The sequence below is a fragment of the Dermacentor albipictus genome, chromosome 1 (genome assembly GCF_038994185.2).
Source record: "Dermacentor albipictus isolate Rhodes 1998 colony chromosome 1, USDA_Dalb.pri_finalv2, whole genome shotgun sequence".
NCBI classification, from domain to species: Eukaryota; Metazoa; Arthropoda; class Arachnida; order Ixodida; family Ixodidae; genus Dermacentor; species Dermacentor albipictus.
In genome coordinates this window covers 499,570,901-499,715,079 of record NC_091821.1, presented here as the reverse complement: position 1 = coordinate 499,715,079, position 144,179 = coordinate 499,570,901, and the positions used below count along the sequence as shown (strand labels likewise).

The following is a 144,179-nucleotide window of genomic DNA, read 5'->3' as shown; positions in this document are numbered from 1 at the left end:
GTAACTGACGCAGAAAAAAATGGCTGTGGCTTAGCTAAGGTTACGCCCAGGATGCGAAGCATACTAGCCTTTATTTTAACGCGACAGCGTTAAGGAGCTCGTGTCGCAGAAAAGCCGGTGTCGTCGGTGTTGGTGTCTGCGGCGTTGCACTTTATGAATAAATCGTTGTCGCGCCGAACGCTGCGTTGCTCGACGCTCACCGAGTCCGATGCGGGGGGCGACGCCGCGAGCGACGGCGCGAGTTGGAGTCTCGTTTCTCCTCTGTCGTGACGTCACGGTGTCACGTGGTATTGAAGGCGACACCGCCGCGCCTGAGGAGCTGGGTTGAGCTCTCGTAATATGCTTCGCATAAAAGAACACACGTAAAGCCACAGAAAAGCACTTCAAGATGGGACTCAAAGGAGAAACCACAAATTGCGCTAACAACTTGAAGCGCTGTTCTTTCTGTGATAATGAAGCAATTAGCCCGTCAGTCATTCCTCGCAAACCTGTAAAGTAAATCTGAACGCACCTAGCCTTTTGTGATGCTGTCTTCAATAGTATGGCCCCGTGAGCATGTTCTTTGTTTCCGGCCAGTCCGATTTCGATTTTTATTCACGCTGTTGTTTCGAAGGCTAGCAGTTTAAATTCTTATTGTCAATATTGCCGCGAACGCGTGCCGCCGAACGCTTGCTTGGTCGCAGAAGCGATGCATGATGCAATGATCGTGCAGCTATAGCGCGTCGCTGGCATCAAGACAATGCGCTGCCGCCGAGGAAATGAAGATAACGAAAGTGAACAGCTTGGTATAGCTGCTCACGGAGCCGTGGCGATGGTGACGGTCTAATCGTGGTGAAATGTGGGGTGGCGGTATTGACGGCTGAGGCAATTATGTTCTTTTTTTAATATAGCGAAGTCGTTAAGAGGCCGAACTCCGGTGCGGCCTATTCAAATAGATGTAAAACGCTTTTCTCAGATAAGCCCTGGACCGATTTTACTGAAATTTGCTGGATTCTAGAGAGAAAAGTAAATTCTGGTGACTTTTGGAAGCGCACTTTCCATTTAGGGCCTGAATGTTGTTAGAAGAATCCTAGAGATTCGAAAGTGCGAAATAGATAGAAGCGCGAAGCTTACCTATGAATAGCTCCGCATCAAGACTAGATATCATGGTTCTGTAAATGGCATCGATTAGATCGTTCAGAGCGGACAAATTCGACATGTTGATTTATATCTTACGTGAATTCGTTACGCTGTGTACAAGGGTTCTGCAAAAGCTGTATTTCCATATTACTATTTTTTTTAGATTCATGTGTAATATATTAATGTTGTCCGCTTTAGATGTGCTGTAATATGCAATGCACAGAATAGTGATATCATCTTTCATTGCCAAAAGACAGAGTTGTAAACTTGATAGTTTCGTTTTCCGAAAATTTGCGAATTTTGCCAATTTACAATAAACAAATCATGACCTAAACGAAAAATTCGAAACCAACAGTCACTAGATTTTACGTTTTTCTTTAAAGTGCAACAAACCTTGTCAAATTTGGTGCAGTGGTTGCCGAGAAAAACGAATTCTCCTTTTACCTACATTCAGATAAAATCACTCGAGCTAAAGCTTCCTCTTAAGGGCTACTTTCTCCACTATCGTGTCCGCGTGTAGAACAAAATTCCGAAGATAGTACAACGCCGGACTGACCCGCGGTGGTGGGGAAGCAGGCGTTTAGCATTCCCCATACGTGGGCCGATACCGAAGATAGTGCAATGGCGGGCCGACCCGCGGCGGAGGTGCAGTTCGCCATAAAGGGGCCCACATGCATAGCTTTGCTGGTCATCCTTCTTCACAGAGTGGAAGGGCACTGAGATTTTTTTCTTATCCGTGTTTGTCCTGCATGCGCCTGCGATGAAAAAAAGAAGCAGGTGTGCATGGAAAATCTAAGGTTGCGGCGGCAGGTGGTAGCGCAGAAGTTAGCATGCCCCGCCCCTGCACATACTTATATCTGCATTGACATTGGTTCGTGGTAGTGATAGCGACCAAAGCTCTCCTTTTTCTGCGCGCTCTGGTGATTGTGAAACTAAGGATGTGGTTAGCATGCCCAGCCACTGAATGCAAATTGCAGCAGTTACGAGTGGTGGAATCCCGCTGGGGCTGATTGTGAAGAAAGCTTCGTTTCTCTGTCCGCTCTCGCGATGGTGAAGCTAAATATGAGGAAGGCTGACGGCCAGAACGTTGATCGTCACCATAACATAATGGATGGACGACCTGTGGAAAGGGCAAAGCACACCAAGTTTTTAGCCCTTCACTTGTCATACAGTAAAGCGCTACAATGGCTAGTATGCCCTCATGGGTATGGTGGACCGAACTGCTTCTCACTGCTATCTAACACTGGACTGATACTAAGAAAATGCTCCGTTCGCAGACACCTCGCTACACTGAAATTAGCAAAACAATACCAGTTTATAAAAGTGCGTGTGCAAATTATATGGTGTCCTTCTTGTGTGTGTGGAGGGCATGAAGGTCCTGGCAATGAAACGGTATCGACGTTTTTGCTGCAGTTGCACGCAAACAAAATTCGTTGAAGTGATCGGACAGCGATCTACCAGCCGAGAAGACCAACCCTCAAATAAAAAAAAAAATGGCTGGTTTCTTCCAATGTACTTCGCGCTTAGCTACCAACTGTAATATTTTTCTTTCTGTGCTCTTATGAAGAGGAAAACTCCACATTACTACAATATCAACAACAGTACACAAGATATACTGGCTTTGGAGCTGTGACCACGCACCGCACTTTTGCACATTTAGCCCATGTATCAGCGCAACGCGTTTGAGCAGAATGATTAGGTTTTCAGTCAAAGCACTGTGACAGGCGGGAAGAAATCGTTGTCATGCCCGGTCGAAACAATACCATCTGAAATCTTATTTACTTACATTATTGTCGCGGTATACCGCGGACAGAACACAGGGAGAGGTTCTTCACGAACAACAAGACAATCTGGTCAAAAACAAACAGAGCAGAGACACGTCTTCTTCGTCATCACCCAATCTCGCTCTGACCCATTAGGCGGAGTACGTTAGTGCTCCCATCGTCATCGTCATCTGCATAGAATACACGCGTCATTTGTCCCTCCCTATGAGAGAATCGTCCCGATGCTAGACAAGAAACGTCAGTTGCGGAAATAAAGGCCGCTAGCATAGTTATTCGCTCACATACGGCTTCATGCGGACAACGTGCACAAGTTCAGGACGGTGTGTGCGGCGCCGCGTACACTTGGGATTACCGGGAACGACCTCGTAGGTGAAATCACTGAGTCGCCGCAATACCCGATAGTATCGCCTTAACAGCTTCTCGGAGAGGCCTCGTTTCCGTATCGGTGTCCAAACCCACACTCCGTCGCCGACTTCATAGGTAACTATTCTACGGTGAAGATCGCAGCGGCCTGCGTCGTAGTCTTGCTGCCAGCAGATCCGCAAGCGCGCGAGCTGCCGAGCTTCTTCTGCGCGTTGCGTAAACACATCGGCGTCCGTATCAGTGTCGTCAAAGTCGTGTGGAAGCATCGCATCCAGCATCGTTCGTACTTCTCGTCCGTGAACAAGGGTGAACGGAGCCATGCGCGTTGTCTCTTGTTTCGCCGTGTTATATGCAAAGGTGATATACGGTAGGATGTCGTCCCAGTTTTTATGTTCGACATCCACGTACATTGATAGCATGTCTTCAATCGTTTTGTTTAGGCGCTCTGTTAACCCATTGGTTTGTGGATGGTAGGTGGTTGACTTTCGATGGGCCGTTCCACTTAGTAGCAAGACGTAATCTAAAGGTACAGCCGTAAATGCAGTTCCTCGGTCTGTTATTACGACGGTTGGCGCGCCGTGTAGCAACACCACATGCTCAATAAAAAAGCGCGCTACCTCGGCGGCTGTGCTGCTCTGGATTGCCTTTGTTTCAGCTTAACGTGTGAGATAGTCGGTTGCGACGATAGCGAAGTGATTGCCTACAGTAGAAGTAGGAAGTGGACCCAAAATATCCATTCCGATTTGATCAAATGGTCTTCGAGGGACCTGGACGGGTTGTAGGAGGCCGGCTGGTTTTTTCGGAGGCGACTTGCGCCTCTGGCAGTCGAGACAAGTGCGAACGTGATGTTTCACGGCGGTGGTAAGTCTCGGCCAGTAGTACCTTTGCTGCACTCTGGCTAATGTTCGCGTGTAGCCGAAGTGACCAGAAGTCACCTCGTTGTGGCAAGCTTGAAGTACTTCCGTACGAAGAGCTGAAGGAATGACAAGCAGATAGGGGCACCCGGTCGAAGAAAAGTTTTTTTCTGTAAAGGACCTTGGCCCGTAAACAAAACGACAACAGTCCTCTTGCGAAAACTCTAGGTGGTTTCACAGATCTTCCCTCCAATTATTTGATTAGTTCAAGCAACTCAGGGTCGTTCCGTTGTTGTTGCGCGATGGCGGATGTGTCCATAACACAAAGAAATGCTGAGTCTTCTTCTTTGGGCGGAGCAGGTGACTCTATCGGCGATCGAGACAAGCAGTCAGCATCCGTATGTCGTTTCCCCGACTTGTACGTGACAGTCATGTCGAACTCTTGCAGCCTTAGGCTCCAACGCACCAGTCGTCCAAAAAGATCTTTAAGGTTTGTCAACCAACATAGTGAATGGTAGTCGCTGATAACTGAACTGGCGGCCATACAAATATGGGCGAAAATTCATAACCACCCATACCACGGCGAGGGATTCTTTCTCAATTCTGGAGTAATTAGCCTCTGTACGTGAGAGTGTTCTACTTGCATAGGCAAGCACTCCTTCTGTGTCGTCTTGCCGCTGCACTAGAACAGCTCCCAAGCCAACATCGCTGGCATCAGTGTGTAGCAATGTAGGAGCGGTCTCATCAAAGTGAGCAAGCACTGGAGGTGTCTGGAGTCGTTGCAGCAAGTTGTTGAATGCACCTTGCTCTTCGTCGCCCCATACAAAAGCAACGTCGTCTGTCGTCAGGCGAGTTAACGGCGACGCGATGCGCGCAAAGTCTGCCATAAACCGCCGGTAATAGGCACAGAGGCCGAGGAAGCGCCTGGCAGCCTTCTTATCGGATGGTACGGGAAACTGTGCGACGGCTGCAATTTTTTCAGGATCCTGCCGGACACCTGCGTGGCTGACGACGTGACCGAGAAACTGCAGTTCCGCGAAGCCAAAGTGGCACTTCTGCGCCTTCAGGGTGAGGGCGGCGGACCGTATGGACTGCAGAAGCGCTTCAAGCCGTTCGAGGTGTTGTTCAAACTTTGCGGAGAACACGATGACGTCGTCGAGATACACTAAGCAGGTTTTCCAAGCAGGGGCAGAACGCAAGCCGAAAGGCAAAACTTTAAATTCGTATAGGCCGTCTGGCTTCACGAAAGCAGTTTTTTCACGATCCCTCGGGTCTACTTCAATTTGCCAATATCCGCTTTTTTAAGTCCATTGAAAAGAAGTAACGTGCCTGTCGAAGCCTGCCGAGTGAATCATCTATACGGGGAAGCGGGTATACGTCTTTCTTTGTCACCTTATTTAGCTTTCGGTAGTCCACACAGAAACGCAAGCTGCCGTCTTTTTTCTTGACCAGAACTACAGGAGATGCCCAGGGACTCGATGATGGTTGGATCACGTCATCTTCAAGCATTTTTGTCACTTGTTGTATGGCTTCACGTTCTCTAGGAGCCACACGATATGGATTTTGGTGAATTTGTCTTGCCGTATCCTCTGTAATTATTCGGTGCTTTTTACAGGCGTCTGGCCGACGCTGGACGTCGACGCAAAGCAGTCGTTGAACTTGGCCAATAGCGTAAGGAGGCGCTCTCGTTCGGGCTGCGACAAAGCAATGCTAACGTCGAGTACAGGAGCTGGGTCTTGTGTAGGTGCTTCTTCGAGTAGTGAACAGCAGCCACGAACATCCACAACGGCGTCAAAATAAGCCACAGTCGTGCCCTTGGGAAGGTGCCGTCGCTCTGTGCTAAAATTTGTTAGCAACAGGTTTGTGCGCCCGTCGGTGACATTCACGATTCCCCGTGCGACCGAGATACTGGGAGCAAACAACAACGTGGTTATTTGGTCGGCAACTCCTTCACAACGAAACGGTATGTCACACGCTACCGAAACAAGGGCGAGGATGAGGATCGAGGGGGGATGACGATGTCGTCTTCTGTTAGACGAAATGAGTTGTGTTGCGGCGATAAGCAATGGACTACACCGGAGCTCTTATAAAACGTCACCATGCGGTCCGGGATGTTAATTACGGCGCCATATTCTTTTAGGAAGTCCATTTCAATAATCAAATCTTTGCAGCATACAGGAAGGACGATGAAAGCGGCCATAAAAGAAGAATCCCCGATGTTAACTCTAGCAGCACATCTTCCAGTAGGCATCAGTAATTGGCCGCCTGCCGTCCTTATGTGAGGTCCCGTCCATGGCGTCTTTACTTTCTTCAGGCGGAGGACGAGTTCCTGACTCATTATAGAGAAGTCGGCACCAGTGTCGACTAACGCTGTCACCGTCTGCCCATCCACGAAAACATCAATGTCGGCGCTCACAATTTCTTCAGTGTTTATCGGCTTCACGTCTTTCTGCAGCGAGACTGTTGCGGGCTTTTTAGTGTCTTGCGGTGAGCCTGCAGCCTTATCCCCAGAGGTCGCCGCCTTCATTTTCCCCGACGGGGGCTGGGCGACCTTCGTCCTCGGAGCTCCGCAAAAGTACGTCCAGTAGATGAAGCCATCTGACGTGGAGGGGTTGGAGAGCGCGACCGACGGCCGAAATCGGACCGATCATTGGGCACGGATTCGTCACTCGGGTGCGCTATTGGGGGTCGCTGAAAAGCAGCGTCGTCGCGGCGTAGCAAGGCGTCGTCATTTGCACGTCGACCATAGGACCACGGACGAAGAGGTCGAAATGATGTGCCACGATGCCAGCAATGGCGCGAAATATTGCCGGCGCCTCCGCAGTGAAAACACAGTGGGCGCCTATCGACAGAGCGCCATACGTCGGTTCTCCGAAGTTGCGGCCGTCCCGTAGCGTCGTTTTGCGGCGCTGACCAATACGCGGCGAACGACGGCTGGCGATATGACTGAAGTGGCATAACGGCTGCGTGCTTCGAAGCCTCCTCTTGTGGCGGCGACCAAGGAGCGGCTGTCGGAGGCTGGTGGGTCGGCGATGTGGTTGCAACCGGTGGTGGACATCGGACAGCGGCGGCGTAACTCAGGGGTCACTGGTGGTCTTGAAGATCGGTTACCGGGAACGCCTGCCGGATTTCGTCACGCACCACTTCGGCGATTGATGCGACGGGTCTATCTAGCGTCGTTGTCATGATCTTTTGAATTTCCTCTCTGATGAGCTCTCTGGCCAACTCACGCAAGCAGTTCTGATACTCGGCAGTCACTGCGGCGGCATTTATTGTAGTGCTGGTGTACAGACGATCGTATTGCCTGCATCTTTGATGAAAGGCCCGCTCAATAGCCGTGGCCTCTTTGATAAACTCAGCGACAGTGACTGGCGGATGGCGCACAAGCCCCGCGAACAACTGCTCTTTTACACCTCGTATGAGGTAGCGCAACTTCCTATCTTCGGTCATGTTCGGGTCGGCTCTACGAAAGAGGCGGGTCATGACCTCGGCGAACATTATAACCGACTGATTAGGTTGTTGCACGCGTAGCTCCATCATTTGCTGGGCGCAGTCGCGTCGGTCGGCACTCGTAAAGGTTTCCGTGATCCTCTGCCGAAAGACATGCCAGCTCGTGAGGCTACCCTCGCGGTTCTCGAACCAAGTACGGCCACTGTCGTCAAGGGCGAAATAGACGTGGGAGAGCTTTTGCTGCTCAGTCCACTGATTAATCTGTGCGACGCGTTCATACTTGTCCAGCCAGTCTTCATTGTCTTCGAAGACTGCACCGCGATAGCAATCGGGAACCAGCGGATGCAGAATGGTTAGCTGTTGTGGATTGGGAAACCGACTGGTTTGGGGTGCTTGTGGTGGACTGGTTTTGGCCATTGCGAGATGTGTGCAGCTCCTGGAGAGAGGTGGTTGAAGAGCGGAGAAAAACTCCAGGGCAAGGCCTAGCAGTCGACGACTAAAGTTGTTACGTCCTTTATTGCCGGAGGCCGGGTACAGACTGACGGGAAGCCACCGTCACGTGACACAGGATAACACAGGGTTGCTTAGCCCCAAGATTGTCCCGCTATAACACTCCTCCCCCCTACGTCACGTAGTACTTCAGATACGCAGGACGGTTGCGTTGGCGCTGTGGTCGCTGGACTTGAAGGGGTGCGCTCACTTCACTGTCCTCACCACAGGAAACAGGTTCGGCACTGGGTGTTGCAGCCTCTTCTCGTATTTCTCTCTGGTCCCGGGATGCGCTGACTTCACTGTCCTCACCACAGGAAACAGGTTTGGTACTGGGTACTTCTCTTGGGTTCCGTCTTCCAGGGTCCTCTGGGCTTGAAGGAATGCCGCTTTCGGAACACCCTGCCGGGAAAGCAACCAACGATTCCTCCTCCTCGCACATTCCAGTGTCCAATGCGTAGCTGGCAGAACGACTTCTGAGTTGGTCAACATGCCGTCTCCACCGACGTCCATCCTTGGTGACGACCAAGTACGACACTGGTCCAGTGACAGAATCCACAATGCCCGGCAACCACTTGGGCCCATAGAGATAGTTGCGCACAAACACTCGATCCCCCACTTCAAACAGTCGCACTGCCTGGTTACGGCGCTGCATCACCTGCTCCTGTTTCTGCTGCACAATGGACTGCAGGTCAGGATGCAGACGCTCTAACACAGTTGAAAGTTTTCTGCCCATTAGCAAATCGGCTGGGCTTTTGCCTGTTGTAGCATGAGGCAGGATATGCTGGGTCATTAAAAACCTAGCCAGACGTGTGTCGAAATTGCCTCCAACCATGCGCTTGAGTACTTCTTTGGTTTCGCGCACCATCCGCTCTGCTTGACCATTTGAAGAAGAGTGATATGGGGCAACGGTCACATGTCGGATTTGATTTCGGCACATGAAGTCTCTGAATTCCTCCGAACAAAATGCAGTTCCATTATCCGAAACAACAGTCTCTGGAATGCCATGGGTAGCAAAAAGAAAACGAAGCTTCGCACAAACTGCCGCTGCCGACATGGAAGTCATTCGGCACACTTCCAACCACTTCGAGTGAGAGTCCACCACAATGAGGAAGACGTTGCCTTGGAATGGCCCAGCAAAATCGACATGTAGTCTTGTCCAAGGACGCTTGGTGAATTCCCAAGGGTGAATTTTTGCAGCTGCTGGCGCAGACCTGGATTCTTGACAACGTGCACAGTCCCTCACTTTCTGCTCAACGTCTCTGTCAATTCCTGGCCACCACACGGCTCCTCTGGCGAGCCCCTTCATCTTGATAATTCCTGGATGAGCTGTGTGAAGAATGTCCATGACATATGGTCGAGCTGGCTCTGGAATGACGACACGACTGCCCTACAGCAAACAACCTTGGTACACTGACAGTTCATGCTTGCTGATCACAAATGCGGCAAACTCTTCCGGTAGCTTGCCCTCTGGCCACCCATGCTGCACCCAATTGCAGACTCTAGCCAACAGCTTGTCCCTTGACGTAAAACTTGCCACCTTCCGAGAGTTCCACGTTACTTCTGGTGCCATTTCTAGCATTCCTACTTCCCAAAGACGCTGCTCCTCTTCCTCCGCCTTACTGGCCCTCAGTGGTAAACGACTGAATGCATCAGCATTGGAAAGCTTCTCTGCTGGTCGATACTCAATTTCATAGTCATATGCTGATAACATGAGGGTCCACCGCAGCATCCGTGGTGATAGCACCTGGGGAATGGGCTTGGCATGGTGCAACAGTCCTAAGAGGGGTTTGTGGTCCGTCACAATTTTGAAATGCCTCCCATACAGAAACTGATGGTATTTCTTAACGCCAAAGCCAATGGCGAGCGCTTCTCGGTCTGTTTGGGCGTACTTTCGTTCTGCCGCGCTCATAGTCCTTGATGCATATGCAACCGGTCTCTCGCTACCATCTTCCCCCACATGACTTAACACAGCACCCAGTCCATACGGGGAAGCGTCACAGGCAAGCACTAGGGGCCTGTTGACATCATAGTGCACAAGAACATGCGATGATTGCAGCAGATCCTTCGCCTGGCGAAATGCGTCTACCTCTGCTCCCGTCCAACGCCACTCGCGACCCTTGTCCAACAGCCGGTACAGTGGCTCCAAGGTATGTGCTGCTCCCTTAAGAAACTTGTTGTAAAAGTTCAGAGCTCCCAAAAAGGCTTGAAGCTCCTTTTTGCATGTTGGCTCCGGGGCCTCGTGAATAGCACGCACCTTGTCTTCTGTCGGCTGCACACCTGCAGAGTTCACGATGAATCCCAAGTAACGCACTTCCTCAACACAAAATTGACATTTGCCAAATTTCAGTCGCAGACCGTCTTCCTGGATTCTTTTGAGCACCTCTTGCAAACGAGCATAATGCTGTGCCTCATCCCTTCCACCGATCAAGATGTCATCCAAGAACACCAGCACACCATCAATTCCATGCAACAGTTCTTCCATGTACCTCTGAAAAATAGCCACTGCCACTGCCACGCCAAATTGAAGACGGGTTACGCGGAAAAGTCCCCGATGTGTTGTCACCGTCAACAAGTCAGCTGTTTCTTCATCAACAGTCTTCTGTTGATACGCTTGTCCGAGGTCTAGCTTTGAAAACTTCGAGCAACCTGCCAGCCTGGCAAAGAGCTGCTCTGGTGTTGGCAGAGGATACGTTTCCCACTGCACCACACGATTGACGGTGCTCTTGTAGTCCCCGCAGATCCTTATCGATCCATCTTTTTTGACAACTGGAACGACCGGTGTTGCCCACTTCGAGTGCCGTACAGGCTGGAAAATGCCTTGGCTCACCAACCTGTCCAGTGCTTCGTCGACCTTCGGTCTCAATGCAAACGGTACTTGCCGTGGCTTCAAAAATCGCGGCGGAGCTGCCGGGTTCACCTCTATGCGTACAGGAGGCCCTCTACTTGTCCCAAGTCCAGGCTCAAAGACTGAAGAATACTTCTTGAGCAAGGCCGTTGTTCCTTTACTGCCAGTTCTACTCGGCTCGCACACACTGTGAACGCCACTCAGACTTATTCCCAAGGACTTGAACCAGTCTCGACCGATAAGTCCGATACTAGCACCCTTAACCACCACCAATCGCAGGCGATGTTCCTGCCCCCTAAATTCCACCGTCACGGTCAATTCACCCAACACTCGTAGTTCCTTGTTATTGTAAGCTCGGAGGTGAAGGCTACTTGGGCGCAACGCCCTTTTCGATATTCGCAGCTTCCGCATAGTCCGGTCGTTGATGACTGAACACACTGCACCCGAGTCCACCTCCATCTCTAGGGGACTTCCGTTGACGCGCACTTCCACTCTCACGGCTGGCTCCTCACCAGACAGTACGAACACGTCGTATACGTCCGACGCAGCATTCTTGTGACGGCCTCCATTGGCCCGTTTTCCGTTCGGAGAGTTCGGTTCAGCCGAAGCGCGAGCTGTAGCCTTCCTCCTGCATGCTCTTACTATGTGCCCTCGTTGCTTGCAGAAGTGGCACTGCACATTAATGAATGGGCAACTGCTTGGCGAATGCGCACCCTTGCAGCGGAAACATCCACTTGTGCTCCCAGGCGAACCCGCCTGCTTCTGGGTACCCTCCTTGGCTGTCCCCGGCGCCGAGACCTTCGTAACACATGGGTCGAAACGCTTCCCGCTCACGCTGCATACTTCAGACGATGTGGCACTACCACGAATTTGCTCAGTCTGTCGCTGCGCAGATTCCATGGCAATGGCTTTCTCCCGAGCTGTCGCAAACGTAAGCTCCGGCTCCGCCAGCAACCGACGCTGAAGAGTCTCGCTTCGCACCCCACACACAAGTCGGTCGCGCAACATGTCGTCGAGCGACGCACCGAAATCACAATGTTCCGAGAGACGTCGCAGTTCTGCGATGTAGTCGGCAATCGACTCACCGGGCTGCTGCTGACGCGTGCCAAACTTGAAACGCTGAACTGTCACCGACGGTCGCGGCGAGAAGTGGTTTGAGAGACGCCTGACGATCTCATCGTAGGCCACCGCCGACGGCGCGTCCGGAGAACAAAGGGAACGCACGATGGCATACGTTGCTGAGCCACAAACGCTGCAGAGCGTTGCTCGCTTCTTCTCGTTACCGTCGATGTCGTTTGCCTGAAAGAAAAATTCGAGGCGCTCCAAATACAAGGGCCAAGACGGCGCCTCCGTCGGAACGAATTCCCCAATCGTGCCCAGTGCAGCTGCCATTTCGGCTAGCCCTACGCCTAATCAGGCCTAACTTTCGATCCTCGTCGCCAGTTATGTTACGTCCTTTATTGCCGGAGGCCGGGTACAGACTGACGGGAAGCCACCGTCACGTGACACAGGATAACACAGGGTTGCTTAGCCCCAAGATTGTCCCGCTATAACAAAAGTGATACACGGGTTTCGTAACTGGTGATAGCGGGTCCGGGCTAGATGAACGACTCCGAGAAGGACTCCGACGCATCAGACGCGGTCAGTACCCCGCACCTCCACTAGTGTCGCGGCACAACGCGGACGGAACACAGGGAGACGTTCTTCACGAAGAACAGGACAATCTGGTCAAAAACAAACAGAGCAGAGACACGTCGTCTTCGTCATCACCCAATCTCACTCGGACCCACTAGGCGGAGTCCATTAGTGCTCCCATCGTCGTCGTCATCTGCATAGAATACACGCGTCAATATATATTTTTTGAAAAATCACTATAACCGTTTATACATTTGCTTCGTATGAGATATATACTAGCTTGCCTCTTCAATCTCAAAAATGTATTCTCTTTGCGCGAGGAGGTCTTCGTGAAAAACGACGCAACATAAGAGTAAAACATCCAGCAAGGTTCCTATCCAGATGATTGGCGAAATTGTGCACTGAGAGCGTGTCGATTAGCGTGCGATTAAAAGTTGAATTATGATCATTGTAAGCTTGTGTTGCGTCTAGCACGAGCGAGTAGTGTTAGCGATGAGACTGCTGTGAATATGGCCAGCTCGGTCTGCGATAAGTTCTTGTGGAGATGAACGTCGCAGTCGTCACGATGAGAGCACTCCTATGACATTATTAGCCCAGTGGGCTGGGAAGGCTCGAGGGGTAGCTCACCTTGAGGGGTATTGGCTAACAATTATTAGTATACGTACTTTACGATGATGAAAAGGATACAGAAACACCACTGGTGTTGTCTAACTATTCGTAAACAGGCCCCCAAAATTCAATTAGCCCACCCCAAACATTAATTAGGCCCACTACCAAATTTCGAGTTGGCACACCCTCACATTTAAATTAGCCCACCCCCAAATTTAAAGTCGGCCACGCCCGATTTTTATTTCACCCCACCTTAAACTTCAAGTTGGCCCAATCCCAAATTTCAATTGGGCCACCCCTAATTTTGAAGTTGGTCCACCCACGAATTTCTTTCTTTCTTTCATTCTTTCTTTCTTTCTTTCTTTCTTTCTTTCTTTCTTTCTTTCTTTCTTTCTTTCTTTCTTTCTTTCTTTCTTTCTTTCTTTCTTTCTTTCTTTCTTTCTTTATTGTTTGTTTCACGGATTCTCTCCGTGTATTCAATAAATTCAATTTCAATAAATCGCCCCCAAATTTCGAGTCAACATACCCGACAATTTAGGCTGGCCCTCCTCCATATCGCCCCCAAATTCAGATTGGGTGACCCTGAGATTGCCCCCACATTTAGGTAGGACCAACCCCATAACACCCCCAAATACAGATTGGCCCGCCTATACAAACCACCAAATTTAGATTGGCCCATTCCAATACCACCTGTATATCTAGGTTGGCCCACCCCCACATCAGCCCCAAACTAACGCTGGCCCACCCGTCGATCACCTCAAATTTAGGATGGCCCACCACAAATCACCTCCCAATTAAGGTTAGTCCACCCATATATATATCACCCCCCAATTCAGCTTGGCCCAGCCGCACATAAACCCCATGGTTAGGTTAGCCCGTCCCTTTGTCACCCCCAAATTTAGGTTGGCCATATCATCATCAAATCCATATCATCCCCAAATCCAGGTTGGCCCACCTCAATATCAACCCCAAACTTAGCCTAACCCATCCCTCTATCGCCTCAAATTTAGGATGGCCAACCGCAAATCACTCTCAAATTTAGGTTAGCCGACCCCCAAATTTAGGTTCTCCCACCCACATATCATCCCCATGGTTAGGATGGTCCACCTCCCATATCATCCCCAAATTTAGGTTCTCCCACCGAGATATCATCCCCGAATACAGGCTGGCCCACCTCCCATGTTTCCCCAAACTTAGGCTTACCCACCCCTATATCACTTCAATATTAGGTTGGGTCACCCCATATCAGCCTCAAATTCAGCTTGGCCCGTTCCTGTGTCACGCCCAAATTTATGCTGATGCCACTTCCAATTTCAAGTTGGCCACCTCGACCCTTTTTATGAAGACCTATGTATTTATATGGGAAATGCGTCGTTTTTGGCGTTACAGACACAATTTAGTAATTAGTACTTAGTAATTTAGTACCCCAGCAATTTTGCTACCAAATTGCTTGGGTGCTCGCCAAAGAATGCTGCGCATTAAAAGCAAATGCGCCGAACGAGGGACGCCATATATTGATCCTAAATGCTGACGGCTAGCCAAGCTAGCTTCTCTGTAGAGCGGGGTAGACACAGCACGGGACATTTATTCAAATGGTTCTTTTACGGCCACACCTACGGATTCATACCATTTGGCTGTAGGGAACACATTAACCGTAGCTATTAATCCAGACGCTGCACAACTTCTCCTAGTTGGTGCATTTCTTATTTGGATGAATCTTTAGAAATAATCAACGTTCGGGCAGCGACTCAGCCTAGCAGACCCTTTGTGCCACACGAATGTTGCATAGGAATGGCATTGGCCACCGAGTGGCATTGTGGCCTAGGTGGACCTGATTCGCTCGGAGTGTATGCCATTAAGGACAGGCGAAAGTCGAAGAAAACGAACCTTCCAGAAGAACGAAATGAGAATAGCCATTTTGTTCTCTCAGGTTCCACGCTACAAAGCATTTTTTTTTGTTTTTTGCATAACACAGTCATGCGCAAGCTTCTAGTTATGATGTCCAATGAATAAAATCTTCATAAAAGCGATGACTTAACAAATGAATACGACACTGCTAGGTTTTCGGAAGGAAAAATAGAAAACATAATATTTCAAGAGCACCCTTGCAAAACCAAAATCGAAAGCAAATCTTGAGTTTTGTGCTTCTGCCATCTGGTAGGAGACTATAAAACTAAGTGCTATGCGGCTTTTAAAAACCGGCGCTGCTGAAAAACTAGTACCGAAGGTAAATCTTGTGTTCTGTGCTTCTGCGATCTAGTGAGAGACTACAAAACTGGTGCTATGCGGCTAAAGAAGAGAAGCGCGAAGCGGGAATCGAACTGCGGCCACCGTGACGCGGGACTGTAGGTGCGCGCGATTCTACCACTCGGCCACGGCTTCTTTTTTTTTTCTTTCATGGTATTTATTACAGTAGCAACAACCCGATATTCACCAGTTGTGCATAGTCAGAGAATGGAGAGCACACTGACAGTCACTCAGAGAAAAGGCATCGTTCATACTGTGGGCAGAAATGTGGTTTCACTTTAGAAGGGTGGTAAGGATAGGCACCTCACCAAAATGGGATACCAGTCCGGCTGGGTATCAAGTCCATCATAAACCTGCTTTAGGTGTAGGGTCATTTGGATGAAATTCACCCTTGTAGGTACAACCGTTTCGGCGTTTCTGTCCATCATTCGCGTTTTCCACAAACTGTGCATTCCGATGAGAAAAAAACATATCAAAAGGTGCACTATTATCAGCGGTCGGCAGCAGGTATCGCACAGTATGAGCGTTGATGTCAAAGTCTTTTTTTAAAGTCCGTTGGAGGACATCCCAAAATAGTATGGCGTCGGTGCAGCTAATAAAACAATGTTCAATCGTCTCTGGCACGTCACAAAGGCGACAGTTAACAGAAGAGACAAAGATACCCTTTTTATGTAGCCATGTTTTAACCGGTATGGTTTCACTATGAAGTTTATAAAAGAACGTTTTGCAGCAAGGGGATACATACATTTTACGAACTCGCTTTAGAACATCGTGACCTGGCCATTGAATGTGTAGTGATCGGTAAAATGGAGGCGGAAAAAGCATGCACAATAGATCTTTGTATAACGTTTTACGTGACGCAGAGTACAAGTATTCAGTGGAAAACCGAACTGTCAGGAAACGAATCGCCAGGTAAACTTCTTGCATGAATCCCCACAAACATAAACGCGAAGAAAAATTCGAAGAAACAATTAAGTCGGGTAACGCTTTAACAAGTGTGACTTGCATGAATGACCGAAGTATAGGATTCGATGTATCGCGAAAAAAGAAGAAACGAGACACTATTTGCCGCACATAAAGATGCACTAAACCCAGCCCACCTTCACTAATGGGCCTGAAAATATTGTCTCGCCTCATGGGCTCAAAAGTTGAAGACAATACGAAGGTTGCAAAGATTCGGTGAAAGCGTTGGATGTAGAGCCTGGCACAATGTATAACTTGCAATACATAGTAAATTTTTGTTGCCAAGACCTTATTGCAGGCCTCGGCTTTCCCAAAAATAGAAAGTCGGTGTGGAACGAATGTCTGGGCGTAACTTTGCAGGGCCGAAACTTGTTCTTTCGAATAGTGTGCGCTTAATTTATATGCGTCTAGCGGCACGCCGAGATACTTTGGCGGGACACCGATCCAATTAACGCCTGCAAACTGTTCTGGTGTATAGCAACATGAGCCAAACCATAAGCCTAAGCTTTTTGCGGAGTTCATTCGTGCTCCTGATACGCTGCCAAATTCCTCTATCGTTGATACTACCTTTTCAACACTCGGCTTATCCGTGCAGAAGAACGCTAAATCATCTGCATAAGCTAAGACTTTTACTTCATGACCCAGTATATTGAAGCCATGGATGTAACTCGACTGAATAACGCTTAAGCATAGCGGTTCCAGATAAAGGGCGAATAGTAATGGGGACATAGGGCATCCTTGTTTTACCGAAGAGCAAATGGAAACGGGTTTAGAGAGCTGGCCATTAATAACTAAACGAGTAGTACAACGCGTATAACAAAGCTTAACGCCTTTAAGCACAACGGAGCCAACATTGGCATGCTCCAGAAGTGTAAATACATAGGAGTGACTGACACGATCAAAAGCTTTAGCAAGGTCTACCTGGAGCATTGCAAGCTGCTCAGTGGAACCGTAACAGTATTGAAGGAGTGTACGGGCGATATGTATGTTGGTTTGAATGGATCGGCCCCTAATTCCACACCTCTGATGGGAACCAATGAGAATTGACATCGCAAATTGCAATCTATTCGATAAAACTTTTGTAAAAGTTTTATAATCCACGTTTGACAATGTTATTGGTCGGTAGCTTTCAACAGAACGCAGTTTCTCCTTATCTGCACTTTTTGGAATTATAACTGTGTGGGTTTTGCAAAAAGATTGCGGAAGGGCGTCTACCTCTAAACTTGTAATAAAAAATTCCAATAATATGGGGCTGATAATTGGTTTGAAAGCTTTGCAAAATTCACAGGAAAGTCCATCAGGGCCGGGTGTTTTCGACAGAGGCAGCTGATCAATAGCTAGTTCAATTTCTTGGATCGTAAGGCTACCACTCATAACTGCACATTCATCATCCTGTAATGGTTTTACAAGAGATACAAAACTCTCGAAAACTTTTGCATCGTGATCATCCGGAGGGGCACTAAACAACATAGTGTAGAAAGTTTCGAACTGAGAAATTATGTCATTAGTATTTGTTAGAAGACTACCGTCGGAGTATATTTCCGGAATTACTTTGGAAACAGCGTGACGTCGCTCGTCAAGTAAAGCTTGACGTGTTGGTTGCTCAGACTGCAGAGCCCGCCTATTTCGAGATCGAACTCGCGCACCTCTGTAACGCAGTGCATCATACTTTTGCAACTCACATTTAAGATTTTCTGTGTCAACAATGTAAGTGCCTGGCATTTCGCATTCCATCTGATAAAGGTTGTGTAGGCTTTTAAGAAGTATTGTTTCTTCATTCTTTCTATAGAATGCTTTCAGCGATCCAATTTCTATAGCCACTGTACGAACCTCTTGTTTAAAGAGTTCCCAAGCTGCAAATAACGGCAAGTCAGTAGAAAGAGAATTTTTTAGGGTCATGCGCACGCGATTAATAAATTCCTGATCATTTAGGAGCTCAGAGTTAAGCTTGCAGAGTGCCCACTGTGGTCGGAAATTAGTTACAGATTTCTCACCAATTTTTGCGATAACCATGCAATGATCAGAGAACGAAACTGGGATAGTAGTGCAGGACAGTTCCTGGGAGAGGAGGGATGAAGAAACATAAATCCGATCAAGGCGGGCATAAGAGCGACCTTGAATTCGTGTATAAGAGCGAGCTCCCTGTCCCGACACTCCTATATCAATGAGCCCTGCACTTTCTATTAGGTTAGATAAAACTTCACCACTCCTGTCCCGCTGAGTGTTAATGCCGCTTCGATCGCACGGCCACGGCTTCCGAGGTTGCAGGAAGTGGTGCGCTCATGTTTTTATACATAGATACCGTGTGAATTTTCACGACAGTGTTACAAAAATCGCTTTTGGGAACAGTGTTACGCCATGCGTGGAGAGTCGAGATAGGCATCAGTCGAAAGCTGAGCCTCCGGACTACATACGCTGCACTGGGTATTACAATAGACGCCATCGTTTTATCACAGGCATCGTTCTTACCTCCAAAATTGAGTACAAATTTTCATCGTTTCCATAGGCTTCCATTGCTAAATCTTTAACCGCTGCGGGAACAAAATTCTTACGTGCCATAGCAGGCACGTACCCAGAATATTTTTTCGGGGGGGGGGGGCCCACCACCTCCACCACCACCACCACCACCACCACCACCACCACCACCACCACCACCACCACCACCACCACCACCACCACCACCACCACCACCACCACCACCATCATCATCATCATCATCATCATCATCATCATCATCATCATCATCATCATCACTATCATCATCACCATCAGCCTCTTTCATGTCCACTGCAGGACGAAGGTCTGAGTGAGTGAAGTAACTATTTTGGTCCAGAGAAGACGCAGGGGAGACCCCGCGCCACCCGGCTAGTCCCACGTAGGGACCGCCAAGCCGAGCTTGACGGCCCGGTCGCGGGCACTCTGGACGGCCAGGGTTTGGTCGCTGAGTTCGGGGCTGCCCAAGAGCGCAGCCCACCTATCCTCGCTGAAGGAGGAGCCGATGGCTTCACACCCCCACAACACATGGTCCAATAAGGTCTCCCTGCGATCTCCGATTACCCCTGTCCTGCGCCGACCGATTCCAACTAGCGCCCGCGAATTTCCTAATTTCATCGCTCCACGTAGTGTTTTGTCGTCCTTGATTGCGTTTGCGTTCTCTTGGTGCCCATTCTGTAACCCTAATGGTCCAACGGTTATGCATCCGGTGCGCTACATGACCTGCCCAGCTACATTTTTTCCTCTTGATGTCAATTGGAATATCGTCTATACCCGTTCGCTCTCTGATCCAAACCGCTCTCTTTCTCTCTCTTAACGTTATGCCTAGCAATCTTCGTTCGATCGCTCTTTGCGCGGTGCTTAACTTGCTTTCAAGTCTCTGCCCCATGAGTCAGCACTGGCAAAATGCACTGATTGCACACCTTACTTTTCAATAATATTGGTAAGCTTCCAGTCAGGAGCTGGCAATGTCTGCCGTATGCGATCCAACCTATTTTTATTCTTCTGTGAATTTCCTTCTCATGATAGGGTTCCCTGTGATTAATTGACCTAGGTAAACGTACTCCTTCACAGTCTCCAGTGGCCGACTGGCCATCCTGATCTCTTGTTCCTTTCCCCGGCTATTTATCATTGTCGTCATCTTCCTTTGCCCGGCTATTTATCATTATCTTCATCTTCTGCATAATAATATTCAACCCCACTCTTACACTCTCTCTGTTAAGGTCTCCAATCATTTGTTGTAACTCGTCTGCATTGTTGTTGAATACAACAATGTCATCGGCAAACCGAAGGTTGCCGAGATATTTGCCGTCGATCTTTACTCCTAAGCCTTCCCAGTTTAATAGCTTGAATTCTTCTAAGCACGCAGAAAATAGCTTTGGAGAAATTGTGTCTCCCTGTCTGACCCCTTTCTCTATAGGTATCTCCCTGCTTTTCTTGTGTAGAATTAAGGTAGCTGTAGAACCTCGTAGATATTCTAACGCGAAAGACGAGTCAGTAAGACGAGAAACTATTTACAGATTATATTTACAACAACGGTTGCAGCGCTGACCGGTTAGATTCACAGCGCGAGCCCAGTTCGTTCTTCCTCCTCTTTTCTGGAGTGATGGCGCCCACGCGCCTCGTTCAAACAAACAAAAACCACACGCATATATCAATATTTTCCAAGCTTTTTACGTAAGCGTTCTTTACTCCTTGATTTCGTAGTGCCTCTACGATTGCTGGTATCTCTACTGAATCAAATGCCTTTTCGTAATCTATATAAGCCACGTAGAGAGGGCTATTGTACTCTGCGGATTTCGCAATAACCTGATTGCATGATGACATGGATGTGATCCATTGTAATGTATCTCTTCCTGAAGCCAGCCTGTTCCCTTGATTGACGAAATCCAGTGTTAACCTTATTCTATTGGAGATTATTTTGGTAAATATTTTATATAATACTGGAAGCAAGCTAATTGTCCTATAATTTTTCAATTCTTTCACGTCTCCTTTTTTGTGAATTAGTATAATGTCTGCATTCTTCCAGTTTTCTGGGACCCTTGCAGTCGATAGACGCTTCGTATAAAGAGCCGCCAGTTTTCCAAGCATTATGTGTCCTCCATCTTTGATTAAATCGACTGTTATTCCACCTTCTCCTCCCGCTCTTCATTGTTTCATGTCTTGCAGGGCCCTTCTGACCTCATCGCTAGCGATAGGAGAGTTTCTGTATCATGTTCATTACTGTTTCTAAGTGAGGTATCGTGACTCCTCTGGGTACTGTATACAGCAGAAGGGCACCGGATTGGGCGAGTTGGTGTTGCATGGTAACAATAAAAATTCAAACAGCGCATAAACGACGGGACCAGAATGAGAAGGCGACAAACACTGCGCTGAACTTACAACTGATTTATTTGAAGCAGGAAATCGAACATTTATACGTACAAAACTGGGCACGCATGCGCCCGGTCAATACATCAATGATCACATACAAACTCCGCACAGCAAACATTCGCAGCGTTGTACCTGCCCAGTAATCTACCCTTTTTTCAGCAATGCCATTTCCTTCACCGACAAGATTAAAGATGTTTTGCTAACGCAACTATTAGATTTTCTGGTGATATGAAATGCTTCAGCGACTTCTCTGGTAGTCTTGTCAGTATGAAAAAATAACAATTTTGTATCGTCAAAAAAAGGTACGCATTTACAAGTGCTGCAATGTTTAGCTAGGTTAGTGTCTTTTTTGTTTAATGAATTGGCATGCTCCATTAGTCTAATATTGATGCAACGGCCTGTCTGGCCTATGTAAGTTTGGCCACAAGATAAAGGAATTTGGTATACAGCACCCTTCTTACAACTAATGTACTTGTTAACATGATTTACCTTGCAAGCAGTATTCCGTTTCACGCCTTCCTGCTTCCTCTGAACTGCTGCCCCTAACTTACCCAGCTTCATCGGAGCAAAAAAAACCACCCTCACACCATATTATAAAAACGCTGAAGGGTTCGGAACAGCCCAAAGAAAATGTCGCGGGTAAAAAGGTTGTTGTCATGCCTTATGAGCACGCTTTGTCACATCGTTTTAAGAGAGTAGGGGCCAAATATGGTGTGAGGGTGGTTTTTTCTGCTCCGATGAAGCTGGGTAAGTTAGGGGCAGCAGTTCAGAGGAAGCAGGAAGGCGTGAAACGGAATACTGCTTGCAAGGTAAATCATGTTAACAAGTACATTAGTTGTAAGAAGGGTGCTGTATACCAAATTCCTTTATCTTGTGGCCAAACTTACATAGGCCAGACAGGCCGTTGCATCAATATTAGACTAATGGAGCATGCCAATTCATTAAATAAAAAAGACACTAACCTAGCTAAACATTGCAGCATTTGTAAATGCGTACCTTTTTTGACGATACAAAATTGTTATTTTTTCATACTGACAAGACTACCAGAGAAGTCGCTGAAGCATTTCATATCACCAGAAAATCTAATAGTTGCGTTAGCAAAACATCTTTAATCTTGTCGGTGAAGGAAATGGCATTGCTGAAAAAAGGGTAGATTACTGGGCAGGTACAACGCTGCGAATGTTTGCTGTGCGGAGTTTGTATGTGATCATTGATGTATTGACCGGGCGCATGCGTGCCCAGTTTTGTACGTATAAATGTTCGATTTCCTGCTTCAAATAAATCAGTTGTAAGTTCAGCGCAGTGTTTGTCTCCTTCTCATTCTGGTCCCGTCGTTTATGCGCTGTTTGAATTTTTACTGTATACAGGTCAGATTAGAATTTTTCCTCTGATTTTACTATATCTTCGAGATTGCTGATGATATTATCCTTCTTATCTTTTAGTGCATACATCATGGTTTGTCCTATGCCAGGTTTCTCTTTTACTGATTTCAGGCTGCGTTCATTTTTTACGGCTTCTTCAGTCTTTCTCATGTTATAGTTTCGAATATCAGTTATTTCGCCTTGTTGATCAGTTTTGACAGTTCCGCGAATTGCGTAACGCTGTGCGGCCGCCAGTCCCATACAACCGCATAGAGCGCAGTACTCTGCGATTCTAGAGGTACTGCGCTCACCGCGAAAGGTGAGAAAAACACCCACATAAGCACAGCAGACAAGTGGCTACGTGAGGCGGTTCGACCGATAACTGTAGAAGCGTCATTTAAAACAAGTGATTGTTCTCCACTTCCGGCGTCGTTTTCTCTACTTCCTTTTTTAAATAAAAAGATGTTGATCCATAAATATTCTCATAAACAACGGTTGACCTTCTTATTATTCGCTTTTCCTTGCAGTTTGGTTGTTCCCTTGGCTCTCTCCCTTAGTAGATCGCTTAATTTCTCAACTCCTTGCGATTTTTGTTTCCAGTTGCCAATATTGCACGACAAGTGCTATACAATTAGGGAAAAACAGACGAGGTAACGGGTGACAGTCATCTTGCTTATGGGTTTAAGGGTTATTGCAGGGTTTCATGATGGACGCTCTTTCACATTATTTTATTTCCCACCTTATCTAAACTATATCACGTGTATATGGTTCCGGGCATCTGCTAGCGTCGCGGCGAGCCGTAACTCAAGGAAATAATGAAGCAAAGGGAAAAATTAAATGCAATTGGCATTTTCTCCGGCCGCAACTCGTTCCACGAGAGTACAGACCAGCTGAGTAACAGCCGCATCCCTTTCCTGACCAACCTAAACAAAGAAGGTTGAACTAACAAAAGCAACAGCTATGCGCATGGCGGTTGAATAGATGGCGACAACTGAACGCATCTCGACTTAATCGCGCGGGTGCGGAATCTATGGGAAAACTGTCCTTCGCATTACAAGAGATGCCGCTAACTACCGCCATGTAAAAGGAGTGAAAAAGGCAGCATAATGCTGACTGATGAATAGCTGCCAAGTCTCAACATTGATCTGGCGGCGCTTTAGGATTGTGTGAGGAGTGGTGGCTAGGGTGGGGAGGGGGGCCCCGGCCCCCCCGGGCCCCCCCCCCCCCTGGGTACGTGCCTGTGCCATAGCATGATCACTGCATTTGGCTCGTGTGGATTGTCTTCCAGAACACGTCTGTCGTGTTCTTTGTGCCAAGCCCGCTTCGGGCGCTAGTTGGTACGTGTCCAGAAAAGCTGGATATGAGGCCATTTGTCCAGTCACCCAAATGTGAGTGCTTGGCTTACTTATCCAAGAAAACGGCAATGTCAATGCCACAGTTCGGAGGTTATAAAAGCAGCTGTTAATAGTGTGGCACGTATGCCATGGCGAGTTGGGCGCAGCTACAACGTGCTCGCTGAAGAAGAAACTATTAGGCTGGTGCAAGCATTTGCGATTCATCGTCATCATCACCATTATCCTGTTTTATGTCCACTGCAGGACAAAGGCCTCTCCCTGCGATCTCCAATTACCCCTGTCCTGCGCCAACCGATTCCAACTAGCACCCGCGAATTTCCTAATTTCATCGCTACACCTAGTCTTCTGTCGTCCTCGATTGCGTTTCCCTTCTCTTGGTACCCATTCTGTAAGCCTAATGGTTCTACGGTTATCTAACCTGCGCATTACATGACCTGCCCAGCTCCATTATTTTCTCTTGATGTGAATTAGAATATCCTCTATCCCCGTTTGCTCTCTGATCCAAACCTCTCTCTTCCTATCTCTTAACGTTACGCCTGACATTCTTCGTTCCATCGCTTTTTGGGTGGTCCTTAATTAACTTGTTAGCAAGCTTCTTTGTCCGTCTTCAAGTCTATTTCGTTGAAGGTGGTCATCTTGTCCTTGGCACTGCACCGCGACCAACACTCCGAGTCGGCCGTGCTTGCAGCTGCGCGGTTGGTTAGTCCTCGCGCGGCCGAGTTGGCCGTCTCGTAGTGGTTCACGTTCCCGCGTTCCGACAACTCACTGTCCATGTGGGCTGGAAACCACTTGATCACCACAGCACTTTTGCGTCCGATGTCTTCGGCCTGAAAAAAAAAATGAAATGAAAAAAATTCGCAGGTGCTAGCTGGAAACGATTGGCGCAGGACAGGGGTAGTTTGACATCGCAGGGAAAGGCCTTCTTCCTGCAGCGGACATAAAATAGGCGATGATGATGAGTTTAATGATGTATTGCAAGCGTAGTTAATTGTGCAACAGTGTGGAAAACCCAATCGACATGGTGCTGAAAGCTGAAAAAAAATATTATAACGAAACGCAAGTCTTATCAGGAATTACGTTCTTTCATTATCAAAGGTGTCATCACGATCTTAAACAAATATGAGAAAAGCTGGCCTCATAAGCTGCAAAGGTGTCGGCGCTCGATGCTGCGTTCTTGTATCAAATCTTGGATACAAGTTGTAGGGGTTCCACTCTGCGTGCGGTTAGGGCTGAAGGCGAGCTCCGGATCTAGCCCCACGCAGTCGCTTTGTGTTACTCCCCAACCCGTAGCGCGGGAATCGCGGCTACGTCGGGTTCGAACGAATAAGGCAACCAGCGGAGTCAACTGTAAGAACGTTTATTGCTACCGGCAATAAAGAACACTGGCAGAGGGACGTCCTCTCAGTAATAGTAATAAATAGGCTGGCCCAAATAGGTGGTCACTCACGGGTTGCGGCAGGTACTCCAGTCCGGCAGGTTAGGGGTCCGGCCTCAGAGAGAGAGGGTCTCCCTCGGTCGCGCTGTTATGTACCTTTTTACCTGGGCGAGGGGAATGTCCTCCTCGCCCGTCAGCTACCTGGCCGCGAGTCGGGGAGGAAGGGCGCGTCGCGAGAGCGAGGGAGAATCGGGAGAGGGCATAGTGCGCCTCTCAAACACCTCCTAGAAGGTGTTGGCCTCTCCCGTGTCTATGCCGGCTCTCGACGAGACGGCGCGGGGGAAGATGGGCGCGTGTGCTCCCCACAAAGTTAAGACGTCACTGTATAATCTCAGACCGAGCATGAATGTATCGGTTATGCAACGCCGCCACGTGCAGTTACTCAAGAACAAGAACTGCAGAAACAGGTTCGGATGGACCGTTCCGGCTGTGGACGATGCTAATGAGCGCACGTAGACGTTCCGCTTCTGAAGCACGATTGCAGGAGCATGGAAACACGGTCTCGGAGATGGTGAGGCAAGCTGCCAAAATTCGAAGGCCATATTGAGAAACGTGCATCCGTCGACACATATGAAAAATTTGTATGTACGTGTACGGTTGGTCGCACACAATAATTCCCGGAAGGTCAAAAAAAAAAAAGAAACGCCTCTTGCTTCTGGATTGTTCTGTTATACAGGTGCTGCTGTGGAGAGATTGCGTATAGTAAAGCAATGAACGGGGCTAGTTGGTGGACGTTCATGATTCTATTGCGCTTAGCGTTATACTGATGGACGAACTAATGGACGAACATAAAGGAACAAAACGTGGACGCGCGTGGCGCAAACTACCGACTCGTTTAATACTGTTAGAAAACGTTCGCGTGTTCTTTAATACGTAGTAATAAAGGAGTCGGTAGTTTGCGCCACGTACGTCCGCGTTTTGTTCCTTTATGTTCGCCCATTAGTTCCGCCAATGTAACGCTAAGTGCAATAGAATCTTGAGAGGACACGGTAAAGAGTACCTCAGCTACTCTATTTCTCAATGTTATGCAGGAAAAAATAAAGGAATAAATGATAGTGCTAAAATAAACTGGTGAACAAAAATGAAGTGAAACTAATAAAGATAACATCATCGCAACGGAGAGTTCACTGACGTCTGTCCGTGCCGCTGCTCGAATAATATGTACACTTTGTGGTCCTTGTACGTTGGGGCTAGTCTTACGCGTACTGAATGGTTGGTAGGTCCCAGCAAGTTCTGTCACGTCACCATAGATATAAGTGAACAGCACTACTTATCATAAACGTTTTTCTAGCAATGTATCCACTAAAAAGTGTTAAAAAAGAATGAGCCATTCCACTCTTTGAAGGTGGGTGACTAGCGAAGCTGTTTAGCACACGACACAGAGGTGACGAGAGAATTTTGAACAAAGGCACGAACATACTTATTGTCCTTATCGCTGATCATCGTGACGATAGATACGCACACGCAGTGTCGTATCAGCTCTGTTACTAAATGCGCAAGCATTTATATGCCTACCCAACGAGAAATTTGTCCATCACGTAAGAAAACGAATGGCTCACACACCATTAAGAAATGGCTCATACCCCTGTAAGCAAGTAAAATAAGCTGCCTGATCAATATATGCAGAACGAGAACTCGGCTTTATTAGCAATAAAAACGATGGAGCAGTGACAGACCGCGCTGCTCAGCTCTGACCCGGGCATTCAAGCCCGGCTCGTATAGGTGGCCCAGGGCAACGCCAGGGCCAACTGACTGCCGCCTGACGAGGCTCCGGACTCAATAAATATTGAACGTCTCTCTCTTATCTACCTGAGAGTGTATTGCCCTGGAAAATGCCGTCTGTTGATAACTAATCTGATGAATATGCATATCCAAGTAATGGGACGTATACGCTTTTGCACTGAATGAAGCGATTTTGCATCAAATTCGTGAGCTTTTTTTCACACACAGATATGTTGACTGCCTCGAAAAATACACGGTACCCTATAGCTCATCACGGTAGCTCCAGTATGGCTTTAAGGCATCCGGGAGTTGCTGCTTGCTTTTGGGCCACTCTACTCGCGTAACGGCAGAGTTTGGTCATGAGGGTGTCCTTATCAGTCTCCGTTCTGATACTGAGCAGCTGTGGATCTGAAACAGGTAACGAAGAAATAACATTGACTTGAAAGTGCTCTGTTTCATCCACCAGCTCTGTTTTGCAAGGAAAGCGTGAAAGTGCGTCGGCCAAAGACAGTTCCTTTCCTGGTTTGTATATCACTCTGATAGGGAATCTGAAGCGTGAGGCGCATGCGTTGAAGGCGAAGAGGGCAATCGCAAAGTGGTTTCTTGAAAATCGATTCCAGTGGTTGGTGGTCCGATTCTACCGTGACTAGTGGTTGACCGAGTACGTAGTCCTTGAATTTCATGCAGCCATGAACTATGGCTAGGGTTACCTTTTCAATTTGTGCATACCGCTGTTGTGTGGCAGTTAAAGAGCGGGACGAATATGGGGTGGTCATCTTGCAAGATGACTGCTCCGACACCGTACTGGCTCACGTCCACGGACAGTCTCACTGGTGTTACGACACCCAACCGGTGCCACCAGTGTTACGACTTTGTGGTCCCGTAGCGCTCGTCACCCGTTTCGTGACAGAGCGTTGGTAGCGAAGACTCCGAGCCTGGCGTCGATGAGAATAACAAAAGGGACTTTATACATTATATACAGGTTGTACAGGACAAGATCGGATCGGCACTGGGGCCGAGAGCTCACACAAACGCGACTGTTCCCGCACGACGGCGTCCGGCGAAAACGCGTGACACATCTCACCCCAGTCGGGAGCGACACTGTCTCCCGGTGGGTCGGCGGATCCTGTTTTCGAGGCGGCCTCCTCGCCGCTTTATAATCCCCGAGAACCATTGTCACTCAAACGGCCCAATACAAAGTCAGCACACGACGGTCGTCCGAGGAGTCCAACCAGCGACCGCGCTGGCCACCCGGTTCAAAGTTCGCGCGCGCGGTGACCTCCAGGCAAAGGGAGGTGCGGCGCCGGGCTGTCTGGCACACGCCGACACGTCCAAACATGCGGCTCGCCGAGGCTTCTCCCGCAGGACCCCGCTGCCTGACGGCTCAGCATCTTGACTTGTGAAGGGAGAATTAGGGCGCTCGCAGGATAGATTCTGCATCTTGCAGATTCGGAATCCGGGCTTGTGGTGATGGCACAACAGCATCCCCGCCCTCAGATAAGGCGCCGGGAAGACGAGCTGCCTCCACGTGGCTCGGATGCCAGGCGCGCACGTTCGTCAGGCTCGTCCAAGTTCACGTCCAGTGTCGGGACGCCAGGTAACTTCACGTGCCCAGGTCCGACTCGCCAGGACAGGAGCTCTGCTCACCGCGTTGTCGCCAAGGCACCTCGACCAGCTCCGCTCGGGTCGTTCCTAAGACCTTGCTTCTCGCCACTGGTCCCGGTTGGTCGTTCTGCAGCTTGCAAAACCGACCGGCAAAAGGCAACACCCAACACGAACAAGTGCCCTCTGTCTCCCGTCAAACACCAGACAAGGCCATAATTCAAATCAACCTAACTAAATTGCTATCCCTCTTTTTGCTCCCGCTGCAACAAGAGGCAGGTGTACGATCTAGCACACAAGGCTCAAACAATCAGTTTTCAAATCAACAACACAACAAAATAGAAACAATTATTAATCATCAATAATAATTACAAATAGAATGGTCCCCTTGAAATCACTTGGACCGAAAACATACTTCTGAGGAAGCAAATGAGGTCATTCATTTTTCCCGGTGATATTTTCGCGGAATCCGAAGCTGCTTATATTTGCGACCCTGCTTATCCGTGTAGCGGCGGTACAATAAGCCAGATTCCTTGCCAAATGAAACCCTCTTTTTTTTCACTCCCCGTTTGACGCTCTTCCTCAGATCGGCTAATGAACAGCCTTCCTGTTGCTCGCGAATCAGACTTTCTCTTTCAACTGCAGCCTGCTCCTGCCGGCTGGCGGAAACCGGAGCGAGTGTGGAGCCCGCGTCGCCTAATTGCGGCGTCGAGTCTATATCGCGGCTAGCACTGCACGCGTCACTCCCACTCACTTCCAGGACCCACTCGTCTAGGCCAGCCTCCGAGCTCTGCCTCTCCCGTGACTGCTCGCCACTCAAGTTACCGTGATCGGTCCGTGTGCCGCACCGCCTTTCGCTCACCGACGCTAAGTCAAGTTCCCTCGACAGCGGGCGCGCTTTGGATCGCGTGGGGGCCATGTACGCCACGTCGGCAAAGAATGATTTGCCCTGATCCCTCAGCAGCTGCTCCGAGCTATTTGAGAAGAGGTAGGAAAATTGCTCCGGGAGGGTGGCTGACACAGCGGCTTCGGTGTTGAGTTTCCCAAACTCTCCTTCAATGATAACCGTTGCGATCGGTAAACAGACACTCTCCTTCTCGGCCACTTGCCGTATCCTAACGCACTCTCCAGTAAAATCACTCGAGGAGACGAAAGACGGGTGAACAACGTCCATAGTTGCTGCAGAGTCCCGCAGTGCTCGGCACTTCTTGCCGTTTACCTTAATTTCCTGCACATAGGGCTCCAATAGACGTATGTTTTTGTGAGTTTCCTGTATCGTTGCAAAAGCAATTCTCTCTGGGCAGCTTGCAGCGATGTGCCCTTGCCTTTTGCAATTGTAGCAGGTTAACGGTTTCCGTTTTTCGAAAGAACGCGTCGTATCGTTTCGCTGTTTCGGACCATCGTCATCATTTTGAGATGCATTCTGTCCTTCCCTTACAGTTTCTTTGGTAAGGGATTCGTCGTCCCGAAACTCGCGACGCGTGATTTGCTTCCGTTCGTCGGACTTCCCGGAAAACCAAGCTCTCCTATCAGCTTTTTCTACGCGCACTGCCTTGCTGTGCAAGCTGCGGCGTGTGTAATACCCTTCCGCTAACTCTGCTGCCTTGTTTAGCTTAACATCCTTTAGCCTATCTTGCAGCCAGAGCCGGACATCCTCATCAATGCAACGGTAGAACTGCTCCAACGCGATGCATTCGACAATTTTGTCGCGGTCGTCGTAAACCTCTTCGCCCTTCAGCCATTCCACCAGGTCGGCTTTTAGACGAAACGCGAAGTCAACATTCGACTCCTTACCCTTTTTTGCATACCGGAACCTCTGCCGGAAAGCTTCGGGCGACAATTTGTACTTCCGCAGTAGCGCTTCCTTCACATCACTGTAGCTCTCAAACGCCTCTTTCGATAAGCAAGTGATTACGTCTGATGCCTCCCCAGGAAGCAACGCTAACAGATTCTGTGCCCAAAGGGATCGCTCAATGCTATTCCGTTCACACACGTGCTCAAATTTCACGAGGTATTTGGCCATATCCTCTCCGACGACAAAGGGTGGAAGTTGATCGCGTATTCTTGGAACATTAGCAGTGAGACTAGGCGCCGGCGAGTTATTTCGGATCTCCAACTCTTTCATTTTAAGCTCGTGCTCACGTCGCTCCCTCTCTCTCCTTTCCTCCTTTTCCTCCTCGCGAAGTTCCTTTTCTCTCCTTTCCTGCTTTTCCTCCTCGCGGCGTTCCTTGTCTCTCCTTTCCTGCTTTTCCTCCTCGCGGCGTTCCTTTTCTCTCCTTTCCTGCTCGCAACGTTCATTCTCCTCCCTTTCCCGACGTTCATTGATATCCGCCCAGGCCTCTGCGGCTTCCTCAGCCGTTACGTCCCCAGTCCTCATGACCTCAAGGATCGCATTCTTTCTTTTGGTTGAGCCCAACTCAATGCCCAACTCCTCACAAATTTCGAGAAGTTCCTTCACCTTGTACTTCTCCATCGTTCACACTGTCCTCCTGCTGTTTACCCTTTTTGAATATACCTGCCGTACGCTACTATAACACTACTAGTAAGACATATGCAAGTATTTCACACACTGCCCTGTTTACCCCCTCAGCATCCCCTGGTTTTCAAAACACTCTTACTAGGCTTGAAACACACAAGGTTATCACAATGCAACACCAAATCCTTCCCTAAGCTACTATAACCTGTGTCAGAGAAAGTCTGGTGCTTGAGGTAAACTTCAGGCACTCACCGCGCCGAGGTAGCTGATGCCGGTCAATCCCGTAGCTGCCATCCAGTGTTACGACACCCAACCGGTGCCACCAGTGTTACGACTTTGTGGTCCCGTAGCGCTCGTCACCCGTTTCGTGACAGAGCGTTGGTAGCGAAGACTCCGAGCCTGGCGTCGATGAGAATAACAAAAGGGACTTTATACATTATATACAGGTTGTACAGGACAAGATCGGATCGGCACTGGGGCCGAGAGCTCACACAAACGCGACTGTTCCCGCACGACGGCGTCCGGCGAAAACGCGTGACACATCTCACCCCAGTCGGGAGCGACACTGTCTCCCGGTGGGTCGGCGGATCCTGTTTTCGAGGCGGCCTCCTCGCCGCTTTATAATCCCCGAGAACCATTGTCACTCAAACGGCCCAATACAAAGTCAGCACACGACGGTCGTCCGAGGAGTCCAACCAGCGACCGCGCTGGCCACCCGGTTCAAAGTTCGCGCGCGCGGTGACCTCCAGGCAAAGGGAGGTGCGGCGCCGGGCTGTCTGGCACACGCCGACACGTCCAAACATGCGGCTCGCCGAGGCTTCTTCCGCAGGACCCCGCTGCCTGACGGCTCAGCATCTTGACTTGTGAAGGGAGAATTAGGGCGCTCGCAGGATAGATTCTGCATCTTGCAGATTCGGAATCCGGGCTTGTGGTGATGGCACAACATTGGCTTAGACTGGTCAAAGTATGCTAGGACTGGTGCTGTGGCAAGACTAGCTCGTAACTTGTGGAAACTGTTTTCCTGCACTTCTGTCCACGTCCAAGCGACGTCCTTCTTAAGTAGCTCCCGAATAGGTGCAGATGCGACTGACAGGTTTGGGATGAACCGAGACACAAAGTTTATCATTCCAAGGAATACTTGAAGCTCCTTACGATTCTTCGGCGGTGGAACTTTCATGATGTCGTGAACTCTGTCTGGGTCCAGCGACAGTCCTTCAGCGGTGAGGAGGTGGCCCATGTAACGTACACTGGCCTGCAAGAATTGGCACTTCTTTTTATTGAGCTTTAGATTACGTTCCCTACAGCGTTCAAGCAAGGCGGTGAGGTTCGTGTCGTGCTCCTGCCTTGTCTTTCCCCAGACCAATATATCGTCCATTACGACAGCTACGCCAGCCAAGCTTCCGACGACCTCGTGCATGGCGCGTTGAAAAACCTCTGGTGCTGATGTGATGCGAAATGGCATGCGCAGAAATCTGTACCTTCCGAACGGCGTGCTCATGGTGCAAACGCGCAAACTTTCTTCGTCGAGGGTTATTTGCCAGAACCCTGACGCGGCATCGAGGGTAGAAAAATATTTGGCTCCTTGCAGCCGCGGCAGTACGTCTTCCAATGTAGGCAATGGTAATGCTCCCGCAAAATCGCCTTGTTTAAGTCGGAAGGATCCAAACATATGCGTATCTTATCCTTTTTCAGTACTACGACCATATACACTCTCAGAAAAATTTACACCCTTTGGGGCTTATCTTGTCCCACAACAATAATCGTCATCCGTCTTGCCCGCGTTCCCTTTCATTAACGCTGCGAGCCCGGTACTTCCCAGTCACGAACGGCATGCGCGTTATCAGTGTGACGCAGCATTCTCGACAGGAAAGTAGCGAGCGCCGAGTTTTCAGGAAAGGAAACGCAAGCAAGGCGGATTACGATTATTGTTGTGGGACAAATTTACACCCCAAAGGGTGCAACAGTTTTAAGAGTGTAGCTAGACCAAGAGCAAGGCTCTGTCATCTTTTCAATGACGCCATCGCGTTCCATCTCGTCGAGCTTCGCTTTCACGGGCTCTTGGAGGGCGACGAGAATTCTCCTCGCTGGTTTTATGGTTGGTCGTACATCGGGCTTCAGCTGCAGGCGATGCCCTCAAGTTGTCCTAGACCCTGGAAGACGTCTTCAAAGCCAGATATGAGGATCTCGGATACTTCGTTGACGGCATCTATGCGTTTTATCAGGCCCAGCTTCTCAGCGACGTGTCCGCTTAATGTAACTGGTACATCTTGGACAACAGCATAAACGTAACCTCGGTGCTTCGAGTCTTATTAGACGCGAGCAGGTTTATCTTTCCGATTGCTTGTTCTGTGTGGCCGAAAAACGTACGCGAGGTTGCGTAACAGTTCTGCGCAGGTGCCGCGGACAACTTTCGAAAGACCGTTTCTGGCATAACATAACAGTTCGCCCCTGTGTCTATCTTACATTTGGTCATGATACCAGCCACATTTAACACTGACACCCAGTGCTCGTCACTCGTGACCGCTTGAACTTCCAACGCTTGAAGGAAGCATGTCTCGTCGCCAACCCCATCTTCGTCACTAGTCATTTCCACCTGTCGCACGTGCCTTCTTTCTGGCCGTGTTTTCGAGCTTTGTGTGCGGCATACACTAGCAAAATGGTTTCGGCCATTACAATTTTTGCAATACCTGCCTATTGCTGGGCATCTTGCCGCTTTTTGATGTTGTAAGCTACATTTTGGGCAGGTGGCAGTGTTTGCTTTTACAGCGTCAATGTTGATTTCCGATTCCAAAGAAGTGCTGCCGCCCTGGCTGCCTTGGATTTCCGCGACCTGTTCTTTGCTCTGTTCTTTAGCACGGCAAATCTCAACCATTCTTGCGTAGTTCGGATTTTCAGAAATAAGTCTCTGCTGCAGTTCTTTGTCTCTTATTCCAAGGATTATTCTACTGCGTAAAAGTTTATCTTCAATCTCGCCAAATTCACAGTGCGCAGCTAGAGTCTTCAGTTCTGTGAGCCATTCGTTAAATGACTCGCCCTCGCGCTGGTTCCTGGAACCAAACCGAAACTTGTAGTAGGTGAGATTTGTCACTGGTCTGTAATGTTCTTCGAACTTCTGCATTAATACTTTCCGATCATTCTTCTGCTCCTCGTTTTCAAACTTGAATGTGCGGAAAACACGCCTTGCATCTTCACCGATAGTCATTAAAAATGTAGCGGTCTGAACATCCTGGGGCTGTAGACTCAGCCTTGTCGCTGTTGCAAAAAGTTCGAACTCACTTTTCCAGATGTTCCAGTTGTGGAAAATGTCGCCAGTAACGTCGAGCGGCTTGGGCGGTGGTAGCGGAGTCGAAGTCATCGTTGTGGATTGGGATTCTCGTTCCGGATGAGCCCTTGTCTCGTTCATGGGAATTAATACTGCTGCTACGCTGGGATCCTATGGCAAAACTTGACGCACGGGCAGGAACTAACTGCCGTGCCCACTTCTGACACCATGTAAGCCAGATGAGTAGCAGGTAACAAAAAGCACTTTATTCCGAAACGCAGCCGGGTATATAAGGAGCGCTGCGATAAGTAGTGGGCGTGTTGCACATGCGCAGTGGTTAACTTCCAGGCACGATATTGCGCTCCAGTACAGTAACCACAATGCAAGTGTAGTCGGCATACATAAGGACTTCAACGCAGCGTGCTCTTCGGCAGAGCGCACCAAACGCGGCCTCCACATGTGACTGCCGGGCCTGAACTGAAAGGAAACGGCGGGTGCCCCGATGCGAGCGAACACGTGATCGCACCCTTTCCTTTCTCCGGAGGGAGGGGACGCCTGTGATTTATTCGCGCCTTGCGCTCCATCTACTTCATGCATATAAAACCCCGCTTTAAAGGGCGCATGTGATAAGCGGGCACTGGCTGAATCGGTTAAGGCTCATTCCCACTAGGCCAATACGACACCGATTTGGGTCTGCCGACTGTCGGCGACAGCATTTTCCCTTCGTGTCAGCGTTTTTTCCCTCGAACATCTGCCGCGGTCGGCGGTGAGTTCGGCGTCGGTACAGTTGACAGAGGCGCCAACACGAAGGAAAAAAATGCTGTCGCCGACAGTCGGCAGACCGAAATCGGCGTCTTGTTGGCCTAGTGGGAATGGGCCTCTAGCGTGGTATTCTCGTGGTGTTCGAATCCGCAGCTCGACAAGAAAATTTAATCTTTCGCGCGGCTTGAGTTTTTCTTCGTACGGGAATGCCAACACTGATGCCGACACGAGTGAGGCAATACAAGCTTCGCTCGAAAAAAGAAATACAGTGCGCTTCCTCTCTTTATCCTCTGTTTCCCTATTAGCCCCGAGAACGAACGCGAGCGGCGCTGCGAGCGCCGCTCGCGTGACGTCAGGGCACGGACTCGCGCCTGTCGTCTGCTACAGTTCGTGCGTTGTACGGGCGCTTTCTGCGGTGTTTTCGTTTGTTCGCCCTCGTTCTCTCTGCTTGTATACTTATGGTGGTCGTCTCAAGTATATTTTTATGACGTCTTCCTTTGCGAACATTTATTCAAAGAGCTAATTTCTTAGACAACAATGCAGCTCTCGAAGGCAACGCTACAGTGCCAGCCGAAGCGACGCAGACCAGCCCATTGCGGGTTTTTCATACGCGGATAGACAATCGCAGAAGCATAGCCTATAGGAATCCAGTTATGATACCATACCTGCTGCGGTGCAACAAGTATGTCACAAAGCTGGCTATATATGACTTCTACAGCAGTCACGTTGATTTTATTCCGCTAAAACAGGTTTGCTCACGACGAGTAGTTCATGGTATAATATCGAATTTTTGCATTTCCTCACAGAAACGCTCGGCAGTAGCACGGTGACTTAACTAATATTGGAGCTTAGACTCTACACGCCTCACTTGCTTCTTTAACTGCTTGTCAACATTAGGAGGTTCTTCACGTGTTTATTTTTTTTAAGCGGCGGTAATTTGAAATAAAGTTAATGAAGGCTTACAGCTATTTACAGAGTACAAATAGGAATGTACCAATATATATTCCCCTTTCCGTGCTACACGTTCAACTCACCCCTTTAGAGCGCGTTTGTTAATGATTAATAATGCATGTTATGTTCCTCTTTTTTTGTCTATGTTACCAAGTGTATATCATTTATTTATTTAAATGCCGCAGTGTGTTTTGCATTATTATCGTGGAAATATTTCACTGTGCTTTCATATATTGTATAACTGCAATGTTTTAAGGCCACTATATAAATGTAATTTATATGGCGCTTGATGTGTTACCCCATGCAGCCATATTGTACCTAAGAGGGTGAGATTACCTCAAGCCGCGTCTGTGCAGCTTTTTTTCCCTCATCCACCTCCATTTACCACTCCTCTGTACATGTGTGTGTGTAAATGGAAAGTAATAAATCAAATCAAATCAAACTCACTTGAGAAATTTACTGGTGCTTGTTGCTTGAGGAATATACATGACGAATCTGTTTGGCAAACTGACACAGGCTGCTCGGCCCAATTTTTTTAGTGAAGTATGCCTGCTGGACCGCATAGCTGCAGCCAGAAAGCAGTCGAAGCGTCAATGACTAGTAGTATGGGACATATTGAAGATATCGAAATTCCCCCTGTGGAGGGTCAGAAATCAAGTGAAAGTATATGCAAGGCTTGTGGTGCATTCTTTATGAATGTTTGCGATTGGATTGGAGCAAACTTAAATTATAGCCTGCAAGGTTCTCTTTTATGTACCGACGAAGCGAATAGTTATCCGTTTGTATAATTAAATAACGCTGGATCGAGACATGGTGAGTCAAAAGGTGCTTGAATTTTCCTTTTGTAGGCAATCTAAGCTGCGTAGTAGTAGCTCGAGAATACTTTAGCCATTCCAGCTGGCGCTGTAAAAAAATGCTTTATGGTTTTAATTCGAAGTTTAAGTGAACTGATGGGTTTCGCGAACATAGCGTACCTCGCCATACGGACAGTCGATTGCTACCGTTACGTGATCAGGGGCGTGCCATATTGTCGATAAAGGCTACTGAGGGCCACTATGATACATTTCATCACTTTCAATTGAGTGGCTGTCGATCTAAACAACGAAACTTTTCTCTCAGGTGATTGCTACTATGGTGTTTGTGAATTAACTATGCAAATACTCTACATGACACGCCGTCGTGTTAGCAGCCATGAGCAATTCGTTTTTTGGAGGCCTGTTTCAGAGGGGGATGAAAGTAGCAGCAAACATTTTCATAAGAAATGCGCGCCTAACTATTTTTTTACGCATTAATGAATGGCCATATTTGAATAGAACAACACACCAGAGTAATAGGAATCATGATGACAGCTTCGCTGGGCAGTGTCTTTCTAACATCGGATAACATGTTGACGCCAATTACCAAATTTTTCTTCCACGTAAAATGCAATACCTCTCATAGCTAAATACTAAAGGAATGTTAAGTGTTTAGCGAAGCATCATACACAACTTCGCGCGTTGAATTTGCAGATATTCTTTTTTTAGTCAAAATTTACCGATAGACACGGCGCATATATGCATTGCAAAAACTTGTAGACCCCTTTAACGCTACTTAGCTTGCGATATCCAAGTCGCAAAGTTTCTCGACTCACACGCTTTTGAAGAAGAAACTGTGGTTAAGGTATTGCAGCTGAAAGAAGCCGACTTATTCTTCAATACGTACGGCTCGAGCCACCTATACCCCTAGCATACACGAAGGGAACCAGCGCGCGCGGCAGCCGAGCGAGCCGGAGCGAGCGGCGTCCTGGCCGTGACGTCACTCGCGAGAGGGCGCCATTCCTGTTTCTCGGGGCTAATTCACTCAATTCGTCTTCCTGGATGTTGTTATCGCCTGTCGCGCCGAATGAACCACGATGGCGTGAAGGGCGGCGCCACAGGCGATAAGAAGATAGCAGAACCCGCGGAGACGAACTGTTGCGAAACGAAAGTCCCACGGCAAGGTCGGCGAAGCAGAAAGGAATGAATGGCGCACGATTGAGCAACACCACCGGAGAGATACGCGGCGCGTTTTGCTGCGCGCCAACCCGAGCGCCCTTGCCAGTAGGGAAAGGGTGCGCGGCTGCAAAGAGAGCTGCGGGTGCAGGTCATTATTTATCGAGCTGGCAAACGCTCACGCAAAGAAGGTACAGATCACTTCAACCGGGGAGGCGGCAGGGTCATTGCGTGGTAGATCCGACCGCAGAACATAAGCCGACGTTCGCAGCAAACCCGTCGATATGCACTTCCAGAGCTTTCTCCTCTTCTACGACTGGCTGTTTCTAATAATCGCTCTTGGAGTTGCGCTGTACCTGTAAGTAGGCAACTTTCTTAACTCGGAGGTGCTTTTGGCTTTAGCTGCTTTGTATCAAAATATGCAACTGTACTTATGCGATGGCTGCCGGATATCTTAATCAGTCAGAAACATTTAAAGTGTCCTGGCGTACTTTTTAAGCCACACTGTAAAATCTATATGCGAAAGAACAAAGGGAAAACGAAAAAATTATATTTTCACGACAGACAATCTTGTTCAATAGTAGAAACATGAATTATTTCATTAAAAATGACTTGTTTTTGTTTATTGGTAAAGGCAAAATTTTTCGTGATCTTCACAGAAATTTGTCCCCACAGAGTCAAGTGAAAAATTCGTCATCACTACTGTAAGCGAAATGAGATTGGTCCGACTGTTTATTGTCCTTATTTAACATTTTCCTGCAGTTTCACGGGCCACGCATGCGCAGGCAGATAGATCTCGTATGCGCAAGCCGGTGGGTATTACTTTCCGCGTACGATACAGCTAAAATCGGAGCGAGTTAATTCCGCTCAGAGCATGGTTATGGAAATGGTTGTAGTGGATACTTGGATGTGTAGCGCAGTGCCGGGTGTGTTGGCGCCAGATATCTTGTCAGGTGGTCGCTACTCATATGTTCCTAGTAGCGGGCTTATCTGCATAACTTGTTACAACCACATCCCAACATTTGACTCTCGTATTCCATGAAAGCGGCATTCACGTAAGGAGTAAAAGTTACTCCCTTAATGGGATAGGCTATCTAGCATTTTTTTTTATATAGAATTACAGAAGTGCAATGAACTGGCTAGTTTGGTGAAATCACAGAAAAACACTCTAACGGAAGGGAACAGAAACGCTATGTTAGAAAATTGCCATGCTTTCTTTCTTTCTCTCAAAAAAAAAAAAAATCGCTGAGCATACCCACTTCTTTGGCGCTAAAGAAATGTAGATATGCATGCGATTATGAGTTATTCGCGGTTACATTTCTTCCAGTTGCGTCTGTCAACAAGTTCGATTACACGCCCATTGACTCTCCATTTCTCGCAATTCACTTATTTTCTTTATGCCACTGCCTTTAGAACTTAGTAGGAACAGTGCGTATAATATAGTTGTTGGTACTTTAAAAAACTTGGAGGACGCTTAAGCTTGGCCTTTAAGGGTGGAACGCGATAGCATTCAAGGATACCGGAGGGCTTCTCACGCTTCCCGGCCACTGCAGCTTGCGTAGCCGCAACGTTTACCGGGAAACGCTGGCGGCGAACGCTGTGCAGGGAGGCGAGCTTTCTGGTAGAATATCGCGTGGACCGATCCCGGAGGTTGTGCACAGCCGCGACAAAAAAATGCATTTTCGGCTTTCTGTTATTTGTTTCGCACTTTTATTATTGAGGTCTTGTTTAACATAAAAGGCATGCGCTGTTGGTGTTCTCACTTTCACTTTATTACCTTAAAAGCCTCGAGGATTAAGGGTATTATACATAAGCGGTGGGTAAAAAATATAAAGAAATGCAATGCACGAGGAAACGACGTGTAAGTACACGTTTGCTCGCTGTTAAATACGGCAGTTATACACTACAGAAATATGGATGGACCGGTGATTGTGGCGATGTCCTGTGGAAGGCCCTTCGAGTCCGAGGCTGAGCGTGTAAAGAATGACGAGCCAGAAGTGGTAGTGTGCGCACGTAGTCGGGCGTCTGGGAGGGGACGACCGATGCGAAGCGAGATGCGTGCCGGAAGAATGATGCACGGTGGATGATGACGTGAGCTGTAAAAAAAAGCCTATGAAATAAGTACATGCTAGCGATACGACGCGGTTACAAGGCAGGATTGTTAGGCCGGATTCTGCTTTTAACGTTGGTACACTGGCATTATATGAATAAGACGAACGAATGAATTTGGTGGCATGTTATTGTACTGATTCTAGGCAGTTAAATATTTTTGGTTAGGGCTCGAGATGGCAGATGGATATTCCAGTTTAGAGCGTACGAGTGATTTATAGGCAAGCAATTTTAGGTTTGGTGGCGTGTCACGTAGATGGCGTTTTAAGAATCCAAGGCTTCTGTTAGCAGATGGTATGACATTAGTGACTTGCGCTTTCTTGGCTAGACCATTGGACAACGTTACGCCGAAATATTTATAAGATTGTATTAATTCTATCCCGAGGGAACGGGAGACGATTATGTTTTCCATTAAATGACACGAGTTTGCCTTTATCGGGGTTTAGTTCCACGAGCCGTTGGTTACATCAGTCTCGGACGAAATTTTAGTCACTTTGGAGAGTTAGTTTATCAGAGGCGTTAGTGACTGTGCGATAGATGTCGCAGTCATTGGCAAAGATACGGATGTCATAGGAGACATGCCTTGGTAGGTCGTAAATATATATTAAGAACAGAAGGGGGCCAAGGACTAACCCTTGAGGGACGCCTGATGTTACTGGAAGAGAACTAGAGGCTTGATTATTAACGTGAACAAATTTGGTACGGTTAGCCAGGAATTCCTTTAGCTACTGCAACATGTTAGGATGTAAGTTTAACCAAGAAAGCTTTAGTAGCAAGCGCTTGTGAGGAACCTTGTCGAAGGCTTTCGCGAAATCCTGAAAGATTACTTCAGTTAGAAGGTTAAAATCAAGGCTCACATGGAAGTCATGGACGAAAATCGCTAATTGTGTTTCACAGGATAGGTTCTTACGAAATCCAAGTTGAGAAGGATAAAAGAAATTAGTCAAGAAAATTCATTACGTGAGAATATATAACATTTTTCATGATCTTGCATGGCACACTTGTTAAATACATGGGGCAGTAATTAAGGAGTGATTTTTTCTTACCTGATTTGAAGACCGGAACGACCTTCCAAACCTTCAAATCGCTGGGTATGTTACCCGTGGAAAGAGATTGTGTGAACAGCAATAATAGATACACTGATGAATCATGGCGAGCATTTTTAACAGTTTGCTGGAGTCTTTACCTACAGAAGACGACACCTTGACATTTCTATGATAAAGGTAATGCCATGCGCAGAAAATGTGACTGTTTGCAAAAACGATCTCGGTTGGCCAGTTGGCACAAATGCTGGTATATCAGTTTTGTTTGCGACGACGAATGAGAATGCAGTGTTAAATATATTTGCACATTCAATGTCGCTTGCTTCTTCTCCAATCGAGCAGGTAAATGTGATGATCAGGGCGGAATCAGGGTTTAGCACTTGCCAGAACTCTCTGGGGTTATTGGTTAACATCTTCGGCAGGTCAGGTAAAAAAAAAAAATGCGTGCTTGGGATTACAAATCGACAGCTAATATCTAGACTCAGCCTCGTAGTAGTGCCATGTGCATGCGCTTGCGTTTCGTTTCGCTGCACTGAAAAGCCGTTTCTTTTTGTTCTCGAGTGTGTTGAAGGACTTTGTGAACCATGGTTTATTATTATTGGCACGAAATGTAATGGTGGGAGTAAATTTGGTTGTTAGATCTATAATTTTGGTTTTAAAAGTACGCGAGTTATCCTCAATTGATCGCTCGTGGAAGCCTCTTTCGAAGTCTGGAAGAAGTCATGTCTTTTGTTTGTGGGCTGTCATTGTTAAAACTCCAAGGTATAACTTTGTCAAGAATGTAAGACAAGGTATGAGAAATTGCAGTGATAGAAAGTTGTGGCAATATAACCCGCACATACCGCATGTCATATAGCAAGGCGTGCCATATACATATACATAAATATATGTGGAAATTTTTGCTCACGGACAACTCCGCAGACGCCGGTACCGACACCGGCACCGGATTTTCGGCGACATGGGGCCCTTAAAGGGAAGCTGAAGAGTCTGTCGAATTCAATAAGACGCTCATATACGGATGCGGGAACCTTATAAACCATGTAGGTAAAATTTGGGGGGTTTTTTTCAATTAGGAGCGGCGTAATCGTCGGTTGAAATTGCGCTGTAGCTCCGCCCCCCGTTGAGTGAGCGAGCGGAGCGGAGACCGGAAACCGCGGTGTTGTGACCTCAACTCTAGTGTTTCGTTCCTTCGCAGCGTCCCCGACCGTGCTTGACCGCGCTTGTTTCTGCGTGCGTGCCATCGTAATCTGCTTCGATCGACCCTGCATTCCTTTGTTGGTGCGTCTGCGTGTACGTAGAGTGGTAGTCAACGTGCGTGGTAGTCAACGTGAGTGGTAATCAACGTGAGTGGTAGTCAACGTGAGTGGTAGTCAACCGATGAAGGTCACTACACGTACTGCATGAACCGGGAAGCTTTTCACGCGTTTAAACCGTCTTTGTAGATTGCCGACAGCTTTGGACAGCGCATAAATGCCGACGATCGCATCCCCGCTTACGTTCCACGAGGAGGCATGCAGGAACACAACACTACGGTTGTTTGACCAGAAACGAGCTCACTAGATCGGCGAAAGATCGGCAAGATCACTAGATCGCTTTGCAAAAAACATACTCACCAAAGAGCATTTCCAACACGAGGAGATCCCAAGACTTTGCTTTCGTTCGCGTCGAAAGCACTGCTCGCACCAGCATCGTTTGCTTCTTCGAGAGGCCGTCTCTTCGCAATCGGCTCGTACATGTAGGTAGTAACGCCGAACTCCTCAGAAAAACGCAGTCTCTCTAAATTTTCCATTACCGTCTCAGAAAAACAGCACCAAACTACCTGGCACCGCGCTTCATGTGTAGCGGCAGCGGTCGGTTACTAGAGTTGACGTCACTAGGCGCACCGACCAATCACAGGCGGAAATGAGACGCGCGAGCTGGGCGTGTCCGCTGCTGCACTTTTCGTCGAAATAATATATATTTGCGCTTTCTTTCGCTCAATTTCGATACGATATTCGAATTCGGAGGGTTGAAAACCATTATGTACAGATGTTCACTCATTTTTTCTGGAAAACCTTTCAGCTTCCCTTTAACAGCGTTAATAAAGACTGATGACTACGACATAGAAGTTCACGACTGCCCTTTCACTTGTTGCTGCGGTAACGTTTTTTTTGTTTTGTGGCGTCCGATCGATCTGTTTCGTGGAAGCCGAAAGGGTCCTTACTGCCAATCCCCTGATATAGATAGGCCTCAAGGATTTCAGCGACGAAATCGCGGAAATAGTTGCGCTGTGCGTGCAAACGCTCGGGCTGCCCAGCGAGCTGCTTGAGATTTTCTTAAAGACAAAGAGCCTTTCAAGCGGGCCGGAGGTTAAAAAAAGGAAGTGTTCGTGCGCAGTGGGCCGCCCCGAAAGGTGCACTCACTTGTTCACGGCGTTCCTCCACTGCTACAGATAGGACACTTGACTCTTTTCTACCTTCATAGGCAACCCCGCAGTGCGACTCGTGCTGCAGTGTATCACGCATATACCATCTCAATATATAACGTCTGTCGTGCTTTCAGAAGCCAAGTACGCATATTACGCACTGATAAACGTGGCTAAAAACTGTAAGGTTACTTGGTCAGTGTGTGTTGGGAGAAAAGCAAATGAGAGTTCTGTTCGGGAGTCAGGATGCACCTTCTTTTATTGCGATAGCAATAACATGGACACTGCGGACGCATTTCAGCCGTCACCGTCGCCGTAATGTTCCGTATGAAGTCCAAGGGCGGTAACATCGCCGCCGCGTGCCCTACGTTGTATGTGCGAGTGAGAACGTGCGAGGGAAGCCGACGATTGCGGTTGAATCTCGCCCACGCGAAAGGTGGGAGAGCGGGGAGGAAGCGCGCCGTCTTCCGTCGCGCGCGAGGCACCGGAAGGATGGGAGGGAGGGTGGCGTTCTACTCCGGCTGCAACTGCGTATGTAGCGGCTGCGCGTGGTCGCGCGGCCGTATCTTGAGAACGATTTGCGTTAGGGGCCGAATCTAGGTACGTCGACAGCTCGTACTTTTGTGTGGGCTGTCACAGCTGTGTGTTCTCGGCGCTCAGCTCGATTTGGAGCGACAGACAGCACGAAGGTCACTTCGCTCGCTGCTGCAGCCGCGCTTGCTCACGCTGCTTCGACAGCGAGTGTCCGCGGTCATCGACTGTGTTGTGTTCACGTTTGATGTGCCCACTGACGTCATGCTTGTTAATTTAGTTAGCAAGCGAATGTTTACAAGTTCATACGGCCGACAAAAAGTGCTATCCTTACTTCGTATGGCTGTTTGCTAATTTGCTATCGCAATCGATGCTTCGTATGCTTCGTCTTTCTGGCGAAACTGCGACATTTTTTATAGTTCGCCAATACGTGTGATAAGGTCGTCGGCTTCTTACGACTTGCGATGGGCTCGCAATATGCAGTGTTCGAGGTAGGACCCTAGATTGGGAACACAGCAGGCACCGGTCACCCGCATAAATTATCAGACCCAGTGAAACGTGAGAAGTGAATAAGAAACAATCGCACCAAGTTGTGTTTGTTCCAACATGTTTCCAAGATTTAGCGATGTTTTTTTGGCATAGTCAGTTGTGTTACGGAAGGATAAAAGAAGAGGAAGGAAGAAGATCGCGAGACGCTGGCTGATGCGTGTTGTTGCTAGTCAGCCATTTTTACCTACACTGACTCTACTTGTGTATGTATTGTAAATACAGTCTTTCTATACTCCCAACGTACCCGTAACATATTGGTGGAAGGTGCTTTACCATGGCTGGAAACGGAGCTTCGTGGTAGACGTCGCATCACCGTCCCCACCATGAATGACGGTGACCACGCGTGATCCAGGTCGTTGCCGCTACCGAGGTCACCATCGCCAGCTACGTAGCTCTCCCCTTTGGTTGTAGTTGTGCAACCCAAGGATCCCGGAACTTTCTGCGGGACCGATGGCACCGATGTTGAGGTGGCTATGTACGAACGCGTGCGTGAAATGGGACCCTACGCAGATGGGACCCTACGCTTATGCTGGCTAACCTGTTGTTCTACCTAAGAGGCACGGCAAAGGTGTGGTACGAAAACTACGAAGAGGAGCTAACCAGCGGGGACCAATGCAAAGTTGGGGCCACTGCAATCCAGTGCAACGCACTCAAGAACTGGCCTCCCATGCTCAATCCCCAACGGAGTCCTGTATCTCGCACATCCAGGACGTGCTGGCGCTTTGTCGTAAAGCCTATCGTGGTATGACAGAAGCTGAGAAGGTTGGGCACGGGCTGAAGGGCATTGCTGACGACGCCTTTAATCTGCTCACGTGCAAAAGCTGCTCGCCCGTTGATGCTATTATCAAAAAGTGCCGATAATTCGAGCAGGCCAAAAGCCGAGGCGTCTTGCAAGCATTCGCCAGTCTGCCCAATACAGCCGCAACGTCGACGCGTGAAGATGAACCCGCACATCAGCATGTCTCGCCATCAGAGGACGTAATGCGAATCGTTCGACATGAACTGGATGCGATGGCGCCCGCAGTTTTCTATTCGCGTAGCCCTGATGCTACCCCTCTTTCAGTTCCCCTCGTACAAGTCATCGTTCGCCAGAAACTTGAAAACATTGGTCTGCATTCTGTCTGTGCTGTCGCCAACCTCAGAGCCAATGAACGCCCTTCTACTATTTTCGCTCCATCCCGACTCTTCTCTCCGCGTTATTGTAACCCGACTGAGGGGAGAACTGCGGACCACCAGCCAACATGTTTCACCTGTCGCCGCATAGGTCATGTTGCCGGAGAGCGTCGCAACTCGTGGCCCTCAACACCTCGCACGCCGACCAACCTGAGCCGTTTTGATGGATATGCCGACAATGTTTCACCCACCACCGAGTCTAACAGCGCCGGCAACTCTGCTAGGAACATGTGGTGCAGTATCTCACCATCGCCACGTGGACGCCAGTCTCGTTCCCCGCAAACACGTCACCCATCTTCCTGTTCGCCGAAGCCATGTCGCCTTTCGTCCCCTGTGGCTTTTGGCCGCACCCTTTCGGAAAACTAAGAAATGCAGCCCTCGGAGGTGGTGCTGCATTGCCTACTACTGCAGCAAATCCTCTGTCTGTGCTCACACAGAGAAGCGTAATTGACGTTGAAATAGACCGCGTATCTTCAAGCGCTCGTTGACACTGGAGTCTTCTGCTAGCCTACGTAGACGTTTAAAAAAGTTTTCACCCCAGCGGTTGCCCGAGTGCTTCGTGTGGCCGACGGTGGCGTGCTGGTTGTTCTTGGAATGTGCACTGCGCGTTTAATTATAGCCGGCCACCCTACTTCTGTTTTCTTTGCTGTGATCGACAACTGCGCTCACGGCGTTTTGCTTGGATTTGACTTTTTATCCACTCATTCTGCTCTCACCGACTGCGCCAACCGGCGTTCTTCAGTTAGAACTCCCTCATCCCGCCGATGCTTCGAGCACCGCCCCGCCGCACTTGTGCTCGCTCCATGATGTGCGTCTGTCACCCGAGGCAGTTATTACGTCACTTTGACAGCCCAGCCACGGGTTCCTGACGTTGAATATGTGCTTCGCCCCATCGCCGACGTGCTTTTGAACCAGAACGTTGCTGTTCCGCATACGCTCGTCACGGTTACTAATAACGACGTCATTCTACCGCTTATGAATTTCAGCCTGTGCCCTCAAGTGCTTCCAGCCGGCATGTTCTTGGCCAGCGTTTCTAGTAGTTCCGAGTTTGAGTTTGAGAGTATGAATGCCGAGTGTGGTTTATTAGCGACAATTGCACCTCACAGCTCTGGTTCCTTAACAGAAGACTTCGCGAAAATTATTGCACCTGACCTCGCCTCTGCACAGGCCACGGACATACGTCTCCTGCTCGAATCGTATAGTGCCATCTTTGGTTTCGAGGACAGGCCTTTAGGGCAAACATCGGTTGTTCACCACCGTATAAACACTGGAGACACGAATCCTATTCGTCGGCGTCCTAATCGTGTATCGCATGCTGAACGCCGAGTCATCCTACCAGAAGTTGACAAAATGCTCCGCAAAGGGATCATTGAACCATCAGCTAGCCCTTGGGCTTCGCCTGTCGTCCTTGTGACAAAAAAGATGCTACCTTGTGTTTTTGCGTCGATTATCCCCGCTTAAAAAGACCACGCTAAAAGACGTCAAACCACTATCACGCATTGATAAGGTCCTGAACTGCTTGCATGGAGTTAAATAATTTTCGTCCATCGATCGTCGGTCCGGATACTGGTAGATTTTAGTTGATGAAATGAACCGCGAGAAGACGGCCTTCATCTCGCCGCATGGCTTAAATCAGTTTAAAGTCATGCCCTTTGACCTATGCAATGCTCCTGAGACATTTGAACGTTTGATGGACTCTCTTCTGAGAGGCTACAAATAAACCACCTGTCTTTGTTACCTTGACGACGTTATTGTTTTTTCTCCCACGTTCAGCAGCCACCTTACCCGACTCGCTGCAATTCTTGCGGTCTTCCGAAAAACAGGCCTTAATTCAACTGAACTCCAGGAAGTTTCAATTCCGGCGGCGTCAGATTACAGTGTTGGGACCCCTCGTTGACGCATCCGGTGTCCAACCAGATCCGAAAAAAGTACGCAGTTTTTTTCCATACGGAAAAAAAAAAGAAACTGCGTACGGATCTGGAAAAACCAGATCCGTACGCAGTTTTCCTGTGCCACGTTCTGCTTTTGATGTGCGCTGCTTGGCCGGCCTGTGTTCTTACTTTCGCCATTTCGTCAAAAATTTTGCCGAAGTTGCTCGGCCTTTGACAGATCTTCTAAAGAAGAACACGCCATTCTCATGAGGCTCATCGGGTTTCTGACCATCCCTCCATACTTGCGAACTTTGATCCATCTGTACCGACCGAAATCCACACTGACGCAAGCTGCCATGGCATCGGCGATGTTCTCGCCCAACATCAGAATGGTACCGAGTGCGTGATAGCTTACGTCAGCCGCCAGCTGTCAGCTGCCGAGAAAAATTACTCCATCACCGAGCGGGAGCGCTTGGCTTTAGTTTGGGCTGTCGCCAAGTTCCGCCCAAATTTGTACGGCCGCATGTTTTCGGTCGTTACAGACCACCACGCACTCTGCTGGCTGTCTTCCCTCCGGAACCCGACAGGACTGCTTGATCGCTGGGCTTTGCGGCTCCAGGAATTTTCATTTCTTGTCAATTACAAGTCTGGACGCGTCCACAGGACGCTGACTGCCTCTATCGTCCCCCCGTGGACCTTCCCGATCCTGAGGCGCATGATCTGGTCACCTGCGTTAATGCTTTTACTGACATGACCGACATGCGCGCTGGACAACAGCGCGACGAATCCTTGCGCTCCATCATCACTGGATTGCAATCTGGCCGCACTGACGGCACGTGCCGCATGTTCGTACTGTACGATGGCATCCTCTACCACTCCAATATTAACCCTGACGGCCCTGAGTTGCTCCTTGTCCTTCCTCGTCATCTGCGATCCGTCGCTCTCGAATAACATCACGGTGCCCCGACGGCAGGACACCTTGGAATTTTGCGTAGATACGACCGCGTACGACGCCGGTTGTTCTGGCCGGGCCTCTACCGCTCTGTGCGTCGTTATATCGCAACTTGCGAATTGTGTCAGCGCCGGAAGAAACCTCCCCTGCCACCTGTCGGATGACTCCATCCAATTGTCACGTGGTAGTTACGGTTAAGAAGACAACAAAACAGTGATTAACTAAACGAGCGTTTTATTGGGCGAACTTGGGCCCACAAAAAAAAAGGCTACACTCTCAGAACAACGGCAGCGGCGAACACGATCGACGGTCGTCGAAATCTGATCAGCGGGTCAAGCGCGTCGGCTTTTATAGATCAGTCGTCGAATGTTCCACAGTAATCGCTGGGACCCGCATGCCTTCCACAAAGTTCTACGCTATTCGCGTCGCGCATGCAGTCAGATTACACAAGGTTCGGCGACAACAGACAGCTGATGGAACCATCGATAACGTTCCAGATACTTCGGACACATGCAAGCGCGTCCTGCGCTGTGCGATAACATTTGTTAGGCGGTGAAACGTGTCGCCCGATAAAGACAAGTACACGTGTCACAATTGAGGTTTCATTCAAACCTTTCTTTCGCGTAAGCCTTGACCTGCTTGGCCCTTTTCCGACGACGACTAGAGGCAATAAGTGGATCGCCGTCGCTATACTGATAACGCGACACGTTACGCCATCACAAAGGCGTTGCCGACTAGTTGCGTAACGGACGTCGCCGATTTTTTTCTCTACGACGTCATTCTCCACTACGGTGCACCTCGACAGGTACTCACACACCGTGGTTGCTCGTTTTTGTCTCGAGTTGTCGACCACCTCCTCCGCTCTTGTGCCACTGAGCACAAGCTGTTCATACCGCCTATACCACCCACAAACGAACGGTAATTACGGAACGTGTCAACCGAACACTCACAGAGATGCTGTCGATGTATGTACGTCTTCAACGATCACTGGGACTGGGACGCCACGCTGGGCTACGTGACATTCACGCAAAAACTCGTCCCGACATGACACCGCAGGATAATCACCCTTTTATCTTTTGTATGACAGCGACGCCACATTGCCGTTTGACACCATTCCTACCTTCTGTGCCATGTGTTGCAGCCGAGTACGCCCACACGTAGGATCGGTCGAGGGTGCTCCCCCGAACATCAATGAGTCTGCCCACGAGGCTGCGCGTGACTTCACCGACCGCGCTTCCTCTATAAGGAGCACTGACTCCCCTCCTATCTACGGTCACAGGGACGCTCCTGCTACTCACAACGAGATTATTAAATATTTCTACATGTCCAGAAGGGTCTTTCCACCCCCTCACCCCAAGTTGAATAGGGCGCAAGCCGTTTCGCTTAGGCTCCTACAGACCAGCACATATCCGTGTCTGTCCGCTCTCCACGAGGCTTACCCCGACGTGTATCGCGACGACGCCTGCCCGTCCTGCGGCCAGACCTCCACTCTACCCCACATGCTCTGGGAGTGCGGGTCGACATACCCCAAGTTCATCAAGGAGGAGTGGGACTCGCTTCTGCGTAGCCCCGCTCTAGAAAAGCAAATCCTGGCTGTCCGGCGTGCCCGCGACCGGGCCGGTGGGCTAGACCTGCCGGTCCCAACGTGGGACTAGCCGGGTGCGCGACGAGTTCGCGTCCTCGCCGGACCTACAATAAAGTTTATTCACTCACTCACTCACTCACTCACTCACTCACTCACTCACTCACTCACTCACTCACTCACTCACTCACTCACTCACTCACTCACTCACTCACTCACTCACTCACTCACTCACTCACTCACTCACTCACTCACTCACGCCCGTGAAGTCATCGATCGCGCTCACATGGAGCGTCAAGTCGCCCTATAGGTTGTTTCACATGGCGCGATTTTTAGACAGTGACACAGCGAATTCCGTCGCTCAGCGACCGCCACGACGTCGTGGGCTCTCCGCGACTCGGTTCCAACAAGTTCGTCGCGCCGTCGCTGAGTCACAGCGATCGGTGCGATGTCGGAGGGGCGATGTGTGACGAAACAAAGCGCTGTCAAAATAGGTGCTTTCCTGTTTTACCACGCGTTGGTAGCTCTGTGGAGCAATGTCGCGCGCCAGTTTTATCTATATTTTAAGGCTAAACATCATCAGCCCGATTTTGTGCGCGACAGCGACGAGCGACGGCTTCGAGCGACGGATCGGGCCGTCGCGTGAACAGATGGCTTGGTCTTGTCGCGCGATCGCTTAGTTCTGCAAATCTAGAATTGGTCGCTCGTCGTACAGAAGTGCTATGAGCGACTAGCCTATAGCGCGAAGCCGGAACTGGATGTACAGAACTCAAGTACTTCCGATTGTCGCACGGAACGAGCAAACGATTGAAGTTTTATACGTGCAAGGATAAGAACCTACTGCAAGACTTTCAGAAATATTTTATGCTGTTTTTTACAGTAAAACACATCAACTTAAGTTAATAAAGCACGCGTCATGCTAGTTTCGGCGCCTATATTGCTGCCCTCATATCGGCAACACTGGGAAGACGTCGCTCGAAGTCATCGCTCGCATGAAGTGCGACTTGTAGGCGACAAGCGACGCGATGGAGATGGCTGTCGCGTTCGCTTGTCGCTGTCGCGCGCAAGATTGCTTGCATGGGGTTTATACTTTAATAGGGCGTACCCACCTGCGTTTGAGGCTTATGAGCTTCATAAACATTTTTTTCTTCCGCTTACGCAATTCGTTTAAAAGGAGAAGCTGCACGCTATCCAGGTCGGGAGAAGGACGCCGCTTCCACATAAGCCACGGTACCCACTTGCTCGCCATCGTCGTCAACCTCTTCATCGCTACAAATTGCGCCAGCTGCTTATACATGCACACTCAATATTAGTTTGTTCTTCTGCAAAAGCAAATACTCATCCAGGAAAATAAGTTGTGGCCCCCATAGTAACAATGAAACTAGAGTGCACTAAAGGGAACCACCCCACCGACGCCACACAAGCCGCACGCTCATACTTGCAGTGTTGTGCAGGGCCTCACTCACCGTATCTGTAAGTTGTCGTAAAGTATCAATGCTTTTAAACGGTAAAAAATGGTGTACCTAATCTATTACCGAATAATAGGAAAATTCGAATATTTGATGCGGCTGAAACCATACTTCGCTCGCAATTCTTTGACTGCCATGCGCCGAGGCGGCGCTTCAGCACCCGGGGGGCCTGTTACGGAAGGATAAAAGAAGAGGAAGGAAGAAGCAGATCGCGAGTCGCTGGCTGGTGCGTGTTGCAAGGTCGATCCAAATAGGTCGCGAAGCTTCGGGCGAAGAGCGGTTCAGTACAGATTGTCACCGACATCAGCAAGGGGGGTTATGGGAGCAGCGATTGAAGCGCGACTATGTTTGGAGGGAACAAACATTGGGAAAGAAAAAGCATTTTCTTTAATTCAAGCGAGACACAGTTAGATTCATTCAACGAAAATAAAATTCCTGGTCAATTTTATATATTCTTAACGAGTTCAGAAAATACAGGTTTATTCCATTTATTATTCTTAATAAATGCATTTGTTTTCATCGCCCATCGTTAGAGGGGGCGTTGACGCCACTATCACTCGCAATGCAATGCACGTCTTGAAATGGGCAGAAAGGCGCACTCGTAAAGTTCACCGGTTGAAATACGCCCCCCTCACAGTTTCTGCTTTCTTGCTTGTCGAAGTTTGTCTGAACTTGGTGACGTGGGTTGCTTCACTTCTTAATCTGTTCAGTGAAAAGTAGCGTGTTACGACCGCCAGATAATTGTGTAGTTGTTTTCGTGCGACTGCACCGGCCGACGGGCTTGGCGTCCGACGATAGGATCAGCACTCTACACCTAAAGCTTTCATCGGCCTCCAAAGAAAGTATGTTCTGTGCAGGGGTGCGATTTCGACAACCGTACGGCTGGCTTTTACTTCATCGCTTTCCGCGCTAAAAGCTCGAAGCACCCATCAAGTCGAATGGGGGGGGGGGGGGGGATTTGAATATATAGCTCCAAAAGCAGGCCAACAAAACAAATTTCGCGCCTTCGAAAACAAAATGACGTCACTTCTGTATTTAACGGACATGGCGTCACATTATTTTTTCTTAAAAAAAAAATTAAATTATGGGGTTTTACGTGCCAAAACCACTTCCTGATTATGAGGCACGCCGTAGTGGAGGACTCCGGAAATTTCGACCACCTGGGGTTCTTTAACGTGCACCTAAATCTAAGTACACGGGTGTTTTCGCATTTCACCCCCATCGAAATGCGGCCGCCGTGGCCGGGCTCGATCCCGCGACCTCGTGCTCAGCAGCCCAACACCATAGCCACTGAGCAACCACGGCGGGTGATTTTTTCTTCCGCCGGAAGTATTCCCACCACATACAGATGGCACTAAGCCCCATGAACCGCCGATGGACCACCATGTTTTGAGCGTATGGGCTCCTATGGAAGCTTCGCTACCAGGTATACTTATCTTGCGTGTTGTTGCTGGTCAGCAATTCTTAACTACACTGACTTTGCTTGTGTATATATTGTAAATACATTCTTTCTGTACTCCCAACATCCCCGTGACAGTTGTATCAGTGTAAGCGCATGACTTAGAAACGAATTGAACCAGCTGCAATTGACTTTAGCTGAGTGCACAGTGTCGGAAAGCAAAGTATCGGCGCTATGCGTAGATCGAACGCTCGAAAGCTGGAACCAGCGCTGTTAGCATTTCTAAATTTCATGCGAGAAAATGTACTGACAAATCACTGAGTTGAGTGACGAAACTACGTCTTCTGCTTGCACCGCTAAATGTGTCGTGATAAACTTCATACCTTACGAGGTAGTTATCATTAATGGCACCGTGCCAGCAAAGAAGGGTACAGTAGACAGAATATTGCTGCTCCTTAAAGCATTAGAAACACTAATGCTGAGGCAGAAAACTATAAATAACAAAACCAATTGAAGCTTTAGCGTACGTCATCATAATTTATCAAAGGGTCTACCTGAACAAACTACGCTGCGCGATTTGAAATGGTCGCAAGGTATTAAAAACGCGGCTGTTTGGGCGTGTTGGTAAGACATGACTAAAATTACCGCCCAAGCAATCCGTGCAGACGGTTAAGAAGCGAAGCGCAACCGTGCAGCCCCGGTGTTTATCACTGTGTTAATCCCGACGGTTCATTAAAGGACGGCTTGGTAGGCTGCAAGATCCTCGGTACGCAGCTGCTGCTTGCGCTCGGCTGGACGAGCCTGTTCTTGTGACCGGGCTGCAGCATTGGTACTGCGTAGACGAGCTAGTTCCCGGTTCTGTTCGTGGCGTTGCTGATCGAAAGCTGCTGTCGAAAGATGCCTGCTCCTAAGGATAACGTATGACGCGTGGCCTACCAATTTCGGAGCCGGAGAGAACTGCTGTCTGCGCTCGGCTGTGACGGAGAGCGACCACGTACACTACTGGCGCAGCTAATCCAACACTGCCAAGATAGCATAAGGCCTTTTCGCTTGGATCCATGACTTCATGTTACCTGGCCCGACTGCCATAGAATTTAATGGGGAGGTGCTCCCGAGTAGGCAACAGCGATCTTGTCGTTACCGTTTTCAGCACGCAAGCCTTAATTGACTTTGGAATTTTCGGGCCAGGTAGTGTGACGTCATGGATCAGAGTAAACATGCCTTGGGCTATCTAGGCGGTGTTGGCTAATCGCGCGCCTCTCTTTCTCTCTTTCTTTTTCGCGCATGCTCATGGGATTGCGCCAGGAAGTTTTCGGCCTACAGGCGACGGACAGACGGATGAACGAATCGGCTAGCCATATATAGCTTGGCTGTAAAAAAAAAAAAGAGAAAGCAGTTGTCTACTCGTCGGGAAGAAAAGTCATTCTGAATGAGGTGTTTCGAATGAACCAGTATAGTATCAGCTACTTCTCTTTCGATGCGGAAGTTTCTCCTATAAAGCGCTCTCCGATCCGCGTCGTCTTCTCCTTTCTGGAAATCATGAAATGATGCATTGCTGTCTTTCCACCTCGATGACACGCATAATAGTAGACAACAAAAATCTTTCGACATCAGTCTTTTTTTTTTCTCTGTTGCGCTTGTACGCAGTAGCATCATAATGATTTGAGAACTACGAGGCATTCAGCGCATGCTGTGATACGACGCCGTCTTTCGGTTCAAGTCGAACCTGGATATGCTGTTTCTCGGCGTGGCCGCCAGGTAGCGAGCATTTACTTGGAGCCGCGAATAGCTGGTGGTTAACCCTTTTACTGAGTAACTTATACCCCTGTCAAGCGGGCAAGTTTATTGCACTTACGGAGAGTGCACTCGGTTTTAAATGCATTTTCCCAAATCTAAACGTCGCAAGCTGAGTGTACTCGCCGAAGAGTGCACTCCGGTCGGAGTGCGTTCACGGAACACACTTCGCTGGCCGAGTACGTAGCCTCGCCGCCAGTGGTTTCAACGGTACAAAGTGTAACGCATAGAAAAAAGACACAGAAGTTAATTCTAGCTGTTGAACAGCTTTTAACAAAATAATCAGAGCATAACTCACTGATATTCTGTTCTAGCAGGATCAAATGCCACCTCGTCGCACGCCACCATGTTGTTCTGGATTGGCTAGGCATTCGTTTCGGCCGGTCTTGACTTGCAACACTCTCATGATAAAAATACTTTCGTTTTTGTTGAGTAAATATAGATTACGATTGTTTTTATTTATAATACAACTAAAGCAATCGCTCTTTAGAAGTTCCTTTTTATTTTAATCTACATATTAAAAAACATGGTTTTAATTTGTCGGCATTTTTTTTTAGTGCGAGTGCACTCTGTTTTTCCGTTTAGCACCGCGTAGCCTGAAGTGTCATTCAAGATGTTCAAGTGTCATTCAACTCCCCGTAAGTGCACTTAACCTGCCCGCTTGACAGGGGTATCACTAACGACAGTGGCAGTGACTGAATTTGTCGAGGGTAAGGCATGTGTCTTGTAACTGGTCGAGTTAAAAAGTGCACAATAGTTTAGGTGGATATTACGTAATCAGTGTGAACCCTAAATCGTGCCTGCAAATGAGAGAAAGAGAATTTTTAAATAAAGTTGGATATATTAAATAACACTCGTGCATTATAATGCACCAACACCGTGGACAAGATGTGTGTGTATCTCTCTCTCTCTCTCTCTCTCTACACACACACACACACAGACATATATATATATATATATATATATATATATATATATATATATATATATATATATATATATATATATATATGTGTGTGTGTGTGTGTGTGTGTGTGTGTGTTCCGATCATCATAAGAAACCAACAATCAATGACACGAAGGGCGGCATAGCGGAAATTATTTGTATTTCTTAATTGAATAAATGAAAGTATATATGGAAATGAAAGTGGATGAAAAAGAGCATAGCACGCGTAATGCGAAGACGTGGATTTGTATCCCGCCTACAACCAATTGTTTTTGATCCACTTACATTTCCATGTATTTGTCATCTATTTATTTCAATTAGGAACTACAGTTAATTACCTCTATGCTGTCCTTACTGTCATTGTTTCTTGGCTTATGATTTGAGTAATAAAAACCGGGCTCCTCGTTGCATCTCGTGTACATATATATATATATATATATATATATATATATATATATATATATATATATATATATATATATATATATATATATATAGAGAGAGAGAGAGAGAGAGAGAGAGAGAGAGAGAGAGAGAGAGATTAGAATTTAAAAATCCATTATGGGAGTACCCTTTCATTTATTTATTTATTTATTTATGTATATACCCTCAAGGCCCGAGGCCATGACAGGGGGGAGTGGGTACATTCGATAAAGTGGAAGACAAAGAAAACAGCAGCACATTTGTATAAAACTAAAAAGAAAAAGAAATGCGTTATCAATGCAATAAAGGAAACTAACAAAAATAGCGCACAGTACAAGGAAAACAAAAGAAATGACGATGTAAACAGTAATATATGCCTACAAAACAAAGTTTAATAGGCTGAAAAAGAAAAAAAGTTACCTTGGCAAAAATAAAAAGGATCACTATGCTACAATTTATGTTTAAGCCAACAGCAGGTTAGTTAAAGCAGTTTTGAACTTAAGAGTTATCAGATATTTCGATGACAGATCGGGGAAGGTGATTCCAACTTGCTGAAGTACTGGTGATGGATGAGGTGAAAAAATGGTTGGTATAGCATGAAGGAACACCAACCTTATGACGATGGTCGATGCGAGCTGAAACGTAACAAAGGAGGGTTATCGATTTATCCTTAAGAATGGGGTTGTCATAATATATGCTATGGAACAGGCAAAGACGGAATATTTTCTTACGTTGTGACAGCAATGATAATAATGAGCTTTCTTTCATAGCAGTGACGCTGGAGTTACGGTGATAATTAGAAAGGATGAAGCGAGCCGCCCGATTCTGGGCAGAATCAAGTTGATAGATGATCGTCTCTTCACTAGGGTCCCAGACAGATGCAGCCTATTGATGATTAGTGCAAACTAACGATTAACACAGAGTTAGTTCTCCAGAACTAGAAGAAAGAGAAAAACTGCGGCGTATGTAGCCCAGCATGCCAATAGCGTTGTTGGTTGCATGGTCTTCATGCATCTTCCAAGGAAGAGTACAAGAAATAAATACGCCTAGATATTTGTAACAGGACACAGATTCGAGGTTACTAGTATTAAAATGATATGAGGGTAGTGTAGTATTAGGACGAGAAGCACGCATGTATTTACACTCGTTAATGTTTAGTTACATGTTCCACGTGTTAGCCCAGTCAAGAGCATGGTTTATGTCGGACTGAAGAAGACCTATATCGGGGTCCCTGTTAATTTCGGGGTATATGACCCAGTCGTCGGCAAAAAGATTTATTGATGAGCATAACCTATCAGGTAAATCGTTAATATAAATGAGAAAAAGCAAAGGGCCCAGCACAGAGCGTTGTGGCACACCTAAGTCAACTGTAGAAGTGACAGAGGAAGTGCTATTAGATGTGAAAATTGTGAACGATCGGAGGGAAAAGAGTGCAACCATTCAAGAACGTTAGGATCAAGGTTAAGTTTACTTAGTCTAAAAAACTAGTTGATGAAGAACTTTGTCAAACGTTTTCGAAAAATCTAGGAATATACAGTCAACAATGGAACATCTGTCAAGTATGGAATTCAGCTCATGTGTAAACAATATAAGTTGAGTTTTACAGCAAAATAACTTGCGAAATCAATGTTGATGATCTGTAAAAAAAGGCATTTGACTGAAGGAATGATGCAAGGTGAGAGTAAATGGCGTATTTCATAACTTTACAAGGAATGCACGTAAGTGAAATAGGCTGATAATTATATGGCGAATGGCTATCCCCAGACTTGAGCAAGGGAATCACTCTCCAGACCTTCCAGTCTTCCGTCTTAAGATATTGCTGGAATAGATTAGAAAGCATTATAGGACTGCATACTTTAGTCGTGGTTAAAAACTTGGAATTTATACTATCAATGCCACATGATGAAGAAACTTTTAACTTATATATTATTCTTTCTATGCCAGCAACATCAAAGACGATAGCGTCCATCGTTAAAAAGTCAGTATCGGGATAGGTAGGGGTTACAGAACACACAGCTTTGAAAAAAGCAGGAACAAATACAGAGCTCAAAACATTTGCGCATTGATCAAGTTGGATTAGTTGATAGCTTGAGTCTTTGAGGGAGATGGCTCAATTGTCTCTTTCGTTGACTACGCTGCAAAATTGCCTAGGGTTAGGCGTTAGAAGAGATGGTAATGTAGTATTGAAAAATTAATCCTTGGCGTGGTTGTCAAGAGTTTAGAATGCATTGCTGAAAATCATATTTGATCACGGAAGGAAAATACCACTTCTCATCTGGCTCGTCTCTTTGGTAGCTGGAGTCGACATGATTTGAATGTGGAATCTTCGTATGCGTCCAAGATATATATTTTCGCATAGTCGCACTTTGCAATTAAGAAGGCGCCAGTCGTTGCACTATTAGGAAAGTAAAAAGATGCTAAGCAGAGAGCCAGAGAGTCAGCAGAGAGCCAGCACTCGTCTACACTGAAGAGTGCTCGCGATAGTGTTTTGCAATAAACGATAAGGCAAAGACGCTGTATGTTGCCACGATAATCATGCTTATCTTGAAACCTAATCGAATGCCGTAGCCCTGTCTTTCGTCCTCCTCCTCGCAAGTTATTGCGCATGTTCTAGCAATAATGCTTTATCTTTTGAACGCAAATGCTCAAGTATTGGGTGAAAGTCATTATCTTTAATACTAGAAGTGCGAAGAGCGCGATAGACAAGCTATAATACGCAATGCTGCTGCACGCACACGCAGAACGTACATGTACATATGTTTACACCGATACTTATACGTATCATAAGCCAAGAAAGATCAGACTGAAATTTAGCCAATGCGCAGGCGAGCCACCCGCTACCGCAACTATTGGAGAGACCAGAATGTTGTGCACGAAAAGTTTTCTCTCTTTTTTGGACAGCAGATGAAGCAGCTGTTCAAGGTGAGAACACCTTCATGTCTGACATGGACAGCGGATTTAAAATGATTTTTTTTTTGCAGCCTTTCTACCTCGTTGACCGAGAACTATACAAGAAGCATGGGCGTCTCTTCGGGTAACTTTGCTTAGATACCTTTCCCTCGTGCTCTTGCACGAGAGGCAGGGTGGTTGTAACGGAACAAAGCCTCAGCGTTATTCGTGACGCACTTGCTCGTCTTGTGCACAGATCCTTCGAAGATGGGAAGCCGGTGCTCTTCGTCGCTGAACCTGATCTTCTCAAGTTGATTCTAGTTAGGGACGCTGCACTGACCCACAAGAAGGTGAGCATGTGAGCGTTTGTATTTCAACAGGGCGTGTGTTGCTCGGTTTCACTGCATCTGAGTTGACTGGGCCATTTGAAGTACGTACTTGTTCAAGAGCTGCATTTACAGTTTATGCAAAACATGTAGCACATTCAATGTGACTATCGATATGTAGATATCAAACGTTTAATTTCAGATTGGTAAAGCGTAAATTGAACGTAAGTTATTCGGAATTAAATGATACAGCATGGAAGACGGCATTACAGTGTGCTTGTTGGCTGGCCGGCTTCGCTATAAGTTCACCCCTGGCTTACTGAGAGCATACAATGCAAATACAACATTTTGAATAAAAAAAGTTTCCATATTTTATCTAAATATATATCAGTCTGAAATTCAGCGTTGTGTCATTGTGATCCCGTTCTTCCCGTCGGGCGCACTGTTCACCTTCCTTTCAAACTCAGCCCTGGATACGCGAGCCGTACCGTTATGCTCAGCGTTTCCAGTACGGAAGGAATTACATTCACGTTGGAAGCAGAGTGTCTTAGTGGGCGCTAGAAGGCATCGTACATACTAAAACAGCCATCACACGGATGTGATGTACAGTACGACCGCATACTTGCAGCGATAGTCTAAAATTAAACACGAACGGCAACAAGCAAAAAGGAATAGTGTGTGCGAGATCGATAAGTCATTGCTATGAATACGGCTGCTAAACATGCTAAGCACCAAATTGTGCGTTCACTCCCCCAATCGCATCACCGTCACAGGCACTCGGGAATGTGGTAGCGAGAAAGAATAGAATGGAGAAACTTTATTAAAAAAATAATAAGAATAATCACTAATGGTAGGGCGCCTAGTCCAGGGCTCCGCTGGCTCTTGCCATCTTCTCATCTTTCTGGATCAGCTTGAGCTGGTCGTCGACGGCCGAGCTGGAAAGCATTGCCTCCCATTGCTCCCTCGTAGGGGTCGTGTCGTGCTGTTCTGTGTTGTGTAGCGTGCACGCCCACGTAGTGTAGTATAGGGTTGGTGTGGCCCCGCACCACTGCCCAGGCGGCACGTGAGGGCGGGCCAACGTTGGAAACGTATTGGCAGTCCTGGCCTAATGACGGTCGCCTAAGATTAACCGCGTGCTTCGAATATTCGCAGTATCATTCTGATTCCTGGCCCAATGATGGCCTAAGGTTAACAGCGTGGCGCGAATATTGGCTGTGCCATTCTGATAGAGATTCAACGTTGGCCCACATTGCAAAGTCAGTAAACAATATTGCACTGCCGTTCAACAAGGCGGGAACTATTGGACCGAATTTCGTACGGATTTGCCAATATGGGTTACTAGTTGGCTTTCTTCGGAGGACATTGGCCCGTAATAAGCCAATTTCTGCCTTGTCGGTTTTTAGTGCTCTACGACTTGCTGAGATTGAACGACGTGTTTTGGAAACTAACGCACTGATCACATGCACACTGCGCAGGAACCAGAAATATGTTTTTAAGCTGCGACCACCTGTAGAACCACCTGTGGTTCTCCCATGTCAACTCCATGCATGGCACACTGCCATTTTTGCACTTCGCCTTCACCGAAATGCGCCCCCTAAAGAGAAAAGCCAGTGCACAACGTAGCAAGCAGGGGAAGTCGCATAACGGGCAAATTAGCCGCTGATTTATTGATCGGGCATGGGAACATGAGTTTTCCATAAGAAGGAATGGTATTTGCCTGCGCATTGTATATTTTGCATGTACGCTCCGCGGCTTTGGAGGATCAGGATTCTGAGGAGAATCGAGACTTACAGTGCCACAGAGCTGATGAAACCATTTTATATTGCATCGAGATGGAGCGCATATGTATTAGTGAAACTTTTGTTTGTATGTTTAGCATGCATGGCATGTTGCGGTGACATAATCATCATGCTCCTATTCCAATATATTTGTTTGTTCGTGCATGTTTAGTAAGCTCCTTGTATGAGTGCCCCTGACAGAAAAAAAAAATAAGTGCACGTTTTGGCTTTACCGTGTCAACAACCTCTCGTCTTTGCCTGTATTTGGCACGGCGCATTCCGGATTTTTCTGGCCTAACTTTCCCTCCTCCAGCTCCCACTTGCCTCTCCCCAACGCACCCACGGGAGCTTGGTCAATGCTGTGCTGTGGTCAAAATTGTGGGGTGTATGCATATGCGTAGGTTCGTGTAAGTGCCTGTGGGGAGCCTACGCCAGGCAGCGGCATCCTTTGTCTTTAGATTTCAATGGGGTGGTGGATATCGCAAGCGACTCCCTCTGTGGTAGTTCTGTGGTAGTTCATGGTGGCTGAATACTTGAGGTTGGCCGAGTCCTCTGAAGCAGGCATGATGAGTGCTCGGTTGTGAACGAATCCACGAGCTGCTTTGTCGGGCTGCAGGTTACCCTTGATGAGAGTGTGGACCAGTACCGAGATGATGGTTTGGGTGATGTCCTCAGTGTCCTCCTTGAGTATTTGGGCTCGGACTTGTGCAGCAGGTCTTCCGATTCTTTCTTGTAGGAAGTTGTGGCAGGCCTGCTGGGAATCGTCGTGGTTTGTTAACGTGTTGGCATTCGCGAATGGCTGACGTGATGGCCAAATTTTCGGCTTCCGTGATCGTGCAGGGGAGCGTCGATCCAGCGGAGGTAAAGTGGCCTCGGTGGTTGCATGCCACTGCCACTGCGCCCTTGTTCTTCGTCCCACACATGGCAGCGTCCGTAAAACGGGCCGTGGTATGGAACCTGAATGCTTTCTCCATGTGCTGGGCCCTTGCTCTCCTTTAGGTTAGCGTTTATGTTGTGTGGTATCAGGGCAACGGGATACCTGTTCTAGACGTGACGAGCTGTCGAGAAGGTTTGTTTGGTTCGTGTTGTTATATAGCTTGGAAACCCAAGGTTTGTAGGACCTGCCGGCCCGTGCGAGTCCATGCAAGTCTTTGTTGTTGCGAGACGTAAAGGGCTTTTGTCAATTCGCTGAGGGTGTTGTGTAACCCTGAAGTCAATAATTTTTCAGTCCATGTATTCATCGGCAGCCACCCTCAAGAGCGTTTTGGCCTGTTTCGTCTCGGTCTGTGTGAGGTGGTAGTAGGGCAGGCAGTATGTTATTCCGCTCACCACCAAGCTTCTGACCTGTCGAAGGGTGTCACCTTCCCTCATGCCTCTGTTCTTGGATGATACGCGGGAGATCATGCGTGATATCGCCTTGACACTGGTTTTGAGGAGCGCAACGGTGTGTGTAGCCCGCAGGTTGGACTGCATCCACATGCCCAGCAACCTGAGCAATGGCTTCTCTGGTATGAGGTGTACCTCGAGTTTTCTTGTTGGGTCTGCGGGGACCGTGTGGTAACCCCGGCATCGCCAGACTCGTAGGAATTCAGATTTCTCGGGGGAGCCTTGTAGTCTCCGTTGAATGACGTATTCTTGGATGAGGTGAGCTGCAGTGTGCAACCCTTCTTCTTTTTCAATGAGGGCCCTGTTGTGGCCCAGAGTGTTATGTCGTCTCGTAGATGGCGTGCCGAAGACCTACGTCCTGCAGCTTTTTAGAGGCAGTTCGTAGCGACGTTGAGGAGCGTGGGTGAGTGACAGCTCCTTGTGGTGTGCCCTTGTTGGGAGGGTGGTTCACTAGAGTCTGGATCTTCCCCATCTTCAGCTCCGCCGTGCGGTGGCTCAGGAAGCTCTGAACGTACTTGTGCGTTCGCTCGCTGGAGTTGGCGTTGGCGAGCCCTTCTAGGGTTCCTTGGTGGCTGGTGTTGTCGACAGCCCCTTCGATGTCGATTGCTAGGAGGGCCGTGTTCTAGGTGTTCGCCGCTGCGGGGAACGTGGCTGAGCACCTCTTCCTTGATTTGGAGTCGTACGTCTTATACAGACAGGCGTGCGCGGAAACCGAACACGTGTCCGACAGTCGTTTGTTGTCTTCTATGTATCTCTGTAGTCTCGTGTTTACATTTTTCTCGTGCACCTTGCCGAGGCAGGACGTGAGCAAAATGGGTCTGAGGTTTTCAGTTGCCAATTTCTTGCCTGTTTTGGAGACGTTATTATTCGTGCTTGCTTCCACATCGCCGACACCGTACTTTGTTCCCATTCTTGGTTGAGAAAGGCCGTGGGCGCGGACATGGGCATGCCGCAAAGGTGGCTGATCATGGAGTTGGTGATGCGGTCCTTGCCCGCCACCTTGTGTTACGGGCTGTGGCTGCGATGGCCGCTGTCATTTCATTATCTTTGATAGGTTCGTCGATTAGTGGGTTGGGTTGTCCTCTGCAGGATGTTCTACATGGTTGTGTGGGAGCGGGATCTCCATAGCACTTGGTCTTAATGGCGTCGATGAGGTTTTGTTGGCTACCTTGTAGGTGTGTAGTAATCGCTCCAGGGCTTTGTGTCCTTGTTCTTTGGTTTTGGCGGGGTCCAGGATGGCTTTGATTATGTGCCACATCTTGGCTGCCACATCTTGGCCAGGGTGCCACCGAAGGAGTCGCAGAATCTATACCAGTTCCCCGAGGCGAGTTCCATGGCATATTGTTTTGCTTACGCTGTTATTTATGCTATGCATGTCTCCATTGTCCTGTTGTTCTTTTGCGTTTTCCAGCAGTGGATGAGGTCCCGTTTGGCATCCCACAGGTGTGATAAGTGGGGATCCGCCTCTGGGGTCTCTTCCGTTCTGGCGATTCCCTTTGTGTGGTGCTTATGTCGATAGAGGTTGTCGCACCGGTCTTTCAGGTTCGTGATTGTGTCTACGTCATGTTCTTGGGCTTCCCTGATTTTTGGCCAGTCAGTCAGTTTGGCTGCGACGATCCGCTTGCGCAGGCATCCAGACTGCAGTGTTATGTTCAATATGTAGTGATCGCAGCCTAAGTGTTTGAGTGCGTTGAACCATTCGGTTCGCGTGGTACGTTTGTGTGATGAAGGCGAGGTAGGGAGTGTCGCGTGTTACGTCATTCCCTTCCTTCGTCGATATAGGTTTGGGTCTGTGACGGGTGCGAGGTGACATGGTTCAACTAGTGTTTCTAGCTGGAGACCCTTTCAGTCCTGCCTCTGGTACCCCCACAGCGTCTTCTGAGTGTTGAACTCGCCTATGATTACCATGGGGCTCTCTGGCGAGGCGGAGGGGTGTCCCTAAAGAGTTTGCCTATGTTTGCCCGCCTTTGGCTAGTGGGGGCAATAGATGCTTAGGACGAAGGCGTTCTGTTTCTGGTTGCCTTTGTAGACAAGTTCCAGGAGTAAGTGTAGTACGTATACGTCATATATGGGTTTTTGTTGTATTGTTGTGATGTTTCCGTCTACAAGTGTGGCTACCTTCTGCTTGTCGTCTTGACTTGTAGGGTATTCCTCGTAGCCATGGTAGTTGGTTGCGTGCCGGGCTCTTAATTGTATGGCTATGATTCCCGGTGGCTTTGAGGAATGAGCAATCAATTGTGTCAGCAGCCCTTCTTTCCTTCGTTACCCACGGAAGTTCCATCGCGAAATTTCTAAGTTTTCTTTGACTTGCCTGTTTGGTCTGGGCATTGTAGGATGTTGCGGTTGGTGATTTTATGACCTGGTGTATTTGGTTCGGTACTGTCACAGATACGGTTTTGTAGAGGTTCTGTCGTATCTTTTATGGAGTGAAGCTCGTCCTTAAGCTTGCTCTCTATTGTGGCTTCCATGTATTTTATTGCTGCCTCTGTGCGTTGTATGGCAGCCTGTGTTCTTTGTTCCATCTGGGTGTGTGTAGCATCCATGAAGGCTTGCATCTAGGTGCTCATGGCATCGACACGTGTTTCTAGATCAATAATGGCCAGGTGTGGTGCTATCTCTAGTGGTGTTTGCGTGAGCTGTATCACTTGCTTGAGTTGTCTGTTTTCTTGTGTGAGTCTTTGTATCTGTGCGCGCGTTGTCCCGAGTTCCTCTTTGAATGTCATAGATGGTGGCGTCTGTGACTTTTTTTACGAGGGGAGGCTACTGCTCACCAGCTTACCTTACCCTTTTGTCTTTGGGTGCCGCGGTTGTTGGTTCTGTCTGATGCTGTTGATTGGGCGTCGACCGATATCGCTGTCTGGGCGACCGGAAGTGAGGCCGGAGGCTCGAGCAGCAGCGGGTTCTGGACGTCGGGTTGAAACCAGGCTGGCATCTGTAGTTGGTCGACGACTCCGAGTAGTCAAAGTCGGAGTTTTCCCGCTCGGAGCTGAACCACCACGGAGCGAAGATCAGCCGCCTTGGTCGACTGGGTGACCGGGTGGGGCTGTCGTTGAGGCACCCGCGCGATGCGGACTTCGCGGGTGCCGACCCGAAGATTCGCCATAAGCTCTTCTTCTGCGGTGCCTGCGTCGATGTCGTGTACGATACCTTTATGTAGGCCCTCGGGTGTTGATAGGTACACCTTCACAGGGTGCGATAGCCCCTGGGAGGTGAGGCTCATAATTTAGAGGGTGGCCGCTGTGGCCTCGTGAGGGGTGCTACGATGATGATGTTCGAGCCGTGTCACAGGCGGATGATGAAGTCGTCCCCCCTGCAGATCGGAGCCCCTCCGGTGGCTTAGACGATCGCCTTGGCCACTTAGTGGGTCTGCAGTTTTCGAACTATCAGACCCGGCGTCGGGCGGATGATGATTTGCATGTCAGTGTGCGGGAGCGCAGCCGCACGTCGGCGAGGCCTGCTCCTTGCAGCCGCGTCTTCAGAAATAGGTGCTCGGGGTCCACGCTCCTCACAGGTAGCTCACGACGAAGCTTTCGTAGCGCCGTGCTGGCGCCTGGCTTAGAGCTAGCCCTAACGGCGTGGTTTTCGATGCCGTGGTTTGCCCGACTGGGTCTTGCTCACCACTCGGTTGTTTTTGCAGGCAGCGTTTCCCATAAAGGGAAACGACCGTTTGCCACTGGGATTCTTGATTATGGAGCTACTACGAGAGGATGGAAGACGGACCGGGCAAGGCCTCGTCAGGCAGGGGTCTCGGGTGACTGTAGGATGCAATTTCCATGATTTCGGTAGCAGTGGGTCGATGGGCAATGGTGCCTGGGTTTCACGCGATCCGGGCTGGGTCGCCCCCACAGCTCATCGCGGACGCGGTGGCTACTTGCGGGTCTTCGAGCTACCGCGCGCAAGCGTTCGGCGTTAGGGTTAACCCTAATGCTGGCGTGGCCGAATGAATAGGGCTCTCGTTGGTCGTAAAAACCTCGGCTCACCGAAGTTTGGCTGCGTTGAACCCCCTTGATGTTTACGAATATATTCCGCTGATCCCAGTGGTGCCAGGAAATTTTGGGTGCTTCGAAAATTGAAAATCACGGAGCCGATGCGAAGCACCCCTGCACGCCTCGGGCGCTCGAACCGCACCCCGTGGTAACGGGAACGAACAGCTATCGTCTACTTTTCCAGCTGTTCATGATAAGCTACATGGCGTTTTCACGCAAGTTTCACGGCTATATAGCGCGAAGAAAGATTGCACGTAATTAGGAGCTCGGCTGACTGCGAGGACAGGGTCTAAAACATCGTTATAATTGGTGCATTACACTCTCTACACACGCGGGCAGAGGCGTGCAATACATGGCTAAAACCTTTATATCTCGCTTTGTCCTCCAGAAGCTCTTGTGGTCTTCTCCTTCTATATTATGCAGCGGGCTTCCGCGTCGGTCACGTCTCTGCCGACATAAAGCACATGACGTTGCGAGGTAGTCCTGAATAGCCGTGTAAGCCTGCTGTGGTAGCGTAGCAGCTGAGATCCGCACATCAAGAGGCAATTTCGTCAGCGTTTACACGCATAACTACTCACAATGCTGCAAGAATTTAATTATGTTCAAGCAGACCGCTACACTAAATTGAGTAGTGGCGGAGAGATTGTGCGCTCTCACTGAAGACGTTTGCAACGAATCAAGACACTGGTAGTACCAAGAATTGATATTATGATGAATTCTGGGGCTTTACGTGACAAAACCACGATCTGATTACGAGGCACGCCGTAGTGGGGGACTCCGGAAATTTGGACCAGATGGGGTTCCTTAACGTGCACGTGAATCTAAGTACACGGGTGTTTTCGCATTTCGCCCCCATTAAAATGCGGCCGCCGTGATCCTGAGATCACGTGATTAGCAGCCAAATACCATAGCCACTAAGCAACTATGGCGGGTATGATAATCCACGGGCTTAAATAAGTCTATAGAAAGCAGCCCTGGGTATTGGAGCAGGAAAGGTACTTTGTCCTTGGTCTCGGCCGAGCAATTCATCCTTGCGCATTTCATTTTCTCATTCAACTAGGAAGTAGATAACACGATGAGAACGCAATAGGATTTTAACTGTGATGTGTCCTTTCCAAGCTTCAGTTGACTTCCAATTGCAGGCCCATTGAATTACCGTGTCATATCAAAGCGGCGGCGCGCATTAAACACAGCTAGCCTAAAGTGTTTCATTTGCAATTCTGATAAGAAGCCTGGCTATGATTCATGCGGGAAAGTACTATTTGGAAGGGCTAGTTCAGAGTGGAATATTGCCTCGGAATATGCACCGAGTGATGACTCGCGCAGACGATGGCGTTGACACGTGCGCTTATTTATCCCTTTTCCCAGGACTGCATGTTAACCACTAGCAACTTAAACTTATCACTCAGCGCAAGACACGCCTGCATGATTTGGAACTTACTCGATCGTTATCTTTGATTCTAGCTGTTGTGCATGTGCTCGCCGAATTTTGCGTAATAAGACTGCATGCGCGACACGAATTGTGATGTACTTTCTGAAAGGCACGTGGGCACCAGCGATTAGGCTGGAACGTTCGATGACTCATGTATAAAAGCCAACATGCTTGACCCACAGATCAGATTTCGACGATCACTGACTGTGTTCGCCGCTATCATTGCAATTAGAATGTCCCGTGCTTTTGTGGGCACAGGTTCACCTAATATTAAGTTTTGTGATTCAGTTTTGTTACTGCGTTTATCGTCGTCACTACGACGACACAGTGTGCACGAGATGGTGGTATTTTGGGACTCAAGCGATACATTTCCTTTGAGATGGGCGGTATCCCGCCACCAAGAAACTGTAATCTAGAAAAAAGCATCGATGGCTTTGGCATACCAAGGAGCATGTTATAGGACTCTATTAGCAGAGAAATCCCAGACACTTAAAAACAGCATGTCTTAGAGGAGCTGGCTCGGTGAATTTACCACAAGTGCGGAACACGTAGTACTGAGGACGAAAGTTTACAACGCGAAAAAGATAACTATTACTGTTCTGCATATGTGAATGGTTCACAATAGAGAGAGGCAAGCTGTAAGCCATAAAGAAGGTATATGCCTCACGTCTAAATTTCAAACTGCGTCACTAGGTGGTGACAAGATTTGCTTTGCTTTTTCGTGGTATCAATGACCCCCAAACTGTTTCTTATAGTACAACATGCTCATTCTCAGCGGTGGACCTTTCTTGGATCGGCATGGCCTTATCTGCCGGTAGCTCCGCGGTATACGGCGCTGCTGTCAGTTGTTCAAGATGGTGGTTGTGCTTCATACGTCCATGGCGTACAAGCAATGAACTGCGATTCATTTTCTATGGAACAAGGGACGAACGCCCATCGAAATCCAAGGAAAGTGCAGCCCACGTATGGGGAACGGTGCCTCGCTTTGAGAAGTGTGAGGTGGTGGTGTTGTGAGTTCGCAAATGGGCCGTGAAGACTTGCGTGACGATGATCGTTTGCGGAGGCCGCGTGCGTCGCTGACTGACATTTCCCGCATGGATACAATGCTGAAAGCGGATCGGCATGTGCACCTCAAGGACATTTCCCGGAAGCTTGGCATTTCGTTTAGGAGTGTTTACGCCATCGTTCACGGGTGCGTAGGGTACCGGAAGGTTTAATTTCGGTGGGTGCCTAAGCAGTTGGATGACATGATGAAAAGCAAGAGAATGATTGCTTCACTGAATTATCTGCAATGGCATGCCGAGAAGGATGAAAATTTTCTGGACCGCATTGTTACTGGCGATGAAACGTGGATACTACATTTCACGCTGGTATTGAAGTAGCAGAGCATGGTGTGGAAACATCTAGGTTCGCCTGTGACAGACACACACACATACACAGAATACGTTCAGTGTCATCTGTTGGGAAAGTGATGTTTACGGTCTTCTCGAATCGCCGAGGACCACTCCTGCTGGTTTCATGCCACAAGGTGCAACCATCAATGCCAACATTTATTGTTCCACACTGTCACGTCTGCCAGCTGCCGTCAGGCGAAAACGCCTAGGAATTCTCGATGAGGACAACGCGGTTATCCTCCATGACAATGCGAGGCCACGTCTTACAATCAGAAACGCTGACAAGCTCTGGTAATTTCACTAGGAGAGTCAGGACCACCCACCATACAGTCCGGACCTGGCACCTAGTGCTTTCCATGTCTTCAGTCCGCTGAAGAAGTTCCTGGCAGGAGACCGATTCACGTGCAACGATGAACTTGGTTAAAACACGTTGGCGGGCCAGTTGTTTAGAATCCATGATAGAGTGTATAAGCGCGACTGAACGAGAACGTAGAAAGAAACAGGTACACAGAGAAGCGCTCTCTCTGTGTATTTGTTACTTTCTAGGTCCTCGTTCAGTCACGCTTATATACTCTATCATGGCAACGATGAAGCCAAGACGCACGTTAAAGAACCCCAGGTGTTCCAAATTTCCGGATTCCCCCACTACGGCGTGCCTCATAATGAGAAAGTGGTTTTGCCACGTAAGACCCCATAATTAATTAATTAATGAAGCCAAGACAGCAGTCTTATGGCGGCTCCACACTCAGCTGGACAAATTCTACCATAGGGGCATCTCAAATTTAGTGTTGCGATGCGAAAAATGTCTCAAACGGTGTGGGGATTATGTGGAAAAATAACGTAAGGTGCGTAGAACAGTGCGTATATTTCTAATTACCTGTATGTACCTTATTTAGGTCAGTGTAATATAGGAGCAAAAACTTTCTGATGCATTCTCGTACGTATGTGTCGTTCTTTTACGATATGCCAGCTATTCAGAAAATGTCTACTTTCAGCCACTTTGTGAGCTCGTCATTGACACTAGGGTGAAATGCAACAGAAGTGTCGCAGAACGGAGGTATTAATATTGCGATGTTGTAGTCACACTGAAGAACCAAACATGTAACTCTTTTGTTGACTTGAGACCAGAACAACAACTTGAGACCAGAACAACAAGCAACACTCCAATCAAAACGATAGGATCCAGCGCAGTCATCAGTCGTCGAATCTGACCTCACGGCTCAATTGGATGAAATGCGTCCAGTATTTATACATATTGTGTCCCACCATGATTTACTGAGTGACCATTGGTACTACGTAGATTAGAGAATGTACGACACTGCTAACGACGCGTATACGATCTAATCAGACGCGTTCCTTTCTAATCAGAATCGCTACTTTGCTGTATAATTGACGATAACAGTAAAAATATTTCAGATACTGTAGACGCGTCTGCGTGCGAAAATTTGATAGCAGTTATGCCTAATCCGGTAGAGGCGAGCAGTGGAAAAAAACTAAAAACACGAGGCACTGATATACAGAACACAAGGCCTTTGTCAAATCGCTAAGAGGCACCACATTAGAATCGTATGACTTCCATTCGATGGCTTGCACCGACGAGGCGCAGCTTGAAATTCTGCAACTGGGTACACATACATCAGCGCGATCGGCTATGAGCGGTACTTAAAAGACACGGGACTTTCTGACAAATGGTGACTCTACACTGTGTGACGTCGGATTGTACGGTGGCACTGCGTAACACTAGGAACACCTTTGCGGGTTGCGTGACAGTGCCCACAGAAACAGTTCGTGTGTATCGTGTGTACGTGTGTGCGTATGTGTGTGTATGTTTTTTCATCATTTTTTATCCTTTTCTTTCTCTCATCTATCACATACCCTTGCCCCTCCTCCAATACAGGGTAGCCAACCACAGATAATCTCTGGTTAACCTCTTTGTCTTTTCTTTGCCTTTCTCTCTCTCTGCAACTGGGACATATGTGCTCGCGCGGAAGGAAGCCAAGTTACGTATATTTATTTGCTGTATTATGCACAAAAAATGAGAAATATAGGCAAGGAAAGCGATTGAGAAAGATGGCTTGTGCGTTGGGCTGATTAGAGGAAGGGGCACCTGTGCTGGTGCCCCTTCTTTTAATTAGCCGGATGGAAAATTATTCGCTTCTGCACTGGAATCAGGAAAATGCGGTCACTTTATGTTTGGATAGAAGTTTGTAGCCTTTGAGAGACAGTCGTGGATATGATACAGATTTCCCCTTCATCGCGTCCTTGCGTTAAGTAGCCTAAGGGTATATGTAAGCCTTATGTAGTCCAGTGTATCATAGGAACCTCGCATAGCTGTGAGGGCAAAAAAACAACAACATTGGAATTGCTTTAATGTTTCTCAAACTTCTACTAGAAAACATTGGTAACGGCACTTCGAGTGGCTTGCACCGTGTCAAAAGACCTCTGCAGCTTCCTCTACCGAATCCTCTGGTCAACCTCTTCGCCCTTTCTCTAAAGAAACCTTCATCTTTCTCTGTCTCTCTCTCTCTCCCCCTTTCCGGAAATGTACTATAACCCAAGACAAATACACGGGGGCCAGCGACCTTCATCAACATGTAATCACATACGACTCTTCCTTCTGTAGGCACATCCGTCAGCCCTACAACTGTGCTGATGACATCATCATTCTTAAACTAGGAGAGACGCCAACCGGTACGACGACTATGCGATTGAATAAATATGTATATTACTATAGTTACTGTACTACACAGTTTTTCTTGAGTGGCGCAGAACATGTCGGGTTCTTTTAATTTTACTACAGCAGCTCATCACTGTCCGTAAGCGCATACTTTGCCCGATTGCTCGAAGTCATGCCTTAGCCCCTTCCATTGACGGTAAGGGCAGTGAAGAATAAGTTTTCCTTGTGTCTTTTTGTTCCAGGTTGCGCAGTTTGATGACCCTATCTTGGGAAATCTGATGGTCAATGTTGATCCTAAGCAATGGAGAAAACTTCGCTCAGCGACGTCACCAGCATTTACGACAGGAAAACTACGAAAAGTGAGCTCTTTCTTCACGGCTGAATTGATTTGGCTTGAACACGCGTGCTGCATTAGCGAGGTAATGTAAATAAATGTAAATACCCACCTGTGCAGGCATGAAGGGCTAAGATGATAGTAATGAAAAAATATATATGTAGAAAGAGATAGATAAAAGTGTGTAGGTAAGCGCAACGCAGTGCGTGACAACTCATTGTACCTCACAGTATGCAACTCAGTATATCTCACAGCCTGCATATCCTTATGGGGCGCAGCAGCTCATTTAAGACCTTCTGTGTTGGTGATGGGCTGGACCAGCGTCGGAGGATTTTCTCCCCTTAAAAGGGCGAGCGCCAGGTCTATACAGCACAGTCGATAATTTTTTTTTCTGTTACTGCTATGACGGGATTAGCCACAGAGAAGATGCCTGGTAGCCTCCTTGCAGCCAGCGTTCTCGCGTGCAGGACTTTCGGTGATTCCAGTGCCGAATGTACATGTATGTGTCAATGCCACACCGACTTATAGGTGGAACAGAAGTGTGGCTTCACCTCGTGGTATCATTCTGGAAAGACGGAGCTGTGGACGCGGATCCCCGTACGCTATGGAGATTACTGTTGAACTCTGCCGACCTTCACCGTACCAGGGAAAGCTCATGCGGCAGTGAGCTAATCCTTGTTGCTACATTTGTTCGCGGCAGTGGGATTGGTACAGAGTGAGCCCAACAGTGGCGGTTTGATCTGGTGGCCTTCTGCAGCGGTATCCACTGCAGAAGATCTAGTGGCCCTTGTCGATTGCGTGGTGATGAAGCAGTCTCATTTGACGAACTAGTTCCTTAGTAGGTTCATGATTAGACGGCGACTAAGCGACTAAGGACATTGGATAGCACTCAGTGTCAAAGACATGCCTGGTGCCGATTCGAGCGACAAAGTTCTGCAGACATAAATTACCACTGAGCTGCCTTGATTTTTACCACTGAGCTGCCTTGGTGTCTTTGTTCGTTGGCTTTTTATGATATGAGTAATAAAATCGGGCCCCTCGGTTAACCCTCATTATTCTCGTTCACCCTGTATGTAGCGGTTTTACACCACGCAAACTCCTAGCACTCCCCGGGCAAGAATGCTTCAACTAGGGTGCACGTTTTTGAGTGCCGAAAGAACCACCTGCTTAATTTCTGACACAGGTTTTTCATTGCTAAGGCATGCAGCAAGTTCGCATAAAGTTATGCTACCATTATTATGTTATTTGTGAAAATTAAGATATTAAAAAACCTAAAAATTCATTAACGAATTGATGAATCTATATAATGTATGTCGATGACCTAGCTGGTACATGGACTGGTCCAAGTCAGACTTGGACCAGTCCGAAAAACGAACGGCGCTAAAAACGGGTTCCGGCAAAAACAAGACAGCGCACTATTGTACACCTTCCTTTGCAGGCCGCAGTTGTACCAGCCCAGGCAACAGTGCAGAGATAACCGCTGTTATCCAGCCAGATCCTCTAGCGAGTGGTACGGCCACGGCTACGTGCGGGAGAGGGCGGGTACTGTTTTGCAAGTCGGCTATCGCTCAACCATGCTTTCGGCGTTGTGGGCATGCTATATTATTGTAGATTAAAAAAAATACATGAACAAGGCTTTGCGCTAGAACTTTGACGGTATCGTATGATGCAACTTTCACTCACTTTCGGTGACCTGCTCTCCGACTTGTTTGCAGAGACGTTTGGAAGTAACTTGCCATCCTGGTATCGTAATCATCACGTGACGCACATTCTTATTTGATCGCGCTCGGGAATTGATGGGACAGACAGTCCGAAGCAGGGCTGCTTCGTGCTTAGAAGCCCATGTGAAGATTACGGCATCCGCAGTTCGCACTAAAGTAAGCGCCAGTAGTTCCTAGAAATTTGAAAGTGTCGTGTCTCCTGACACCAGCGTATTCTGAAGATTGCCGAGACGGTTTAATTAGGAAGGGCTCTTTCCGACCAGAAGCACGTGTGACGATGGGGTAGTTGGGTCTCCGCTAGGCGACTGTCCAGTGCCATCTTGTGTGGCACGATCGGGCAGAGACGAAATGCTCTCGCTATGTGCAGAATTATCCGCCAGCTTCATTCTGGACGTCTCACCCCCTCCCCTCCTCCTCGTATCCATCAGCTCATTCCCCTTTTAAAAGTTCTTTTCCGTTAGTCGCGTTCTTCAACATTCACCGGACTGTTGAGCTGCGCGGCGGCCCCTATCATTCCTATATTTATGTTTCCGCGTGGACTTCGAAACCATTCACCTAGCTTCCCTCCCACTTGTTTGCTGTGGCGGTTTCTTAGCTTCCCTGGCCCAGCGCCCGCGTCTTTGGTATATTTTACCGTGCGCAAATCAGCGTTCCCCAGGTCTATCATTCTTGTCCTATTTTCTGCGCTGTTTTCATTCCCAACTTCTTAAGATTGTTAAGATAAAGAAAGTCACAGAGAAGAAAAAGATAAAGAAGAAACAAAAGGAGGGAGGTTCTTATTATTCGTTACCTAGACAGGCAAATTCCCATATTTTCCTAGTGCTTCTAGTGCTTTTCGTCCGCGCAGCGTTGTCGATGATTTGGTCAAGCACCAGAAATGAGAAGCCGTTCGGCGAACCGAAGGCCTGGCAAGCAGCAACAATGCCCCCAAGCTTTATACACACGATAGTCCCAGCTTAATTTCTGTATCGAATATTTAGCGCTGATCCCCCCTCAGCAGTTATGGTTACCACGACCCAGAACGAGGTAGCGGCGCGCCATGAGCGGGGCTCCAATGTTCTGTGCATGCGAGACGGGATCGACCCCACGACGACACCTTTCCCCTCCTTTGGACCGCCACTAACCCTCGCCTTGCTTTTACATTCAAGTTTGCCCTTTCATCTATGTCGCTCTTTCGGAGCCCACCTTCTGAAACTTTCTGTTCCGTCAGTGGTAGGGGATGGAAGATTCGTCAGAAAATTTCAGGGAGGGGGTATTAGAACTTCCAATTCCCCTGTCTCCTAGCTACACCAGTGGATGGTGGCTTGTTCTACAGTTTCCACCAGGACAGATAATGTAGAGCAGGGTGTTTAACCGAAACGTCAGCCTGAACCGAAAAGAGTAAGGAAACGAAAATTCTGGCCGGTACTGAACCTGAATCAGAGCCGATGTTTTTTAAACGTGAACCCAAGTTGGACTTAAACAAAAAATAAACAAATAATGGTTACCGGTTCGAAACGAAGCGGTCTAAGCAACTGAATGGCGCGAAGGGAAGAAATTCATTAGGTTAAGCAAATCTTATTTCCTTTTAGTCAAATCGGCCGACTTTCCGCCTGATCTGCGTAGCCGGGCGTCTGCTCAGGTGCTGTGGCATATATGCCAGAAACTCATGGCCCCTGAGCCGAAACGTTTGCGGTTTTTGACTCAACAGTGCTAGCTGCGCTCTATGACAGAGGAATTCTTTTCGATGATCTCCGTAGGACCGCCTGCTGTGCTGCAATTGACTTTGTGGCTTGTCCGTTAAATCGGGCAGCTCAAACCCGTCATAGAAGGAAGGAAACTCGACTGCTCTAAGATCAATTTAAAGGACGTGCACGAAATCATATGCGGAGCAGAATAAAGATGAGCTCGCTGAATGAATGCTGCCAGCTAACAAGAAGAGCGGTAATCACCGAACTGCATGCGGCCGCGAGTGCATATCGCAGTCTCGAAAAGGCAAACATGTCCTGTCATGCTTGGACGGAATCCAAGATTGAAAATACCGTTTATTCAGGAAACACCCAGTGTATACATAGTCGTCGGCAGTGTTAGATATGTAGCTGTTTCCTGCGATTACTTCGAGTTCCCCAAACCACTTCGAAACGCAGCACAGCTAATTGAGGAATGCAGAAGCAGGAAAGCACATTCCAGAGGAGCGCCCAGGCAAACAAGTTGAAGGCCACAAGACAGGTGCAAACCAAGACGGCGGTAATGCGCCGTGACTGCCAGACGTGCCGGGAAGGCCCAAGCGTACCTCTCTTCGCCTTTGAAGAAGACATTTGCTACCGCTGTGGGGCCGTAGCACCGGGAGCAGGTGGGCCTCGGACAATGGAGCATGAGCAGCCCTCCCCTTCTCCTCGTTAGAAGAAGTGCATTGCCAGTCTGCGAGGCAAGACCGCAGAGAGCCGCCAGGTGTGACACCGCGACACGGGCGCCTACCATTGGCCGGAAATGGCGTCATCTGAGCGGACTCTCCTATTGGTCAAACATGACGTGACTTACAGTGCTCGAAGGGTTTATAAGAAGCCTTCCAGAGAGACCAGAGCATGCCCTGGTTCCGTGATTCGCCTATCTCGAACTTCTTGCCGCGGGCCGCAGCGTCCGAGTTGCTGCCGGCCCGTAATGACTGTACGAATGTTACTTGTCGCTCACCCCCCTGTACATAATGTAGAATAAATCCTCCCAAGTTTTGGGTTTTCATCCCGAAGTCCGTCCTCCAACCCCTACATCTGGTGGCAGCGGTGGGATCGCCTCCGAATACATCAGCTGGTGGCAGCGCTACGGATAAACCTTCGTCGAGAGAGATCCTAAGGAACCGGGAAGAGCGAAGAAGAGAGAGCCTTCGTCGAAAGAGGTCCGAAGAAACTGGGAGTAGCGAAGAAGGAGCGAGCCTTCGACCCAGGCAGTCCGGAGGAACCGGGAACAGCGGACGAACGAACCGGATGGCAGGGTGCTGCAACCGTAAGTGAGCGCGTGGTTTTTTTTCCTTATGATTCGCCAGACTCAAATGTTGTGTGTTCATTTTGATAGTTCTGGGAATCGGGAGTTTGATGCATTGTGTGTTTGCAAAAATTAATTAAGGAAAACAGTTTTAACCACCTGTCGGGGCAGCTGCCATGGATCTTAGAAGGTTGACGAGGTTAGACTTGTTGTTGGTGTGCGACGATTTGGGAGTTTAGGCGGACGAACGGATGAAAACGCCAGCTATCATAAAGGCGATTCAAGATAGTGGCAATGATGACAAAAGCATTGAGCTTGCTTGGGAGGTGATACAGGAGCCACGGGAGCGAGAGCGTCGTGAACTTAGGAGTAAGCGTATGCGTGAAGAACGCGAGAATGAACGGAAGCATGAGCTTCAAGAACTTACTCTTAGGTATGAGCGTCACGAACGTGAGAATCAACGCGAACGTGAGCGTGAGCTAAAGTATGAGAGAGAGAAGGCAGCACTGATCAAAGAGATACAGGATTGTGATCAGTTATTGGCACAGAGACAACGGCTGTCTGAGAATTCTGTAGGTAGTACAGAGCGAAAGAATGAGGAAGCATCTAGCAGATTTTCGCCAGAAGCCGACGAAAAGAGTAGTGCCTGTGAGATTGGCTGCAGATTCATAGGAAAAGGGAAAAGGCTAGCTGCTAACGATGCCTTAGTGGCAACAGAGGCCGTTAAAGGCCGTAGTGAGAGCGACGAGGTGCTGTGCCAACAGATGACTGTGGAGACAGCTAGGCCAGCTGCGAACAAATTGGCACAGTTACCGCGCGTGTGCGTCGCTGGTAATGTTAGCGAGGTTGCTAGCGAAGGAAAGGGTACTGCTGACCCGAGGGACGCGAGCACCCATGTAGAGCCAGATGTGCGTGCAGAAGTGAAGTGCGAGCTGAGCGGTGCAGTTGAGGGTAATTCTCAGGATTGCGAGCTGTGTAGCTCAAGAGAATACGACTGCATTGTTCAGGGATCGGTGCGGCTCTCCGCCAGTCTAGGTAGCCTAGAGAGGGATGATTCCGTTGTTAATCATTCGGACTGTGCGCGTGAGACAGCGATCGATACCGACGGGCTGTGTGCCGATGCACAGCGTGAGCTGGGCAATGTAGTTGAGGGCAGTTCGCAAGAGTGCGAGTTGTCTAACTCGAGTAAAGCCTGCTGCATTGTGCCAGAGTCGGTTGGGCTGTCCGCCAGTCGAGGCAGAGAGAGTGTTGATTTAAATGTAAATCACTCAGACTGTGCGGGTAAGAGACCGATCCGGGCCGACGAAATGTGTACCGGCCAGCACGACGCACGAGGCGACATGAAAGCGAGTGCAAAGAGAAAGCGCCGTAAAAAGAAGCGCGGTAAAGACCGAAAGACGGTAATTAATGTAGCGCCGCCAAAAATGGCGAGAAACACAAAAGGGCAGGGCGCGAGGAAGAAGGTGCGGTCGTCACGGACGATGTTGACGCATCGAAAACGTTCGAGCCACCGGTCAAAGGGGGACCGCGAAGAATGTTCTGCACGGACGCGGACAAAGGGCACGGGGCAGTTAATCTCCTCGTCGTTCCGTAGTTCTTTTCACAGCTCAGCGTGCAGTTCGAAGAAACGCAAGGTGGCAGGACGAGACCAGGTGGGGAGTAGCGACGCGGTCAGTCGAGGTCCTGTTGAAAGCGGGGCGGGAGGACGCAAATTGGCAGGAGACCGTAACGTCTTGGGGGAGCTGATAGTGAATCAGCCCTTTTGTTGTCTCTCGGCAGCCAGAGTAGCTTTCAGACCACGCCCAACTCGAGTTAGACTCAAAGTATGAGTCAGTTGAAAATGCTTGGAACGGGATGCCAGGAGAGCTCCCGTAGAAGTAAAGCATGTTGTTTTGTTTTTTATTTTGAGCATCGGAAAGTTTTCGCGAATTGAGACTGGGATTTCTTTCAATGTGTAAGGTTTGAGCTTTGTTTATGTTTTCGTTCGAGAAGCTCGAGATTTGAAAGATGCGTTTTAGGTAAACCTGTAGTCTCGCGAGATGTTCATTAATAAGTACATAGGCTTTCTTTTTTGTGGGTGTGAGTAACCTGAACGTCAAGGTTATCGTTGAGCGGCCTATCGTAACGCGCGTGTGTGTTATTTAACCTTCTTTCTTTTTAAGTGTTTTTGAATTTTCTAAGGTTAAGCGCGTAGATTTTCAGTGAGTGCATGATTTGCACGGAGAAGCGTTCTTAGTTCCATTAGCGCGTGTCCTGTGTGGACGGAAGGAAGCAGACTTTATGACTGGGTTACTAGTGTGTGTGGAGGGCAGCCGTATTCTGACTTCTATTATAAGTACGCGTGGAACGAGTTATTAAAAGACGCATTAGTTTAAGGGTTCTGCGGAGTGTGTAAGTCCCGCAATTTTAATTGTTCGTTTACGTCACGTGTCCTGTAGGACTTTCAGGGAAGAAACGTGAGTAAGCGTGAATGAAAAGTTTGCCTACAACGCAAGTACGCGTTTTGTTTAGTGACCACAAGGCTAGTGCGCTTGTGATTACGTACATGTGAGGTTGACCAGATTGTTCAGTGGCACCAATACGTGCGATAAGTACGCCACTGCGATAGATTGGAAACATGCTGTTCGTGTAGTTAGGCCACTTAAGTTATGTTCGGCTGTTTTCATTTGTTGTTTGCTTCGTCAACGACCCTTTTGTTTTGCAACAACAATAGTACTCTGGTCTTGTCGGCATTCGGGGAGAAATGGATAGCGGTTTGGAAGGGTGGTTGGAACTGTTTTGTCGAAATTGGGGAAATAAAAGATCAGGGTTGATTTTGACTCAGTAATAGTCTGGCGAGTCAGGGGTGAAGAGCCTGCGCTTACGCGTGGTGCAGCGCTGTGTTGTTTTGTTTGTTTGACGTTTGTTCTCCAGGGCCCAGGATCCCGAGGGTTGTCAAACGAGGCTCGACCCCAGTACCCTGCAACTTCTTTCAGCGTTCCTCATGGCCAGCGAATTGAGTTCACCGGCCATTCAGAACAACCGGGGCGAGGACGAGCTGTTAGATATGGAGCTGTTTCCTGCGATTACTTCGAGTTCCCCAAACCACTTCGAAACGCAGCACAGCTAATTGAGGAATGCAGAAGCAGGAAAGCACATTCCAGAGGAGCGCCCAGGCAAACAAGTTGAAGGCCACAAGACAGGTGTAAACCAAAACGGCGGTAATGCGCCGTGACTGCCAGACGTGCCGGGAAGGCCCAAGCGTACCTCTCTTCGCCTTTGAAGAAGACATTTGCTATCGCTGTGGGGCCGTAGCACCGGGAGCAGGTGGGCCTCGGACAATGGAGCATGAGCAGCCCTCCCCTTCTCCTCGTTAGAAGAAGTGCATTGCCAGTCTGCGAGGCAAGACCGCAGAGAGCCGCCAGGTGTGACACCGCGACACGGGCGCCTACCATTGGCTGAAAATGGCGTCATCTGAGCGGACTCTCCTATTGGTCAAACATGACATAACTTACAGTGCTCGAAGGGTTTATAAGAAGCCTTCCAGAAAGACCAGAGCATGCCCTGGTTCCGTGATTCGCCTATCTCGAACTTCTTGCCGCGGGCCGCGGCGTCCGAGTTGCTGCCGGCCCGTAATGACTGTACGAATGTTACCTGTCGCTCACCCCCCTGTACATAATGTAGAATAAATCCTCCCAAGTTTTGGGTTTTCATCCCGAAGTCCGTCCTCCAACCCCTACAGCAGTCACAGGCACGTGTTGCCGTAATTTTCGTGCTGCCAGTGAGTTCAAGCTGATACGTAAGACGCATGCGTAATTTGCACGATACAGTCGTGAGTGGTGGAACTCGGAAAACTGTGGGGGCCGCATTCAATAGCTCCTATGAAGCAGTTGAAAATTACTTTGAATGTAGAGCAAAAGACTACGTGGGATGCGCAGTACTCCTTGTCTCTAGTACTATACTACAGGCATTGCTGTAGATTTAGGCAACCTGAGTGGAATTGCGTCAAAATTCGTGACCGACAACGCAGGCCACTAAGAAAGCAAGACAATGAGATAAATTTGTGTTCTGCTATCTCATGTCTTGGGAAAGCCTTCTGAACTATGCAAAGGGGGAAGGCAGCTGGGAAGGATCAGGTAACAGCAGATTTGTTGAATGATGGTGGGCAGAAAAATGATGGTGGGCAGTTATAGAAAAACTGGCCACCCTGTATACGCAATGCATCATGACCTCGAGCGTATCGGAATCTTGAGATAATGCCAACATAACCTTAATTCATAAGAAAGGGGACGCCAAAGACTCGAAAAATTATAGACCGATCAGCTTACTGTCCGTTGCCTACAAAGTATTTACTAAGGTAATCGCAAGTAGAATCAGGAACGCCTTAGACTTCTGTCAACCAAAGGACCAAGCGGGATTTCGTAAAGGTTACTCAACAATAGACCATATTCACGCTATCACTCAGGTGACAGAGAAATGTGCGGACGATAACCAACCCTTATACATAGCTTTCATCGATTACGAGAAAGCGTTTGATTCTGTCGAAACTTAGCAGTCATGGAGGCATTACGGAATCAGGGTGTAGACGAGCCGTGTGTAAAAACACTGAAAGATATCTATAGCGGCTCCACAGCCACCGCAGTCCTCCATAAAGAAAGCAACAAAATCCCAATAAAGAAAGGCGTCAGGCATGGAGATACGATCTCTCCAATGCTATTCACAGCGTGTTTACAGGAGGCATTCAGACACCTGGGTTGGGAAGAATTGGGGATAAGAGTTAATGGAGAATACCTTAGCAACTTGCGATTCGCTGATGATATTGCCTTGCTTAGTAACTCAGGGGACCAATTGCAATGCATGCTCACTTATCTGGAGAGGTAAACCATAAGGGTGGGTCTAAAAATGAATGTGAAGAAAACTAAAGTAATGTTTAACAGTCTCGGAAGAGAACAGCAGTTTACGATAGGTTGCGAGGCACTGGAAGTGTTAAGGGAATACATCTACTTAGGGCAGATAGGGACAGTGGATCCGGATCATGAGACTGAAATAATCAGAAGAATAAGGATTGCTGGGGTGCATTTGGCAGGCATTCTCAGATCATGAACAGCAAACCGCCATTATCCTCTCAAGAGAAAAGTGTATAACAGCTGTGTCTTACCAGTACTCACGTATGGGGCAGAAGCCTGGAGGCTTACGAAAAGGGTTCTACTTAAATTGAGGACGACGCAACGAGCTATGGAAAGAAGAATGATAGGTGTAACGTTAATGGATAAGAAAATAGCAGATTGGGTGAAGGAACAAACGCGAGTTAATGACATCTTAGTTGAAATCAAGAAAAAAAATGGGCATGGGCAGGGCATGTATTCAGGAGGGAAGATAACCAATGAACATTAAGGGTTACGGACTGGATTCCAAGAGACGGGAAGCGTAGCAGGGGGCGGCAGAAAGTTAGGTGGGTGGATGAGATTAAGAAGTTTGGAGATACAATATGGCCACAATTAGTACAGGACCGGGGTAGTTGAGAAGTATGGGAGAGGCCTTTGCCCTGCAGTGGGCATAGCCAGGCTGATGATGATGATGATCTCAAGTCGTACATATAAAACGAGATTCAGTTATTCGAGTCTTTTTGCATGCAGAATTGATGCAGCGTCCATTCTTACTTATGGGGCAGTACTCACGGGTACTCGCTTTATGTCTGCAAATGCATACTTTCCTGAGCGCGAGAGGTGTAATATACGGTTCGTGGAGCTCTTTGAGCTGTTTCTGGCGATGTTCCTTAGCGAGAAAACTTTAGCGTTGCCTGTAGTGATCACGCTATATATATATATATATATATATATATATATATATATATATATATATATATATATATATATTGACACGTGTACTTGTCTTTATTGGGCGAGAAGTATTGTCGCCTAACAAATGTTATCGCACAGCGCGGGACGCGCCTGCATGTGTCCGAAGTTTCTGGAAAGTTATCGATGCTTCTATCCGCTGTCTGTTGTCGCCGAACGTTGTGTTATCTGATTTCATCGCTTGACACGAATGGTGTAGAACATTTTAGAAGGCATGCGGGTCCCAACGTTTAATCTGGAACATTCGATGATTGCTGTATAAAAGCCGACGCGCTTGACCCGCTGATCAGATTTTCGACGATCGCCGAGCGTGTTCGCCGCTATCGTTGCGCTATAAGTGTAGCCTGTTTTGTGGGCACAGGTTCGCCCAATAAAAGTTAGTTTTGCCTATCACAGTATTGCTACTGTGTTCTTAACGTCACCACCACGTGACATCTGGTGGAGGTGCATTTGTTCCATGTACCGGACGCCCCAGACAAGCCGTGATCCAAGCCCGGAACGCAAAGACAACACCAACGCAGTCCCGGACCATCGAGCAAGCCGCCGTCTTCAACAACTGCCCCTGGAGCACGGACTTTTGCCTGAGACGACCAGGAAGATCGCCACCAAGTCCATCCCAATGGCAGCCCCGGCATCGCCCATCGTGCTGCAGCAGCCCAGGGAGCCACCGACGTTCCGTGGTTCAACTTTCGAGGACCCGGAAAGCTGGCTTGAGACGTACGAGAGAGTCGCTACGTTCAACAACTGGAACAGCGACGACAAACTGCGATATGTCTTCTTCGCATTGGAAGACGCGGCCAGGACGTGGTTCGAGAACCGAGAAGCCACCTTAACGACCTGGGAACTTTTCCGAAGCGGCTTCCTGCAGACATTCGCAAGCGTCGTACGCCGAGAACGAGCCCAAGCGCTATTAGAAACCCGGGTGCAGCTACCTAATGAGACGACCACGATCTACATGGAAGAAATGAGCCGTCTCTTCCGCCACGCCGACCCTGAAATGCCCGAGGACAAGAAAGTCCGCCTGCTGATGCGTGGTGTGAAAGAGGAACTTTTTGCCGGAATGGTACGAAGCCCCCCGAAGACCGTCGACGAGTTTCTTCGTGAGGCCACCAGCATCGAGAAGACACTCGAGATGCGAAACCGGCAATTCGACCGCCGCACGACCTCGACAAACTACGCCAGAGTTCAGTCACTGGCCGCCGACGACCTACGCGAGACTATCCGAGCTGTCGTGCGGGAGGAGCTACAAAAGCTCTTCCCATCATCACAGCCTCAAGTGACTTCGATTGCCGACGCCGTGCGTGAGGAGCTCCAACAACAACTTGGAGTAGCCCCTGAATCGCCGCAGCCTGAGCCGCAAGCGATGACCTACGCCGCCGTCGCACGCCGTCAAGGACCCTCTCCGCGACCACGCCAGGGCCCTGTCACGCCGCAGTTTCGTCGTCCGCCGCCGCCGCCGCTAGCACGACCACCCGTCGCCCAGCGCACCTACGCGAGGAAGACGGACATTTGGCGTGCTCCTGACCACCGCCCGCTCTGCTACCACTGCGGAGAAGCGGGTCACGTCTACCGACGATGTTCGTACCGGGAGATGGGACTGTGAGGTTTCGCCGTCAACGCGCCGCGTCCACAGCTTGGAGAGCGCCCACGTGACATCGCTGATTACCTCGCCGCTACTCAGTGGAGCCTTCGACGGCCATCCCGTTCACCGTCACCAGGACGCTACCTGTCGCCGCAGCGCCGATCATACACCGGCCCAGCCCGGGGCCGCTCTACGAGCCCATATCCGGAAAACTAACAGCAGCAACCGATGGAGGTGCGGTTGCTGTTCGTCGAACTGACGAAGATCCTCCGCCGCCGACGAAGACGACAAAGAAACGATCTCGACGACCTAATGATGACACGCCGCCGACCCGACGAAGTCAGGAAGCCAAGACTACACCGACGAAAGACGGCTTGACGACGCGACGTTCCAGCTTCAGTTCAACACGACGCAGCCGTGATCCGACGCCAAGACCCAACTGCAACGCCAGACAAAGAACCACCGACCTCGATGTACTTCTAGACGGCCACGCAGTCACTGCCTTAGTCGACACAGGGGCCGATTACTCCGTAATGAGTGGACACATCGCCGCCCAGTTGAAGAAGGTTAAGACTGCATGGGAGGGCCCCCAAATTCGGACCGCTGGAGGACACCTCATTACGCCGACTGGAATCTGCACGGCAAGGATAACCATTCATGACCGGACATACCCTGCCACCTTCGTTATCCTCCAGCAGTGTTCACGAGACGTCATTCTCGGTATGGACTTCCTGAACCAACACGGCGCAGTCATCGACCTGAAGTCGAAGTCAATAACGCTGTCGGAAGATAAAGCGATACCGCCGGAGAGCCCTCGTAGTCACCACGCCTTGAGTGTGCTCGAAGACCAAGTGAGCATCCCGCCCCGCTCCAGCATTGTTATTTCGGTCGGCACCGAAATACCCGCTGACGTAGAAGGTGTCATCGAAGGCGACCAACGTCTCCTGCTAGACCGTGAAATTTGCGTCGCAAGAGGGATCGCTCGACTGCATGGAGGGAAAACTGAAGTGTTGCTGACAAACTTCAGCCAGCAGTTCAAGCATATCAACAAGGGCACGACGATCGCGTACATCGAGGAAATTGAGGAAACCGGTAATGCGTTTGTCCTCTCGGATTCCACCGCATCTACCCCGACGACCATGGCTCCCGAACCAGACTACGACATTAATCCAAGTCTCCCAGCGATTAAGCAACAGCAGCTCAGAAGTCTGTTCCGACGATACAAAGGCTGCTTTTCGACGACATCGAGGATTCGACAAACACCAGTCGCCAAGCATCGCATAATCACCGAGGAGTACGCTCGACCACTCCGCCAAAGCCCTTACCGAGTTTCGCTGCGAGAACGCGAAGCTATAAGAGAACAAGTCGACGAAATGCTGCGCGACGACATCATCCAGCCGTCGAAAAGCCCGTGGGCATCCCCTGTTGTCCTGGTGAAGAAAAAGGACGGAACCCTACGTTTCTGCGTCGATTATCGTCGTCTGAACAAGATCACGAAGAAGGACGTATACCCCCTTCCACGGATAGACGACGCATTGGATCGGCTCTGCAACGCTAAGTACTTCTCGTCGATGGATCTCAAGTCTGGCTACTGGCAAATAGAAGTCGACGAGAGAGATCGCGAAAAGACCGCCTTCATCACGCCAGACGGCCTCTACGAGTTCAAGGTCATGCCATTCGGACTCTGCTCGGCGCCTGCAACTTTCCAGCGCGTCATGGACACGGTGTTAGCAGGATTGAAGTGGCAGACCTGCCTTGTTTACTTGGATGACGTCGTCGTCTTCGCCGAAAATTTCGACGATCACCTTAGGCGGCTTACGACAGTACTAGAGGCCATCACGTCATCAGGGCTCACTCTGAAGCCAGAAAAATGCCGCTTCGCTTACGACGAGCTTCTGTTCCTAGGCCACGTCATCAGTAAATCCGGAGTACGCCCCGACCCCCAGAAAACAGCTGCCATCGTAAAGTTCCCGCAGCCCACCGACAAGAAGGCAGTGCGTAGATTCCTTCGCATGTGTGCCTACTACAGGCGCTTTGTCAAGGACTTTTCACGCATCGCCGAGCCGTTGACACGTCTAACTAAGTGTGATGTTGAGTTCAAGTGGGAAACGCCGCAGGCCGACGCATTTGAAGAACTCAAACGACGCATGCAGTCGCCGCCTGTACTTGCGCACTTCGACGAGTACGCCGATACAGAAATCCATACTGACGCCAGTAGCCTGGGCCTCGGTGCCGTTCTAGTCCAGAGGAAAAACGAAGTTGAACAGGTGATATCTTACGCAAGCCGGTCGCTGTCAAAAGCGGAAGGCAACTATTCTACGACCGAAAAGGAATGCCTCGCCATCGTTTGGGCTACAGCTAAATTTCGCCCTTATCTTTATGGCAGGCCATTCAAAGTCGTCAGTGACCATCACGCGTTGTGTTGGCTAGCGAGTATAAAGGATCCTTCAGGACGACTGGCGCGGTGGAGCCTCAGACTACAAGAATACGACATCACTGTAAGCTACAAGTCCGGACGAAAACACTCCGATGCCGATTGCCTATCACGCGCCCCCATTGACCCGCCGCCGCAAGATGACGAAGTTGACGACGCCTTCCTTGGCATGATAAGCGCGGAAGACTTCGCTGAACAGCAACGGGCAGACCCGGAGCTAAAAGGCCTGGTGGAATATTTGGAAGGGCACACCGACGTTGTCCCCAGGGCATTTAAGCGCGGATTATCTTCCTTCACGCTTCAAAACAATCTCCTCGTGAAGAAGAACTTTTCACCAGTCCGCGCCAACTACCTTCTTGTTGTCCCGTCAGGACTTCGTCCAGAAGTATTGCACGCCCTACATGACGATCCGACCGCTGGACACCTCGGTTTTTCCCGGACACTATCGAGGATACAAGAAAAGTATTATTGGCCGCGCCTGACCGCCGACGTCGCCCGTTATGTCAGAACATGCCGAGACTGTCAGCTACGCAAGACACCGCCGACAAGGCCAGCCGGATTACTACAGCCAATCGAGCCTCCTTGCCGACCATTCCAGCAGATCGGGATGGACTTGCTGGGACCCTTTCCGACGTCAACAACCGGAAATAAGTGGATCGTCGTGGCGACAGACTACCTTACCCGCTTCGCTGAAACTAAAGCACTGCCGAAAGGTAGAGCAGCCGAAGTGGCGAAATTCTTTGTCGAAAACATCCTGCTTCGACACGGCGCCCCAGAAGTCCTCATCACCGACAGAGGAACGGCCTTTACAGCAGAGCTCACCCAAGCCATTCTGAAATACAGTCAGACAAGGCACAGGAGGACCACGGCCTACCACCCGCAGACGAATGGTCTTACGGAGCGGCTGAATAAGACCCTCGCCGACATGCTAGCGATGTACGTCGACGTCGAACACAAGACCTGGGATGCCGTCCTGCCGTACGTAACATTCGCTTACAACACGGCGGTGCAAGAAACAACACAGATCACGCCGTTTAAGCTGGTTTACGGCAGGAACCCGACGACGACGCTCGACGCCATGCTGCCCCACGTCACTGACGAAGAGAATGTTGACGTCGCTAGCTATCTCCAGCGCGCCGAAGAAGCCCGACAGCTCGCCCGCCTACGGATCAAGAAGCAACAGAGGACCGACAGCCGACACTACAACCTCCGACGACGCTTTGTTGAGTACCAGCCCGGCGACCGTGTTTGGGTTTGGACACCGATACGCCGACGAGGACTCAGTGAGAAACTACTCCGACGCTATTTCGGACCCTACAAGGTCATCCGACGTATTGGCGCTCTGGACTATGAGGTCGTGCCAGACGGCATTTCGCATTCACAGCGACGTCGCGCACGACCTGAAGTGGTCCACGTGGTGCGTCTTAAACCATTTTACGGACGCTAACGAACTTTCCTTATTATTTTTTTTCTTTGCTATGAGTGCTTACTTATTACTTTCGTTTGTTTGCAGCATCGGGTCGATGCTTTTTAAGAGGGGGGTATTGACACGTGTACTTGTCTTTATCGGGCGACAAGTATTGTCGCCTAACAAATGTTATCGCACAGCGCGGGACGCGCCTGCATGTGTCCGAAGTTTCTGGAAAGTTATCGATGCTTCTATCCGCTGTCTGTTGTCGCCGAACGTTGTGTTATCTGATTTCATCGCTTGACACGAATGGTGTAGAACATTTTAAAAGGCATGCGGGTCCCAACGTTTAATCTGGAACATTCGATGATTGCTGTATAAAAGCCGACGCGCTTGACCCGCTGATCAGATTTTCGACGATCGCCGAGCGTGTTCGCCGCTATCGTTGCGCTATAAGTGTAGCCTGTTTTGTGGGCACAGGTTCGCCCAATAAAAGTTAGTTTTGCCTATCACAGTATTGCTACTGTGTTCTTAACGTCACCACCACGTGACAATATATATATATATATATATTGTAATGTGGTTCTTGTAATACACATTAAGTAGGATGTGTCTGTGTTCAGAAATAGCGTGCAAGGTTTTTCAGTGTACATAACAGTTTGACATTCCTACAGTTATACCTGCTGGTGTGCTGTATTCATTTGGTTTCTTAATTTGTTGATCTCATCACGAACTTGCTTAACTATTCTCTTAGTTGTTACGTTCACTAAAGCTGCGAATAATGCATGTCCAGACAAAAATCACAAATTTATTTATTTAGCACTGCTTAATTTCTATTCGTTTAGAAAACAAGTGCCTAGTTTCACACACTTATTACACATATCATATTTTCTGATATGTATAATAAGAGGTCATGACACTCACGAAACAACGCATTAGCAGATCCCTGTCCACATAACGTTCTTGTATTGTGCATGTCACAAGTTTTCGTAACGCACACTTGCTATCTTTGTTGTTCCAGTTAATAAAGGTACATGTGTTAAAATAAATAACGCAATGCGCCTAGAACTAAGCGCAGTGCATAAATATATGTGTTTCAAGTTACAACTAGAAAAGAACAGAGACGTTTTCTATAATTATTAGCGTCAACTTTGATCAACTTTCCGTGTTCTGAGCCACGTAACGTCATGTCGTGATTATTTTATGTAAATACCTGCACACACAAACCGGTCGTTATGGGAGTGGTATCTCGTGCAATTACTCAGGATGCAGTTCGAAAACTGGAGAGACAAAAAGTAGAGTTCTATGGGACATCCACTTCGTTGTCGCCCTTGCGGCACAACCGGCGCTAACAGATTTATCATCGTAATGTGCAAACAAAGGAGGTTTAAGTGTTTACTCCCAACTGATATAGAAATTTTGTTCGAAAAGCTTGTTAGCAACTGAGAAAACTATTCCACTCGTTAAAACTATTCTAATGTCTAGAAAACGGCGTCATAACAGCGACAGCACCTCTTCACACTTGTTCTAGGTGTGAACGCACCAAATCAATGGACCAATTCTTCATTACTATTAGTCCTTCCAACCTATCCTGCCTACAGTCGAACGGCATCCATATATTGGCTAGCTACTATAATGTTCCTTGAGGTGCGTGATAATGACGCAGGGAGAGATTTTTTTGTTGGCCTCATTAATATTATCATCGGACTATTTTACATACACGGTGTTTCAGCGAACACTTTCAAACATTTTTAAAGGTTGCCTGTGGCAGATAGCACAATTCTAGTTGACGAGGTCGTCTATTCGAAGCGGCGGACACTACTCGCACAAAAAAAGTGAAATTCGTAATCGCCTAATTAACAAAAAGTCACTAATAAAGTTTTATCTAATTACCGTATGGGCCATATTGAAAATGCGCAAATTCTAGCCTAGGAGTTCACAAGGTGGATCCATTCCGAACGAGTTCCCAGGATGACACCAGTTTTAAGATAATAATTCCCGAACATTCCACAGAAAGGCATTGGCGTTCCATTTACTTTTGTGCCTGAATGCATAAAATGACGTCTTGTTAAGAAAGTAACCGAGGTTTGTGTTAGCGGCATAGGCTCGACATCTGCCACTGTAGCTACAGCCTCCGCACGCGTGCGAATTGTTTGCGACGATTCAGTCCCTAACCTTAAAACAACAGGGACGACATTTCCAGCCATTTTGGAAACATGCGCACAAACGGCTCCTGTATGACGCATCAGTGGACAAAGCGTTTTGTGAGACCTGTCGCGTAGCTTGCGAGGTCAACATTTTTCTTCCAAATGCTTCAAGGGGTAAGGGCTCTCGCTTCACGGTTGTGCGAAACGGGCTTTCTAACTGAAAGAAAGCTCTCATAAAGTTTAAAAGTCGTGAGGCCTCGATTATACACCGTTTGGCCGTGGGCGGGAGGGACGAATGTAACAAATGTTTGTGAAATGAGAAGCAAAAAGAAATGGAAGACGCAAGGAAAGCGCAGTGGCATTATCTTCACTGCCGTACTTAGCATGCCCAGGATTGGCAGTACGTGATCATGATGATGTAGAAAGTAATCTAATTTAGCTTCTGGTGCTTCGCGCCAATGACATTCCAGAACCGCAATCATGACTTTCTCTTGCCATGTACATGTGCCTCCTCCACGAGATTTTAAACGAAATGTTGGAAATGTTAGTTAATGATGTCTTCCTGTCACTCTCAAACGAGGTTCGTGATGAGGGGCACTATACCGGGCTACTGGATGAGACAGCGGACATATCTACCAAGGAGGAAGTGTCGATCTGCTTTCGTACTGTCCAAAATAAACTTCGAAACAGAGGAGCTGTTCTGTGAATTTTATAACATTGCGCAAGCGGCCAGACTTTTTTACTTTCTAAAGGACGTCCTCTGCCGTTTCAATCTTAGCATTGACAATTGCCGTGGGCAATACTATGATGGCGCTGCAAATACGGGATGACAACAAGATGGGCTGCTAGCCCCCATACAACAGCGGGAGCCACGAGTTCTGTATGTGCGCTATCTTGCGCACATACTTAAACTGGTGCTGCAGGACATGAGTCAGAAAGAGTGAATGTGTCGCGCTTTCTTGGGCATGATACCGGAAGACGACGAAGAAGCGCTCGTCCCTAGCAACAGAATACGCATTTACTAAACTTAGCCTTTCGCTATCCTCGCCAACCATTCTTTCTTTTGGGGCGACTTCACTGGGATCCAGCCACAGGGATGCTTTTCTAGCAGTTAACAATTTCATCAGAGACACAAAAAGAGTACCTTGCTGAATTTCTAAAATTATCCATAATTTATATTATTTCATTTCTTCACGTTTACTTATTTTATTGGAATACCTAACAATAATCAATTAAACTTCTAATTTACAGTACTATCGTCCCACGCTCCACTACACAAATCTAGATTGTCTCTACTTCTAACCATACGGAAAACCGCCTGCTTCTTGGCCAATCCCCATAGTGGGTACGCGCCACTTTCGAGGCCACAAGACAAGACAAGATCGGCTCTGTGATTGCTAGCCAATTACGCAGCGCTAATTACCTCGAACCAGAGTTTTGCTTGCACCAATGTGTCCGTGAAGGCCAGCGGCATCGACCGATACCAGCTGACCCCAGAGGTGCATTTTTCTTTGCCACATTTTGTGACTACTTCTATTGCCGCCGTGTGAAGGATTGCTAGGCTTAGGCGTGTTCCGCGGACGCTAGGCCCAACACCGTCGCACCGACAGCGGCCTGCCGTACATCTCGGCGGCTGCCGCTCGTCAGCTCCGAGATGGAGGCACCCTCTCAAACAACAATGATCGTGGACAATCACATGTGCGTTCAAGTTCAAGAAAAAGAGATATCACCCGAGGAATACCACAGCGACGCCGGATGGACGCTTGCGGGGGAACGCATGTCGAGGCTGCGCCAGCAGCGGCAAGCCCGACGGATCCGGCGGGAGTCAAACAAGCACGAGATCGAAATTCTACAAGAACGTCAGAGCCTTGGCTATCAAGGCAGCACGCATGCCAGCCATGCCACTGGAAGAAAGCAAGATAGTTGTGAGACCCAGAGGGGGAATGGACATCGTCAAGAGCGGCACCACCACCGTCGCTGCGGCCATACTCGCTGCGGCCAAGATCACGAGCGGGGAAAGCGCCGCGGACACCATCTGCCCCAACACGCAACCGAACATCATGGTCGCTGGACACCGAACGAAGACAACGCGGCAAGGTACGCTAAAATTCAGGAAAAATATATTCAAGGCAAACCCTACGAGGTCAGCGCATATCGCATGGCACCTCACGACACCGTAAAGGGCGTCATCAGAGGCATCCTTATTGACACGAGCACCGCTGAGCTAGATAGAGACATCGTCAACGAGAGGAACCCACTAGCCGTGGGCGCAAAAAAGGATTGGAAGCACGACCACTGCGATCGTGGTGTTCCAAGGACCCAAGGTACCGAACTTCGTCCGATACGGAGTCACCCTGATACCGTACCACCTCTACAAGAAACAGATCGACGTTTGCCAGCAGTGCGGCCGAGTGGCACACCGCAAGGACGTGTGCCCGACCCCCACAATCAAGACGTGCCTGGCCTGCGGACTCGCGAACCCCGCAGAAGACCGTCGCTGTACTCCCAAAATGTAAGTTGTGCGGGGATGAACACCCGACCGGAGACTGAACATGCAAGGCGAAATACAAGATCCCCTACGTAGTGCGCAAGCGACAATGGAGCGCCAACAGGCCGAATGCCAGCTGCTCTCGGAGAGTGATTTTCCGCCACTCGAGAAGCTGCCAGATGCGCGAAAGTCAAGGACCCCTCGGAAAACCGCGCGCCTAAATCAAGAGACAGCAGCTGCTGCAAGAGAAGCCTCAGCAGGAAAACGTCACCATCACTTGAGCGAGTGAGCTGGGTCGACGCAGCGAAAGGAAACAATATAAGGAATGCGCAGAAAATCACCGAAGCCACGAAGAAAGAAGATATGAACAAGGTGCGGGAGGCAAATGAAATCCTAAGGCAAGAAAACGTGGCGTTGCGAGCGACCATCAACAACCTCACGAAAGAGATCGCCGAGATCCGTCAGTTGCTGCTGTGCAACAACGAGCCTCTAGAGAGACCCACGCCAAGCACAAGCAAGACCGATGAAACGACAACGAACATCCAGGAGAAAGCCATAGAGGAACCAGCACCGAAGAAGCGAGCCATCGAGGCCACGCGCGCGCAAACAGAAAACGATCGCATCGACAGCCTCGAAGCGAAATTCAAAGGGACATTCACCAAACTCGAACAGCTAATCACGGCGAACATCGCAGCAGTGACAACATTGAAACAAACAATGGATACCTACCAAGCCGAGAACACGAACAGATTCGCCTACATCGAAAGGACCCTACAGCCGATGGTAAGCCACCCGACGTTTTCGCCCCTCTTCGCGCAACATCCACCCAATCAGGGAGACTCGTACACGCCAACGCAATCATGGCCGCCAACGCAACACCAGCAGCAACAGGTGTAACCGCGTGGCAGTAGAACTGACGCGGCTTCGGAAGGTAGAAGGCGGTCATCCAACAACACATCGTACATGCCGCGCGCAGGCCAGACGTTATACTACTACAAGAAACACTAACCGACGCACCGTCCCTCGCCCGGCTACAGAGAGCATAAGGGACCGCCCGACGGGAGAGGCCTGTGCACCTTGGTTAGGAAGGGACTCACGTTCGTCGAACACGAGCTGCAAAGCAATATCAAGATCGAGCACACACTCACCGAAATCATCTCGGGCAAGAAGAGAAAAGGAAGCATATTTCTGCTCAACGTCTACAGCAACCCATCGCAGAGAAAACAGAGATTCAAGACATTACTGCACAGTGCCAGCACTGCAGCGGGTCGCAACATGCTCATCACGTGCGGAGACTTAACGCGATGAACCCTGCCTGGGACTACAAGTACACAGCAAAGGGCCGCGACCTGCACCAAGACGCCATGGAACTCGAATTCACCCTCATCACGGACCCGACACATCCGTCGAGATTCGGTAACTCCGTGTCCCGAGACACCACTCCGGACCTGACGTTTGTGAAGAACAACATCCGGGGCGCGATGACCTGGAGAAACACGGGGACCGACCTAGGCAGCGACCACACCATCGTGGGAATCGGCATACCAGAACACAACCACACCAGCATCAAAACACACAGATGGGTAGAATGGGATGCCTTTTGAGACTCCAGAAGCCAGAAGAGTGACGGTGACGACGAGATCGAAGACATAGACTCGTGGACGGCCGAAATCACAAAGAGCGTACGCGACGCGACCAAAGAAATTGACACGGGTGCGGAGATCGACAAAGTAGACAGCCGGCTTGCGCATCTCATCGAAGACAAACAGTCGATACTCAATCGCTGGAAGAAACAACGGCTTCACCGCAGACGCAGAAAGAAGGTGGCGGAGCTGAACCGAGCGGTCGAGGATCACTGCCGCGCTCTCTGCACGCAAGAGTGGAACGAGATCTGCAACGCGGCAGACGGGCAGATACACAGCGGGAGACGTGGAACCTGCTGCAGCACCTGCTCGACGAAACCAAGACCAAGTCGCACCAAAGGGACAGACTCGCCAGGCTTATACATCGGGCGGTCTCAGCACACGGTGTCGACGAAGTCACCAGGCGCATTAACGACAAATGCCTGCTGACTACACCCACCGAACAACACGCGCCGTACAGCGGCCTGCCTAACGCGAAGCTCGATCGTGACATCGACGTTGAGGAGGTACGCGCGGCCCTGCACGACCTCGACAGCCGATTGGCAGCCGGCCCGGACCTCGTCACGAACAAGGCGCTCAAGAACCTCGACGACGGCTCGATTGATAACCTCGCAAAATACTTCAACAATTGCTGGAGAGCAGGCGCGCTGCAAAAGATGTGGAAGACAGCCAAGACCATCCTGATCTCCAAGCCGGGGAAGCCGCCGGAGACGGATAACCTCCGGCCCATCTCACTGACGTCCTGCGTGGGCAAGGTGCTGGAGCACGTCCTGCTCAACAGGTGGCAAGACTACCTGGAACGAGGAGTGCTGTACCCGGCCACTTTAATCGGCTTCAGACAGTACCTCAACACGCAGGACGCGATGCTGCAGCTCAAACAACAAATCATCGATGATGGCGGCAGCATCCGCGACAACAAAGGAATCCTAGGGCTCGACCTGCAGAGCGCCTTCGATAAGGTGAAACACTCGGCGATTCTGTCCCAAGTCTCCAAGCTAACATGGGCGAAAGATCCTACAACTACATCAAGAACTTTCTCACGGACAGGACCATCGAGCTACGAGCAGGCGACCTACAGACGCAAAAGAAGAAGATCGGGAGCAACGGCACACCGCAGGGATCGGTCATTTCGCCGATGCTGTTCAACCTGGTAATGATAGGAGTGGCCGAAAAGCTCGGGGACGCCATAGACGCCAGGCACACCATCTACTCGGACGATATCACGGTATGAGTGACCGGTGGCAGCGACGCCCACATCGAGGGCACGCTGCAAGCCGCCGTCGACGCAATGGTAAACTAGCTAGAAGGCACCGGACTGGTAAGTTCGCCGAGCAAATCGGAGCTTCTCATACTCCCACCTACCAAAAACAGCAGAGGCAAGACTAGACAACGAAAAAACGAAAAAAATCAAAATCGTAACCAAATCCGGCAACGTGATCCCGAGGTCGGCAAAATTAGGATCCTAGGCATGGTCATCTAAAAGCACGGAAGAAACGGCGAAACCATCGCCCATCTCAATGCAAAAGCAGCCAACGTGATTCGACTCCTCAAACGAGTGACTTCCCGGAAGGCTGGCATGAGAGAGGAGAGCCTAATTAGGCTCGTCCATCCTTCGTCATCAGTCACGTCGCGTACGTTGCAGCCTACCACAAATGGCTGCAACACGAACGTAACAAAATCAACGTGCTCATCAGAAGAGCGTACAAGACGGCGCTGGGCCTGTTCGAGTCCACGAGGACGACCCACTTGTTACAACTCGGGATACACAATACGCTCGAAGAAATAGTCGAAGCGTAACGGAGCTCTCAACTGGAGCGACTGTCTATGACCAAAGCCGGGAGGAAGATACTGGACGATCTGGGAATCGGTCGCTCGAACGAGGTGGAGATGAAGCTCCCCGTCTCCGAAGAGGTCCGACGCCAGACCAGAATCGACCCCATACCAAAGAACATGAATCCCGAGTTCAACGAGGGAAGAGCGGTGAGGGCCAAGACTCTCATTGACCAGCATGCCAACGAAGAACACGCGCGGTACGTGGACGCGGCCGAATACAACGGAACGCCTTTGCAGCGGTCGTCATAGAGGCGTCAACTGGCGCCACGAGGACGGCAGCGAGCGTGACAAGCGCCAGAGCGGAACAAGCGGAGGAGGTAGCCATCGCCCTGGCCATCCCCGACGCAGACTGCCGCACGGTGCGGAGTGACTCGAGACAGGCGGTGTGAAACTTCGCCAAAGGCCAAGTCTGCAGGGAGGCTAAGCGCGTACTGCGGACGGTCAAACTGCAAGAACGAAAAGTACGACTCAAGTGGTTCCCGGCGCATGCGGGTGACGCGTCGGAACGCAATGAGAACCACAATGAGACGGCACACGCAGCGACGCGAGAGCTGAGCAACCGCGCTCCTGCGACAGACCATCCGACGTGGTTTGGAACCAAGGACCTCATGACGGATTACAATGAAATCACGAAGGCCTACCGCCTGGCTCGCAGGACTCTCCCACCCCCGCACCCGAGACTGAGTCGAGCGGAGGCGGTAGTACTGAGACAGCTCCAGACCGGATCGCTACCGAGCCCTAGCCTGATGAATCGCATGTACCCCGAGACATATCCGACTGAAAAGTGCAGAGTCTGCCGGATGGAGACCGCAGACTACACGCACATCTTGTGGGACTGCGTTAAAGATCCAGAAGATGCAAAATCAAGAACGCTCCCACCACGGCTCGAGGCAGTCGCGAAGAGCTACGACCGAGACGAACAGCTCTGGGCCGTCCAGCAGGTCTTCGAGGTGCTCAGAAGGCAGGAACCTAGCGAGCCGGCAACGGTGAGCGGAGACCCGCGCCGAGTACCAGCGACATCATAGATGACGTAGGCCCTCGTCGGGGCACGCGAGCGCCCAACTGCAGGCATAAATAAAGTTCACTCCAATCCAATCCAATGGGCATGGTGCCGGTAATTATAAACTTCGTTGCGTGCTTTCCTAAGCGCCTAGATGTTGCGTTCCAGGCACTTCCGAAAGAAAATGAGAGCTGTAATCTGCGGAAGTTTTGTTTCACGAGGACATGTACCAGCCAGTGGTTTTACTAGGTGTTGGACACCGTAGATCCTTCGCTGGACGACAGGTACCCACCAGAAAGGTGGCAGACAATGACACGGATCGAGCACTTTTTGACTGGGAATGGTGACAGCACGTACCTGTTCTTAGGGCAAGATCCTGATCCTGAATGGCTCAAGGTTCACCGTAGTATGCTCACAGATATAGCAAGACAGCGCAATACACCTTTGAAAACGTTTCAGGATAATGTAGATACTTTGGAGCGATAACTGTGAGCAGCTGAGACATCTTTAGCCCGAGGGGCCCAAGCTTCTCAAGATAGCTTTGACTATCCCAGTCACGTCATGCACATATGAAAGATAGTTTCCGTGCTTCCGTCGCGTCAAAGCGTACCTGCGGTAACCAATGGGATAAACGTGGTTAAATCACTAATAATAATAATATTTAGGGTTTTACGTGCCAAAACCACTTTCTGATTATGAGGCACGCCGTAGTGGAGGACTCCGGAAATTTCGACCACCTGGGGTTCTTTAACGTGCACCTAAATCTAAGTACACGGGTGTTTCCGCATTTCGCCCCCATCGAAATGCGGCCGCCGTGGCCGGGATTTGATCCCGCGACCTCGCGCTCAGCAGCCCAACACCATAGCCACTGAGCGACCACGGCGGGTCGGTTAAATCACATAGCAGTTCCTGGGCACACAGCTCGCCCACGAAAGGAATCTCAGTGACATCGGGGACGAGTTTATTCAGATATCGGACGAGTTTATTCAGATATTCAGATATTCAGATATCTTATTAATTCAAAAATGTTAAAATGTACTGCATTATTTTCATCTATAATTCTGTCTAAACTGTATACTCAGTCGGTACAGTGCTCATCGCTTCCTTCAGACTGGAAAACGGCGAGGGTGGTTCCAGTCCATAAATCAGGTAACGCATTATGTCCCGAGAACTACCGACCCATCTCATTAACCAGCATTCCATGCAAACTCTTAGAACACGTAATCTATTCTCACCTCATCGATTTCCTGGAAAGCAACTCGTTCTTCCATCCATCTCAACACGGTTTTAGAAAAACTTTTTCATGCAATACTCAACTTCTTTGCTTCACTAACGATTTGTTTGCCGCCTTAGATCAAGGATTCGATATTGACTGTATTTTCTTAGATTTTGCCAAAGCTTTCGATACCGTGTGTCATAACCTACTTATCCATAAACTTAATCAGCTTAATATTGACCCAAATGTGTTGTCTTGGATTAAACAGTTTCTTTCTAATCGAACTCAGTATGTCACAACCAATAACTCTTCATCTGCGTTGTTAACAGTTACATCCGGAGTGCCACAAGGCTCCGTCTTGGGGCCTCTACTCTTCTTGATTTATATTAATGATCTCCCTAACTGTGTAAAGTCATCATCAATTAATTTGTTCGCAGACGATTGCGTAATATACCGAAAGATTACTAACCCTGATGATTCAGATAAACTGCAAGAAGATCTTCACAACATATCACTCTGGTCTAAAAAATGGCTCATGAAACTTAACGCTAACAAGTGTAAATCAATGCGCATATCACGTAGAACCAGCGATAGCAATCAGTGTCGATATGTACTGAATGACACTTCATTAGCATCCGTTAACGCTCACAAATATCTTGGCCTTCACATAACTAATGATCTTTCATGGAATTTGCATACTAATTATATTACTGCTAATGCTAATCGTATGCTAGGATATCTTCGTCGTAACTTTTCTAACGTTCCTATCTCGGTAAAATTGACGCTCTACAAAACCCTAGTTCGCTCAAAACTTGAATACGCATCTGCCATTTGGGATAACAATCAAGCATCACTAACCGTAACACTTGAAGCAATTCAAAATCGAGCAGCTCGCTTTATTTTATCTAACTATTCCCGCCATTCCAGTGTTACATGCATGAAAATAACCCTGAATCTGCCAGATCTTTCTTTACGCCGCAAATGTGCTCGTCTTTGCCTATTTCACAAGGTTTATCACTCAAACCAGGTGCTCAAGAATCAACTTATCACCCCACCTTCCTACACTTCGTCCCGTTCAGACCACAGATATAAAGTTGCCATCCCATCCTCCCGAACGAACAAGTATTATGATTCTTTTTTACCCCGCACAAGTGTCGACTGGAACCACCTTCCTGCTTCCATCGTTCAGATCACAGATGCAACTTCATTCAAAACAGCAGTCTACAACGCTATCGCTTAACGTTGCCTGCATACCATTGTCTGCATATTATATTGCTTTGTATGTACCACTCCTTTCTGTAGTGCCTTAGGGCCTTGAAAGTATGTATAATAAATAAATAAATAAATCAATCGTGCGTAGAACCACATTCTCGATTGTGCGACAGACTTTGTTTAAAGGACAATGAACTACATCACAGTATGATGCGGAAGCTTTATTGAAGCTGTCACAGCCTTTGACCTTAATATATGCCCTCCCATAAAATGTACATTTTGCTGCTTCGTTATTACAACGCCTGCCGTTTGAGCATTGTTCTTCAGTTTGAGCATTGTTCTTGTCTTTTTGGTTTGTTTAGAGTTAGGCACTTCGTTTACATTTCTGAAAGGCGAAGAGCTTGTGGTCCGTCTTTAGATTTTATATTGTTAGCTCATGGTGGAAATGTTTGTACTGCCCAGTATTTCTCAGACACGAATAATTTAAAATATTTTTAATTTTTAAATTGTTAGCTTATTGTGGAAATGTTTTTATTGTCCAGTGGTTCTTACAAAGCAAGGGTTTTTAATGAGTTTGTAATATGTGAATTGTTAGCTGGTGGAAGAAATGCTCGTGTTGCCCGTTGTTTTCCCTCACTTTGGCTTCCGGCGTCATGAGTGTCTACGATGAGTTTACGTGCATTTCACTTTCTTTTTCATTTATTTAATATCTTATGAACCATGCGGTCATTATTTTTAGCATATTGGCTCCACCTTATAAACAAATAAAACTGATGTTTACATATCTTGCCTCTCCGCCTTTTTATATCTCTTGCCGAGGAGCATGCGCGGGGGGAGGGGAGATGACTGAAGAAAGAGAGGGTGCGAATTCCCCCTGACCCCCCCCCCCCTCGGCAGATTGAAAACTCGGCGCCTATGCAAAACACCGTTTCATTCTCTGCAGTCATTGCTGGCGTTTTATTCCCCCTTGATATTCATTTTGGAACTCCTAACAGATCGCCAGTTACCTGCTCTACGCACCCTGCCCCACTCCATTTCTTCCTCTTAATGTGAACTAAAAGGCCAGCAACATTCGTTTGATCTTTGATCTATGCCGCCATCATTCCGTTCTTTAACGAGACGCCTACTCTGTTTGAGTCGGTCGCAAGTTGTGCTGACTTATTGGAAAACGAAAACTAGTTTATGGTAAAGGAACTAAATATCACCTCGGAAATATGTTACCGTTTTTTCCCAAATATATTTTATCAATTATGTCGCTGTCCCTGATTCTCTTTGTCTTCAGATGCAAGCAATCATCGACGGATGTGCCGCAGTGACATCAGAGCGTCTGAAACGAGCCGCGGCTGCGTCTGAAGACATCGACTTGAAAGGGTGAGATAATGCCACAAATAGAGACAAGCCGTCTATCTGAAACATATAGCGACATCTGCAAACAGAGCGCGATGTGTTGCACCTAAGGGCGACGCGTGCCTCCTAAATGACACATTGCTGATGCGGTCTAATAATTTACATTATCGCCGGGATTACTGCAGGACCGACCAAAAATCCCGAAAGTATTCCGGTCTGCACATGCCTATAACGAGTATTCCACTAGAGCCAATTCTGGGCGTTGCGTATATATCTCCGTTCATTGTCCTTGACAGAAAATGGCTATGCCTTAAGGAGCATTGAAAAATAATACAGGTTATAACTGCGTACTTGGAATAGCACATGGTTGACGTTGAAGCGAAACAAGAGTGTAGCCTAAAAAAAAAAAAAGTAACTAAGCGACAAAGTGGTGGAAAGGCACCAAGTAATGCCAGATGAGCTCCGCTGCCAGGCACATCAATTTTTGACTGTTTCGAGGACTAATTAGTTTCTTTTTTTTAAAGAAAGGAAAGGACAAACTTCAGTTTTGGTTAATCGAAAATCAACGAATTTTTGAGGACATTTTTTGACAACAGTGAAAAGCGGACACCAACCACGAATGTTTATAAACGGAGAGACGTTTCGGCTCCTGCACAGGGGCCTTGTTCACAATGAAGTTGACAGCGGAAATGGTCCGGTTATGTACGCTTTAAGGGTGACGTAGGCAATGTAGGTACACGTGTGGAAAGTGGCCATGATTGGGATTAAGTGCGTGCTCCATGTTCTCGATTGACAGGGATTCAAGAAAAAGCCGAGAAGTGCAGTTCTTTTCCTTTTCCATCATCTTTGCGTTGTCCCAGTCTAATACATGGCGAGTCGTTTTTGCGTGTTCGGCGTGAGCATTTCAAGATACGTTGTTCTTTTTTACATCAGTGTAGATATCTGGGCTTGTTGGCACAACATTGTGCAGTTTTGGTTGTAGCGCAAACGGCACAAGGATGTAGAAGAGAAAACCGGCACACAAAGGCGCTAACTTCCAACAATTGATTTCTGAGACGTACCCCAGTTTTAATCCTTCACTTTTTTCTCTCGCTTAATTTTTTTTTACGTCTTACATGTGCTGCTTCAGTAATTGCAGGAAATTACGTGTCTCACCGGCGTAACGTGGATCACCGTCTGCGCATGGGATGCGGTAGATGATGCCTGGGAATTTTTCTTTTGGTAACCTGTCTTTAATGTTTACTAGGGAGTGTCTTAACTTTTTCGCTTACTTACACATGCGCTACTTGTACCCTGCAGGGGCGCAGAACACGCGCCACGCGCTTGTTGATTCCAGGAACATGCGGCCCAGGAGTGCGACTCTTGGGACGCGCGCTGCCGGTGCGAGCAGGAAGCGCTAACTGACGTTCCACGGAACGCACAAGCGAGTCGTGGTTTTCAGAGAGATCCCGAGACATAATAGGTCGACGGTAAAGTAAAGCAAGAACCTAAAAGTCTCGAAATATTTGAGGTGCGACGCCATCAGAGCGAAAATTTGTGCGCAATAGTTATTTTTGAAACATTGGCATTTTTCTTTGTTTTGATTTATGTTTATGTGTATTGAATCAGTACACAGTTATTTACCTCTTATTATATGCTTTAGGAGACAGAAGTGACAGCAAGAAGTCAGAGTGCTCATAGATACTTTGGCAGACCTAAGAACGCACTTATGTTTGGCGATGTGTGCAAAGCAAAGTTTCTAAAGCGTTCGTGCTTCTCTTAGTGAACGCAAACATTGATAGGAAAACTTGAAAAAGGAAACGAAATATATTGTATAATCCCGCAGCCAATCGCCTGCTCTTAGAGTTACTTGCATTTGATTATAATCCGAAGAGGACAAACGAGTCGCAGAAAAGTAGAGGTTTGAATTGATTCGTAGCTGGCGAACTAATGAAGGCTGACGCAGCGACTTGTGTGCGTCAGTTCGAGCGACGTTCTTGGGGGTGGTTCTCCACCGTTTGAAACGTGGACTCCGGGCTGAGGCTTCTGCTTTTCACCCGATATCAATCCTTGTTTGACGGGACATTTGCCACTGATGTTCCATCATCGCACTTATGACCGGCATGACTGAGCTGCTGGAGTGAGCAACTGTCGATGAGCACATTTTCAGCCAGTCGTCTGGAAATTCAGCCGCTGCTCCTGACGAGACAGCTCTGTAAAAAAACAGGCCTTTCAGTTTGTGCGATTAGGCGAAACGATATATGTAAACAAAGTTTCCTTGCGACACATATTTTAATAGTCGGGCCGTCAATGATATCGTTGTTTCCGTTCATTAAAGGTTCTACGGCCTCTACACGCTGGATGCAGTCGCAAGTTGCTCCTTCGGGGCTAAGCTGTCGAAGGGCTCTACAGAGGAAACCTCTTTCATTACGTCCGCAAAGAACGCCTTCTTTGCCGAAGTAACACCATTCGTGGTACTCAAAGGTGAGGAGTAATATAATGTTGCTGTCTGTATTTTTCCACGCGTCAGATCGGGTTACACTTGTTCCAGAATGACTTTATCCCTGCGATTTAGTTTATTATGGCTGTGCTGAAATACCTCAATATGACAGAAAAATGGCCACTTTCGCACCGAGGTGAAGGATTGAAAGGTAACATGGTAAGGTTTAGCGTTGCACTCGGCCTCGTCGCGCGGTGTTCTAGCAACACGTGGAGGCGACACAGCAGTACGCCAGACAACTGCTGCAGGGACAGCGTCCTGGCACATACCAGGCATCTCAGAATGCTGGCACGATGAGGAACGCCGGTCGCGGCGTTGCTGGTGTTCCGCCTCGATGGTGCACAAGATGTGAACGACGGACATATCTCGCGCAGTGAAAGGATTCGGTGAATTTAGGGTGACGGTCATGAGTGTACGCTTTCCGTTCAGACCAATGTGTGCGCGTGTTTTTTTAGCACGGACGTGTGCATGAGCCGATTGAGCCGCAGAATGATTGTGCATCCATATGGCCTCTCCGCTTTTGCAGCCAACTGCACTGGGCGTTTTTTCGGAATCCTGCACGCGTGGAACGGGCACGCGCCTGCGATACCAGGATAGCACAATGGCGGGCGGCGCCGACGGCGCCCACGGGCCTGCAGCGTCCGTGTAATTGCTGTCACAATAGCAAAAGTGAACGGCAGACTAACCCTGTCCGTGAGAGGCACCATCGCTACTGTGTTATGATCAGCGTAGGAGACCTGACAACGGATTTGGGGAAGCACTGTCGTAAGCAAGTGTCGTGTGAGGTGCCAATGGGCCTACTAGGCACAGTTACTGCCACAAAAGTGTAAAATTTGTGGCGCAGGTGAATTAAGCTTTTATAATTCTTTGCAGCATTTTTGCAGAAACTCAGCAGAACTTTTCACGAGAACCTGTTCAATGAAAAGGCATTCGAATTCTACAAAAGCGCTACAATAAATATCATCCAGAAGCGCGAAGAAGGCAAAGTTGTAAGTAATGTTTTCCTCGTTGCCCGTGTTCTTTCATGGGCAGGTAGCGTCACTGTATAGTTTATAGAAGTATACGTAAACATCTATCTTTATCCTGACTAAAATGTATTTGGAAGACTGATTGATTAATGTTGGCTTATTATTTTTTTTCAAAGTAAGAAAATACTCGGTCATTCTATCTACGCTACAAAAAAAGACAAAACGTGATCGTTATGTATTTAAATTGGAATTGCATGATAAGGACATGATAATGAAGTGGTGATTACTTCATCAATTTTTCAATACCTCTGAGCCTCGCAATACTGTGAAGTCTGTATTAAGCAATGACATCTGCAATGTGTTCCAATATATGTTACTAATACCTCCGGTGGTGATTTCACTTCTAATACTGGATACTCTATCATTGCAATTCATTCTCCCATCTTTTTCTTGTAGCTCTCATTCGTATTATTTCGTTTCCATATCTCCTCAGAGGAAACTAAATCTGTTATTTCAAACTGAAACTCAATTAGCCCAGGGCTTTATAATATCCACAGCTAGTACATTAAAATTATTAACTGTTTTACTGCCCTAGTCTTAAGCTACATGTTCATTCCTTTCGAAACAGGCATATTTCCTAAAAATGTAAAACCGCAAAGGTGATTCCTGTATTCAAAGATAAGAAAGGCGAGTCAAATAACATGGGTAGCTGAGCGATTTTTCTACTTCCTTTCGTAGATAAAGTGACTGAAAAACTGGAAGACGCCAAACTTTCATGGTACCTGAAAAATTAACATACCCAAAACCTAGTCAGTATGGATTTAGACCTGATTTTCTCACGGATTTAGAAATTCTTTGCTTCGCTGATAAAGTTAAATCCTGCATAAACAATGGTAATATTTCTGGCCCACTCTTTATTGACTTTTCCAAAGGTGTTGATTATATTGAGCATAACATTCTATTTTGCAATCTTGAGTTGTATTGTATAACAAGTCCAAGTCCCAGGCCACTGAAAAACTTCCTATTCTACAGTTATCAAACGGTATCAGTTAATAACTTCCCCTCTCATCATGCAGCTGTTACCAAAGGGCTCCCACAAGGTTCGATTCTGGGTCCTTTATTATTCTTATTTTACGGTATTGATCTGGCCACCTTGCCCATTCTTTGGGTATTCTTTCTGCTGACAAGACTACACTTATTTCTCAGCACTCCGGCATCACAACACTCATGTGACAGTTGCAAGAAGACCTTATTCTGCTGCAGCAGGGATACGTGCAAAACATCTTATGCATAAAGTAATTGAAGCAAAGTGGTCTTTATTGGCGGTTTTATTCATCCTTTTATTGACTGGAACACATTTGAAATTACCAACTAGGAGGTCTGAAGCTGCGAACTACTTCTAAACATTGGCTTTAGCTTTTCATTAAATCGGCCGGTGAAGGTGTCTACACGCATTCATGGACAAAGGAGTTCAATGCTGTACCTTGCATTTGTCTAGCATAACGTGTTATCGTAACTAACAGTAGAACATGGCATATCAGACCTCGTACTACTAGCATTACCGATTAAAGTAGGATGCAAGAATATCAGGCGCTCCACGCATGGAAAGCGCATGGTTGCGAAAAATAATGTCAGAGCTGATGACGCCGGTGTCGTCGATTATTTGGGAACACTACTATACGGCTTCAGTCAGCAAAGATAGGAAACTGTGGACAAGCTATGGCAGAAATTTAAGAAAGGCGTCGCATTCTGTGAGAATACCCTTATCCCAACTTAAAAAAAATAACAAATAAGAAACGTATGGAACGCAAATCGATGTGGACATTGCGTAACGTTATTCAAATGAAAAGAAAAGTACAGCTTACACGCAGAAACCAAGGAAATCCAAACAACATTCGCAGACTTGCCAGTGAACTTAAGGCTGCGATAACCTCCGCGCATAACACCTTTTTTTTCTACTACGCTGACAACATTCATGACGCAACACCCACAAAAATTTTGGCGCTACCTATCCAGACCTGATCCACCAATGGATCAGATAGCAAACAGGAATAGCCAATATTTTAATTGACATTAAGAGAAAGAAATGCAGGTGGGCAGGTCATGTAAGGCGTAGATGCGATAACCGGTGGACCATTAGGGTTACAGAATGGGTGCCAAGAGAAAGGGAGCGCAGTCGCGGACGTCAGAAGACTAGGTGAGGTGATGAAATTAAGAAATTCGCAGGCGCTAGTTGGAATCAGTTGGCAGAGGACAGGGGTAATTGGAGATCACAGGGAGAGACCTTCGTACTGCAATGGACATAAAATAGGCCACTGCTGATGATGATCGAGGCCTGAAAGCCTTCAATGGGTATATTTAGTCGGTTTTCACGCATTCTACTGCTTCTGTGAAAAAAAAAAAACTTGTCTTCAATGGCACCAGCGGTGTTCACTGAACAAGGAATTTTGAACTTGCTGGTGCAAATGGATGTCAAAACGTCTCCAGGACCGGACAATATTTCTAATACGTTTTTAACGCGCTATGGATAACAACCGACACCTTTTATCTACAAAATATTCACCACGTCTCTGCAAACCTCTACCCTAGACTGGCTAACTGTAAAAGTCATCTCTGTCTATAAAGGTGGTAACAGGCTGAGCGTTAACATGTACAGGCCCATTTAACTAACCAGCTCTTGCCTGTACGCACATGGAAGTTATAATTAACAAAGCAATTATTACCTACTTCGACGAACACAATTTACTGTACTTCAAACAACACGGGTCCCGCAAAGGAGTTTCTGCGGTAACGCAACTTCTAGAAATAGTACACGACATTGCGGGGGGCAACCAACTCTCTACTTCAACCTGATGCAATATTCATTGACTTTTCGAAGGCGTTCGACAGGGTAATGCATTGTGAGTTAGTTAACAAACGTAGTGCCATAGGAAATGAAGACAAAATGGTATGATGGATAAGCGCAGACCAGACTTAGATTTAGGTGCACGTTAAAGAACCCCAGGTGGTCGAAATTTCCAGAGTCCCGCGGCGTGCCTCTTAATCAGAAAGTGGTTTTGGCATGTAAAACCACACAATTCAGTTTAATTTCTTAACATACATATTACAAGCGGCATTTTTGACAACTGTCTGTGTTGGAAACTTGCAGCTGGCCATAACTAGCGTTTCTTACGTCATAAGTGCTCGTAACATCTGGCCGGGCAGTAGGTGTATGCTTCGCATTCGAAAGTTACCAGTAGCTCAAATTTGTAACTTTAGTAAACGCTTCTTGAGCTAAGATGAGATGAAATAGGAAAGCACCTGTACTTTGAAGTAAGGTTAGCGCCATCGATGTTCAGAACGGAATTCAAAATTGGGATTTTTGACATTTTCTATGCTAATATATTTTGTGAGCACAAGAAGGCATATGCGATAGTTCATGTTATTTTACGTGCTTTCTTGCTGTGTACTGCTTAGGCAGAAACAACTGGCTTTCCAGCAATGGGTTTCACGTTTTAAGCATTTTATTATCTTACTTGCTTGAAGCGAAGTTATTCAATCTCCAAAACCTATCTCATTAGGCAAAATGTGCGAATTGTTTATGTTTGGAACGCTTTGCATCTGAACTCCAGCGACATGAAGACTTTCTGCAAATGATGATGAATGCCAAAGAAGTTTCGAAAGAAAATGCAGCCTCTGGCGAAGAGAATCCCGAGAATGAAAGTTCTACAATGAAGCCTCAAGACGTTAAAAGTGAGACCCGTTTCTTGATCTACATAGCACTGCCTTATACGTGTTTCGAAATGCAGGCTTCAACAGAGCGCATAATTTTGACAGGCACAGAACAGACCGAAAGCTCGATCACACGGTGGCATCAGCGGAGAGCATGTGCTTTAAGTATGCTTTTGAAATTAACGCGGCGAAAACAGGGGTGCTCCTTATTGTACAACCGTATACGAATGTATACGACATTCGTCACGGCGAAATTGCACTGTTTGTCTTCTTCCAGGAAAAAAAGAAATTTTAGGCACGCTTAAAAACTAGGTAAACATCTGCGAAGGTATTCTGTAAAAGTGCACCTAGTGGGCACCTAGTGGGCATTTCGTCTGCTGTTCAAGTGCTGATTGGCTGGGGCGCTTGGCTGTTGCGGACACGCCATTCAGATCAGCAGACGAAATGGATTTGTCCGCTAGGTGAGCACTTACAAAATATTTCACTTGGTGTCTACTACAAAAGCTTGAAGTACAACTGTACGCGCACCGGATGCGTTGAATAAATGCTGCGACATTGTGCGGCTCCTACGAATAGATACCGATGTCGTACGAAGATTCGAGGCAGCTTCCATAAAATACGAGACGCTGCTTTCCGAGTCGTAACTTTCTAAAGTAGAATAAAGCAGATAAGGTTATGTCAGTCACCGTGATTGATTGGGTTGAACGGCCCAAAGTGATACTGAGGCTATAAGGGACCCCATAGCGGACCTGCGCGCCTCAATTTTGACCACCCGTGCGAGCCCGTCACAATTCGTCAGTTATGCCGCATCGAAATATGGCCGCCGTGGTCGGCCACAGAGCCCGGTGGGTGCAATGAATCAACAACTATTGGTTCCGCCGAATCGTGAACTAGGGTGCTGTCGCTTCTTGCGACATTGAGGATCCCAGTAAAAGAGTATCATTATTTATCATTGCGTTCAGTTTAATCCGCCGATATTGTCGTTAGCCGAAACGTCGGTTCCCGCCGGCGATTTTGGCCGCAGAATCGCTCCGGGCCCACAGTTGGCAGTTTGCGCTCTAGCTCCAGTTCTTTCAAAGCTGCCATTGGAATTTAGCACTGCAGCAACAATCTAACGTTTTGAAGTTGTTTAGGAAGCCTGCGAAACTGCAGCGGGTTGAACGAATCGATTACTTGATTTTTATTTTCTCGGTGGTGCAATATGGTTCGTGCTACCAAGAAAGTGCGCAGCCTTCATTTAATAGGGTTGACCAGGGATAAGGACGGCATGCGAGGATGGGTTCTTCTTTGTGGGGGAAGGGTGGTTTATCAGGCTAAATAAAAATAACACGACTAAACAGCACGCATGAACAATGAAATAAAACACGTGCACCGGGTTTCTCTCAAAAGGAGTGTAATAAGTGCCCTGGTTCCTGTGAGAAATCTAGGTTGTGAACTTATGGCGAAAAAAACATATTGGTGACTACGAAGAAAAAAAGTTGTAGAAAAATTTGCAATAGAAATTGGAGTCAAACGATGTTGCAGTTATCAGACAGACCCTTGTTCTAGACCTTTCTAATGTATTTCTTCAATGTTCCCTAAAACCTAATCCTGTTCGCCTGATACGTGACACTGTTACCTTTAATGGGGTACAGTTGCTCAAGCCACTTTTAATTTGACCATGCTGCATCGTTAACGCAAGATCTGACCGAAGAAGAAGCGTTGGCGCAGTGCGTCTTCTTTTTCCTGGCGGGCCAGGACACTGCCTCGACCACCGTGTCCTTCGCCACTTACCAGCTGGCCATCAATCCGCACATACAGGAAAGACTGCGAGCCGAAGTCGACGAGTGCTTCCGGAAACACGTGAGTGGAATGTAGTCCTCTCTCTCGGCCTTGGTCCTGATCGGAAAATTGGCTGGGAAAATCTTGAAGCCTACGCGTGCTGATGGGATTCAATGCGCCTTTCTCATTTATCTGTGCTGCCGAAGGGCCGCACAGCGGCCGAACCGCTTAAACAACGGCAACTGTGATCCCGATAACATATTGCGGGCTGTCAATTTATTTCTGATTCTCATTTTTCTTTAGCTACATCATGCTTAGAGTCTGCGCGTACCATAAAATTCGATTAGAGAAAACTGTGCTCGCATAAATTAAGTGCTCATTTTACGCCGTATTTTTCTTCCGTTGGAACCTGGATACCATCACTGACACCGTTGGTATAACTGAGCGAGACAGTTGTTTATGCTGCTGTATACCGAATGCACCATCGTTTCCTGTTTGACGGAGAAGTAAACAGTACATCTCTGGAATTGAGAAATGTGGGAGCATAAGTACACGTACAGACCCACCCGTCGGGTGCGACCGGCAGCCGGATACGGTGACGTACAGATGTTGGCACAGAGCTGTGTCGCCACTTGCCGCTTATTGTGTACGCACCGTGCGAAGTGAAGTGTAGTTGATTTCAAATCGCCAAGGACAGAACTGAACTATCAGAGCAGTTTCATTTCTCCTTAATGCTGAATTTTGCCATCGTGCATGAGCACGATGGCATTAGGCCTAACCTTCGCTGAACAGGCTCAACATTCGCTCAAACTTGATGCGCCCGGCTATATAGGATTGAAGTTCGTGAATTTCTGCTTCGTACAGATGTTTTGACTCACTGTTAGCGAGATTAATTGTATATACAAGCGAAGGCGCTGTCGCGTAGGCAGTTCGATGGCCGTTCATGCAGGGTTCGGTCGAACGATGGTCGGCACGCTGATTTTGCGGTGCCGTCGACAAGAAAGCCCGTCGTGGAGCGACAACTCGCGATCGCCGATTGCATCGTTGTCGGCATGGTAGTATAAAATGCTTTCATGGACGCAATGTACTGAATAGTCGGTCAATCTTTGACGTGAGCCACGTGTCGGTCTCGTATACATACCACCAGCAAGTGAGGGCCGATGCTGCAAAAAAGACATCAGCAACGTGATGCTTTTAAGTGTCGCCCAAGTGTAACGCACGGGTTCTTCGACAGATTTGCTAGCCATCAATTAAGGGCGGCAACTACCTGGCTCACGGGGCAGTCCGAACCACTCGAACGAAGCCCTGGCCACTTTCAGTTTTAAAGTGGAGTTGCAGTCTTACGCTACGCACGTTTTCGGCGCCCCAACGACGTCGACCTCCTACCGGTGGAGTTTCAACGCCGTACATGGCACGAGTGTTTGCGGCAGCGCGCGTCCGAGCGCTTATTATTTTTTTTTTCTTTTCGGGGAGTTCGCAACGTGGGGCCACGCGCGACCCTCCCAAAACGTTTCCCGACTAATCCGCTAGGGCAGGGCGCATGCGCCGTCGCGCCATGAAAAAAGAAAAAGACGGATTCCATATGCGTAGCCAGAAACTTCCTTGGAGCACCATATAGGCTGTCAAGGGTGCCGGAGAAGCTCTGCACTGGCCGAGGAAGTCAGCTCGACTCGGAGAGTGTTCGGAGACGCACGCGAGCCATTCTGTCGGTCTTTCGGCAGCACGCAGCAGAAGTCCCCCTGTGCATGCCAGATATTCAATCTCCCAAGTACTGCGGAACGTACAAGGTGCACACAAGGTTCCTTGTGCAGCGGAGTATGGTTCCGAATGCAAAGTTCTGATTATCTGCGGAATTGACCGATAACAATTTTGTAGGTAGCTTATAGGTTTATTCGCGACTCTAAGTTAAGAACTCCCATGTTTTCGACCTCGATGTCTGATTATGTTTTCTTCTTGCTGCGCATGAACATAAAGAAAATATACTTTGTGGCGTCTTTCCCAAATGCTTATGAAATAAACTGTGAAATATTGCCTAAGTAGACGCCATCCAATCGTGACAGTGGACATATAGCTAGGGATGTCGGACAGCCAATGGTAAAAGCTTATGAGCAAATAGCGTTGTCAGTTCGTCCATTCGTTCTTATGAACCTGATGCCTTGACAAGGACAATATCTCGTGTTTAGGCAGTTAACCTTCGCAGATATCTAATAGGTTGCCTTTCACTGTATTTCTTTCAATTCCACAGGGAAGTTCGCCATCGTATGATGAAGTTTCCAAACTTTCGTACTTGGACGGAATCGTGCACGAAACGCTGCGAGTCATGACGCCAACGCCGAGGTAATGTGCACATGACATGTTCAACCACTACGCAGCAACTTCGTAATCTACCTGATGCTTAGCCGACATAAAAAGTTATTATTTTCAGGAGTGCAGATTTTTTGGGCCAGTTGGTTCGTTGCATCAATTGAAGTCATAGCGCTGGAGCTTGACACCGACATGAAAGACGACAGGACGTGCGCTTGTTTTCTTGCATTAGAAAACGTCAGAAGTAGTGCACTGCACACGAACAAGCAACTTAGTGACGAAAAATTTGCTCACTGACTTCACACAATGGCTTTCAGAAAGATGTGATAAGACTGAAATAAAATTTGCGAGTCATCAGGTTTACCCATTTAAAATCTCGATGCTAGAAAATAAAAAGTACTTGGATTATGCGTCAACGAAATATGGCTAGTGTAAATTGGCGTTTCGCGTATGTTTTTGCTATGTTAGTTGCGTGTTTTTCTTTTTTTGCAGCGCAGTAAGACAGGTGCAACACGAATGTGTATCGTGGCCCATTCTGCTACCGAGCGATCTGTAAAATAGTTCAGAAGGATCACTAAGTGCTGTCGCGGCGAGTAGTGCCAGGCTTCACTTCTCCGATTACATATGAAATTATTAAAATATAAACCACTAAATGTTGGTATTTTGAAGAGCATAGTGTGGATTTTCACGCAAAACCTGACGCTTACAGTGACAAATAAGACGTTCCTAAGTTCACCATACCTAGGTTCAAGGTGGAGTAGCTGGTGTTCCGGCAGTTACCTACGGGCCTCACAGAACGGCGCTTTGCTTCTTCTTTTTAGGATCGAGAGGTCTGTTGCTGAGGATTACATTGTCGGAGACACCGGCATAAAGGTACCCCGTGGCTGCAACATTTTAATACCAATACAGCAAATGCACAACGACCCTGAGTTCTTCCCAGACCCTGAAGTTTTCAACCCTGAAAGGCAAGCTGTGTTATTGTTCTACGTTTAGGGCTCGTAAGTTTAAAATAAATACCGAGCGGTACACAGTGGGCCTACTGCTTAATGTGTCGGCTTGACCAAGAAACTGCTCTGGTATAGAGCTCCAACAGAGATCTTCGTGGTAGCTAAAGACTAGATAATTCTAGTACATGAGACAAATAAGAAATTGTGATGTGCATACAGGTAAAAAGGCAGAAAGAAACCTGCAGCGATCACCTCCCATGACAGGCCATTTGATGAAGGTTGTTTTTCTAGGACAAAAAGCTTGAAATGGGTTTGGCACTGTGTTTTCTGCTTTAACAGAACTACTTATCTTCAGCAATGTAAAGACCGCTAAAATTAGAGCGTTTGTAGTAAGCTGAACTGACACTGAAAAACCGTTCATCACAGGTTCAACGAGGAAAATATCAAGTCGATCCGCCCGTATACGTACCTTCCTTTTGGTGCCGGTCCACGAAACTGCCTCGGCTCGAGGTTTGCGATTCAGATCGTGAAGACTTGCCTCCTCCATGCAGTCCACAACGTGCAGTTTGTAAAGTGCTCCAGGACGAAGGTACGGATATGTTTATTGTGTTCGCGCGCGCGCACGCACGCACGCACGTGTTCTGTAGTGGTGCTGCGGATTTTTGTCTGGTGATAGGTCCACCCTAGTGCTACCTTAGATGGTTGAGGTGCAGCATAAAATTACACAGACAACGTACATATCACTACACCGCGATTGTGAGCTAACTTTTCCTCGATATCAGCTTGCCAGCGAAAGCAGAAGAGAGTTTTCATTGCGTGTGAAGCACTACAAACACTGCTACAAGTTTCAACTGCAGCTGAACGTAGCTACACCGTTCACTTGAAGTGGGTTTCAGAGCAGCTCTCTGCTGCAAAGTGCGCGAGGATGTGTAAAAGGTCGCTACGAATGTCACAGTATGTCCGAACTCCGGGACACAGCGCGATACGTTGTGCGCCGTGACGTCTCCGTGATTATATTTGCCACAAAGAAGATATAGAGAGGGAACGAAAGACAAGGAGGATAGATGGAGTCTGTTCATCGTTGTACCATGAATTCTGTTAGTATTTGGCAGATATATTTGTGAACGCGACTAGGAACGCGTATGCAAACATATCTCAGTAATGCCCCACGTGCGAAATTATTGAAGGCTTCTTCGATGTTAAAGAGCGTTCATATGGTAATGACACGTGCTTCTCTGTTTTTCTTCTTTCTTACACGTTCATTTCATTAAAATAGGTGAAAATAGGCACCACTGGCTAGACCAATAGCCACAGGTTATTAGGGAGTATAAAATAAAGTAAGTAAGCGAGTCCAAGGAATACAAGTAATAAATTGTTTTTATAAAGCAAACAATTTCTAAGAATATAATTTCTACTGTGAAGGAAAATAAACGCGAGAAACAAAACAAAACGTGAAATGTGAATAAGTATGAGGTTATACATAACACGACGCTCATCTGGTTAACAAGATGCTTGATAATACAAGTAAGATAAGCTAGAAGATAATGCTACGTACATTGCACCTACGACATAATAGAATACTGGTACATGATATTAAAGATAAGTTATACATGAGAATGAGACTTACACCGGGGTGGATAAATGAAGTGTATTTCGTAGAACAAGCTGTTAATGCCCGAATGTGGGCAGCACCCGATTCCAGGTAGCCATGGCCCTGCACTGATAGCTAAAAACTGTTCACCAGCCGTAGCTGGTACTGAGCGCTTCCGCTTGTCATCTGGGCCTCTCACTGGTCATCTGTTGGTGCTTGGATGGACGTTGTCTATGGGTTGTTCTTTTCCTATTCCCAGACCACATGGTAAATGATGTTTGCCCTATTGCAAAAGTAGCAGTCTCTTGTATATGTTTAGGGGTACATCGCGTTTAGTATTATGGGCAATTACTTCCAGGATTAAAGAAAATACGCATGTTGATAAAATTGCATAAACAGGTCTGGAGTGCGGCCTGATCCCAGTGACCAGAACCGGTAATGCACTCCTTCACCAGAGCAGGATTGACCTCCCTGGTGTAGTACTTGGCCACAACCTCCTATATGAATGCAATAATCAAACCCCGGGCCACCGTCCACAGCAGCTGCGAAGCAACTGACCATGGTGGTGGTCAGACCTGTGACGCAGCAGAGGGTGCTAAGAATCTCTGGGTCCGGACAGGCCGCCATTGGAATCTGAACCAAGCAAAGTTTAACGCTAGAACGTTATCTAGTTAGGCGAGTCTAGCAGTGCTATTGGAGGAATTAGCGGGCAGTAAATGGGATATAATTTGGCTCAGTGAGGTTAGGAGGACAAATAAAGCATATGCAATGCTAAAAAGCGGACACGTACTGTGCTACCGTGGCTAAGCGGAGAGACGAGAACTAGGAGACGGATTCCTGATTAATAAGGATATAGCTGGTAGCATACAGGAATTCTATAGCATTAACGATAGGGTGGCAGGTCTTGTTGTTAAACTTAAGAGGTACAAATTGAAGGTCGTACAGGCCTACGCCCCTACATCCAGTCATGGTGACCAGGAAGTCGAAATCTTCTATGAAGACTTCGAATCGGCGGTGGGTAAAGTCAAAACAAAATACACTATACTGATCGGTGACTTCAATGTCAGGGTAGGCAAGAAGCAGGCTGGAGCCAAGTCAGTGGGGGAATATGGCATAGGTTCTAGGAATAGGAAGGTAGAGTTATTATTAGAGTTTGCAGAACGGAATAATATGCGGATAATGAATACCTTCTTCTACAAGCGGGATAGCCGAAAGTGGACGTGGAGGAGCCCGAATGGCGAGACTAGAAATGAAATCGACTTCATTCGCTGCGCTAACCCTGGTATCAAACAAATTGTGGACGTGCTCGGCAAGGGACGCTGAAGTGACCATAGGATGTTAAGAACTCCAATTAGCCTAGACATGAGGAGGGAGCGGAAGAAACTGGTACATAATAAACCGATCAATGAGTTAGTGGTAAGAGGGAAAATAGAGGAATTCCGGATCAAGCTACAGAACAGATATTCGGGTTTAAATCAGGAAGAGGACCTTAGTACTGATTCAATGAACGACAATCTTATCGTCATCATTAAGGAGTGTGCAATAGACGTCGGTGGTAACTTCGTTAGACAGGATACCAGTAAGCTGTAGCAGAACACGAAAGATCTGATCAAGAAACGCGAATGCATGAAAGCCTCTAACCCTGCAGCTAGAATAGAACTGGCAGAACCTTCGAAGTTAATCAACAAGCGTAAGACAGCTGACATAAGGAAGTATAATATGGATATAATTGAACATGCTCTCAGGAATGGAGGAAGCCTAAAAGCAGGGAATAATCAACTAGGAATACGCAAGAATCACATGTTTGTGTTAAGAGACAAAGCCGGCAGTATCATTACTAATATGGATGAGCTAGTTCAAGTGGCTGAGGAGTTATATAGAGATTTTTCCAGTACCAGTGGCACCCACGACGATAATGGAAGAGGGAATAATCTGGAGGAATTTGACATCCCACAAGTAACGCCGGAAGAAGTAAAAGCTTGGGAGCTTTGCAAAGGGAGAAAGCAGCTGGGCAGGATCAGGTAATAGAACATTTGTTGAAGGATGGTGGGCAGATTGCTCCAGAAAAACCGGCCACCCTGTATGGCAATGCCTCATGACCTCGAGCATACCGGAATCTTGGAAGAACGCCAACATAATCCTAATCGATAAGAAAGAGAATGCTAACGACTTAAAAAATTATAGACCGATCAGCTCACTATCCGTTGCCTGCAAAGTATTTACTAAGGTTTTTTTAGAGCAGTTTGCTGGACTAGTTGGTGAATGGAGAATGTATAATGGTTTCCAGCAAGTGCGGACGCGAACACAAATAAGTAGAAACGGACAGGACAACGCTGGACTTACAACTGTAAGTCCAGCGTTGTCCTGTCCGTTTCTACTTACTTGTGTTTGCGTGCGTACTTGCTGGAAACCATTACACGTTCATATATTTACCAAGGTAATCGCAAATAGAATCAGGAACACCTTAGACTTCAGACAACCAAAGGACCAGGCACGATTTCGTAACGGCTACTCAACAATAGACCACATTCACATTATCGATCAGGTGATAGAGAAATGTGCAGGATATAACCAACCCTTATATATAGCTTTCATTGCTTACTAGAAAGCGTTTGATTCAGTCGAAACCTCAGCAGTCATGGAGCCATTATCGAATCAGGGTGTAGACGAGCCCTATGTAAAAATATTGAAAGATATCTATAACAGCTCCAAAGCCACCGTAGTCGCCCATAAAGAAAGCAACCAAGTCCCAATAAAGAAAGGCGTCAGGCAGAGAGATACGATATCTCCAATGCTATTCACAACGTGTTTACAGGAGGTATTCAGAGACCTGGATTGGGAAGAATTGGGAATAAAAGTTAATGGAAAATACCTTAGTAACTTGCGATTCGCTGATGATATTGCCTTGCTTAGTAACTCAGGGGACCAATTGCAATGCATGCTCACTGACCTGGAGAGGCAAAGCAGAAGAGTGGGTCTAAAAATTAATCTGCAGAAAATTAAAGTAATGCTTAACAGTCTCGGGAGAGAACAGCAATTTACAATAGGCAGTCGTAAGTCGTAAGGGAATACAAGTCGTAAGGGAATACATCTACTTAGGGCAGGTAGTGACAGCGGATCCGGATCATGAGACGGAAATAATCAGAAGAATAAGAATGGGCTGGGGTGCGTTTGGCAGGCATTCCCAAATCATGAACAGCAGCTTGCCATTATCCCTCAAGAGAAAAGTATATAATAGCTGTGTCTTACCAGTACTCACCTACGGGGCAGAAACCTGGAGGCTTACGAAAAGGGTTCTACTCAAATTGAGGACGACACAACGAGGTATGGAAAGAAGAATGATAGGTGTAACGTTAAGGGATAAGAAAAGAGCAGATTGGGTGAGGGAACAAACGCGAGTTAATGGCATCTTAGTTGAAATCAAGAAAAAGAAATGGACATGGGCAGGACATGTAATGAGGAAGGAAGATAACCGATGGTCATTAAGGGTTACGGACTGGATCCCAAGGGAAGGGAAGCGTAGCAGGGGGCGGCAGAAAGCTAGGTGGGCGGATGAGATTAAGAAGTTTGCAGGCACGGCATGGCCACAATTAGTACATGACCGGGGTTGTTGGAGGAGCATGGGAGAGGCCTTTGCCCTGCAGTGGGCGCAACCAGGCTGATGATGATGATGACTTGTGAGGGACCGAAGCTTCACAGTCACTTGCCGGTCTTCTTCGGGCAATTTATCGAGAATCGGCGCTGTGGACTCTACCGCGGTGCGCTGTATCCGTTTATGTGACTGTGGCTCCGGCTGTGGTTCCGGCTGTGGTGGTGGCTTTATAGCTTTGGTAGCACGAGCCAAGTATTGATGCTCTCCGGCACGACCTTGTCAGCCTCGTCTCCGCCTGGCCTAGGGGGCAATGGAGGAAAAGGAGGATGTGGCGCGCTCTTCACAGAGGCATCTGCGTTCGAACATAGTCGGGAGCGTCGCTTTCTAATGGACGCAACAGCTTCCCGACAAGACGAACGGTTCCTCGCCATCTGCTTCAAGATCGCATTTTCCTTCTTCACTTTGGGGCACTCCTTTGAAGTAGCATCATGAGACAATTGGGGCATTTGAGAACCATGGCTACACAGGCGTCTGCAGCGGCGGGCTCTGCGCGGCGCGGGCAAGCTCTCTATTGTGTACGTACTGTTTCTTTTTATTTGGGGCTTCCAAACAATTATGGAGGACTTTCAGAAATATATTTCTTGCAGCAGTCCGGGACATATGTGTACCTATGTGTACATATGTGTACCTTAAGGGAACCGTACATTTACGTACGTTTCTTAGCAGCTTCCACCGCGAATCTCCATGAAAATCTCCATGCGGTAGGGAAGCACAGTGGAACATTGCAAATGTGACCGCAGGTAAATGTGTGGATTTCAACATTTGAGCTGGCACGATTCGTACACCTCTTTGAAGCGGGAGCTTTTGTAATTTGATGTGTGGGAGTTTCCTGCCCTATGCATGTTCTTATGCGCCTTTATATCTGCCCAATATTTGGGCTGCACTCTCGGCTAGGAAATTGTCGAGTAAGAAGTCGTGCGCTTGCTTGGCCGAAGTGCAGTGTTGTGAGAGCGTGAATAGTGGGCTTGGTAGCTCACAGTTTGATCTACATACCGGAGGCATTGTTTACTGCAATGTCCAGGAAGTCAAAGAACACTGGAATGTAGTATTTTGACCTGCAGTCCACTTCCTAGGTTGCCTCCTATGTGCTGGCAGGGCGTGATAGCTCATCACGATGTTGACACCTGAAAAAGCCTTCATTTTTTCCGCCGACGTCATGAATGCATCCCCGTTTTGCTCAGCGTGCCAGGGGCACTCTATTACGAAGCTGTTCGACTTCCTAATAACAGAGAATATTTCTAGTGTTGTAAGATCCGCCGGTCGTTTGCACTGCGGGATGCACTCTATTTGCCCGTGTTGCATGCAAGAACCGGCCGTTGATCGGTCGGTGTCATACGTCTTCTTCCGTTTAATGATCCTTTGACTGCGTGCATGGTTCTCGGGGGCAAAAATTGCAAGGTTTTAGGCTGGCACACCTCCCCTCTTTAGTATTGCTTTCCTGGGACTCTGTAGTGTTCTAGCTTCTGTAAGTGTTCTATGTGAATTCTGGCACCAACGTTGGCAATAACTTCTAAGAATTTCAACTCTACTTCGTCATGCTATAAATCAGCTTCGCTGTCATCAAATAAAATCTTGTACAATCTCTTTTCCCGATAGGAGAAATTTGAGTTGTCTTCCAGTCATAATTTTGAAAAATAAGAGATTTCATCTAAAATGAAACCGCCACGTCTGAAGGAACTAAATATGGGAATTTATTAATTTCAAGTTGCTATTACAACATAAATGTGACATCCTCAAGCGAGCGCTGCCAAATGTCATCCAACATTCTGCCAGGCTACACTGGAACACATATGTCCCACTGCCTCTATCTCGATTGTGAAGTACTCCTTTGTATTCAAGAACCTTGATTTGTTAAAATACTTTGATTATTGCACTTTATATATCCGACATTATCTTCCTTGATTGATTAGAAAAATGCGCAGAACAAGTAATTCATTCGCGGTTGGTGAAGAGCACCTTTATGGAACGACTCCACCAACGTTTCGTCAGTGTTGTGTCATAGCGCTGACATCCGGAATAAAGTGTTTCTACACCGAAAGCCCACGACAACAGCCGACGACATCGGCCAGGGCTACACAGAGCGTGCAATGACCGGCCTCGAGCCTTGCGTGCACCTCACAGTCTGGGAGAACTGACACACCCAAGGCGCCTGGTAAGCCAAGCACTCCCATCATCCCACAATCTCCATCTTTCAATACCCTGACCTCACAAGCATATTCCATTACTCCCATTTACGAAGCACCACAACATCAGCAACACGTCCTACACGCACATTCCCACAATACACATTCAACGCTAGAGTTTTATCTAAAGAAATCAGAGGCTGTGTTAGCACGTTTTGAAAGCATAGGAAAGAAACTCGACCGCCTCACCGACATTATCGAAAAACTTGCCTCAGCCTACGAACGTCGCGAAACATGCCTAACCGTGGTAGAAGAACAAGTAGACCGTATGCTTATGCACCTTCTTCCAGAGGAAGATCTTAGCTGCGAAGACACGAATCACATGTCTCATTCACCAAACAGACAACTTCCTGATGACCCAATCGACACCTCCAGCACCCAGTCTAAGACCACAAAGGTCGCTAATTCATGGCAGAAGTAAGGGATGGAAGCTTTGCGTTTGGCAGTGGAACTACCACGGTTTCAGTAACAAAAAAGCAATCATGACGCAATACTCCCTAAAATAAAAAAATACACCACATTTGTTACTTCTGCAAGAAATATACAAAGAACAGAACACCCCGGGATACAAAGCTACACACTCAGCGCACAACGAACACGACCACAAAGAACAGAACATCCCGGGATACAAAGCTACACACTCAGCGCACAACGAACACGACCACAAAGAACAGAACACCCCGGGATACAAAGCTACACACTCAGCGCACAACGAACACGACCACAAAGAACAGAACATCCCGGGATACAAAGCTACACACTCAGCGCGCAACGAACACGACCGCAAAGAACAGAACATCCCGGGATACAAAGCTACACACTCAGCGCACAACGAACACGACCACAAAGAACAGAACACCCCGGGATACAAAGCTACACACTCAGCGCACAACGAACACGACCACAAAGAACAGAACATCCCGGGATACAAAGCTACACACTCAGCGCGCAACGAACACGACCGCAAAGAACAGAACATCCCGGGATACAAAGCTACACACTCAGCGCACAACGAACACGACCAACCATTAATATTGACGTACGTAAAACATAATGTTAAACACTGCACGGAAATAGCACTAGACTGTTTAGCAAAGTATGCCTGAATAAATACAATATGCCCGGACAACTCACAACGACCTGTCAAGCTATACAACGTCTACAATCCACCAAAATCCACGTACAACCTTAGTCACTTCTTCGAGCACGCTGAAAAAGATGAGAAGACACATGACACTGACATAATGGGAGACTTCAATACGCCCAACACATCATGGGGATACAAGGCAAACACGAAAACGGGAAGGTTGCTGGAAGACAACATAAACAAATTTTAGTGCACAGTTCTCAACACTCAGGGGGTAACAACTCGCACAGGGACGCAAAATCAAGCTCCTACTACACCGGACCTCGCGTTGCACAAGGGTGAATATGCTACGAGCTGGGAGAACAGCCACAAAAACCTAAATAGCGACCACGAAATAATAAACAATGCACAAATAATGCCTCGGAAGCGCCGCGCTGCAGTCACCTTCACAAATTGGGACAAATTCCGGAAACTGGGGCAGAATATGGCTCACACAGGGCATGAGTTAGGCATGTGAGGTAAAGGCCTTATAGAAACTAAAACAGCAGTTACAGACACGCATACAACTTCACAGCGTCGGCATACCGGCTCGACCCGCACCCGCCTTATCCAAGCAATCGCATAACAATCAGCTTCGGGAAAAGGTAGATGTGTTACATCATCTACCTTTTCCCGAAGCGATCAATCATGCCCGGGTGATCGAACAGACAGAATGGAACCATATTTGCGACAGCATCCAGAATACGTTATAGGCAAAAAACACACGTGCCATTTTTTGCGTGCCCTGCTCGGCGCAAAGAAAGAAGTTATCTCTACCATAGCGAAACACGCCAGCACACAAGGTATAAAAGAGACGTTCGATGAACTTCGAGCCTTTTACTTACCTGTGGCACATCAGTCACTCTACACAGACTATCCGGGCCCTCCAAACGACAACATCAACGGCAACTTCACTATGGTAGAACTAAACATCGCATTTTCCCAAAACAATAGGGTGACGATGTCGGGTCCTGACGGCATCCCATATACTCTTCTGCGTGATCTCCCCGACGGAGATAAAGAAATGCTTCTCTCCCACATAAACGAGCACTAGGAACACGGGCGCCCTCCCAGGCGAATGGAGAACATCACACATTACCATGATTCTAACACCAGGGAAGAAAGCCACGCTTTGCAACCTCAGACCAATATCCTAAACATCATGTATGTGCAAAACAATGGAACGGATTGCATTGAGCAGACTAGAAGAACATTTGGATAACACGAAACATTTTCCGCACCAGCTCATAGGCTATCGCAAGAACATTTCCACACGGGACTTATTTTTCATGCAACAGAACATGCTTCTGCAGCCAAAGACAGCACAGGCCCGAAGATCTTCTTGGAATAGATATAAGAAAGTCATTTGATAATGTTACACACGATCACATACTTAAATCGGCTCACAACACTTAATGCGGCGCCAACATGTGCAATTACATACGCAGTTTCCTCACAGGTGGGACAACACGCTTCAAGGCAGGGCAGTCTCTTTCCTTCCCCATCAATATTTTCCGTGGAACTCCTCAAGGATCGACTATGTATTCCAACCTCTTTCATCTTTGCATGGAAGCGCTATCAAGGCAGCTATCCACAATCCCCAACCTTCACCACACTTTCTAAGCCGACCATATTACCCTATAGTGCGAAACCGGATCTCCAGGGGACGTCGAAACGAGCCTCCAGGAAGGCGTCGACACCATAGTTGACCACTTACACAAAGCCAGACTCCAACCTCTAGCAGAAAAGTCAGAACTTCTCCTAATGAATCGAAAGCAATACCAAAAGAAAACAAACGCCCTGATACAACTCACCCTATCAGGCAAACAGATAGCAAAGGTCATATCGTGGCGTATACTCGGGTTTATCATAAATCACAGCAACAATGCTAATTCTAACGTTATACAATATCAAGAAGATTGCCAAAATCTCACGCATCTAATGCGAAGGATCATTAGCAAAAAACAGGGACTGACAGAAGAACAAGCAACACAGCTCGTGACTGCGCTCGTGTATAGTAGACGTCTGTACACCGCCCAATTCCTAACATTGACACACGCGCGAACTCGAAAACTCGAATCTTCACTCAACACCCTTCACAAGGCCGCCCTGGGTCTACAGATATACACCTCAAATCATCGCCTTCAACACACGGGCCTCTTTCACACTTTCGCCAACAACACCGAGATAGACAAGTAGCGCGCTCGTCTTTTACGAAGCAAGGATGCGATATTTTGAAACGAGCAGAGATCGCTCCTATCCAGTTGACACGAGTTAGTCAAAACCCTCAGCTACCACGCAACATTTAATTTCCAACCATACCAAAAAATATGACGCCACACCTACATGACGGTCGACGTCAAGCGCAAGCTAAACATCACCACATAGACAGGAAATGCATCACGATATACACGGACGCCACACGCTCTAACATGGGGTCATTAACATATGCAGTATATACACCTGGATGGTCAGCACCGATCATCCAAACAGCTGGGCCATTTTCCAACCCTCCCAACGTAGCCACTCTGGAAAGTCAAGCGATAATATATGCCATACAAGAAGCCTCTCCACTAAATAAGCACCAGTGCAGTAACATCAACCTGCATACCGACTCCAGCAAAGCCATTTGCAACATACAACGCCGACTGTTTAAAACACACCTACATGACATCCTAATAGAATCCTGTAACTGCAAACCGAACATTACAATCACCCTGCGTTGGGTGCCTGGTCATGCTGGGATCGAGGGAAATGAGTTGGTTCATCAAGTGCCCATGCAATTAACATCCGGGAACCCTTGATTCCCTAGCCAAATCCAGCGACTGTGGAAGACGCTGGCACGTACAAAGAGCAAATAGCTGTACACTAAAACAACATCAAGGAAAACTGCACTATTTTGCCCCAACCTCATCACTCAATATAGAACAAGCACATGCCCTTCGCAAAGTTCAAACGAACACTCTTCTCACGCCACTAATGCTCTACAACTTCGGCTGGCGTAGCACAGCTCATTGCCACAACTGCCCGGAGATAAGGGCAGATAGAGTGCACATTCTGCACTCATGTAGCACTGCCATTACCTCTCTTGATTTTTCTTACCCTTCCCGTCATTCCTGGAGTGCTTGGCTTCACTCGGAGTCGGAGGATCAACAACGGGCCTTAGCGGAGTAAGCGCTCTTTAGTGGGCCTTAGTGTTGGCCTTAAGTAAAGTTTTTCCTCCTCCCCTGTTCTGTAAATTGCCGCCAGTAGGTATCTAGCGACCAAACGTATTTGTCGCACGATGTTACCAACTCCGGGAGAATCGTGTTCCATGTACGTTAAGGAGTTAACGTCTGAACGTACAGCCGTCAGCACGCTTAACACGAACGCTCCGCAGCGTGGCCTGGACCAGCTTGGATTGACGCCAGCGCCGCGAAGTGTTGTGCCCTGTTATCTCGGTATGTTTGCAGCGGGTTACGATAGCTGGAGGGCAGCTCGATTTGACTGCTCGTCTTGTCTTTCGCTTGTGCCTGACCGGCGGCGAGAGTTTGCTCACTTGACATGTCCGTTCCGCCACGTTTCGCTCGTGGCTGTGGTCTCACGCGCATCCAGAAAACACGTTGCGGTTTGCTTATATCGGCAAAGTGAAATGGCGGGCGACAGCTCGCGCGCCTTTCTAGTTTGGCCTCAAAGCTGGCGCTTTAAAGAAATGATAAATAGGAAAAGCAGAGGAAATGCAGCTTTGTGGCGTTTGTAAAGGTTGGACAATAAATAAATCTGCAAATCCGGTGGCATAGTTGTTCATGTTCTTCATTTCTTATGTTCTCTGACATATGCCCTATATATATATATATGCCCCCTGACCTTTCGCGGAATCGTCATGTACTCTGTAACCTCGGGGATAGCCTCGAGACTGAGCTTCCGGAGGGCTGTGCGGCCAGGCGGGGTTAGCGAGAGACGACGGACTTGGGCTGTGTGGTGAGCGTCTAAGAGCTCCTCAATCGTGTTATGCATGCCTAAGGCTTCTAGCCTTGCGGTGTCTGCGTGGTCCGGAAGGCCCAGGGCTGCCTTTGTGCTTCGTCGGATCATTGTGTTTAATTTGGCTAAGTCTGTGGCTGCGAGTTTGACATATAGCGTCGAGTACACGGTTCTGCTGGTTATGTATGCCTGCACAAGTCGAAGCAGATCGCCCTCGCCCATGCCGTGGTGCCGATTAGCCACCCGGCGAATGAGCTGTAGTGTGTACTTGGTCTCTCTCTGAAGTTTCTTTAACATGAGCCCGCAGCGCAGCGTGTTCTGAAAGTCTAGCCCCAATATCTTGAGACGGGGGTGCTCCGGGATAGTAATTTCTCCGACCTTACGTTCAAGGAAGCGCCTTCTCCGTGGTGATCCCCTGGAACCACTACTTCTGCCAGGCTTGATCAGGAGGTATTCGGATTTTTCCGGTGAGCACGTCAGGCCCCTCGACTCCGCATAAGCTTGTACGACGTCGATGACGCGTTGCATGATCTCTTGAAGAGTTTGTGGATCATCCGCCGCTGCCCATAACGTCACGTCGTCAGCGTAGAGACTGTAGTGAAGCCCAGGGATAGAGCACAGCAGCTCCGGGAGCCCGCGCATCGTCGCGTTAAAGAGAAAAGGGGAGATGACTGATCCCTGCGGCGTGCCTCGGCTCCCCAGCTCTATAATGTCAGTTTCATGTTGGCAGACTTTGATCCGCCACTTCCTGTCGCTGAGAAAGTTTCGGACGTATTGGTATGCTCGGTTTCCGACACCCAATTGGGTCAGGCCCTCGAGCACCGCTGCATGGGCGACATTGTCGAAGCCCTTCTTCAGGTCAAGGCCCAGGAGGCAGCAGAATCGGCCAGCGTCCGCCGGACTTTTGGGTTGCATCACCTGCTTTTTTAACTGAAGGAGTACATCTTGGGAGGACAGGTGTGGCCTGAAAACAAACATAGAGTGGGGGAACTCGTCCCCATCTTCTACGTGTTCATTGAGACGGTCTAGGACCACGTGCTCCATCAGTCTGCCGACTCATGATGCGAGTGAAATCGGCCTGAAGTTGTCCGCATGGAGTGGTTTGCCTGGATTTGGTATAAAGACGATCGTTGACGTCTTCCACTTCTCCGGGATGGCGCCCGTCTTCCAGCATTCGTTCACGAACTCGGTGAGCTGCTCCATTGTGGCCTCGTCCAGGTTGCGTAGAATCTTGTTGGTAACGCGGTCCGAAACCGGCGCCGAGTTCGTCCGCAGCTTGAAGGCGGCGGCCGACACCTCAGCGAACGTAAAGCCTACATCTATGTGCGCATTCGGCCGGCCCTGGCATGCCGCAGGTAACGGTGTCTTGAGTTGCGGGCCGATGTACTCGTCTCGCATCTCGGCCAGGAACGCCCCCAGGTCCTGAGTATGCCTGTGGATTAACTTGGCCATGTTTCTTCTGCCTTCGGCCTTGGTGGTGTCCGGGTCCAGGAGGTGGCGTAGGAGGTGCCACGTCCAGGCTGCGCTGAGGCGTCCCCTCATGCGATCACATATTTGGTACCATTGCGTCCGGGTGACCTCGGTCGCGTGATCGGAGATCTCTGCGTCGAGTCGAGTGATTCTTTCTTTTAGGGCTTGGTTATCTTTCCCCTTCTGTTGCCAACGCCGGAGCATGCTCGATCTTGCCTGCCATATGTGGAGCAGCCTGCTGTCGACGTTGGAGGTTTCCGGGGCGTCTTCCGGGTCAAGATGTTCCGTATGCTCTTCCACGTCGCCCAGGAGTTGGCTCGTCCAGGATGAGATATTGGCGATGGATCCCTCACTGGCTCGCATTCTTCTGGACTCGCGGAATTTGTCCCTGTTTGTAACCGAGAAGCGATGCTTCCGCCGACGCTTGCCGCGTGCATAGATTTCCGTGTGAAGGATGCAGTGGTCGCTTCCCAGAGTTTCGCCGGTGTTCGTCCTGGCGTAGTCTTGCGAGTGGACGACGAGCGTCAGGTCCGGGTTAGTGTCTACCTTACCTCGGCTGCCGATTCTGGTGCGTGCGGTAGCATCGTTGATTAGCGTGGGGCCCAACTTTTGCGCGGCTTCTGCTAGACGTCTACCCTTGCGGGTGTCGCCCAGGTATCTCCACAGAGTATGACCGGCGTTAAAGTCTCCAACGATGAACAGGGGGCAGTCGCGGCTGACTTTGAGGCCGAGCGAAAAAGCGCATCGAGCTTCGGGTCTGCATGCGGGGCGACGGATACGTTAAGGACGAATAGGTTGGGAACTGACGTGCGCGTCGGGACGATCTCCACGAAAACGTGGGGGATGCCCGAGGGGGGAGAAGTTATCACAGATAAAATGAGTCGTCATCGTCCTACGCAGTGCAGCCAGTTCGGCTGATATTTTTTGACATTATGGACAAGAGGGCTGTGTCCTGCGCAATCAACTGCAACTCACGAACGGAACTGCAGTACTTGAAGTCGCCCCGCACACAAGAACAACTCGTCGTGGACATCAGGCGTCTATGTATCAAGTGCATCACAAGATCGTGTTGCAGTGATTACCTACCCATTACTGTATACAAGGAAACGCCTCAACGGCGCACGACTTTCCCACAGAATAGATCCAGATACCGCCCCCTAGAAAGAACACGGTGACCCTGATATTCGCAGTCGCTTGGCGTTTGCAGTGATCCCCCTGGCGGGACGCATACCATCACCATAGACCTCTGTATAAAACTTACTCGTCTCGTGATTTTTATTGACTCAATTGAAAACTCCAGAATCCACTACTTGTGCTGGCAACACTGTAAAAATAAACAAAGATGGCTACGACGTCCAAGTTCACGGCGACTCTTTCGCTCGATGCTGCGCTCACGCGTTTCTCGTTCGTGGTGCCGAATCGAGGCATTTCGTCGAAGCCCAAAGGGTCCTTGCCGCCGATTGCCGTGTTTTGATAGGTCGCAAGGATTTCAGCGACAGAACCGCGGAAATCGTCGCGCTGTGCACGCTGCCGTCCGGCCTGCCAAGCGATCCGCATCAGATGTTTTTTAAAAGAAAAAGAGGCTTTCAAGCGAGTCGGAGGTTGAAAAGAATATTTGAGGACGCTTAAGCTTCGCCTTCAATAGTGGAAGACGCTAGCGTTATTGCACCCCGTTCGCACCGCCCACTCATTCGCTCGGCATGCTCGTGAGTCACACAAAGACGAAACGCTCGCCTAAGCAAGCGGAACGAACCAAACTCGGTGTCTCGGAAGGAGAAACGATCTACGCGAGCCAAACGCCGTGATCGGCACGGACAGCCGGGCCGCGACGCGCCATGAAGGCGGACGCGATCATGGGGCGGACGTCTCGATGGGATTGTCCTGGGATTGTCCTGATGGGATTGTTGGGAGCCCCACGCAGACGCATGACTCCTCGCCAGCAGCACGGCACACTTCGCAGGAGACGGTTTCCCACCAGACGCGCTACTGCGCAGCGATCACGTCAGAGGCGTCCCACATCGGACGCTGCACCTAGGAATCGTGCTGTGAGCGGAAAAAGGAGCCGCGTTGCGCGGGCGAGTCGCACGCCACCTGTAGGGGCAGCGTCATACATTGCGAGGAGGGGGTCTTCTGTGTTTGCCGCAAGATGGCCCTGCGTGCGCGGCAAGTGCAGAAGAAATGTAGCGGAAATGTATTTCGCTACGCGCTTAACTGCAACTTGTGTAATTTACATGCTCATAATTACCGATATACACCGTAGTATAACTTTCTACGGCACATTTTAAGGCAACACCACATTCACTAGAGGCGCTTTTGTCACGCTTTCAAGCGTCGAACTCATGGCTGCGTGGTTAACAAATAAAAAAAAACTCATGGCTGAGTGGTAGCGTCTCCGTCTCACGCTCTGGAGACCCTGGTTCGATTCCCACCCAGCCCATCTTGCAAGTTTTTTTTTATAAATTGCCTTCCGGCATTTCTCGCTCACGGCCAACGACGCCGACGACAGCGGCTTTTCTGTGACAAGAGCTCCATAACGCTGTCGCGTTAAAAGGCGATATTTGTGCTTTGCGGGCATCCAAAAAGTACAAGCACTTGCTCGCGGCGTTACTCCACTGGTATAGATACGATACTCGACCCTTTTCGACCTTTAGAGGCTACTCCGCACTGCTACTCGTGTTGCAGTTTATCAGACAGAGCATCCCACAATATATAGGCAGTAACGTCTGTATTCCCTCCAGAAGCTGAATACGGCAGTGGCGTAGCCAAAAATTTCGTTCGGGGGTAGTAGCTCGGCTTCCTCCTTATAGAATTTGTAGAGGGATCAAATAGAGTAATAATAACTGCATTGACATTGAAAAAGATGCTGCAAACGAATTCTTGAGCGCTACACATCGTCAAGTAAAATATGTATTTTTTCATAAAAGAATATACTCGCATGTCTCAAAAATTGTGCTAAAGATAACTTATATCAGCGCTTCCATGTTTTCTGTCTATTTATTACGTAAAGAAAATATCACAGGAAGTTCAGAATTATATCAGTTTGAAACCAGCAAAGCAGTGCATGCCGCTGATATGAAAAGTGTAAAGGCCATGTTGAGGAACAAGTTGAGGACAAATGTTTTAATGGAACTTTGTTAACCTCCGTGTATTTCTCTCGTTTGCATATTTCCCTCTGTGTCATTCAAGTACGTTGTCTACATTCTTGTACATATGCAACGACCAGGGGGAAATTTCAATGACGCTGTCCTTTGTCAGAATGTAATGCGCAGGAGCTGCTGTCATCGGTCGTGTATTGCGAGTAATTGCACCGAAATTAAAGTTGCAACAGAGAGCACATATAAAAAGCAGGAGTTTTGCAAATATATGTGAGGGCGAATGAAATCAAACTCCTTGAGTTGCTGCTTCAAAGAGTCTGTAACTGACTCATTCACGTCATCGTCTGGCACGAATCTGGTTTATTTGAACAGTTTTTTTTTTAAATGCCCCAAAATGCGGAAGTCACAATGCGATAGGTCTGGGCTGAATGGCGGATGTTGCAGCGTTTCCCACTTGAACTTTGCCAGTTTTGGGTTAACCACATCAGCGTCGTGGGGACGGGCATTGTCGTGGAGCAAGATGACCGCATTCCTCAATTTTCCACGTCGTTTGTTCTTGATTGCGACACACAGCCGATCCGACGTTTCAAAATATCCGAAACGATTGATAGTCTCTCCAGGTTTAGCAAATGACCGCTGACAACCAAAAAAAAGTCATGAACACCTTTCCGGCGGAAACGACTGCATTTGCTTTCCTTGGGGGTGGTGAATTCAGATGTTTCCACTGTAAGCTTTGTCGTCGTGTTTGAGGCTCGTAGCAGTGGCACAATAATTCGTCCGCGGTTCCAATTTCAGACAAAAAGTCGTCACTCTCATTGTGATGCCGGATTAGATGAGTCAAGGCAGCGTCAAACCTCTGCGTCTTCTGGTGGTGGTTCAAAATCTTGGGCATCCATTGCGCACACGTTCAAGATCCGATAACCGAGGTGTTCATGAATTATGTTGTGGCCCGAACCGTGACTGATGTTCACACGCACTGCCAATTCATCGATGCTTGTCATCCGTTCTTGTCTAATCATCATTTGAAATTGTGTTGGGGAGATCGCATGGTGGCTTTGGCATGGTCTTGGATCCTCTTTGCAACGTTCACGTCCTTTGAAACGTTTTCTCCACCGCTTCACAGTGGCCAATGAAATGCAATGTTTAACGTGCACGGCAGCCATATGGCCACTAATTTCTTTTTGGGAAACATATACAGCTGCCAAAAACCTCACGACACCACGCTGTTAAATTTTGGAGTGTCCATTATGCCACGAAACCAAGTTCAGCCCAGTGTACGAGGGCATTAAAGGGCTCCTCACCAGGCCGCATAGCAAATTTTGGTTAGACGCAGCAAGTTGTTCCGTGGTCCTGTAGAGAGTGTATTGTGGCAAAAAATTTTCTAGCCATCTTATTAATAGCCGAGATAAACATATTTCAGAACCTCGAACCCATGATTTAGGAGGCGAACTCCACTGCATAGTGAGACTCTTTCTCCACTCGCCCCGTGGAGCCTCCGCAAGCGAAATTCCTTCCCTGCGTTCCCCCATGCTTGGCCTCGAAGATCGCATGACACATACGTCATGCTTTATCACTTTGTCATTTTTTTTGCTTCGCGCTTTTTTTTTCGGCGCTGCGCACTTTCGCTGGCCGCGTTGCGCGCGAGCTGTTATCGTTTTGCACAGCGCACGATTTTGCGCGCTGTGCGCAAGGACTCATGACTAGCGGTATAAGAAGTATTTTAATGACTGGAAAATGTAGAGAGGTCGGCCGGATAATGGAGCATCTGGCCCGCTACTCTACGTAAGGGAAGAGGAAGAGGGGAATAAAAAGGGTCACAATGGGGGATAATAGTGGGAGGAATGAGGTGAAGGACACATTACACAACTGGTATCACAGGCTTGAGCCCAGGCGCGTGTCACCTAGGAAACGTGAAAGAGCACGCATTGTCTCTGTCGTATGCCAACTCTGAGGCCCTGCGCCTAGCAAGAGGTCCTCCGACAGTGGTCCATTGTGTAAATGTCTCAAGGTATCTGCCATTGTCCATCTTTCGCGCGCATACTCAGGGCACACCACGAGCACATGGTCTACAGTCTCTACAGCGCCACACACTGAACAGTCCGGCGAATCTGTCCGTCCAATAATGTGCAAATATTTGCGCGTGAAGGCGACGCCTAATTGCAGTCTGTGTATCAGGCATGTATGAGGGCGAGGAATTCCACGCAGGACAGGAAATTTCATATCGGGATCCAGCCTTTTAAGCCGGACGTGATGAGCATCTGGCTGGGCCCAGTATCTTCTCGTCGCACTCCTAATTAATTCCGACAGGAGGCATGTGATGTCCGGTCTGGAAAATGTCACTACAGTTTGCAGGCCATTGCTGAGGGCGCGCCTTGCTGCAGCATCGGCCATCTCATTACCGTTGAGCCCACAGTGTCCCGGGATCCATTGGAACACTACACTCTAAGAACAGTTTACACCCTTTGGCGTGCCCCTTTTGCCACACAACAATAACCGTCATTTGCCTTGATGCGTTTCGTTTCTTTAATGCTGCGAGCCCGGAACTTTCCAGTAACGAACGGCAAGCGCGTAATCAGCATAAAAACAGTTTACACCCTTTGGAGTGCCCCTTCTGATAACGCGCGTGCCATTCGTTACTGGAAAGTTCCGGGCTCGCAGCGCTAAACTGGGAGGCACTTGGTTGTCATGAGCACAGCAATACAGCACGCAGAAAGTACCGCCACGGCAGCGCTGGGCAGTATCGAAGATACATGTACCCTACATACTGGAAAGCTTTAGGTTAGGGGACGCAAGCCACTTGCGTCTCCTAACCTAAAGCTGCCGACTTTCTCAGATGCTCTTTAGGTATCTTGCAGCTGTATCATGATATGTCTGGCAAGGCGTTTACCAGTATCTGCACTTCCGATACATGAAAGAATGTATCGTGTATCTTAAGATACAAGATACTGGCTATCACAGCATCACCATGCGAAACTGCAAACGTTGGCTGAACTTCTCTTCTCAAGCTGATAATGCTGCGACTAAGGCACCCGAAATAAAAAATAAAGGTAGCGACTTATATCCTTCCGCCAGAACCCTTCAGCTAGGGCAGGCGAAGAGGTGTGCGCTTCCGTCTTGACGGTGCATAGTTACGCGGTGGCGCTCACGCCGTCTCGACAAAAACAAGAGCGCGAAGGTCTGCGCGCAAGGGGCCTTTCGTTTTCGTGATTTTTTGTTGTTAATTGCGTTGCTGCCATGACACTTGCTCCTAGCCAACGCACTGTGCTACGCACGCCAGTGATTTTGGCATCTTTCGTGCGAATTCTGATGCCCCTGTAGTGCAGCAGGGCCGGTATTTTGTAGCGATGCCTTTTCCCATTCAATGCTTTTTCCGACTTTTCGCGCTTGGCCAGTGGTCAGAGCGACGGTCTGCCCACATTATCCACGGGATCAGGCGGCCCTGTGTGGTGGATGATAAGAATAGCATAGAATAAGGCATAAGGCATCGCTACAAAATAGCGGCCCAGTTATCGAATTTTCTTTTGTGTTGTGTCTTGTTATGAATTCTGAAGAATGCAAGTATGGGATTGCCTTGCATCTAGTGGCTTTCACACATCTGCTATTTGAAGGATCTCGTGGCTGTAAGTTTGACTGTTGTGAAAGAAAGCATGCATGGATGGCATTGCTTCTGGGAGACTTGTGCATAATGCGGCTATATTACGTCCGTGATTGTTGCTCACAAGCACCAAAGTCAATTTTTTTGGACTGCATTGCAATATATTGACGCAATTGTTCTGCGGCAACCCATGAGGTGGAGAGAAGTAATAAGGGCAAATGAGACATCCGCCTAAATGTTGCGAAGTGCTACAAAGAAAACCCATATGGGTTCCTCGAAAGAAAAGTCTCGCAGTTGAAGAAGAATTCGTCCTGGTCCGGGACTCAAACCCGGGACTACCGATTCCCAGGGCGGCCGCTCTACCATCCAAGCTAACCAGGCGGCTAGTAGCAGATGGCAGGGCGAAGTCGAATTTGTCAACAACTCGAGCCAAAGGCAAGAGTGACCAGGACGAATTTTTCTTCAACTGCGAGGCTTTTCTTTCGAGCAACCGGTATGAGTTTCCTTTGTAGCACTTAGCTACGTTTAGGTGGACGTCTCATTTTCCCCTTATTAAATAGGTTACAATATGTACGAAGTGTTGTCGGGCTGCACAAGTTTTCTCGTAGAAAAAAAGTCGTAAAAGGATTGCACCTAATGAACATGTCGCTGAAGAACGCTGTACGCCAGTAGATAAGTAGAATATGAGCGGTCATTGCAGCTTTATGTGCTCTCTGTATACACGATGCGTCAGAAGAAATGTTGCTACCTGCGTTGTTGCTGCTGTCAGCCTGTCCGTGCATCCGGTATTGCGTAAATGGTAATACGTTTCCGGACAAGGTAAAACTACACAGCCGTATTTGCGTCATCGTGCTGAGGCTTCGTATTAACGTTCTTGTAATTAAATGGCGACCCGCTAGCTGGCCAGCAAACAGAGCAGCGACTCCCATCAATTACAATAACGACAAGGAAAAACCGCCGATAGCGCAGCGTATAAACAACTTTCATGATCAGCACCTAAAGCAACTCCAATAAATTGTTTCGAAATCAATATATTATACTTTCAGATACTTCGAGCAAGAAAGAGAAATCTTGAGACACTAACAGACATTTCATTCAAATCAAACAATGTTGGTCGGACTAACGAAATTTCCAAGCAAACGTTATTGTGCCTACGCGTTTGTTGGCTCATTACATAGCTTTATAATAAGAAATTTGCAAATGTATCGGAGTATCTTAAGATACAAATGGAAAGTATCGTATCGATTGCGGTAGTATTGCGGTAGTGTCTTATATTTGTATCTCAAACACACGTTGACTATGTATCTTGTATCGTATCATGATACCGTTGCAAAGTATCTTTGCCCAGCCCTGGGCCATGGCTAACTGTGGTGTTACCTCGACTGCGCAGGATCCCGTGGAGTACAAGACTGGCTTCGGTATTCTGCAGCCCAAGGAGCTCATCGTGGGCGTCAGGCAAAGGGACCGCTAGTCGGCGCTAGTTGCTCGGTGGCTCAGAAAGTTGACACACCCGGCGCTGGAATCTGCGGAGATGTTTCAGTGCTCCTGTTAAAATGTGACGCTCTAATGAGCTAAAGATAGCCCGGGCGTGGCTTCTTTACTGCTGCACAGGAACACCGAACTAAGCTAACACCTTGGCCGTTGTAGTTGTGTTCTTCTACTGAAATCCGAGCTTCTCCTTCTTAACTATTCCTCATACCAGCGCTCCCACAATGCCCTAATCTCCATCCATCTTTGTGGCTCTCATATTCCTATTGTCCCCCAATGCAAAGTTCTTGGCTTCCTGTTGCATGCAGCCAAGAATGTGCAAGCGCTCCACCACGCTGTCAGCACCTGTCACTCCGTAACTCACCTCCTGCGGCGCGTGGTCACTCGGCGCTCGGGCCTCCACGAGGCTCACGCGTGCCGAGTTGCCCATGCGCTCGCCCTCAACAAGTTCCTGTGCTTTGTACCTTACGTTTCCTTTACCCACACTCAGCTTAACACACTCGAGATCGCCCTTGTGGGCCTGTACAAGGCAGCTCTGAACCTCCCTGTCACGACTTCTACTGCTAAGCTCTTTGCCACAGGACTCTTCCAACCTCTTCGTTCTTTTCTCTCTCTCCACCGGGACTCCCAGCTTGCCCGACTTTCTTTTACCCGTCAGGGTCAGTGGTTACGGACCCAGGCGGGTATCTCTCCCATTCACGTTTTCACTTTTACTTCTCAAAAATCCACCCCGGCTCCCAATTTCCGCATCCTCCCCCTCCCGTCCAATATGTCCCCTGTCCTGCATGCCGGCCGTCGTCACGGCCGCACAGCATCATTCCCCCCTCTTCACTACCCAGGGAGTAGCCTACACGGATGCCTCTTTCATAGCTCCTCGAGGTTCCTGCGGCTACGCAATCTACTATCCCCACCTCCTAGCACCTGAAACTCACACGAGTGGGCCATACCTACACCCTCGGACGCACTCTCTCTCGAGGTCCTTGCCATTGTAAATGCCCTAAAATCGTTTCTCTCCCTTCCCTCGCTCCCAGAGTACACGATATAGACCGACTCCCAAGCCGCCATTCACCACATACAAAACCGCCCCCTACCCCATTCACTCCAACAGGAGGTCGAACGAGCAGTCTCCGCACTTCAACCTTCAACCGTTTTCCTCTGCTGGGTCCCTGGGCATTCGGGAATTGACGGCAATGAGCTGACCCATCAATTCGCCCGTGATGTTTTTAACCGAGCACCGTTGATCCCCTGGTCCAGGCCCTCGGAGGATTCTGGGGGACTCTCCGTGCGCCGCACTACCAATGAAGTTTACCTTCAGCTCCGTCTCGACAAGCACCTCTACACTCCCCTTCATCCATCACTCACTGTGCCGGAGGCTTGCCTTCTGCGGCACATCGAAATGAATGCACTGGTTACCCCTTCCCACCTCATTCTCTGTCGCTATCGCTCCGACCCCTCCTGTCCCAAATGCCCCTCTACTTATGCAGACCTATTCTATTGCCTATTCTACTGTCCGGCTGCTCAGCAATCAAGTTCCTATCCTCTCCCTTCCCTTTCCATCACCACCTGGCTCGACTGGCTTGGTGCTGAAAGTAAAGAACAGCGTCGGCTTGCCACCGTCGATTTGTAGATATGCTCGGCCTGTCATTTTGAGCTGAATAAATGTCTTATACTACTACTACTACTACTTCTACTGCACCAACGCTTTTTACTTCTTTGTTTTATTTCTGTTGTACTTTGCTGCGTAAGAGAAAAAGAAAGCGTACACTATGTAGTTCAGTTTGGCACTCACAGTCCACGTATTTTTCTCAAAAAGCACCTGCCATCTTATTATTGCTAGTTCTATTTGCTCATGGTGTTTTCCTGACAGTTGATGAGAGAGTAGTTTGCCATTGCTTTCCTCCTCGCGGCGTCCACTCGCTAAAACAACACCTTTCTAAACATCAGCTGGACCAACGATACCGCTCGAAAAAGCCACTTGGTGTTGCCCTGTTCCTGGGGTCTGTGCAACAGTAGTGGCCCCCTGCCAGCGGATGTATTACTGCTGGCATATATCCTAGGGGTGGCACACAAGCGCGTCGGGGTACGAATATGGCAAGAGGTAGTGTGAAGGTAAAAGCAAACGGGATCGCCAATGCATGAGGTGGTTAGATGAGATTCCCCAGGTCACTCGGAAACGTCTCGTGGTGACAGATGACGCTTCATCAATGATAAAAGCATTTGCATTTACCGGGGGGGGGGGGGGTACACTGAAGATGACGAGGATGATGACAATTTCGACGACTTCCCGGAACGCTTAACCAATGAGCTTTTGAGCTAGTTCCAGCAATTGGAGCAATTTTTATTTGGCTGCGCCGCCCACAGCCTGAAGCTTGCCGTAAAATAAGCAATTCGGCAGGTATGCGCTATTAAATAACACATGGTTTCATTTGATGTGCATTGATAGGCCCTTCATATATTGCTATATTCATGAACACTTGTTTGGGACGAGCTTTGTTCAATGATTTGCCATGAATGTAGAGACAAAAATGTATGAGTATAATTAATGCAGCTTGAGAAGTAAGGCTAAGCAACTGTGCTTAATACAGTTCCGCTACATTAAAACTGTATTATGCAACTGCCCCCAGCTCAGGTTTAGCCAAATTTCCGAGTGTGCTTCTCTTTTTCATCTGGGGGGATTCGTGGTGAATTTGCGGCCACGAACTCTGCTTCGCATCAAATAGTGGCTGCCGATCATTTTTCTGCCGCACGCCAGGCACCAAGCTTTTGCGACATCGAGGTGTGATTACAGAACGACAGAAAGCTGAGCTAGTTGGTGAGGATTCATAATGCAAAAAAGAGGTGAGACGTGCAGACAGGACAGAAGAGTAGAGAAGTGGACAACACGAACGCCGACTATCAACTGAAGGGAGCACAGAGGCGAAAAAATAAAGAAGACACAAAACTCATCAGGAATGGTATCACCACATGTCAGTCGTGTACGTGTGCCAGTCTACGCGAGAGATAACTGTTAAGGCACTTAATCTCTTCCTTATGTAAGGTAATCGAAGGCTGACTGACGCATGCACTTCCACCATTATAGATATGCCATGCCTCTACCATAAGACACGTATCTTCATTCTTATGCCTGTACAATACCGCGCAGTCAGCTAACTCTGGCATGCAGTTACAAACTTGGGGATGTAGGGAAAGGTTAGAAGGCAATCCACCGGTTAACGACCTTTTATGCTCCATTAGCCTCTGATTGATACACCGTCCCGTTTGCCCTACGTAGAACTGGCCACAGCTAAGGGGAATTTTATAAACCACATCCATACGACAGTCAGTAAAACTGTTGTTCTTATTGTGCTTCACTGGACAAATATATGTTTTTTTTTGCCTTTTACCTGCTCCTTTTTCCTCTGTATGGCAGCGCATATTTCACCTAGCTTATTGGGAGCAGTGAAAGCAACATTAACATCATATCTGCTGACAAGCTTGTGCGACACTGAATAAATGTACGGAATAGCCACTATTCTTTTTTTGCTATTACTGCTTTCTGTAATCACGTCCGTCCCCTTCGAAACCAACTTATTTAGGCGCTCAACAACAGTGGCCACTGTTGGATATGGAGGACAATCCCAATTGCTGTCCCCCAGATTTTGAACCTTGCCGTTGGGTGCGGGAGTTGGCCGAGGTTGAGGAGGACTTTGAGATGAAAACTGGAGCTTTATTTACTTTATTTACAGTGAGAGTACAAAGAAATTAACAGTCATCAAGTCATTACGGGCCGGCAGCAACTCGGACGCTGCGGCCCGTGGCAAGAAGCTCGAAAAGATGAATGAATGAATGCTCTCTGGCTGCTCCCGTTCTCTGGCTTTTAACCCCTTCGGTGTCTCGAAGTCACGTCCCGTTTGGCCAATTGGCGGGCCCGCTCAGGTGGTGTCATTTTCGGCCAATCGGCGAGCCCGCTCAGGTGGTGTCATTTTCGGCCAATGGTAGGCGCCCGTGCGAATGTAAGTCACACCCGGCACAGAGGTTCACTCCTTGGGCTCCAACTGTCCGAGGGACTACTTGTCTGCGGTATTGCCTTCCTGGTCTGCAACTGCCGTCACAAAGGCGGACGGGGGGGATTGCTCCCAGGGCTTCACGGTGCATTATGGCTGTCGTTGCCTCGCGGCTTGCAAGCGCCGTCACAGTAGGCGGATGGGGAGAGACGGGTTGTCTTCGAGCAACCTTTCAGAGCTGCAAAGCAGCTCGGCTCGGGACCCACGTTACCTGGAACCCTGCCAGGCTCCCGCTACACTTTCGGGAAGAGCCAAGCAGTGGGGCAATAGCTCCACATGCGGCGTACGAGGTGGGGGACACCAACTTGTTTGGACGTGCCGCGCCTCGGGAACGTGGTAGATGTGCTTCTGCACTCCTTAATTATGTGTGACGCGATTCGATGTGGTCTCGTCAACTCGAAGGAGACTCAGGAAAAGGTCCCATGTCTAACAGCCCCTCATCGCCCCGGAAGTTCGGAATGGCCGGTGAAATCAATTCGCTGGCCATGAGGAACGCTGAAAGAACATGTAGGGTACTGGTGTCGAGCCTCATGTGACGAACTTCGGGATCCTGGGTCCTGGAGAACGTACGTCAAACAAACAAAAAACATAGCGCTGCACCACGTGTAAGCGCAGACTCTTCACCCTCGACTTGCCAGGCTATTACTAGGTCAACATGAACCCTGATCTTTTCTTTCTCCAAATTTGACAAAGCAGTTCCAACCACCTTAGTAACTGCTATCCATATCTCCTCGAATGCCGACAAGGCCAGAGTGACATCGCCGTTGCAAATCAAAGGGGAGAAAATGAAAACAGCCGAACATAGACATTGCCGTTGCAAATCAAAGGGGAGAAAATGAAAACAGCCGAACATAACTTAAGCGGCCTAACTTCACGAACATCATGTTTCTAACCAAACGCAGTGGCGTACTTATCGCAGCTACTGTTGCAACTGAACAGTCTGGCCAACTCCACAGGTACGTAATCACAAGCGCTCTAGCTTTGTGGTCACTATTCAGAACGCGTAATTGCGTCGTAGCCAAACATTTCATTATGCTTACTCACATTTCTTCCTCTTGTCCATGCAGGACACGTAACTTAAACAACTAGACTTGCGTAACTTACGCACTGCGCAGAACCCTTAAATATTTGCGTCTTCTAATAACTAGTTCCAAGCAGGCTTAGTAGAGAAGTCAGAATACGGCTGCCCTCAACAGACACGAGCAACCCAGTCAAAAATCTGCTTCCTTCCGTCCGCACAGGACACGCGCTAAAGGAACTAAGAGCTCTTCTCAGTGCAAATTACACATTTACTGAAAATACACGCGCTTAACCTTAGAAAAAGAAACACTTATAAAAAAAGAAGGTTAACTAATACACACACGCGTTACCATAGGCCTCTCACGGATAAGCTTGACACTCAGGTTACTCACACATCCTATCTACTCATTAATTAACACCTCGCGAGACTAAATGTTCACATAAAACGCATCTTTCACATCTCGGAGCTTCTCAAACAAAACATAAACAAAGCTCATACCTTATATACTGAAAGAAATTCTAGTCTCAAATCAGGAAAATTTTCAAATGTTCTAAAAAAAACACACGACACGTTTCACTTCTATGGAAGCTCTCTTGGCCTCCCGTTCCAAACGTTTTCGACTGACTCATACTTTTGAGGCGTAATCGAGGTGGTTGCGGTTCGAAAGCTATTCTGGCTACCCAGGAACAACAAAAGGGCTGACACACTATCAACTCCTTCAAGACATTACAGCCTCCTGCCAATTTGCGTCCTGGCGCCGGGCTTTCATTACGAACTCGACTGACCGCGTCACGACTCCCTACCACCTCGTCTCGCCTTGCCACTTTGCGCTCCTTCGCACTACGTGTTGCACTCCGAAAAGAACGACGGAGCGATGAGGAACTTAACTGCCCCGTGTCCTTTGTCCGCGTCCGCGCAGAACATGCTTCTCTGTCTCTTTTTGACCGGTGGCTCGAACTTGTTTGATGCGCCAACATCATCAACGACGACCGCACCTTTCTTCTCCTCGCGCCCTGCCTTTTTGGGTCTCTCGCCTTCTTTGGCTGCGCTACATTAGTCACCGTCTTTCGGTCTTCACGGCGTTTCTTTCTGCCGTGCTTTTTCCTCGAACTCTCTTTCATGCCGCCTTCTGGCGCCTCGTGCTGGCCGGTGCACATCTCGTCGGCCCGGATCGGTATCCTACCCGCACAGTCTGAGTGATCATCCTTTAAATCAACTCTCTCTTTGTCTCGACTGGCGGACAGCTCAACCGACTCTGGAACAATGCAGCCGTCTTTACTCGAGCTATGCAACTCGCGCTCTTGCGAATTGCCCTCTACTGCATCGCCCAGCTCACACCTTTTCGACCCACTGGACCTCCAAAATTTTGTTTGGAGCCTAAAGAGGACCAGAAGCGAACCACTAGGACACCAAATTCAAGAATTCAAGACGGTGGGACCATTTTTCGGTTTTTTACCGGACTTTGAATTTGCCAGGTGGTCGGGCGAGCGCTAAGCCTCGTTGTGCCTAGCACGACTACGGGCGCTCGTGGGTACCCCGGCCTCGCCCCGTGGGACGATGCAGCCTGGAATGGACCACTGCCCCGACAACCAACCCGATTCTAGACAAACAATGGATGGACAACCCAGGGACTTATTAGACGCTCAAGAAATGGAGGAAGATTACCTCGGCGCCACCGAACCCGAGCTTCTAGCGGGCAGGGGCAACGAGGAGGCCGCCATGCAAGACCCACAAAGCGGACCACAACGCGAAGAAAACCAAAACTGGGAATTAGCCATGAGTAAACGCCAGAGGAAACGCCAGAGTATAACGAACGGAACAACCCCGGAAATTCTCCACCGGCAGCTCAGGGTAACCTCGGCGGAAAAAACCTGGCCAGCGCTCCGATAAAAGCTGGCACGCCAGCTGCGTCAAAGCAGTGCGAGAAGGAGACGATGCGGCGGCCCAGACTGAGGCTGCCTCCGCTCCCGAAAGACGACATTAAGATAATTTTGAGACCGAAAGGACTCATTGTGAGATCGCTGCAAACCCACCAAGTCGCCCGGGCCGTAGTGGCGGCAACCAACTCGAAATGTAAAGGTGAAGACTTGATTATCAGACTTCGCAACGGCTCGAACATCATTATTGTAAGCACAGATAACGAGGAAGCGGCCCAATACGTGAGACGCATCACCCATCTCACGTTCGGGGAACGCACCCATGAAGTAAACGCTTACGTGGCAGTCCCCGAGGACACCCAACGAGGGGTAATCCACGGCGTAGACCCCGGAACATCGCCGGAGGAACTCAAGGCCAACCTACGGGTGCGGACTCAAGCAGTCACGATCCACAGCGCCCGCATGCTGGGAAAATCAAAATCCGCCGTCATCACCTTCGACGGCCCCATAACCCCAAGGCAAGTCCTATACTACGGAGGAGAGATGTGGTGCTACCCATACCGTCCGACGCGGCAGATTTGCTACATTTGCTGCCAGCAAGGCCATCGATCGGACGTTTGTCCGCACCCGGAGACCAAGGCCTGCAAACTATGCGGGACGCAGAATCCGGCAGAAGGACACCAATGCACACTCAGGTGCCTGCTTTGCGACGGCGATCGCGCAACCGGCACGAAAGATTGCAAGCTGCGACTCAAGACGGCCGGAGAGCTGCGAGGGCGACGCCCTCAAAAAGGCCAGTGGCAGAGCCGGAGCCGGAGCCGGAGCCGATGGCGACGCCCGAGATGGTTCAGCTCGGAGGGCGACAGGGGCCGATCCCAGAGCCACAACGGGGCCGGGTACAAGGACCAGTCGCGGAGCCGAAGCAGGGGCCGGAGCCGAGGACGGAGTCGAAGCCGTGGCGGACCCAGGGACGAGTCCTTCCCACCCCTGGGGAAGCAGAACGGCAGCCCGGGGCAGCAGAAGCAACAACAACAACAGAAGAAAGGCGGAGTCCAGGTGAGCTGGGGAGCAGGCCCTCCCAAGTCATTGTTTCCGCACTCGGGTCAAAACAACCAAACAAACAACGAAAAGAAACTAGCTGAGGAAAATAGAGCGCTCAAAAAAGAACTTGAGCTCTGCCGAGAAGAAACGCGGCAGCTAAAAAACAGAATAGACGACCTAATAAGGGAAATGCAGTTGCAGAGGCAAGGCGGGAACTCACCGGGGTGAACGCCGAGCCCACCAGTAGAGCTGACCACACAACAATCAGAAGAACAGAGTCTTAGAAACGAACTAAAAAGCTTCATGCATACAGTGCAGAATCAAATGTTACAAATGCAACAGAAAATAGCCTTGCAAGACCAAAACTTCCGCAGTTACGTAAAAAAACAAAACACACAGAGAACCACTAATGACGCCAGAGACAGGCTCTTTAACGAGAGAAGATTCGGACCAGAAAGCCAAAGTAACAACA

General features: G+C 48.3%; 1 protein-coding gene across 2 annotated transcripts; it reads left to right on the top strand.

Annotated features, from left to right (window-relative positions):
• Nucleotides 1-38,241: 38,241 nt before the first annotated feature.
• On the top strand, nucleotides 38,242-137,403 carry LOC135920356 (cytochrome P450 3A24-like). 2 transcript variants are annotated; one of them, XM_065454603.1, is made up of 14 exons: nucleotides 38,242-38,481; nucleotides 59,193-59,289; nucleotides 59,349-59,401; nucleotides 59,513-59,606; nucleotides 72,478-72,594; nucleotides 101,331-101,419; nucleotides 103,713-103,858; nucleotides 104,748-104,863; nucleotides 108,454-108,574; nucleotides 110,235-110,395; nucleotides 112,560-112,651; nucleotides 113,440-113,583; nucleotides 113,992-114,154; nucleotides 135,628-137,403. In XM_065454603.1, exons 1-14 carry the CDS (start codon nucleotides 38,408-38,410, stop codon nucleotides 135,706-135,708), a joined length of 1,548 nt encoding a protein of 515 aa, XP_065310675.1. In that variant the 5' UTR covers nucleotides 38,242-38,407; the 3' UTR covers nucleotides 135,709-137,403. The 2 variants fall into 2 exon arrangements, with proteins under 2 accessions (XP_065310675.1, XP_065310676.1); XM_065454604.1 differs by lacking the exons at nucleotides 38,242-38,481; nucleotides 59,193-59,289; nucleotides 59,349-59,401 and adding an exon at nucleotides 74,008-74,111.
• Nucleotides 137,404-144,179: the final 6,776 nt, after the last annotated feature.

What these genes read in the sequence shown, in the direction of transcription:
- LOC135920356 (XM_065454603.1), top strand. Translation starts at nt 38,408, where the DNA reads ATGCACTTCCAGAGCTTTCTCCTCTTCTACGACTGGCTGTTTCTAATA. An exon ending in CGACAGGAAAACTACGAAAA is followed by an intron (nt 72,595 to 101,330) that starts GTGAGCTCTTTC and finishes CTTTGTCTTCAG; the next exon opens with ATGCAAGCAATCATCGACGG. An exon ending in GAAGCCTCAAGACGTTAAAA is followed by an intron (nt 108,575 to 110,234) that starts GTGAGACCCGTT and finishes CGTTAACGCAAG; the next exon opens with ATCTGACCGAAGAAGAAGCG.